We start from the raw sequence: 144179 nt of genomic DNA, 5'->3' as shown, positions 1-144179 counted from the left end.
CTCTTTTTTGGTTCCACACAAAATTTAAAATAGTTTTTTTTTTTTTTCCAGGTCTGTGAAGAAAGTGAATGGAAGCTTGATGGAGATAGCATTGAATCTATAAATTACTTTGGGTGGTATGGCCATTTTCACAATATTGATTCTTCCTATCCATGAACATGGAATGTTTTTTCCATTTGTTTGTTTCCTCTCTTATTTCCTTGAGCACCAATAATACAGCCCAATCATGAGTGAACTCCCATTCACAATTGCTGCACAGATTAAAATACCTGGGGATACAATTTACAAGGGATATGAAGGACCTCTTTAAGGAGAACTACAAACCATTGCTTAAAGTTAAATATTTAAACACTGTCAATTAAAGGCATTGTAAGTACTCTCTTTATTTTCATTAATTAGTTTAACTCAACATTACTGTTAATTTTTACATGTATTTTTCTAATTAGGTTTCTTTTCCTTCATATAATAGTTCTTTAATTTCTCCCCAATTTTATGCAAGTAAATACTTTATTTTATATTTGCCAACCATGTGTCTTACAAGGACTCTACATTTAGCATTCTGATAGTTGTAACACACACTATAATTTTAGATAACCAGTTTATGTGGAAAAAAAAATTGACTGAACACAACCTGGCAAAGCAAAACTACTCACAGACAGAAAACACTTCCAGATCATTTTCAGTTCCTTTTTATCATATTTGAGACTAATCTTCCTTGAGCTTATTTTCTTTCTCTCTTAAATATCAATTTAAAATTTTTTTTTAATTTCTTACAGGGTCTTTCTTTCTTACCATTCTTAATAAACATTTTCCTTTTGAAGGATAAATCACGTTAAAGTGTACATATAGCCATAAACATATTTTTAACAAAATATTCAATTGTATAACTACCACTAAAATCAATGAATAGAATGTTGTTAGCATCCCAGAGCTCCCCTTCCCCAGTGTGACTCCTCCTAGTCACTAGTTCCTCAACCAAATTAGGGAAGTGAATTTAATTGAAAACCCATTTGCTACTGGTGCAGTGGCTCACACCTCTAATCCTGGCACTTTGGGAGGCCTAGGTGGGTTCATCATTTGAGGTTAGGAGTTGGAGAGCAGCCTGGCCAACAAGGTGAATCCCCACTCTACTAAAAATACAAAAATTACCCAGGTGTGGTTGATGAAGCCAGTAGTCCCAGCTTCTTGGGAGGTTGATTGAGAATGGTTTGAACCCGGGAGGCAGAGGTTGCAGTGAGCTGAGATCGAGCCAGTGCACTCCAGCCTGAGTGACAGAGCAAGATTGCTTATTAAAAAAAAAATCAAAAAAGAAAATCATTTTGCTTTAAATTTTAGGAAACTATTAAATTTTAGGGAACTGCATAATTATTTATTCCTTAAATACAATTTTTTTCTTCTCTTTTCAAAAATGGTATTACATGATATAAATGGTATTACACAATATATATTATATATATAAATGATATTACACAATGTATATTATTTTGCATGCCTGCCTTTTAAAAAATTATGTTATGAAAATACTATTGTATGTAATTCTTTCATTCACTCATGTTTATTGCTGTGTAGTAATCCATTGATTATAGAAGAGGTTAGCCAACTATTCTATCAGTGAACAGTTTTCCCCATAATAATTTTTGTACATATTTCTGGATTACATAAGCATTCATATTGGTAAAGTATATCCAGCAGTAGAACTGTTCACAATAGAGTATGTTCATTCCTTTTTCTGTTTACATCAAATTGAATACATTCATCAATCTACCTTTGTAGTTGATTCTGGTGTCACTTAAATCAACAGTGGCTCCTTCCACATCTTCTTCCACAAGACACAAATTTTGACATCCAATCTTTCCACTTGTAGTGACTATTTCAGCTATTCTTCATTCTACTGAAATACAACAAGGTTTAAGGAGAGAATAGATGGTTTATAGGCTACTGTTGCTAAATTAATAACAATTGAAGCAATAAATGATGAGTTTCCATCATTTGTTAATTATACAGACTATTTTTTTGTTGTTACTGAAATTTTAAGACTGGCTTAAGAGATATATTTAAGTTGAATTGATAAGAAAGTCTGGAACTTTTTTTCTCACCTCAAGTTCTTTGTTGGCAACTCTTTTACTGAGTTTCTCTGAGAGAAGAAAAACACAACATAAGGTCAACAAATAAAATTTACCTTGTAGCTTTCTGTTTGCAAAGTTCTTTTCTGACGAGGAAAGAAACCTATAATTTTTTTCACTGACATTTCTTCAGAAGACTTGCATTTAAAAAAACTACCTTCTAGTATTAGATCTGTAAATATATGACATGGAAGTGAAGCAAAATTTTCCCAGGAAAAGCTTCCATTTTCTACAACATGAAGTTTAAATAGTATAAATATTATATATGCAAAATTTTCACACATTTTAATTATTTGTACTCTTTTAGAGACTTCTACTATAGTTCATTCTGCTCTTGTTTTGAGCCATTGAAAATGTCTGGGGCTAGATCACCTAAAGTGTTATTCTCATCATTTGGGCATTAATTTTATTCCAAGACATAGGCAACAAAGTTCATTAGAAACCTCTTTGTTAGCTGTTTGTTATGGTTCTACATGGTGTGTCTTTTCTTTCTCATTAGAATGTAACTTCATCTATATCAACTCCAGAAATAATCAAAATTAAAGGATATTTAACTGTGTTCTTAAGTGTCTGCATAAAATTTAATAATGAATTATATATTCTATGATGGCATTTGACTACATTCACTAATTATATAAATTAAATTTTGTCAGAATATCTTCTTAAAAATGTTATAGTGAAAAAGTAAGTTTGCATAGTAACTTAGTGAAGTTATTTTTCTTTACTTTTTTTCTTTAAAGATAGAAAGAGAAAAAGAATAATGAGAAAAAGAATAATAAGAAAAAGAATAAAGAAGAGGAAGAAAGAGAAAGAGAAAGAGGGAGAGAGAATGGGGGTATTGCTTTATTGCCCAGGCTAGAATGCAGTCTAAATGTGGGTATGCCTATAATTGTCCTTAATAATGGAGACATGAAAGAAAATGAGGGGAGAGAATAACAAACAAGGAGCCAACCAATATTTCATTTAAACTTCTAAGTTGATATGATATGGTACTGATAAGAGTGTACATTTTGTGTATTTAAAGTGGAGAGTTCTATAAATGTTAATTAAGTTTACTTGTTCCAGATCTGAGTTCAAGTCCTGGATATCGTTGTTAATTTTCTGTCTCATTGATCTGTCTAATGTTAATGTGGAAGTCTCCCACTATTATTGTGTGGGAGTCTAAGTCTCTTTATAAGTCTTGTATGCCTGGGTGTTCCTGTATTGGGTGTGTATATATTTAGGATCTTTAGCTCTTCTTGTTGTTGCATTGATCCTTTTATTTTTCTTTATTTTAAAAAAATATTTGATCAATCATTGCCAATATTAGGAGACAATGGTGTGCTTTAATACCTACGCTGACATTTTCTAAGGTTCTTCCCTTTTCACTCTATATAATTTGCTAAGGTGATCTCATTTATCCCTGCAAACTCTACTATCACTTACCTACACACAGCAAATACATACTGATCCCAGAGTATGTCCCAAGAGCTATACAGGATAATAACATTGACTCAAAGAAGATTCCAGCTCTTTTGCCATGAAATGTATTTTCTAATACATTCAGTACCAACTGATATCTGGATAGATTTATTTTACCTTAAAAACAGGTCTTCAAACTCAAAGATATCAAAATTATATTTATTACTCTTTATTCTCTAAGTATAACCTTTTCATTGTTAATATAATATACCTGGTAACCATTTATGGACTTTGTCTTCTATTTTTTTATGTTATTTATAATACGTTGTCTAAATCCTGTTAATGTTACATCAGAAATATATCTCAAATTCAAGTCTCCTTTCTGACAATGCCTTGGTTCAGAGTCTAACTATCTTTTTCTTTATTATTGTAGACTTCTAATTGGCCTTTCTGCCTCTAGTTTCATTTCCTCCATAGTGCCAGGCGAATAATATTTCCAGCCTCTTTCTCAGCCAAAACTAAATGAATAAATAAATACACAAATAACAATTCCTGGTCATTCTTCCCTGTCTTTTACTTTTTATGAATATCTGTCATCTAACAATAAAAATAACTTTCCTTTAATTATATATTAGAACCTCTATGTTCATGTTCCCTATTTCTCTAATGCCAGAGTTCATTAACCAATACTGTTTTACTCCAAAATGTGACTATATGTCTCAGCTATATAAATTTATGTAGAACTGCAAGTTATACAAATCATTCATGGCTCTGTATTTCCATATATGTTATTTCATCTTCCTGTCATGTCTGTTGATTTATTGTCTGTCTGTTAAAGTCTTGTGAAACCTAAAAGGGAGGCTAATATTTCATGTATACTATAAAAGTGGAGTCCAATAATTGACATCTATTAAGTAAATATAATTAAGAAGTATTATAACTGGTACTGGGCATACAAATCATTTTTTAATGTTATATATTCATTAATAAATATTCATTAATGAGCTACTCTGAGCTGAGCACTGTTACCAGCACTTGTGATAATGTCATGAACATTCCAGATAAGGTAGGTAACCCTATGGGATTAACATACCAGTAGAGGGACAAACACTGTTTTTACAGTTTGATAGAGATAGATGATAGTTAGATAAATATATAGATATTTTATTGAAAGATAAACAGAATTATGTCATAGAATTTTAACTGCTGTACAAGAAATTAAAAGGGCTAATATGATAATAGGGGAGAGTGCAAGGCTATATTCCAGAAAGTTTCCTTGGGAGATGACATTTGATCTGATTACTATCCACAGAAGATCCAGAAAAAGCATCATCCACTGGGTAAAGATGCATGTGATATGTATCACTGAGGAATAAGGGTCATAATTGATTAAAGAAGGAGAAATAAGAAGAGGAGAAGAAGAAAAGGGGGAAGGAGAAGAAGAAAGGAGAGGAGAATGAGGAAGAGGAACAGTATGAGGAGGAGGGTGGAGGAGGAGAAATGTCCATGTGGCTGGATTCTGGTCACTAGCAAGAGAGGTAAACAGATCATAGACTATGTAGGACCATTTATAACCTAACTTGGAAAGTCGACTTCAATTGGACCAGATCATCACTAGAATGTGTTAACCAGAGGAGTGGTGTAATTTGTCATTATCATTAACATACCTTGGTTTTGCAGTTTGACTTGATAATGTACTACTTCCTAACATGCCTATGTTTCCTCCCAGATATAATGCAACTTGAGTGAACACAGAATCCTGTATACCCAGTATGTATATTCTGAGTTAAAAATGAATAAATAAATGATTGTATTTATTAATACAACTTCAAGGGACTTAAAGTTGATATCATCTTCTGTTGCCATTTATGGCCCAAACAATGACTGATATTACTTTATTAAAAACTATACATTGTGGCTGGTTGCAGTGGCTCATACTTATCATTCCTGCGCTTTGGGACGTTGAGGCCTTTGGATTACTTGAGGTTAGGAGTTTGAGACCAGCATGGCTAACATGGTAAAACCTCATTTCTACTAAAATACAACAAGTTAGCCAGGCATGGTGACAGGTGCCTTTAATTCCAGCTACTGGGGAGGCTGAGTTAGGAGAGTCACTTGAACCCAGGATGCAGAGGTTGCTGTGAGCTGAGATCATGCCACTTCACTTTGGCCTGGGAGACAGAGAGAGATGATGTCTCAAAAACAACAACAAAAACAAACAAAAAAATCCACCTATTAATTGCCAAGTAATGATAACTAAATTCCAAAAATAAAATAATTGCTAACATATTCTATAATTTCTAGATGGGGGAAATTATCTAATATTATCTGTACTTCTGAACGATATTTTAGTTATGCAAAAAAGCAAAGCAAAACAAAACATTTAGAATCAACAAATGGAAAACTTCACTGACTACATTAAAACAAGACTTCCTTAAGGCATTGTTAAAAATTCTTCTTTTTATATGTTATATTTGATTGAATGTTTTTCAAACATTTTGTTAGTTATTTTAGGAGAACTAAAACAATTTTCTTATTATCTCTATTTTCCTAGTACTCAAAGAATAGCAAACATATTGTTTATATCTTTATTTATAAAAACAAGTTGCTTTCTAATATTTTGTGTTGACACCTATAAAAATAGTCATAAAGAAAGTAGCTCAGAATAACCAGCCGGTGGAAAGCTTGGAAAGCTGCAAGTATTATCCAATGCATCCTACTTATGAGGGCAATGCTTTCTGGAATGACCTTGTGGCAGATGATTTGGAAGCACTTGCGATCTTGCTTCAACAGCAGATCTGATAGTTGTGGTTCTATTTATTTTTTGCCAAAGCTTAGCAGTTGGACACAAGAGTATTTGCTGCAGTACTGAAAAATCAATAGGATTACCTCCTTGCCACAGGGCTACATCTAACTACAATATGCTGGACAACGCATATAAAAATCACTCACAGATAATGCTGCATAGCTGGTAGGCGCTGACTGAGAACAAATAACAACGACATTTCTACTCTTGAAAAAGTTACAGATGGCATTAAGATTTAACGCAGAATGCATTAAAATGAAAGATTGTGGTTCCCACTGTGGTTTTAAAGTAGAAATTTGCTTGTATGCTGCTTTTTGAGATCAGATTGACTATATTTGACCAAAAGTGGGATGGTTTAGCTTACAAAACAAATTGGAATCTTACATGTTTGCTTCTGTTTTCTGTCAGTTAGTAAGAAAAGTCATTACCTTATTTTACTTACTGTTCAGTTAAGAATGACTTATCGCCGGGCGCGGTGGCTCAAGCCTGTAATCCCAGCACTTTGGGAGGCCAAGGCAGGTGGATCACGAGGTCGAGAGATCGAGACCATCCTGGTCAACGTGGTGAAACCCCGTCTCTCCTAAAAATACAAAAAATTAGCTGGGCATGGTGGCGCGTGCCTGTAATCCCAGCTACTCAGGAGGCTGAGGCAGGAGAATTGCCTGAACCCAGGAGGCGGAGGTTGCGGTGAGCCGAGATCGTGCCATTGCACTCCAGCCTGGGTAACAAGAGCGAAACTCCGTCTCAAAAAAAAATAAAAATAAAAAAAAAAAGAATGACTTATCTTTGAAATAACACTGGAGATAAAATTAAAATATGAGCACCAACCTTCAGCATATTGAAATGGAAACATCTTCTTGACTGTGATATCTTGGCTTAAGTGATTTCGGTAAAATGCTAACAAGAAATAAAACAATTTCAATTTTAAACTAAATTAAAGCCATTTTAGAATGTATTCATCTGTATGAAAAGGTAAAATTTATTTTCCATGTAAAATCAGAGAATTTTAAAATGAAGTATTTACATGTACCCACATTCTGCTCTTACATTTTCTGCATAAATTATGTTTCAAAGTATATTCTCTAGTTATTTGTCTATTTTGAAAAGAAATAAATTTCAGGATTTATTAGCATTTTAAGACAGATCAGCCAAACTGTAATTTGTTTATTTGTTCAAGTTGGTCTCAAGCTTAATTTCTGTATTTTTCTAGGGAAATAGAATAATTATACCTTAGTGAAGTACTGAAAATAAAATAATTTAAATGAAGGCCATTAAATTGCAAATAGAACATGCTTATCCACTTCACTTTTAGCACACTGTTTGATAGACTCAACCACTGGACAAGCTGTGAAATAAATAGCATATGACAACCCTTCTGACCTGGAGACCATACCTTCCACCTCGACTAGTGACTTGCTCTCAGGGATTTGGACTGTGATTCAGACTGTTCTGTGTACAAAACTACTTAGAAATTATGTGACAGATTCAGGCCAGAATTTAGAGTCCAAATGGAAAAACTGTAAATCTGTAGGCTTAGCATTCTAAACTAAATGTATGACTCAGAGCAGGTGGCTATGCATAATTACAAAGCCCTGTCTTAAGCTTTTAAAAATATTTATCCACTTAAGATATTAAAATCCATTAAAATAATGAAATTATTCAGTAGAAAAAAAAGATCTTCTGTCATGAAATATGTATGTTTACATTTATTCAATTAATGACAATTATGCAACAGAAATACATAGAAATTTTAATGCCCTTCATAAATGAAGTGTGAACATTGATGAATTCAGCTCTTTTAGAAAGACTGGGGCAATTGTTCAAGTTATTACTGAAGTAATTTTAACTTTACCATGTACAAAGTTTGCATGAGAAATATAGTTGGTGTCACAGCTCTTAAGCATGATATTTCACTGCAGCATCAGGAATGAATTAGGACCCAGACATAGGGTGGTGATCAAAGGGTTGATTTTATGTTTGAATGTATTACACCCTGTCATTTTTAGTTTGTGACTGAGATTGATGAGTTACCCATGGCACAGAAAAGGTGGTTCCACAGTGGTAAATCTTTAGAAAAAAATATTTTCTTCTGAATGGGGTATTATTTTTTCAATTTTATGATATAAACACTTTCCTCATAAAATAAACACCCAACAAAAAAATAAATAGGGAGGTTTTCTGTATTTCCTGTGTTCAATTATTTTCAGCCTATAACCTATCTACATTTTCCTTTTTTAAGCTAATCTACTGTTCTTACATTTTTTTCTATTCATTATTCAAACTTAAATGCTTCATTTCTGTGTTACATACATTTCTTTTCCATTATTATAACAGATTCTGTATGTTATTTGTAAAATGTTAAAATACGACTAATACACTTTATTCACTGTTTTATTGTATATGTAAAATAAATAGCACTTTAAAAATAAAATGAATATATTTTTCCCTCTCCACTTCCGTGAAGCCCCTATTTTCTCCACAGAGGTAACCTACCATATTATTAATAATATTATCCTTTTACTCTATGTGTTTGTGTATATACACATATATTTTTATATGTTTTGACTCTGTAACTACACACTGCTTGGTATGTATTTCTAAAGTATGAGCAAATGCCATCTTACCTGGAAAACACAGACAAACAAAGCAAAAGTAGACAAATTGGATCATATCAAGCTAAAAAGCTCTGCACAGCAAAGAACACAATCCACAGAGTAAAAGGACAGTCTACAGAATGGAAGTAAACATTTATAAACTATTCAACTGACAAGAGATTAACAACCAGAAAATATTCCTGTATTACCAGTGTTGGGACTATTCACAAACATGTTGATCGCCCTGCTTCCATACTTGCATTCTCAAATGGTGCTTTTCAAATGCTTTGTGGTTAGTTCTCATTTTATCACACATTATCTCTATCTTAAAATACAGTAAATTAATTTAAAAAATTAACATGATTCTAGCTTGCAACTATGTCAAAGTTATACAGGTTCCCAAATGTTTATTCTCCATTCCTGTACTAATCATGGAGCAGTAAAAAATTTCATGGACTGGAACCTATTTGAGTATGACTACTGTTTAATCTGTTGCCTCAATTTCTTTCAGATTATAAAAAACATATTTTAGATCTTGTCTCTCAGTGCTTAAAAGCATTATCTTCCCTCCTAAGTTAAACTATAGCCAAATTCCTTAGCTGAATGTGATGTAGAACTTTGCTTCTTAGTCCAGCTAAAACCAGGTTCTTGTCATATGACCCAGAAAAATTAAGCATGCAGACACATTGAAGGGTGAGGGAAATGGAATTTATTGAACAGAAATGAATAAAGTAAAAAAACCACTCAGCAAAGTGAGAGGGATTCCTGTTAACAAGCCCCCATCTTGCAGGTTGAATCCCAGGCCACCACACAGAAATTAAAGAGGCCAGGCTACTTACTCCTCCCTGCAAAAGGCACCAACTTCCAAACTTCCTGTGGCTCCACCATGTTCTACCAGTGTGCAGGTCAGTCGGAAATTCTCCAGGAACCCCTCCCCCTTACCTGCCTCCTGCATCTATCAAATAGATCAAAGGATTCTTGAACTGGCCTTTGTCTATCTCTTATGCCTTATCTTTGACTACTGGCCAACTTGCTTAAACCTCTATTTACACTGGCCTTCTCATTGTTTTTAAACACATTAAACATATCCGTAGTCTAGGATTTTTTAATGATTAATTTTAAACATACAAAAAAAGAGAAAAATTCAAAAGCACACAGGAATCACCATTGCAGTTAATACTGAAGTATAATACACATTTTTTCTATATCTAATTTCTTACTTCCTGTCAAAGGTGTTTGAAATAGAGGGACTCCATCTTGGATAGGGTCTGGGTAAAATAAGGCTGAGATTTACTGTGCTGCATCGCAGGAGGCTGTGCATTTTAAATCACTGGATGTTAGGAGGTTGGCAAAAGATACAGGTCACAAAGATCTTGCTGCTAAAACAGGTTGTGGTGAAGAAGCTGGCCAAAGCCCACCAAAACCACAATGGCATGGACAGTGACCCATGGTGGTCCTCACTACTTACTATGCACTAATTATAATACATTAGCATGCAAAGACACTCCCATCAGTACCAAGACAGTTTACAGATGCCATGGCAAAATCAGAAAGTTACACTACATGATCTAAAAAGTGGAGGAACACTTAGTTCCAGGAATTGCCCACCTCTTTCCCAGAAATCTTATGAATAATCTACCCCTTGTTTAGCATATAATCAAGAACTAAGAATAATATCTTCAGTTGAACATCCCCTGCTGCCACTCTGCCTATAGATTAGCCATTCTTTATTCCTTTACTTTCTTAATAAACTTGCTTTCAGTCTATGGACTCACGCCAATACTTTCTTGTGCAAGATCCAAGGACCCTCTCTTGTGGTCTGGATTGTGACCCCTTTCTGGTAACACTGCCACCACAGATAGAATCCAATATTTTTATTTTAATGATATCATTGCATACATATTTTATAATGTTAATATATTAATATATTGCTTGTTGTTAAGGTTTAAAGTGGAATGCTGTACTTAATGCCCTTTAAATTATCTCTTGTTTTCTCTATCTTCCTCCCCTTCTTTCACCATATTAACCACTTCCAGTCTGAATGCTTTCCTCCAGTTTTTATATGACTTGCTTTTTCACAATATCCAGATCTCTGCACAAATATTACTTCCTCCAAAACCATCTAAAATAGTTTTCTAACTACCACCACACTCTTCTCAAACTTACATTTATTTGCCTTTCCATCTCTTACTACTACCTAAAATTCCACCGTGTATCTATTTATTTGATTAATACTTGTCTGCCTCATTATGAAGCAGTCTTCATGAGAACAGAGACATTTCTTGTTGACTATTTTAACACTATAGTCTTACATCATTTGATATGTAGTGCTCTGTATATTTATTCCATGCATAGTTATATAAAAAAATCTATGAACATAATGGCAGGTGTTGCAGACATGCCCTAGGAAGGGATTGACACAAGAATTTAGAAATCCACAAGAAATTTAAAAACTTCTTCTATGAAGAGGTATGGACTTTTATTTCTATATTTTCATATCAACATTTTCTGCTCTGAATCCACACTGAAAAGAAAGTAGCATTCCACGTTAAACAAGTTTATACATCTTCCATTCGGGTCCAAAGAAAACTAGAACACATTTAGATCAATTCAATATTTCCAACAGAGAAAGCATGATTAATTTATTTTGGTGGAGTGTCTAAATGACCAAATGGCCCAATCACCTATGACTGAGGAGACAAATGGAGTGTGAAACCAAGATATGTATTTGGTAAAAATATGGTAGTAAGGGTTCAAATCTAAGGATTGAGTGCCTGTGAAAATATTACAAGTAGATAAGGCAAACTCATAAATGGTCATTAAAAAATAATAGTATGAAAGTTTTGGAGGTCTTCTGAGGAGTGGCAGTAGCATAAGTAAAATCACCACTTGTATTCCTCTTATATTACCAACACTAAATATTGATGTTTAACTTACATGTTTGCGTTGTTATAACAGAGGTGTTTATTCCTAATTACGTCCATTTAATCCTGATCTCTATCATATTTCCATATATTTTCAATTTGTTAATGTTCTTTCCTATGTAACTATACTTAATCTGCTTTTAAATTTTATTAAATTGGAATATGCAAATTTCATTTTCAATTATATTCGAGGTTTACATGTAAAATTTTATAAAGAGTAATTTAACATATAAAGACATGGTAAAACATTTTCAAAGAATAAATAGTATTTGTTTTGTGCTATTATGAGTTATGTACTTTCCTTTCTCCGTTTTATAAACGGTTGATAGAGTTTGGATATTTGTCTTCTCTAAATCTTATGCTGAAATGTAGTCCCCAGTGTTGGAGCTAGGCGCTGGTGGGAGGTATGCGGATCACAGGGGCAGATCTCTCATGATTGTATGGATGCCATCCTCATGGTAATGAGTGAGTTCTTGCGTTGTTCACTTAACGTCTTGTTGTTTGACAGACTATGGTATCTCTTCCAACTCTCTCACATCCTCACTTTTGCTCCTGCTCTCAACATGTGACACTGGCTCTCCTTTTGCTTTCTGTCATGATTATAAGTTTCCTGAATCCTCACCAAAATCTGAGCAGATGCTGGTGCCATGCTTGCTGTTCACCCTGCAGAACTGTGTGCTCATCAAACCTGTTTTCCTTATTAATTACTCACTCTCAGGTGTTCATTTATAGCAACACAAAAGTGGACTACTACACAGTGGTGGTGTAGTTTTAATTTCAAATTCTATTATTTCATTGCTGGGAATAGAGAAACAACCAACTTTTGCAAATTAACTTTTTATTCTGTAATTTTGCTGCAATCATTCAGTTCCTGGAGCTTATCAATTCCTTTGCATTTTGTACATAGAAAGTTGTATCATCTGCATATAATGACAGTCTTATTTCTCTCTTCTCTTTTTGTATCCCTTTTATTACCTTTTCTTGTTATATTGCATTAGCTATAACTTCCTGAAAGCTATGGAAAAGGAGTGGTAAACAAGCATATCCTTGACTACTTTCTGTTTAGGTTTGATGTTAGCTGTAGGATTTCCTTGCAGATTATCATATCAAATTGAGACAGTTCTCTTTATTCCAAACTTCCCAAGTTTATTATTATTATTATTATCATGAGTGGGCATTGCCATGTGCTTTTTCTGCACCTACTGATATGACTATGGGGTTTGTCTCCTTCACTCTGTTGATTTAGTAGATTGCATTGATTGACTTCCAAATGTTGAGACAGCCTTCCATACCCAGAATAAACCCTGCTTAGTCATGGTGTATGATTCTTTTTATAAATTGTTAAATTGGCTCAACTAGAATTCTGTTGAGAATTTTGCAATTATGTTGATGCAATATATTGTTCTGTAGTTTTCTTTTCTGGTAATGTCTTAGTCACTTTTTGGTATTAATAGAATGTTGAGTCATAAAATGAGTTAGGAAGCAGTCCCTCTGCTTCTATCTTTTGAAAGACATTGCAGAGAATTGGTATAATTTCTCCTTAAACACTTGGTGTAGTTGACCAGTGAATACATAAGGGCCTGGTGATTTTCATTTTGGAAGGTTATTAAATATGGATTCACTTCATTTCATAGCTCTATACTTGTTTAGATTATTTCTGTTATGTAAGTATTGGCAGTTTGTGTCTTTCACATAATTCGTAATATGCCTTATTATTCATATAATGTTCATATTTGTAGTGATGTCCCTTCTTCCAATTCTGATATTAAGAATTTGAGCTTTCTGTCTTCTTCTCTTAGCTACTGTCACTGGAGGCTTAATAATTTTATTGGTCCTTTTAAATAATCAGCTTCTGGTTTCAATTTTCTCTATTAATTTCCTGCTTCCAATTCATTGATTTCTGTTCTAATTTTTATTATTTCTTTTATTCTGCTCACGTTGAATTTAATTACTCTTCTTTTTCTTGCTTTTTAAAATGGAGGCTTAGATTATTGATTTTTTTAACCATTCTTCTTTTCTATCATATGTATTCAATGTTATATATTTCCCACTGAGCTCTGTCTCAACTGCATCTCACAAATTTTGTTAAGTTGTATCTTAATTTTTATTTAGTTAAAATATTTTAACTTCAATTTCTTCTTCTTCTTTTATTCCCACAAATATGTTGTTTAACTTATGAAGCCAAAAAAAGTGTTTGCAATTTCTAGCTGTCTTTCTGATACTGATTTCTTATTTAATTTCATCGTCATCTGAGGAAATTGCTTTTGAATTTTTACATTTTTTCTGCATTCTCTTTTTTATCTGACTCTCTTTTTAATCTCATTTTTTGTCTTTTCATCTCAACCTCTTACTACTATTTTTGTTAAAATATAAAAATGTCATATAATATTTCTACCTATTTATTGGATTTTCACAATTAACTTTTGAGTCAGCACATTTTCACCTTTTTTTGTACTGCAAAACTATTAGCATATTTCATTTGTAATTCCATTTTTACTGTTAACTAATACTTAAAATATACGGGATGTATTGTAGGCTGTCTCTTGTAACTGAAGAGTTATATCTTGTCTTTTTTTTTTTTTTCCTCACAAAATTCATCTCAGTTTCCACACTGCAAATGAAATAATTGAATTCTAGTATAATTGTTCTTTCAGAAACATAGCTGTAGATAACACACTTAAATACATGTTTTATCTTAATTCTAATAGTGACCCACAGTGCTGATGCTTCAATTGCCAACAAATTTCAATGTAGAGTGGATTTCTTCTCCCGTATGTTACCAATTAGAATCTGATAAAATTTTGAATACTAAAAAATGCTGTCACTTTACATAGGAAATCCAATTTAACAGCATTTTTCTTGGGCACTAAACCTCTTATTATGACATTCAGCACACTGCTACTTCTGCTACAAATTTGCAGTCTTAGTAGGATATAGAAGTATAGTTACAGAGAAAACAACCAAAAAATTGATTTTGGCTATCTGCACAATGACCTTGATTGCTAACTCAAGGCCAGCTTAATACTTATCTATTTCTACCATCATCCATGCAGGTAAGCATGTGTGTATGTGTGTGTTTATGTGCACGTGTGTAATGTGTAAGTCTTTGTGTTTGTGTTTGATACTCCAGAGGGTAAAGCACATGTAGACCATGTATTTGCCTTCTTATCAAACCTATGTCTATGTTTAATTGCTAGAGTTTGTTAAGTTTTTAACCATAAAATATCTCATGCTTTTTGTTTTTAGCCTTTTTATTACTTTTTTATTACTTTATGAATATTTTAATATGGTGTTATTGAGTAACATTTCACCAGCTTCTAATGTCACATTATTCTAATCCAGGCTCTGTACCTACAGTCAACTTCTAATGTTTTAATTTTATCCTGTAACTTCATGGCATTGCTGGTACTGTATGAATTCCTTGCCTCCAGATCATGAAACATATTTCTACATTTCCTTTTGGGTTTTGGCATAACAAACTAATTCAGAATAGTGATCACTGATGCATCCTATAATTTTAGTTCATTCTATTTCCAACCGTATGGAAGAATGGCCCATGTTGAGGAGCCACAGTAAGATGACTGACTAGAAACCTCCAGTGGTCATCCCCCATGAAGACACAAAACTGAACAACTATTCATGCAAGAAAACACCTTCGTAAGAACCAAAAATCAGGTAAGCAATCACAGTACATAGTTTTACTATGATATCAAGGAAAAAGGCAATGAAGAGGGTAGAAAAGAGAGTCTTGCACTGACCACACTACCTCTCCTCCAATCCCTGGCAGTGCACATAGACAGAATCTGTGTGATTGGGGAAGGGAGATCAAAGTGATTGTGCAACTTTACATTATAACTCAGTGATGTCCTTTCTCAGGAGAATAGAACACAGGAAAGAATCCTGCTGGTACCCATGGAGAAAGCACTAAAAGTAGTCCAGCCCAGGGGGGATCCACCACAGCAGTAGGACTCCCAATGGCAGCTAGCTCTACCCCAGGCTGACTAAAGTATCCTGGAATCCTAAATATGTTTTAATGGCAGCTGGGCCACAAGGACTTCAGTCTTTTGGCAAATCTGGTGTTGCTGCACTGGGCTCAGAGCCAGTGAACTTGGAGGGTACACAACCCAGTGAAACATCAGCTGTGGTGAACAAAGGAATGTCTGTGTCATTCCATTCCCTGATCTAGACAGTGCTACTCCAGGAGACCCCTTCCACTTGTGGAAAGGAGAAAAAAGAGTAGAGAACTCTGTCACGCCATCTTGGGTACCAGCTCAACCACAGCAAAATAGAGTACCAGGTATATTCCTGAAGACTGATTCAGGTCTTAGCTTCTGAAAGGCATGTTTAGACCCTTTCTGGGCTAGGAGGGAACATGCTGCACTGCAAAGAGAGACAAAGTCCTGGCAAGATTCACTACCTGCTGACTAAAGAACCCTTGGGCTGTGAATAAACCTCAGTGGTAGCCAGGCAGTAGTCCCACTGGCTATGAGCCACACATAGTACTGTGTAGTACTATGAAATAGAGATATTCTCTATCTCCTTCCTAAGCTAATGCTTAATGAAGCAGCTGCCTTTAACCTGCCTCAATAAAACCTTTTGGCCTTCCAAACAGTTTGAGATTACAGTCTATAACTTTTCCCAAGAATAAATATCTTGCAAGCCACTCCAAGTGAATATCAACAGAAAAACCTACAGATTCTATAAGGAATGATTAGAATACATAAATAAATTCAGTAAAGTTGAAGGATTAAAATTAACATAAAAATCTTTAACATTGTTGGTGGGAGTATAAATTAGTTCAACCTTTATGGAAGACAGTGTGGCAATTCCTCAAGGATCTAGAAATAGTAATTCCATTTGACCCAGCAATCCTATTACTGGGTATATACCCAAAGGATTATAAATTGTTCTATTATAAGGACATGCACACATATGTTTGCTGTGGTGCTGTTTATGATAGCAAAGATCTGGAACCAACCCAAATGTTCATCAATGATAGACTGGACAAAGAAAATGTGGCAAATATATACCATGGAATACTCTGCCGCCATAAAAAACGATGACTTTGTGTCCTTTTTAGAGACATAGATGAATCTAGAAAACATCATTCTCAGCAAACTGACACAAGAAAAGAAAACCAAACATTGCATGTTTTCATTCATAGATGGGTGATAGACAATGAGAACATATGGGCACTGGAAAGGGAACACCATTCACTGGGCTAGGTCGGGGGGTAGAGGGGAGGGGAGGGGAAGGACAGTGGGGTAGGATGGTGGAGAGGATGGGGAGGGATAACATCAGGAGAAATGCCTGATGTAGGCGACAGGACGAGGGGATGGAGACAGCAAACCATCAAGGTATGTATGCATCTATGCAACAATACTGCAGGATGCAGGATGTGCACATGTACCGCAGAGCCCAAAGTACAATAAAAAAAAAAAAAATCAGTAGCACTTCTATATGCCAACAGCAAATAACCTGAAAAATCAAGAAAGTGATACCATGCACAGTAAATACAAATCAAATAAAATGCCTAGGAATAAATTTAATAGAAGTGAAAGGTCTCTGCAAATAAAACTGTAAAAATTGATGAAAGTAATTAAAGAGGACACACAAAAAATGGAAAGATGTTACATGTTCATGAATTGGAAGAATATAACTGTTTAAAATGTTTATACTACCTAAAGCAATCTACAGATGCAAATATCAAAATATCAATGACATTCTTCCCAGAAACTGAAAAAATAATCCTAAAATTTATACAGAACAAAAGAAGATCCAACTATCCTGAGCAAAAAAAGCGAAACTGAAGAAATCACATCACCTAACTTCAAATTATATTACAGAGCTGTAGTAGCCAAAACAGCACAGTAAAGCATCAAAACAGACACATAGTCTGATGGAACAAATTAAAGAACTCATAAATAAATCCACATATTTGCAATTCTATGTTGCAGCACTGTTTACAGTCAACACATTTTTGACAAAAGGGCTATGAACATACATTGGGGGAAGGAGAGTCTCTTCAATAAATGGTATTGGGAAAGCTGATATCCATATGCAGAAGGATGAACTTAGACCCCTATCCCTTACCATATAGACAAGGAAATCTAAATGGTTTGAAGACCTAAATTTGTTAAAAATGTATTAAAATACTAAAAGAAACATGGTGCAAACTCTCCTGGACTTTGGTCTAGGCAAAAATTTATTGAGAAATAACTCAAAGTACAGACAACCAAAGCAAAAATGGACAAATGGCATCACATTGAGCTATAATGTTTCCTCCCAGTAAGAGAAATAATAAAAAAGTAAAGAGATAACTCACAGAGGGAAGAAAATATTTGCAAATTACCCATCTGACAAAGGATTAATAACCAGAATATATTTGGAGGCCAAGGCAGGTTGATCACCTGAAGTCAAGATTTCAAGATCTGGCCAACATGGTGAAATCCTGTCTCTACTGAGAAATACAAGTAAATAAATAAATAATAAAATAAAATTAGCTGAGCATGGTGGCAGGCACCTATAATCCCAGCTACTCAGGAGACTGAGGCAGGAGAATCACTTGTACCAGGAAGTGGAGGTTGCAGTGAGCACTTCAACCTGGGTGGCAAAAGTGAAACTCCATCTAAAAACAAAAAACAAAAACAACAACTAAAGGGCCGGGCACGGTGGCACATGCCTGTTATTCTAGCACTTTCAGCAGTTTGGGAGGCTGAGGCAGATGAATCACCTGAGGTCAGAAATTTGAGACCAGCCTGGCCAACATGACAAAAAACCATCTCTACTAGAAACTCCCAAAAATTAGCCAGGTGTGGCGGTGTATGCCTGTAATCCAGCTATGCAAATAAAAACTATAATGAAATATCTTTTCACTCTAATTAAAACAACTTTTATCAGAGAGGTAGGCAATATAAAATGCTGGCGATGTGGAGAAAAAGGAATTCTCATTACACTGTTGGTAGGAATTTAAAATTCATGCAAACACCATGGAAAACACTTTGGAGATTTCTCAAAAAACTAAAAATAGAGCTACCATATGATTCAGCAATCCCACTGCTAGGATAATAGTTCACATTGTATGCTGTATCAAACTAACCCATATATTCCATAAAGATATGCATTCACTATAAATACATATACAAATTAAAAATAAAAAACTAAAAAGTAAAAATAGAGCTACTAAGTGATCGAGCAATCTTACTGCTAATTACATACTCCAAAGAAAGGAAATCAGTACATCAAAGAGGTATCTGCACTCTTGGGCTTATTGCAGCACTATTCACCATAGCCAAGATACGGAATCAACCTGAGTGTTCATCAGCAGACAACAGACAAATGGGTAAAGAAACTGTGGTATATATATGCAATGTAGTGTAATTCAGCCATAAAAAAGAATGAAATTGTGTCGTTTCCAACAGTATGGATAGAACTAGTGGTCACTATGTTAAATGAAATAAGCCCAGGTACCAAAAACAAATTTCACATGTTCTCACTTACTAGTGGGAGCTAAAAATCAAAACGATTGAACTAATGGAGGTGGGTAGTACAGAGATAGTTACCAGAGGCTGAGAAGGGAACTGAGACGGGGAATGGGAGTTGGTTAACGGGTATAAAATAAGTTTACATAGAATTAAGTAGATATAGTATTTGGTAGCAAAAAAGGGTGACTACTGTCAATAACAATTTATTATACATTTTAAATTATTTATTGTACATTTAGACTAATTTATTGTACATTTTAAATATTATACATTTAAAAATAACTCAAAGAGTATAATTGGATTGTTTGTAACACAAAGAAAGAATAAATGCTGAGGTGACTGATACTCCATTTACCCTGCTGTGATTATTACATGTTGCATCCCTATATAAAAATATCTCACTGACTCCATATATATGTGTGTATGTGTATGTGTATGATATATATGTGTGTGTTTGTGTGTGTATGTATATAGCATACTATGTATCCACAAAAATAAAAAAATTTAGAAAAATAAATATTTTTTTAAAAAATGGTCCATTCCATCTCATGATGGGTACCTGTTGACATTTATTCATTACTTTTCAAATTTAGCAAACATTATCAAAAACTGTTAAAGAAAAATAAAAATTGAAGTCATATTTTAGATTCCCCAAAGAGAACATGTAGCCAAAAATTGTTAGCCTTATTTCCCTGAAGATCTAGCTCCAGTCATGAAAAAACACAGCATGTTTTATGTTCTTGTTATCATGATTCAGTAAAATGAAAGCAATCAGCCATAGAAAAACCAGTTCCAACTACACTCCTTGCCTCAAAGGTAATTTCACGTATAATAACAAGTACTGTTATCGATTAAGTCAATCAAAATAATTCCTTCTTTGTGCTTTATTTCCTTAGTTGTGCTTTATAAACTGTACTCTAACTGCTATGAGCAGATCTTCTTATTACTTATTTAGTTGGAGATCTCCCGGTTTATAAATTGTTATTCTAGGTGCAGAATAAACTTCGATTTTTTGTCTAACTTGATCTGATTTTATTTCTTAATAGTACTTATGAATACCAAAGTCATGGGCTGGGTATTTAAATGTGCATAAGATACAGTCCTTTGCTTCAGGAGTATAGACAAGTGTGTAAAAACAATTCTTACTGGTGTATTGTTAAACCAATAAAACAAAGAAAAATTATTATACATATGTGCAGAAACAATAGTGTTACCAAGGGAAAAAAAATGAGCAACTCTATTTGAGGAGAGAGATATTGTAGAATTTTTATTTTGTTTCCTTGAAGGAACATTTTAACATCTCTTGAAGGGACAATAAAACCAGAAAAAACAGCATATGCAAATTCATGGGTGGCAAATACATGGATATTCAAAACTGCTTGGCATGTTCCAGGGATGCCAAGCCAGCTTTGCATTAAAAATAGCGTGTCTTGGGGAATGAGGATAGAAAAAGGAGAGACAAAGAGAAAAGCAATATACAAAAAACTGAAAAGTCCTAGACTTTAGAAATGATTTATGATTTTACTTTTCTTGCTGTGTCTTTTTATGTCAGAATATGTATCTTTGCCTTTAAAATAGTTAAATATTCAACAGCATCTTGGTTCAGTAGACTTTTCAATTAAGTTCTTATAATTTCTCCAATATAACAGAGTATATCTGGGAAGAAAAGTGTTAGCAGCAGATCTGTAAACAAGTCGTTCTCAACCATAATGCCCTGGAGAAAAATGTATGACCTCAATCAAACCTTCTTATAAACATAAAAATGAGTGACCACCTGATAAACATAGTAAGAGTATTTTTAAGCAGAAAGGTACCTGCGAGTCCTTAACTATAAAAGGCTTCTTGTGGGATACATTCTTCTGTCTAGATTTTTATTTGTAAATAAACTCAGAATGTATAAATTTATGGGGGAATGTGAGGCTGAAAATTGTCACATAAACTGTGCAGTTAAGGTGGGGACAGTTCATAACTAAAATGACTTTCTCTGTGGGCAATATCCATGTGATTACTCAGAAAGCAATTTGCATGTTAAATTTCAAACCTGAAGTCCTGATGTTGGGGAGGAGGGGAACAATACCTTACAGAGATGACAGGGATGAATTCAGGCATCTGTAAGAGAAGAAGACTTTCCTAACATAGTATGCTTGCTTTTGCTATTCACTAAAATGTACTAATTGGTAAGATCCATAATTTGCATGAGTCCCATCTGAAAATTTAATTTTTTTATATAAAAAAATCTCCAGTTCCATTTTTTTTCTAATTTGAGCATACTCCTACTGTTTTAACCATTTCATTTCACTATTGTATCATAAAATTTTGAAAGGGTTTTGTAACATTGTTCTATCTCAATCTTTTTTTCACTTTCATTCCATAGAAGAGTCAGAGATGTTTACATCACTACTGCTACTATGTAGGTAACATTTAATGAAGAGCTGTCAAAGAAAAAAGGATTACTTCCCATGAAAATATTATAGGTTAGCTAATGTTTTAAAATCTTTTGGAAATGAGATGGAAGAAAGTGTCTACAGAAAATAGTTGCACATATAAAAAGAGAAAACCACTCATTTATTATCTTTCTGAGGCTGTATAAGTGAGAATAGTTACATAGATATGAATTAGATTTAGAATAAAATTGAATTAAAGTCAAATTGTATTTTAATAATGTCTTTAGCATGAATGAAAAGATAAACTGAATCTTATTGGTAAGTAGTATTATAAGATCTTTCTTTGTGGTAATATGTCACTAACATTCATTCATTCATTCATTCATTTAATATGTGTTAAAGTATTTATTATTTCAATAGTGGTGTATGTAAATATAAATTACCCATGGCTGTATAATATAAAGTTTAAAACAAGCAAATATAAATAATTACTGTGAGACAGAAGCAGTGGTTTATTCCTTTTATAAGGTTCCTTGCTCCCATACATACTTAAGGCATATTTGATCTCCACACTCCAAGAGAAACAGAGACCACAGTGGAAATGCAGTAAGAAAGGCAAAATGACAATTTCCAGATTTTATATTTTAATTTTTAACTTCCAAGGGCCCAGATTTTTGTTGTTGTTGTTATATAAAGCAATTTAATGTAATTTTCAAAGATATTATTTGTGACTTCAGCCACTCATATCCTTACCCAAGAGTGTTTAAAACTAAATCCCTTATGGGAGCATATTAATTTGTGTATTACATTGTTAATGTTAGAAATATAATGTAAAAATGTAAAACCTCAAAGAAAGAAGGTGTTTTTCTTTTCTTGGGGGGTGTGCAGTTAGTTAATTTCAAAAAAAAAATTATAAGAAAACATGAATAAGCAAAAATGGAGCAAGATATGGCCTGGATTACTTATAGTTATTTTAGATATAGAATATGACAAGAAGCAGCTAGTTAAGTAAGAGAACAATCTTTGGCCATATAAAGTTTCTGGTTGTAATATGTTTTTTTTTATTTTGAAATACTCATAGATTTATGTGCAATTGTAGGAAATTATACAGAGTAATACTGTGTATACTTTATCCAGTTTTACTAATGATATTACCTTGCAAAACTATAGCACAATATCACCCCAGTTCATTATTGACATTGCTACAGTCAAATAAACATGTTTCCACAATCCTAAGAATACGTTTGTTCTTTTATAACTACATCCAATTCCTTTTTACTGTCATATCCTCCTTGGCCCTGATGACAGCTAATTTGTCCTTAATTTCTATAATTTTGTCATTTCAAAAATAATATATGAATATCATCATATAGCATAAAAATATGGCACTTTTGTGAGACATCAACCACCACCTGTGGAAATCTATCCTGCAGACCCTGACTCAAGGACGGATGAATAAATACACTCTTACACCATTACAGTAATTCAAGTAGGCTAGGGATGGTCATTGGCTGCTTTCAGAGGGTGAACTGCAGCCAATCGACCAAGACCCCTTGTACATCCACACATTTATTCAGTAAAGATTTTATAACAGACGTTGTAAGTCAACACACTTGCGGATGATTAACATGGTGACAAGAGTGGTTTTATAATTTATAAAAGCTTTAGGTTCCTGGCCCAGAGTAAACACTATTAACAGGTAATTCCCCCTTATTCTCCTCCTGGGAGGGTCATGCAGCATGAAGTTTACAGGAGTAAACAGTTACAGTAGAGACAAAGGGATGTGGGGTAAACAGACTTAACTGGGGAAGCCTCTTAATCCTCTCTATGTCTTTCCTATGCTAATGTGATAGAACGGCCTGCCCCAATAAAACCTTTGGCCTTCCAAAAGGTTTGAGACTAATCTATAACTTTCCTTAATACATTGCTAATATTTTGCCTGCCACCCTACGTGAATTCCAACAGTTTTGCATTTTGTACTGAGAATATACTCTAAAGATGCATCCACATTGTTGCAGGTATGGATGGTTTTCTCTCTCTTGCTTTTGAGTAATATGGTATAGATTTACCATGGTTTGTTTAACCATTCATCTGTTAAAGGACATCTAGACTGAATCCAGGTTTGGTTATTACAAATAAAGTTGTTATAAACATTTTTGCATAGGTTTTTGTGGCAACATCAGTTTTCACTTCTTAGGAATATATATCATGAATGCAGTTGATAGCTGATGTGTTAATTGTATATTCAGTTTTTATAATGAACAAAAAATACTGGTTTTTATAGTGGCTGTATCATTTTACATTCTTACTAGCAGTATATTAGTGATTCAAATCTTCAACGTCAACATCCTTGTGTGCATTGAGTGATGTCATTATTTTTAAATTTTAGTCCTTCTGAGAGGTAGGTAATGACATAACATTGTGACTTTAATTTTCATTATCCTAAAAGAAAATGATGTTGAAGATATTTTCATGTATTTATTTGCCATCTATTTCCTCTTCAGCAAAATTTCTTTTCATGTGTTTTGCCAGTTCTTCATTTGATTGTTTGTTTGTGTCACTGTTAGATTTTGAGAATTTCTATTTATTTCAGATATTAGTCCTTTATCAAATATATACTTATAGATTCTGGGTATTAGACCTTTTTCAGATGCATATTTTGCAAATTTTTTTTCTGTTCTGAAGGGTGTCTGTTTACTCTGTGATATTTTATTTTGTAATAATAATTTATAATGTACCTTTTTGCCTCACATAACCTCGCCTGCCTTGAAGAAATTAATAAGTGCATTTAGAATTACTTAAAATCTTTTCTATAACTGTGTTTATGCAATTATAAACTAAGACTTTGTAAATTAACCCATATATATATACACACACACATACCTATTATTATTCACAAACAACTAGAGAAATGCCAATCATTCTCATCTATATATTTGGAAAAGTCTTCCTCCTAGAAAAGATAATTTGTGGTATAAATGAGAGGATTATGGTATTCACCTTCAGAAAAATAATAGCTAATGTGCTTTCTTTCATAATTGTATCTAGTAGGACAGGTAAGGCAATGGCCTGGTAACCAACACCTTGCTTAATTGTATTGAAAGTTTCTGCAATGAATTTAAGCCCTTTGAGCAAATGGTATTTAAAATTTTGAAAAAAAAATACATTAAAGTAAATAATAACATTTGGCTTAATTTATATGACATATACATTAAAGTTCAGGATTTGAAGTTAACAAAGATCTTCAGAATGAGCCACAGTATCACTGGAAAAGAGAACAACGAGAAAAGCATAGCATAGCCAAATGAACTACTATAGATTAATTGCAAATTAAATATCTCTAATATAGAACCTCAGTTAAGTTTTTAAAATTTGATTCTCACAGATAGTATTTATATGATAAAATTTACGGCTTCACAAATTTTTAAAGCAGGTTAGTAAGTTTTAAATGTCCTTAACATATAATGATATTTACAATTGATCATTTTAAATTTGAATAGTGATTCTGGGTATTAGATCATTTGAAGCATAACCAAATGACACACAGATCTCCTCACAGAAACCTACAACAAACCAATGATTCTAAATTATATATATATATATATAAATTTTACCATTATACAAAACAACTGACCCTCTATATACTAACAAAGTAAAAGTGATAACTGTTGGGAGAAGCAGCAATGGAGGAAGAGTTTACTGTGTGCCTACATAAACATAAACTGGTTATATGTATAAAAGAAATTAGGAACAATAAACTGTGGAAGGCTACAGGAGGCCTCTGGGGAGAAACGCCTCTCCATGCCTCATGTTCTGGTGCAGGGTGACCTAAGCTCTGTTACCATAAACATTGTGCTCAAGGACGTAAAACCCCTTCATAGCACTAAGATGTAACCAGCCTTGTAGGCTCCTTGTAAGGGCTGGCTTCCACAAGTTGCACATAGATAATAGGCTAAAGATAAACACATGTTCTTGTTTTGTGAAACTCCCAAACTGCTACTGTTATCAATGGAAAAGAGACGCGCGAGTTCTGGCTCACTGATTCCATTCCAGCTCACTGATTCACTCCACTCTTATCCTATAGATCAAAGTGATTGTAACCAATAAATCCAGTGAGAGATCAGAGCACAGGGCCTTCACTGCCTCCAATAATAAGTGATGGTCCCCTGGTCCCACTTTCACTCTTAATCTGTCTTTTTCTCAATCCTTTGACACCACCAAACTCGGGATACCCACCAGTGATGTGGGGGCTGGTTCCCTACAATAACCTCATTGGTTCTTTTAAAAAAAAAAATAAGAATTTTCCAGTGTAGATTTAGACAATAGATCAGTGTTCTTGCTGTCTTTTAAATATTCTCCTGATAAAAATTCACCAGAGATATTTTAAAGGCTGGATAATACCCAAACATTAATTATATAAGACTAATTTGAAGATTAATTTGAATATATATAATACTTTATTTTAACGGTTAGGATTGTTGGCTATCATGCAACTTTATTGGCATCTCATTTTAATTTTTTATCTTAAAATGAAAATAAACATGATAATGTACATTAATTTCTTTAGGAAAACTGAAACAATATTATTTTTTACAATGTAATATTATAGTGTATAAATGTATTCTGAGGTATGATAACACCATCAATTTAGTGTGGACAAAGGACCATTTTCTTTTTTTACTCTGCTACTAATTCCTTTCATGCTGAAAGATTTCCACATGCTATAAGGGTCCAAGCCCATCCTCTGCCCTTTACACATTGCTCCTTAGGCAAGTTTAGGAAACACTACCAATTACTATACCTAAAAGAAAAAAAAAAGACATAAGTTGTTCTTTATCTCAATTATCTCTTGCTACTTAGTAAATGACTCCTAAACTTAGAAGTTTTAAACAACAAACATTTATTGTCTCATATGAATTTCTTGTAAAAGGAATCCAGGACCAACTTATCCAAATTATGTTGTCTCAGTGATTCTAAGGGTTACTTTTTGTTGTTGTTGTTTTGTTCCAAGATAGGATCTCACACTGTTGTCCAGGCTGGGGTGCAGTGGTGTGATCTCAGCTCACTGCAACCTGTGCCTCTCAGGCTCAAGTGATCCTCCCACATCAGCCTTCTAAGTAGTTGGGACTACATGTGTATGGCTACCATGCCCTGCTAATTTTTTTTTTTTTGGTAGAATGGGGTTTCACTATGTTGCCAAGACTGGTCTTGAACTCCTGGGTAGGCTCAAGAAATCTGCCTTCTTGGCCTCCCAAAGTGCTGAGTTTATAGGCATGAGCCACCTCACCAGGACTTAGGTTTTATTCAATAAGTCAGCTGGGACTATGATCACCTGAATGCTTCACTGGACTGTAGAATCCACTTCCCATGTTCATTCAAAAGGTTATTGGAAAAGAGCTTTATTCACGTGCACCTCTTTGTAGGGATAATCACAATATGACAGCTGGCTTCCATGGCATGGCAATGACGAGAGAAAGGGGGAAAAGCAGCACACCACCTGTGCTGTTTGTGGAAGGCATGCTGTTGAGGGGAAAAAAAGGAAGCCCAATATTTGCTTCTGTTGACAAGAAAATAAATGCAATTTTAGTGGAAAAAAATAAAGAGAGGAAGAGCAAGAGTGCAAGATAGCAGCTTTAGTTCTTATTATACAGTAAACTTATATACTGATGGTATATCTATTCTACCATATTTTATTGGTCCATCACAAAGAGTGAAGTCTGATATCAAAGGAAACTATATAAGAATATGAATACCAGTTGGCAGAGGTCTTTGTTGATCATTTAGAAACTGGCTACCACCAATGCAGTACTGACACTAAGTACCCAAAGTCAGCATAGACTTCACACAAGTTAACGGCACAGTCTCCAGAAGACTGCTTTCACTTCAGGCAGCAGCCATTAGCAACAGGGTTCCAAGGTCCTGTACCTGGACTAACTGGCTACACATTTGGAAAACATACCTCCTCTATTTGGTAATTTGTTAGAATGACTCACATAACTCAGGAAAGTGTCATCCTTGTGATTATAGTTTTATTATAAAGGATCAAGATCAGCCAACTTGAGGCAAGTAAAGTGAAGTCTGAAAGGATTTCAAACGTGAAGCTTCTATGTCCTTAGGTCATGCCACCCACTCAGCACATCCAAGTGTGATTACCAAACAGGGAATCTTACTGATCTTCAAGTGTGTAAGGTTTCTACTGGAGTTTTATCAAGTGGGCATGCTTCATTTGCCACATGACGAAACTCAATCTCTAATCCCTCTCTCTTCCTTGGATGTTGGGCTAATGTCATTCAAAGGCATAACCCTTTAATCACATGGTTGATCTCTCCAGCATGGTCAGCTCCCATCCTGAAACTATCTAGGGGCCCATCTCCAATCACCTCATTAGCATGAATTCAGATATAGTGTGATGCCCCCCTCCCCAAGTAATGATATTCATATGAAGAAATTCCGAAATTTCAGAGGCTATTTTCCAGCTAAGTTCTTAATCGTACAGCATTATCTCACCTGCTTCTTTGTTTTCCTAAAGGAAGTAAATTGCCTATGACTGAACATACTCTTGCTGTTTCTCTGTGATGTAAACTACAGAGTAGCAGATCTTGCTGCTTACATTTGAGAGAATATGTCTAAAGTCTCATATAACATTGCTTTAGCTAGTACTCTTGAAAATGGCCAAAATTAAAATAAAATGTTAAAAATAATGTGGTATGATTGAAGGTGTGGGTACTACCATTGTGCTTGGCCTTGCACCTTGGACTTTACTCTGTGGATAGTGCATTTGGATTTTCACTGTCTGTAGCACTTAATTTTAACTTGTCTTGATTCACTTCCTATAAAGATGAGAACATGGTCATTCATTATATTTTATTCAGGATTTGTAAGTTGGAAACATTTATCAGTTGTAAAAAAGGACAGGATATATATTCAAGTTAAATTCTGCTGTCATATACATTAAATCACTGATTGAATTCTAGTGTAAAAGAAATACTGAAAGTTAATAGTAGTCTTTTGAATAACCCTACTGGAAAGGTTACATAATCAAGCTTTCTTACCTTTTTTTTTTCCTCCTGTCATTTGTCCTCACCAATTCAGAAGACCTGCATTCTTCTGAGAGTTAAATCCTCTTCTGAGTCTAAAATCAGACCAAGTACAGATTCTAGTTCACTATTTGCTCATCTGGAGTAAATTTTCCCATGGATCAACATTTTTCCTGGTGCCTGCTGCTGTTCTGGGCAACCCACTACTAAATCTTTGATCGTTTGTGCTGTTAACAGCATAGGATGGGAGTCTACATAGAAAGGATTCATCACTTCTTTTTGTTGTTCAATCCTGAAAGTATGCTTTGATAATTTTTAGAGTTTAGGAAACAGATATTTTAACATTTACTTACAACTTTTTTCCCCTCAAGACTTCAGACATTCATGTAGAAATTTAGGACAAATATGTATTTGATTAAGAGTGCTGATTTCATGCTACTAATTATCTCTCCCTTAATATTACAGCATTGTAGTTGAGTAACTTCATCAACCTTGATTCTCCTCTTGCATATATATATATATGTATTTTTTTTTTTTGAGACGGAGTTTCGCTCTTGTTACCCAGGCTGGAGTGCAATGGCGCCATCTCCGCTCACCCCAACCTCCGCCTCCTGGGTTCAGGCAGTTCTCCTGCCTCAGCTTCCTGAGTAGCTGGGATTACAGGCACGTGCCACCATGCCCAGCTAACTTTTTGTATTTTTAGTAGAGACGGGGTTTCACCATGTTGACCAGGATGGTCTCCATCTCTTGACCTCGTGATCCACCCGCCTCGGCCTCTCAAAGTGCTGGGATTACAGGCTTGAGCCACCGCGCCCGGCCCGTCTTGCTATATTTTAATTGTGTCTAAAAAATTCAGACAAACCAGCCTCCTAAATTGATACTCTTCCATTCTAATCCTATTTCATAGGCTCAAGTAAATATATTTTTAAGACGTAGATTAAGGGTATAAGCAATATGACAGTAATTGGCTTGTATAATTTTATTCTCATTATTAGTATGAACTTTACCTTTGGAAGCTTTTAGTTGTTGCATAATCTTTTTACTTTCCTCATCTTCAAGATTCATGAATTTTATAAGAGCTATTATAAAGCAACCTACTTAAGCTGTGTCTGTTTCAACTGGTCTGAAATATTACTTTTGTGGTAATATAAAGTTTTGAATATAATTATTGCCATCTTAAAATACATGCTTGTAACTTTTAAACATATTTAATCTAAAGTTGACTTAGACTACAGTTACAATTTAGCAGATGCCTTTAAAAATATGGTTAACATTTAGAAACTATTATGTCACATACCTTTATCTCCTCTAAACTTTTCTGTCTACATTTTTGATGATTAAGTCATTGAATAGAACATCCATTACTGAATACTTATTGTGTTTCCAGAAATAATTAATTGGCATAAAGAAACAGGAATTGAAATGAGTATCTTTTGGAAAATAGGTACACTACTGCAGAAGAAAAAAGAAATACCAATTATTTGCAACTGCAGAAATTAGGGCATTTTTTAGATTGATTCATTTAAGCTACACTCAAAAGAAGGTTGATTTCAGGGAGCTCAAAATCGAAAACCGATTGGGAGGGGGAAAATACACAATTATAGGTTGAACAAATAGGGATCAGATTAGAAAGAAATTTAAATGTGTGCAGAGTTTGGCCTTTGAGTTTTTGCTGTTATTTGAAAAGAAAAGAAGTATTTTCTCCCTGTATTTTAGAAAGATAAACATTATAGATAAGAGGGATAAGAGAGGAATAAATTAAATTAGTTACATGTTAAATTCAGAAGTGACAAGGATATAGTTTGTCTTGACTCTGGCTGCTATAACAAAATAGCATAAACTGGATAGCTTATAACAACAGAAATTTATCTCTCATAATTAAATTTATTTACTTCTCATAGGCAGGGAAGTTAAATATCAAGGCCAGCAGAATTGATATCTGATGAGGGTATAATTTCTAGTTGTCTTCCTATTGTAGTATCACATGGTAGAAAGGGTCAAGGAGTTTCTTTGAAGTCTATTTTAAAAACGCACAAATCCCATTCAATCATGTCCCAAGGCCTCTCGCTCCTATTCTATCACCCAGGGGTTAAGATTTGAACATAAATATTTGGGAGTAGGTCCTAAACATTCAGTCCATTGCATTGAGTTTCTGAGTTATTTTATCTTTTAATTTTGTATTTCTTCTAAGCCCAAATCATGGTGTGGGTCGCAACCAGAAGATGGGCAATAAATGTTTGTATGATGTATCATTTAAACACAGCTGTCTGAACACAGTATCATTTTCTTACATCTGACAATAAAGAAACAGAGGGACATTTAGTCTATATGTTATATCCCCTGAAGTTCATATTTCAGGTAAAACCATAACTATATAAATTTTACAGTCAAGTGGGAATGATTTTTTAAATAAATATATTGCTAACACAGACGCAAGCTTGGAGAAACCTCTTTTTGTTACATTGAAAAGTTGCAATGATAGTGAAAGCATCCATTTAGTTTAAACAGAGCCATTCTTTGTGTATAGCAAGACTGGAAGACTCCTTCCAGCTCTCACACACACAAATGCAAACTGCATCATAATAATTAATAGGTAGGAGAGTCTTTGGGGGAATATACAGTTAAATCTCTATACTTTATAGAGGAGGAAACTGAGACTTAGAACCCCTTTTAAATTCTACACATTCATTTCTATTTTCTCTTTATTTGTATTCACTTATGCTTCTAATGCACTTGAAATACTTCCTGTATATATACCAAAAACTTAGTCAGCAAAAAGAAGCTGCATTTTAAATATTATATATATTGCCATTTCCTCACAATAATGCTGTGCTCAGCATGCGAGCCTGTATAACAGAGATTTATTACTTTTAACAGCAATAAACTATAATTTTATGCTCTTTATTTGATTTATGTAATACTCTGATGGCTGAAATATAGATTTATGTTGAAATCTATGAGTTAGTTTAGTAGATGTTTTAATAGAATTTTTTGCTGTTTTTCAAATGAGAAAATTGAGGGGGAGCATAGCACGTGACTGAGGTATGAACCCCATATGAAAATTGGTACAGAAATAAACCTAGACTTCACTTTTTAAATATATAATGTTTAGGGACCCTTAAATAATTGTTGGATCTGACCCAACATATTTCAATTTCAAGGAATGTATTAACATGTAATTTCCTGAATAAAACACTTTTTCTCTGTGTACTTCATGATTTGGGGACAAATGTTAGTTACTCTTTATGTTTCTTTACAGTGCTGCCCTTGATGTAAAGGACTAAAATACTGTTCTATAAAGTATTAAAAGCAAGGTATATAAACAGGGATGCCTCACATTTCCTAGAATTGTGCATTTAGTAAGGTTCCAGCTTGTGATTAATAAACAATTTTTATTTTTTGGAGAATACATCTCAAAATTTTATTTCTATATATAAAAGTTTGTTAAATTAAATTATGTTATATAATTAATTATAAAGGTCTAGATGAATAAACTTCAAATTACTGAGTATTTGGTTAAAATTACCTATACAATAAATACTAAAAACAGACAATACATCTTGATTATTCCATCGTTTTCTTGACTCTACACAGATATTATGTTAGTCATTCTGTTATTTTATTTTTGTCTGTCTTTGAATTTGATTTGGATTGTTTTCATATATAGAACAAAATAAGAGTAAGGTTGTAGAATGTAAACCTTAATGATGGTTGTTTTTCACAGCCAGTTATAACATGTCTCCAGAAAATATTTCTCTTATAAAGCAGAAACAAATGTTTATATTAAAATGAGACCTTGAAGAGAATATAATTGATGGAGTATTAACACATAAAGTCAGTAACAATACACACTATTTTTTCTTTTTTATAAATATCACTTAATAATAATATGAAGGCACTCAGAGGTTAAGTTGCAAAATTAAGAAAATAAGCCTGTAGTGAATAGAGGACACTAATAGATAATATCATCCTGTAAGGAGTATATACATGAAATTCCTGTTGATTTCTCATGTAATACAGACAGTAGGGCTAAAAGAAAATTAGTCAAGAAATTACTCAACTTATGTCCAAAGTATCATTCAATATCTCCTATTATAAGAGCAAGGAGTTATTACTGCTTATTGGAAGTGCTTGATATATATATATATATATATATATATATATATATATATATACCCATATATATGTTATATGATTTGTATTTAAATGGATAATTATTCCTATATTCAGCAAATAGTATTTTAAAAGATAGAATGGTTAATCTCTCTGCTTATATGAGAGCTCTGTAAATTTTTAGAAACTCACTTGGAACCCTTGCAAAATAACAATCAAACTGCTCAAATCTATCACCACAAGGAAATAATGTATTTAGTTTTAAGGATATTTATAAACAGGTGTAACAATATGTGATTAAAACAATATGTAGTGTTATGTGTTGTATAAATTCCTTGCTCTGACTTAAACGTCTGATTACAGAGATCTATGTGATGCAGTTAAAGTCTGAGAGAGAACCTCCAAGCCTGAGGGGTTATTTACACATTTTCTTAGCTACAATATTCTGAGTTTCTAAGAAAAAGGTAGTTCTTACCAACTTAAGACAATACATATAACACATTTAACTTAATAAATAGATTATCTCTGTAATCTGTGTAATCAATTTCAACTTTTAAACTAGTGACCTGGGAATTTATTGATGAAGCATTTCACTCTTTGAACTGCAGATGCATGCATGCTTTTACAGTGAGGGTGGCTATGGGACTAATCTTTAACTTGACAAAATTAATAAAAGTCACAAAATCATTCTTATGCAAAATTTATCTTGATAAAACATGAATCTGGCAATCATGATCCTCAGCAAACTGACCTAAGAACAGAAAACACAACACTGCATGTTTTCACTCATAGGCAGAAGATGAACAATGAGAACACATGGGCACAGGGAGGGGAACATCACACAGTGGTGTAGGCAGACGGGGGTGCAGAGGAAGGGAGGGACAGTGGTGGGTGGGGAGGCTGGGGAGGGATAACACTGGGAGAAATGCCTGATGTAGGTGATGGAGGTGTGGAGACAGCAAATCACCATGGCATGTGTGTACCTATGCAACAAGCCTGTAGGATGTGCACATGTATCCCAGAGTTTAAAGTACAATTAAAAAAAAATTAAGTTAAAATACCTCAAAATAGTCTTGTTCTTATTAAAAGAGAAAAGAAACTATTTGATGCTATAGCAATATTAAACATTGAGTGAATGTTTTAATGAGCACATGTAAGACCTGGGACTAAAATAGTTACGAGATAGAGAATATAAAATATTTATATATGATATTCTTGAATAAAAGAATCACTGAATGAGCATGTCACAAGAAACCATATATAAAATTATTTTTAAAAAGCATAATTTTGATATAAAATATATTTGTTAAAATTTAAAAACCAAGAGAATGCAGTAGATGGGTTGTACAATGAATTAGAGTTGAACAGAGAATTAATATATTGAGAATTTGGTCAAAAGTAACTATCAAGAATGCCTCAAAATTAGAAGCAGTTGGATTTTATAAAAGTGAAGTCAAAATATATGTAAATATATTGAGAAATTCTTATATATTTATTTAATCAAAATGTTTAAAGAATAAAATGGAAATGGAAGAGAGGTAATATATAAAAGAACTAAACTGAAGAAAGTCATAAACTTATTTATATAGAAAACACAATATATACCAGGTAAGGTAAATTAAGACCTAAACAGATTTTACTAAAAGGGAAAAATACCAGATCAGAAGAGAATATATTCAAAATATCCCCTACCCAAAAGAAGAGAATATTAAACTGATGCTGATGTCTCAACAAAAGCATTAGAAGATCTTAACAAAGGATACTCTAGAGTCAATGTGCCAAGGATAAATTCTGTTTGTCATTTACTAAATCTGTGACTATGAAGAAGTTCATTAAATTTTATATGCATCCATATTCTTATCAGCAAATGAAGATAATAATAACTAAGACTTAAGTTGAAGATTACTATTCATATTCTCATTTGTTGTCATACAACAAAAGAAAAAAAGCTTAGTGATCATGTAGGCACAAAACATCAATTATATCTTACCAGCTTCAGAAAAATGCCTGGTAGGTTGTAAATGCAGAACACTTTTCAATAATTATAATTTGGGTGCAAATCTATAAACATAATCCATCACATAAACAGAAAGAAAGACAAAAACCACATGATCATTCAATAGATGCAGAGTAGGCCTTTGACAAAATTCAACAGCCATTTATGCTAAAAACTCTGAAGAAACTAGGGGTCAATGGAACATATCTGAAAATAATAAAAGCTATTTACGACAAACCCACAGCCAATATCATACTGAATGGGCAAAAACTGGAAGCATTCCCTTTGAAATCTGGCACAAGACAAGGGTGTCCTCTCTCACCACTTCTATTCAACACAGTATTAGAAGTTCTGGCCAGAACAATCAGGCAAGAAAAACTAAGAAAAGATATTCAATTAGGAAAAGAGGAAGTCAAATTATCTTTATTGGCAGATGACATGATTGTATATTTAGAAGACCATTTGTCACAGTCCAAAATCTAATTAAGCTGATAAGCAACTTCAGCAAAGTCTCAGGATTAAAAAAAAAAAATCAATGTGTAAAAATGACAAGCATTCCTATACACAAATAACAGACAAACAGAGAGCCAAATCATGAGTGAATGCCCATTCACAATTGCTACAAAGATATTAAAATACTTAGGAATACAACTAACAAGGGATGTGAAGGACCTTTTCAAGCAGAACTACAAAGCACTGCTCAGGGAAATAAAAGAGGACACAAACAGATGGAAAAACATGTCATGCTCATGGTTAGGAAAAATCAGTATCGTGAAAATGGCCATACTGCTCAAAGTAATTTATAGATTCAATACTATCTCCATAAAGATACTATTGGCCTTCTTCAAACAACTGGAAAAAAAATCTTAAACTTCATATGGAACCAAAAAAAGAGCTCACATAGCTGACAATCCTAAGCAAGAAGAACAAAGCTATAGGCATCTCGCTACCTGACTTCGAACTATACTACAAGGCTACAGTAATAAAAACAGCATGGTATGGTACCAACAGAGAGGTATAGACCAATGGAACAGAACAGAAGCCTTGGAAGTAATGCCACATATCTACAACCATCTGATCTTTGACAAATCTGACAAAAACAAACAATGGTAAAAGGATTCCCTATTTAACAAACGGTGTTGGGAAAACTGGCTAGCCATATGCAGAAAGCTGAAACTGGATCCCTTTCTTACATCTTACACAAAAATAAACTCCAGATGAATTAAAGATCTAAACGTAAGCCTAACACCACAAAAACCCTAGTAGAAAATCTAGGCAATATCATTTAGGACATAGGCATGGGCAAGGATTTTATGACTAAAACACCAAAGCAACGGAAACTAAAGCCAAAATAGACAAAGGAGATCTAACTAAACTTAAGAGTTTCTGTACAGCAAAAGAAACAATCATTAGAGTGAACAGGCAACAGCATAGGAAAAAAATTTTGCCAGCTACCCATCTGACAAAGGGCTAATATCCAGAATCTACAAAGAGCTTTAAAAAAATTCACAAGAAAAAGACACACAACCCAATCAAAAAGTGGGCAAAGGATATGAACAGACACTTTTCAAAAGAAGACATTTATGCAGCCAATAAAGATATAGAAAAATGCTCATAATCACTGGTCATTACAGAAATGCAAATCAAAACCACAGTGAGATATCATCTCATGCCAGTTAGAATGGCGAGCTTTAAAAAATCTGGAGACAACAGATGCTAGAGAGGATGTGGAGAAATAGGAACACTTTTACACTGTTGGTGGGAGTGTAAATTAATTCAACCATTGTGGAAGACAGTGTGGTGATTCCTCAATGACCTAAAAATAAAAATCCCATTTGGCCCAGCAATCCCATTACTGGGTATATATCCAAAGGATTATAAATCATTCTTTTATAAAGACACATGCAGACATATGTTCATTGTGGCACTGTTTACAATAGCAAAGACTTGGAACCAACCCAAAAACCCATCAGTAATAGGCTGGCTAAAGAAAATGGGGCACATATACATCATGGAATGCAGCCAAAAAAATGGATAGGTTCATGTCCTTTGCAGGGACATGGATGAACCTAGAAAACATTTCTCAGCAAACTGACACAAGAACAGAAAACCAAACACCAAATGTTCTCACTGATAAGCGTGTGTTGAACAAGGAGAACATATGGGCACAGGGAGGGGAACATCACACACTGGGACCTGTTTGGGGTAGGGGGCTAGAGGAGGGATAGCAGAGGGTGGGGGTATTGGGGAGGGATAACATTAAGAGAAATAGCTAATGTAGATGCCTGGGGTATGGATGCAGCAAACCACCATGGCATGTGTATACCTATGTAACAATCCCACAAGATCTGCAGATTTATTCCAGAACTTAAAGTAAAAAATAAAAGAAAAAAAGAAAAAAAGGAAATACTTCATGAATTGATTGTATATATAACATATTTTTCCATGAAGTACAATAATTTTAAAAAGCATAATCACAAAATTCCTGACTCCAAAAGAGGTATTTATTTAAGAAGGTGAATTATCTGAAATTGAAGAAAAGAAGGGAGGATAATAAGGGAAGTGAAGTTTAAGAAAACACTTAAGCAAAAACAAAGATAAATCTATTTCTGAAATACATAAGAGATAGTGTCAGAAAAATAGAATAATATCAATTATAATGTTGCTTAATGGGAAGGTAGAAAAACAAAAGCATACCATTCTGGATACAAATAGCTATGCATGCGGATATTTTGAATTATTTTTCTCCTAAGCTTTTTAGATCATTTGTGATGAGAAGCCAGATTTATATTTAGCCATCAATTTAATTGATCTAGGTAAAAAGAATAGTCTCTGAAGACAAGAGAAAAAGTTTAAAAATTTTATGCTACCAGATAAAATAATATAGTATACTAAATGAATTTAAAACACAAATCAATTTTAAAAGTAAAATAGTAAGAAAAGTAAAATAGTAAGAAAAGTAAAATAAATATGTTATAAGTAGAAACACAGAATAACATTCTCAAAAAGTAAAAATATGCTATAAGTAAATAATAAAGACAAATTATTAAACTCATTTCTAAATATAGTAATTTTCAGGTTAAATTAAGAAATGGAATTCAGAATTTGTTTATGAAAGATATACCTAAAACAAATGCAAAGGTTGCAAGTAAATGACCAGTTAAAGCATATACTGAAAAATTCTAACAAACATAAATACATGTAAACCAAAATAATCTTTGAGACATAAATTACCAGGGAAAGAATAAGTTTCTACATGGTACAGAATTTAAATAACTAAAAAGAATTTTATGCCCAAAGATATATAAAAGAAAACTTAGAAGATGCATGGGAAAAATTAGAAAATTTACCACATTGATAATTTGTTGATGGGAGATATCAAGAAATATCTCTCCACTGAGAGAACTAATGAAAAGAAAAAAATATATAAATACAGTATATGTAAAACAAAACGAAGAGATAGAATTATTGAACATAAATTAAACCTTGTACCAAGCAACTGTGGCCAAGGCCCTTGGGAGAAAAATAGCCAACACAGGTTGTTTCTAAATAAGCCCAGATATTGAAATTACTGTCAAATGCTTCAAGAAAGATACATAAAATATATTCAAATAACCCAAAGAAACAATGTCCAAATAATGTATGAAGACACCATCTCACCAAATAAAGACTATCAATCTAACAAAATCTACTAGAGGGATTTGTTTTAGGATTCTTTAGAGAGACAGACCAATAGTAAATAGATTGTGTGTGTGTGTGTGTGTGTGTGTGTGTGTGTGTGTGTGTGTGTCTCCCTATACATACACACACACACACGGGGGAGAGAAAGAGAGAGAGAGAGAGATGTTGACTCATGATTTTGAAGGCTGAGGAGTCTGGCGATTTCCATTTGCAAGATGGAGGCCCAGAGAAGCCAGCATTGTAGTTCAAAGCCCTGAGAGTCAGAGAGCCAATGGTATAGATTTCAATCTTTGTCTGAAGGCCTGAGAACTAGAAGCTAGATAAAGACAGAAAAAGATTGATGTCCCAGCTTTCCTAGTTAGGCAGAAAGGGGATCCAACCTTCCTTTGCCTTTTTATTCTGTTCAGGCTCTCAATGATTTTATGATGCCCACCCACTTTAGGGCTATATTTTTTATTCAGTCCACCAATGCTAATCTCTTCTTGAAACATCCTCACAGATACACCCCAAAATAACGTTTAAATACATATCTAGACATTCCATGCCCATCTTATTTATCTTGATACATAAAATTTATTTATCTTGATACATAAAATTTACCATCACAAGGCTCTAAAACGTATTTGAACTGTCACCAAAATGAATCAGCAAATTTGAAGATGGATCAATTGAGATTATCCAGTCCATGGAACAGAAAGAAGGGAATAAAGATAAATGAACAAAGCCTCCAAGCCCTTTGGATAAGACAATGTTTTCTTAGACATGGCACCAAAAACACAAGCAACAAAAGAAAATAAATGGGGCTTCATTAAAATTAAATATATATGTGATTCAACAGATACTATTAGCAAAGTAAAGAGACAATCCATAGGACATGAAAAAATATTGACAAATATTATAACATATAATAAGGTATAAGTATACCTTACTGTATATAAACATACAAATATATATACCTTATTATATGTTATATTATTATATATGTTATATATATTATTATATATGTTATTATATATAAATACACAAAAGCATATATAAAATCTATCTAGAGTATTTAAAAGATATTACATCTCAACAATAAAAATAGTGACCCAATTAAAATATAGAGAAATAATTTAGATGTTTAACTTTTAAAAACATACAAATGACCAATAAGCATTTTAAAAGATGCTCAATGTTTCATTCATTCTTACTAGTTTTGGTTACCACTAATCATCCTAATGTCATTTATTATTAGAGAAATGAAAATCAAAATCAAAATGAGATGCCATATTATACATTCTCATGGCTGTAATAAAACAGACATATTCACAAGTTTTGGTGAGGATGTGGCAAAACTGGTCCCTCATACATGGCTGGAAGAAACATAAAATGTAATCATCACATTGGAAAAGAGTATGGAAGTTATGCAAACAGCTGGAAATATAGTTATCATAAAAATTAAAGAAGCCAGACATGAAAGGTCATATATGAATTTACATGAAATGTCCCAATATGTAATTCATAGAAACAGAAAATAGATTATTAGTTGCCAGTGACAGTGGGTAAGGAGGAATGGGGAATTACTTCTAGTGAATATAGAGCTTCTAGACAGTGCTGCTGGTTGTACAACTAAAAGGATACAACAATCGATGCTGAATTTCTCAGTATAAGTTATGACTATTCTCATATGCAAATTACATTTCAAAATTCATTGCTTAAGAGGTCATCAAGTAATCTCTGCTAATATCAACAATGCTGTTGTACACATATTTTTAGGAAATTATCAATTGGTATAAGAAGTTGAAAAGAACATGGTTATAATTTTACCAATATATTTTGGGATTTAAAAGGCATCAAAATAACTAATGAATCAATTAAAGCATCATAATATAAAGTTTTAAATACTACTTAGCACCAATGATATTAGAATTGCTATTTATCAATATTCATACTACTATATATAAATCCCATAATTATTGATTTATACGTAGCAGCATTTGGAAAAAAAAATTTAATCCTAAATGCATAAAAAGGAAGAATAGCTGAACATTAATTTGCTCTTTATTTATCTTTACAGTTTATAAAATAGTACAATAGGGTAAATCCAAAGAAAGCACAAAGATGTAAAAAGAATCACAAAAAAAATTACTAAAGTAGAACATTAGACATTATTTTAAAAAGCACAATAAGCAAAGTGTTTCTTCATAAAAAGTAAGAAAATAGTCAATCACCTGGCAAGACTGATCAATAATAAAATCTAAATTATATAAATAAATGACATTGACAAATAAGAGAGATCTTGAAGAGACTAAAATTACTCAGAAAATGTAAAACAAGCTTATGATAAAAACCAAAATTGGTCAAAACAGTCACATTCCCAGAAAAATATAACCTAGTAAAATTGATATGGGAAGTTACATAAATTATTTAGTGTCCAGTCAGAGTGTAAAAAATATCGTCACAAAATAGTGCCACATGTACTTAGGTCATATTTACCAAATTTTCAAAGATCCAGCCATATAAATCTCTTCCAGGGAATTACTTTAAAGGGCAATTGTCATTCCCAACACTTTCTACAAGGCTAGCAGAACTTGATACCAATACTAGTAAGGACAGTTTAACAAGAAAGAATTCCCAGCTCAACTCATTCAAAATAATCGGTGCAAAAGTATTAAAACAAATATTAGCAAGCCACATATATAATTTTCTATACTTAGAGATATGTAGATGAGAGCTTGATGGTGATGAGCAGTTAGACAAAGACGGATTGAGGAACATGACATGTCAAAATGAGGCTGAATTTTCTATAGAATTTAACTAAAAATAGATGCAGAAAACGACAACATAAAATTTAAGGGCAACACATGATATTTATAAAAAGCAAAGAAAACAAATAGAAGATAAACTAGTTTGGGAAAAATACTACAAAAAGATATGTAAATCTAATGACATTAAAATATTTTCTTTAAAATAAAGAATAATTTTTTCCACTCTCACTTCTTGGAGAGGAAAAATTCACATTTAATAATTAACAGACAGTATAATTATTTATATAGAACAAAACAGAATAACTTATAGAGAAAAATTCAGGAAATAATAAACTTTAGAATGCTTTCAATTTTAAAATACAATACAGTAAAAAAGCAATCCCATATGTATATGTATAATACAAATATAAAAATTATAAGAACCCAACATAGGGCAGGCACAGTGGCTCACACTGTAATCCCAGCACTTTGGGAGGCTGAGGTGGGCAGATCAATTCAGGTCAGTAGTTCGAGACCAGCCTAGCCAACATGGTGAAACCCTGCTTCCATTAAAAACACAAAAATTAGCTGGGCATGATGTGCGCCTGTAATCCCTGCTGCTTGGGAGGATGAGGCAGGAGAATCACTAGAACCTAGGAGGCAGGGGTTGCAGTGAGCCAAGATCGCACCAACCTGCACTCCAACCTGGGTGACAGTAGTGCAACTCTATCTCAAAAGAAAAAAAAAAAAAAAAAAAAAAACAGAAAACGAAATGAACTAAACATAATTAAAAATCAAAACTATGTCATTTATGACAAGAACAAAAATACATCATGGAACTAGAAAAAAATGTAATAAATGCAAATACATATTAAACTATATTTTCCTGTAAGTTATTAGAGAAGATGTAAATATGTGTGGAAGCATAAAATGTTTATGGAAAAAGATTAATTTCCTTAGTGAGTCATATTTAATGCAATAACAATACAAATTCCACATTGTTTGAATAAAAAAGTATTATGAACAAATTCTAATATTTATGTGGAAAATAATTGTTTAAAAATAGTAAAGACATCTCAATACAAAAATATAAAAATGGGATTATCTACATACAACAAATTGTATAAAAAGTTATACATAATTAAGGATATACATTATTGGTGCAAATTAGTTATATTGTTCAATTAAATAAAATCAAGTTTTCAGAAACAAATCAGCAAATACTTAGAACTCATATGATAGAGGAGGTTTTGAATATTTATCAGAAAATGATAGACTTGAACAAATGATATTGAGACAATATTTTATTCATATGAACAAACCGAATGAAATTGTTTTCTGTATAATGTCTTACTGAGAACTACTTAAATAGAAGAGAAATCTTTAAAATATTTAGAAGAATATATGAAGAAAAATCTAAGTATTTAGAATAGAAAATAATCTCTTTAAAATTAAATAGAATTCATCTGTTTACAATAGCAAAGACCTGGAATCAACCCAAATGCCCATCAGTGATAGACTGGACAGTGAAAATGTGGCACATATGCACCGTGAAATATTATGCAGCCATCAAAAATGATGAGTTCATGTCCTTTGTAGGGACATGGATGAACCTGGAAACCATCATTCTCAGCAAACTGACACAAGAGCAGAAAATCAAACACCGCATGTTCTCACTCATAGGCAGGTGTTGAACAATGAGAACACATGGATACAGGGAGGGGAGCACTACACACTGGAGTCTGTTGGGGGGAAATGGGGGAGGGACAGTGGGGGGTGGGGAGTTTGGGAGAGATAGCATGGGGAGAAATGCCAGATATAGGTGATGGGAAGGAAGGCAGCAAATCACACTGCCATGTGTGTACCTATGCAACTATCTTGCATGTTCTTCACATGTACCCCAAAACCTAAAATGCAATTAAAAAAATAATAAAATCAAATAAAATTATCTCTTCAATCCCCTTTAAAAAAGATTAAATTATTTAATTATATTTCTAAAACCCTTTTTGGAAGTAGAAAATTGACATATCTATAATACCTCAATTCTATTTCCAAGAATACACTTTATATTGAAAAACTTTTTCACAATTTTACTGGGAAAGATGTTTGATTATGTTCACAGCAGCATTGTTTTGTTTTAGTAGCAAAAATCTGGAAGCAAACCAACAACAATTAGAAAATTGATGAATAAATTGCAATATATTCATGTAGTAGAACACTGTACAATGTAATAAAATTCAGTAAGTTATTCTTACATGAAACCATATGGATGAGTCATAAATATATAATATGGAGTGAAACAGCAAATTACAGAAGATGACATAGAGTGGGATATTTGTATGAAAAAGAGATATCATCAAATTTTGCCTCATATTATTGACTTTCAAGAAGAAATACGGGAAGAAACAACTGATGTCTGTTTTGTGACTGAAGCCATATATGTTTTTCTTTCTATATGTACCAATTTTGTTTAACAATGACTCATTTAAGATCTGTTTAATGTAGTTTATAAATAAAGATAATTAAATAAATCAACATATTTTACTTAATGAATTGTCTGAAAGTCATTCCAAACATTAAGTAAAATAATCTAAAAATTCATCTTTGTGACTGAAAGTGAATATCACTCATTTATCACTCATATATTTAAACTTACTCATTTTACAACTGAGTAAATGGGGACCAGAGAAGAAATTTTATGCACAGACATTGGGAGGCAGTAGCCAGTGTTATAATTTTCCTTCTAATATCTTTTTCACCACACTAATTTAAAACACATGGAATATGTATGTGTGTAAGTTTGCCTTTGATGGCTGTTTCAATATAATTTTAAATAAAAATTTGCATTTTTTCCATAATAATTTATAGTGATTTATTTTGTTTTCTTTGGTTGAACAGTTCTAATAGATAATCAGCTAGATCTAAGTTGATCTTTACTAACTTCGAAGAAGACATGGTTATTAGCTATCTGATAAAATGAAAGATTAGGAATTGTATTAATTAAAAATGTACTCATTCTATTAAAGAGTGTTACATAAGTTTTAACTATGAATTGATAAAAATGTTATCAAAAATGTCATGACTTTGAAGTATAAAGGAAAGCCTATTAATATGATTACTGTTCTAAACTCTTACTAAAATTCATACTGGTAAAAAGAACCTTCTTCTGGGTTTGGGGAGGAAATACATGAGTGCTGCTTGTTTGCTCTCTGTTAACAAATATGCTAAAAGCCAATATTAGGTGAATAGATTAATACATAAGTCAAATAATAAATCTATAGAATAATTAAAAATATATGGAACTAAAGGACAATGAAATGGAACTTGCCCAAATTTTGGGATTTGACAAAAACAGTTTTAGAGGGAAATTTCTAGCACTGAATTAATATTTTTGATAAAAGTAAAAATATAAAATGAATAATCTAAGCATCTATATTAGGAAATTAGAAAAAAAGAAATCAAAATTAGAAATAATAAAAAGAAATTGTGAAACTGAAAACAGTAAATCAATAGAGAATCATTGTAACCAAAGCTGGTTCTTTGAAAAGATCAGTAAAATTGATATGCCTTTAGCCAGACTAAAAAGAAAACTAAAGAGACACAAATTACTAATATTAGAAATGAAAAGGAGTCAGACAGACTCCTCACATGACAGACCTCACAAGCAATTAAAGGATGAGAAAGGAACCTTATGAATAACTCTATGCCCACATATTTGATAACCTATATGAAATGAATCAATTTCTTGACACAATTTGTCAAAATTCACACAAGAAGAAATACAATCTACATATCCTTATATTTATCAAAAAAGAGAATCAATACTTAATAACTGTCTTATTCTGTTTGGGCTGCTATAAGAGAAATATCATAAACTGGGTGTCTTACAAATGACAAATTTCTGTATCTCACAATTCTAACCTCACATAGTAGAAGGAATAAGGAATGAGGAATCACCCAGAGGATCTTATAGAAAGACATTAGTCCTATTTAGGAGGATTCTACTGTCTTAATATAATTGTAATACTTTTCAGAGGCCCTATCTCCTACTACCATCAACTGGGGAATTAGAATTCTAACATGTAAATTTTGGGGCAGACACAAGCATCCCAACCACAGCAATATTTCAACACTGAAAGCACTAGGTATGGATGGGCTCACTGATTAATTCTACTTAATATTTAAAAAGACAATATACAAGAGCATAGAGAAAATAGAAGCAGAGAGAATACTCCCTAACTCATTCTATGAACTATGTGGCCCTAATACCAAAACCAGACAAAGACATTATCAGAAAAGAAAATTACAGACCAGTATCTGTCATGAACAAAAAAATGCAAACATCCTCAATAGAATACTAGAAGATCAAGTTTTATAACAAATAAAATAAATCATATACTATGTCCAAGAAAGAGCTTATGCTAGAAATGGAAGGCTGTTTCTATATTTGAAAATTATTTAATGTGATCAATTATCTCAATACTCTAAAGAAGAAAATTACATTATTACATCAATTCATCCAGCAGAAAATATGATAATATCCAACACTCACTCATGATAAAAACTATCAGTTATCTAAAAATAAAGGAGAACATCCTCAACTTGATAAAGAACTTCTACTATAAAATTTCAGCTACACTCATACCTAATGGTGAGTAGCTAGAAGTGTTTCTTCTAAGAATAGGAAAAAGGCAAGAAACGTGCCCTTAACAGCATTCCTTTTCAACACTGTACTGAGTTCTAGCTAAGACAATGAGATAAGAAAAGAATTGACATAAGGAGATATACATGCACCAAAAGGCATACAGATTGGGTGAGAGAAATAAACTGTCTTTTTCTGCAAATTACATTATTATCTTGGTAGAAATTTTTTTAAAATTTTCCAAAAAACTCTGAAACTAATAAGCAATTATAGAGCGTTTGCAGAATACGAGGTTGGTAAGTACAAGTCGATTGCTTTTCTATATACTAACAACGAACAATTGAAATTTGAAATTAAAAATGCAATGTAATGTACATAGTGTCTAAAATATTAAATAGGTACAAATCTAATAATGTCTGCATAAAAGCTCTGCAAGGATAACTTCCACACCCTGACAAAAGAAATCAAAGAACTAAATAAACAGAAAGATATTCCATGTTTAAAAAAAATAATGAATATTGGTAAGATGTAATTTCTTGTCAATTTGTTCTACAGATTGCACAAAATCCCAACCAAAACCCCACCAAATTATTTTGTGGATACCGAAAAGCTGATCTAAAATTTATATTAAGAGACAAAAGACCCAGGCCGGGCGCGGTGGCTCAAGCCTGTAATCCCAGCACTTTGGGAGGCCGAGGCGGGTGGATCACGAGGTCAAGAGATCGAGACCATCCTGGTCAACATGGTGAAACCCCGTCTCTACTAAAAATACAAAAAACTAGCTGGGCATGGTGGCGCGTGCCTGTAATCCCAGCTACTCAGGAGGCTGAGGCGGGAGAATTGCCTGAACCCAGGAGGCGGAGGTTGCGGTGAGCCAAGATCGCGCCATTGCACTTCAACCTGGGTAACGAGCGAAACTCTGTCTCCCAAAAAAAAAAAAAAAAAAAAAAAAAAAAGAGAGACAAAAGACCCAGAATAACCAACACAATATTGAAGGAAGAGAGTAAAGTCAGAAGCTGACATTATCCAACATAAAGGCTGACAATAAATGTAGAGTAATCAACACAGTGAGACATTGAGGAGACAATAGACAGGTCAACAGAACAGAACAGAGAAATAAGAAATATATTCAGAAATGTAGTCAACTGATCTTTCATAAAATAGCAAAGGTATTTCAATAGAGAAAAGATCATCTTTTCCACAAACGATGCTGAAAAATTGGACTTCCTCATAGGAAAAGAAAAAAAAAAAAAAAAGAAAAAGACCAGAATCTAGACAGATAGTTTATACCCTCTCCAAAAATTAAATTGAACTGGATCAAAGACATATGTAAAATGCAAAACCTTAAAATTCCTGGAAAACTACATAGAAAGAAAATTTCAACAACCTTTGATTTGGCAGTGCCTTTTCAAATAAAGCAACAAGGACATGATCCATGAAAGTTTTAATAAATGACAGTTTAATAAAATTTAAAAATGACTTCTCAGCAAAAGATACTATCAAGAGAATATGATGACAATTCACAGACTGGGGCAAACATTCTCCAAAGACAAATGATAATGCACTGGTAACCAAAGGACAAAAAGAACTCTTAACATTAAATAAGAAATGAACAACTCAATTAAAAACTGGGCAAAAGATCTGAAAATGAATTTCACCAAAGAAGATATACAGATAACATGTAAGCATATGACAATATGCTCAACATTAGGACAATTTCAGGGGGATGGATGCAGCAAACCACCATGGCGTGTATATATCTATGTAACAATCTTGCATGATCTGCACATGCACCCCAGAACTTTAAGTATAATTTAAAAAAAAAAACTATAGAAAATTTGCACCCCCCAATCAACAACAAAAAGGAAAATACGCTCAACGTCACATGTCCTGAGGGTATTGAAATTAAATAAGGAAATACCACTACATACTCATTAGAATGATACAAATTTAAAACAGTGCTAGCATCAAATGCTGACAAGAATGTGGAACACTAGAACTCTCACTCATTGTTAGTGGAAATAGAAAACGGTACAGCCTCTCTGGAAGACAGTTTGGCAGTTTCTTACAAAAGAATTATAAATATTTATGCTATGTATTCTTTTTTTTTTTTTTTTTTTTGAGACAGAGTGTCGCTCTTGTTACCCAGGCTGGAGTGCAATGGCACGATCTCGGCTCACCGCAACCTCCGCCTCCTGGGTTCAGGCAATTCTCCTGCCTCAGCCTCCTGAGTAGCTGGGATTACAGCCACGCGCCACCATGCCCAGCTAATTTTTTGTATTTTTAGTAGAGACGGGGTTTCACCACGTTGACCAGGATGGTCTCGATCTCTCGACCTCGTGATCCACCCGCCTCGGCCTCCCAAAGTGCTGGGATTACAGGCTTGAGCCACTGCGCCCGGCTATGCTATGTATTCTTATTAAATATGGTTTTGTCATATGTCAAGCCATCAACTCCCTGATTTTTATCAGATGAAAACCGATGTCAACCAAAAATCTGCCCAGAGATGTTTACAGGAATTTTAATCATAATTTCCAAAACTTGAAAATAACCACAATGTCTTTTAATAAGTGAATGGATACACTGTGGTAAATCCAGACAATGGAATATGATTTAGTGCTAAAAAGAAATTTGCTCTCAGGGCATGAAAAGACACAGAGGAAACTTAAAGGAATGTTACTAAGTAAAAGAAGCTAATATAAAAATGCTGTACACTGTATGAGTCCCATTGCATGGTATTCTAGAAAGGTGAAAATTACGGAGACAATAAAAAGATCACTATTTTCTTTGGGTTTGGGGGTGGAGGTGAATATATCGAACACAGGGGATTTGGGGGCAGAGAAACGATTCTATATTATATTGTAATGATGGAATATGTAATTATATATTTGTTAAAATCCATAAAATGTGAACTTTATTGTAAATTAGGGACTTTAGATGATGATGCTGGTTTATGGATTGTAACAAATGTACCACTCTGCAACATGTACTACCACATGTACTCTGCTAAATGTACCACCATGTTAATGGGGGTTGGTGTACATGTGTTATTCAGGAGCTGTGTGAGAACTCTGGTAATATCTACTCCATTTTGCTGTACTAAAAATAGTCTAATAAATAAATTTTATATAAAATAATTAGTAGCTGAAGAGTTGGAAATAGTCATCATACAACCTGTGTACCTTAATGTGTAGTATTTTTAACCCCCAAAATATTAATAGTGATTTTTAACATTTACAGATGAAAATCTATGGTGAACTTCTAGCCTAATTTACTTAAGGCTCATTGGCAAATAAACAGCTCTATTGTGTCATAAAAAATAAATTATTTAAGACTTGCAATCTATTTGAAAATAATGGAAAATCTTGGAGAAATAAGTCTATTTATGCTAAACAAATGTGTTTTTATTTATTAAAATGAAAATAATTCTACTTAAAAATGTATCAGATCACTCTTTGTGGTACTGTAATGTCATTGAGTTATATCTGGAAATTAAGCCAACTTTCCAATGACATTTATAATTGTTTAACACCTTAATGTTTGTTATGTGATAATAACTCTATAGTAATTTATAACTCATAATGGTGCTTATTATGTTCCTTGTTATATAGTACTATAGTGTCTCATGCGGCCTCTAGGCAAATCTTTTCCTTGTAGCTGACCTAAAATTTAAAATGCCAATAGTTATTTACTGTTTCTTACCAGCTATTCAGAAATGAAGTTAAATCACAAAAATTATTAAATAAGTATTAGGTATGCCATTTTAATTTTGAATATTGTTTATTGGCCTCATTTTCATGTGTTTCAATTTAAAAGGTCTATTTTCTAAATCTTCTGTAATTAATTTTACCATTTACACAAAATATTTTATTCATTTAAAATCAGCTTTGTATCAATATTCAAATTAGCATTGTCATGGACAGATTTAGAAATACTTTACTTTCCAAACCAAATGTATCTTTTCTACTCTGTTTCTCTCTGAACAATTAAGATCATCTTCTACTTATTACACACTTCAATTTTTTTTTTGTAGAAACCTTTAAAGTGAGTAATTATCTACCTAGCATTATATATTTCATCTGGTTTATAGATATAATCATTTGTATCACAAAGCAAAAGATTTTCATTTATTTATCAATTTATATGTAATGCATATTTAGGCAAGCAATTCACCCTTCTAATCATAGCTGTGGACAATTACAGTTCCAAACTTGAAGATAAGTCTGCTGAGTTCAATAGCTACTCTCTGAAGAAAGAAAATAAATGCTTATGATAAATTAACTGAGAGGCATTGTCACTTGAAGTTGGCTTTTTAGAAGTATAAAAAGAGCCAGAAGCCTTTCTGTATGCTTTTCACTATGCTCCTAATTTAGGGGTTTCTGCATTTCATTTCCTTATAACTTGACACTAAATATCCATGCATTTCTGATATAACTATTTAAGGGTCCACAAGAATAATATAAATAATATAAATGGCTCAGCTATTCAGAAACTTAAAAAATCATCTAGCAAATGCTACACTACATTTTCCTTGAATAGCTTCAAACTGCATATTTAAATATTAAGAATCGTTTTTTTTTCCAGTTGCTTCAATTTAAGAGTATTCCACAGGAATATCAAACACAGCAATTTTAGATGTTTTGCAAAGTGATTCAAACATGAATTAGATGCTAGGGAGAAATTGATTTGTTTTTATTTTTTTCCTGTGGGTGAATATTATTCATACATAAGAATTTCACTGGATATTCTTAAATAGGAGAAAAAGGTTAGCCTTATACCGTGAACAGATTAAAAGCTTGACAGCCTTTGTTATTTTCTCTTGTGGGTTTCCCAATGTGCCTTCTGCATGTCAGTGTCTATGGGAATGTTCCATCAGTAGACACATCTATCCACAATCAAAACCCTGATCGAGAGGCTTCATGCTAGTTTTATGTCCTGAAATATATTTATAATTAATGTAATGATTAATAATTTTAATATCGGTTTTGATTTTTAAAATATAAGATGAAAAATAAACAAGAAACACAATTCTGTTTTGTGTTTGGGGGAGGACATCCATTTGTCACATTTGCTTAGATTTTTGTAGGTTTCAGTAAACCTTGGCCCCGTTTACAGCTCCTGTCACATTTCTAAGAAAAATAATTTTATTTTTAAGTTTTTTAAAGTCTGGCTCCAAATTGCAGAATTTTCAAAAATAATAGTGATTTAATCAAAATAAAAATGTATTACTTAAACAAAGAAAGTCTTGGTACAAGCAGTCATGTACACTTTGGTTTCTGTTTTGTTTTTGAGACAGGGTCTCACTTGGTTGCTCAGGCTAGAGTACAGTGGTGTGATCTTGGCTCATTGCAACCTTCACCTTCCAGATTCAAGTGATTCTCGTGCCTCTTGAGTAGCTGAAATTACAGGCACATGCCATCATGCCCGGCTTATCTTTTATATTTTTGATAGAGACGGGTTTTCACCATGCTGGTCAGCTGGTCTCAATCTCCTGACCTCAAGTGATCCACTGGCCTAGGCCTCCCAAAGTGCTGGGATTATAGGAATGAGTCACTGCACCTGGCCACAGGCAGTCATGTACTCTTATGCTAACTTTATCACTAAGTTTCTTGGAAACCCAAACAACTTTCAACCTATGCTCCATCATCCTACAAGCTTCACGACAAGATATATCCTGCACAAGCAACCAAACCTAGAAAGGAATAAGGAAGAAGAGAGAAGTATCTATGTGTTGGCCCTCTGTTAAAGAAGGTTTCTAGAAGTTGCTACAAGATACATCTACTTCATTCTGAAAGACTGAATATACAAGAGATGATGGCCAGAAATGTTGTCATATATGGCAACAGAACTCTTACCCTTAGTCTCTGAAGCATCCAGCTCAGGAAGCTAAGCCACAGTTTCTGGATAAATCAGCCAAAAATTATCAGTACTTGGTTGCCCCTCGCTCACCAAAGAATGAATCAGAGTCAAATATGTTCTCCAGTACAGTGACATAAGAGTCCACACTTCTAGTTAGTCCAGTTTCCTTATGGCAAAAACCTCCATTTAGAGTCTATCTGAGGCACTCACTTTGAATTCCTGATAGAGATTTCTCTCTCTCCTGCCTGTCTTTGTGTCTCTTCCAAACACAAGTAATGTTTACTGACTCCTTTGCTATAGCAAACTCTAAATAAATAGACTCCACTTATTATGTGGGTGGTCTCCTTTTATTTCAACAGTTCTACTGCCCGTGTTTACACCTGACTTTTAAAGATGCCAAGAACTGTAATCTTTAGTACTGAAAAATCATATACCAGCTAAAAGTCCTACACCAGTTAAAAGTCCTCTACTATGGAAGAGATTAAAATGGACTTTGGAGGTAACCACACTGAAAGAAATATAAAAAAATTAAGTTAAACAAAAAGACATGCAAATTCTAAAACAACATACACTTCCAATTTCTGTGTTAGATAACACCAAAAACTCGTCTTCATGCTAAAGGACATTGGAACTGTGCACACTTTCCTGTCTCTATTAAAACAAATAACAAGTAAAATTAACCTGACCACTCTCTCCAGATAATTATTCACTCCTATAAGACTGTGAACCAAACAAAATACTAACCAAGACTAACAGCCTCCTTATCACAAATTCTTTCAACACTCCTAATTATGTCCACCAGTCCAAAGCTATTTTGCCATAAATTCTTGCTAAGCCTTACCTGTACCTTTCTTGCAATGCTCACTTACAAATTACCCAGCCCATGCCATAAAACCCTATAAATATACTCTCCTATCTTCATGTTTCTAAGACACAACTAAGATTGTGAAATTATTGGTCCTTATGTTGTAGTGAATCTAATAGGATTAGTCTTCCTTGATCAACACATTTTCCTGCTAATTTTGTCATAGGCTTATTTGTAACATCATGGATGTCCTACTGAGATCTAATTAATAAGACATTGATTAAAACCCTTTAAGTGGAACTATGTGCTCTTCTGAGTCTCCTTAAGCCTTCTATTCATGAGTCTTTCTGACCACAACACTGGATATGTCCTGGAAAGGATTTATACTGATTTCTTTACATGGAAGTTTCCATTTGCATGTCTATTTTCTTCCAAGAAATGACTAACCCTTTTAGAAAACCTTCGTGTTCTGATTTGAAAGTTCATATCCTTAAACAAAATCTCTCTTGTTACTAACAATATTATTGTTTTTTTGTCATCCTTGTAATTTTGTGTGTGGGACACTGAGTGTCTATAGGGAGACCATATACCCTAATAAGTCCATCCTTATACCGGTCTCAAAGATTGGATTTGGATAATTTTGTAAGAGCAGTAACTTTAGAACAAACCTTTCTTTCGGTCATCTTTTGAAAACCAAATGTCTTCCCCTAGTGGTTTCCTGGTTTTCCTGAAAACTGCTTTAAAATGTTTTTCATCTGCTTGGAGCCATGTCATTTGTTGATCCTCTAGTCTAGTTGATGACCAATAGTTCTTGACCAGGTTCTAGAGATAAGAAGTTGCACAGATATTGCCCTTACAAACTGATAGAGCTTTCATGGGATGTTGTGAGTTCATGGCATTCCAGGCCAACCACCTGCTTCCTTCATATAAAACCTAAAGATAACTTGGAATTGCCATAATGGCTTTGGAAACTTTTGCCATGCAAAATATTTGAGTCAAATTGGGGGCGGGGGGAAAGGAAGAAATTTTTTGAGAATATTCTCCTCTATATTCCGCATTTAAATGAAGGACCACCTAGCATTAATAAATAAGGGCTTTTAATCATACAATTGAATTTCAACATGATGAAATTAATAAAAGTTCAAGTTATTGTTGAAATAAGGAACAGTGTTTCTGTCTCTCTCTCTCTCTCTCTCATTTGTGTGTATGTGTATGCTTGTGTTGAAATATATTCTTCTACATATAGTCTATCTCCTTTTTACTATAGAGCAGCTACAATTAGCCCTTCTTTAGTAATAATTTTACAACTGACTGAAGTTGGCTTTATGTCAGTTCTTTTATTTGCCTTCCCTTCTGTATCTATTTACCTTCACCAGGGAAACTATGAAGATTATGATGAAGTAGAGGAGAGCCCCAAAATTGAGGTTTAGCTGGGAAGGTTCTGGGCTTTGTTAGAGTAGGCAGATAGCCAGAAATAAGCAGGCAAGGGAGCTCTCTGTGAAAAGAAATCCAGGAGATGCTAGCCCACTGATATTCAGCACTGACCCAATAAAAATCTCCAAAAAGGACAATGGCTGCATTGGCCACATCTGGTCTTCTGGTTAGGCTTCTCTGGTCCTGAAAAAGGCTTATCAGGCCTTAACCAGAGATAATTGGTAGGGATTTTCCACACCAACAAGCATGTGCACCTCTCCAAAATCTCACCCTTTGGTAGAGATTTTAGATGCTAATAAGACATGCGATCTGTGTACTAGCATGTTGAACCACAGAGCCTGAGTAGCCCAAAAGATCTCCCAAAACATGCTTTGAAGTAACACTCGCTTCTCGGAGTCCCCAGCACTTGCTGCTGCTGGCTCATTATTTTGAGCAGCCCACTCTGCCTCCGATTTCAGAATCTCCTGTCTATTTAAATAAACACCGCTACTACTATTTTTCCAGCTGGACCAGCCCACAGATGTTTTCTAGCCAAACCAGTCAAGAGCTGTTTGTCACTCCTCTCTAGAAATGTACTTTATCTTCCTTCAATAAACTCTGCTATTTAACCTTTGCTATGCCTCTCTTAGATCAATTATTTCTTCCAAGCTAGACAATAACTGATGATTTTGGCATTTTCTGGTAACAGCTAAATACAAGGGTGAGCTGGTGGTGTATAGAGCAGTCTTTTATTGAACAGTACTACTCCTTGCTTAGGAGAGCTAACTCTTAGGCAGGGCACCCAGAGTCTACAACCCATGGGCTGACTACAACATGTTATTACACATACTACAAGATACAGGCTAACTACAACATATTATTATAACGTATTACCACATATGAGCTGAATAAAATATATGGACTGACAACAAAAAATTTTATGTCTACAACATAATATAGTCACTTATACCTGCTTTTAACTACATGCAAAATAAGGAGCAGGTTAATGCAAATTGAGGGTTGGGTTTTTTAGAATTTTCTAAGAAAGACGTGTAACTTCTGGGTCATTACTATAGTATTTGTAAACTGTCATGGCACCAGCAGTGTCTTATGCTAATGAGCAATGAGGGCAGCTAGGGATCACTTTGGTCACCATCTGCTGTTTGGGGGAAGTTTCTTCACTTTACCCTGTCTAGATCAGATTCTGTTCTGGTCAGCAGGGCTGTGACCAAAGTACAAGTCGTCCTTTCTTCTCTCTCTTTCTTTTTTTTTTTTTTTTTTTTTTTTAATGTACATTCTAGGAATATTGAGATCAGTTAAATTCTTACTACTTTTTTAAAAGAAAAGGAAACATTTAATATTTGTGCTTCTTTGGATCTTTTTACCTTGCAAAACTGGATCAGAGGAAAAGAATCATTTGTGTTAGGAAAATAGTTTCGGTTCTTAGATAACGAAAACATAAATACTTCAAACTTTTAGTATGCACTGAAGAATTAGACATTTTAAGTATACCAATATAAAAATGTCTGTATATTTTTGAAGTAAGTCATATAATTTTTTTATTATATTTTAAGTTCTGAGGTACATGTGCAAATCTTCAGGTTTGTTACATAGGTATAAACATGCCATGGTGGTTTGCCGCATCAACCCCCCCCCATCCTACATTAGGTATTTCTTCTAATTTTATCCCTCCCCAACCTCCCCACTCCCAGCTATTGCTCCCCTAGCCCCTCTACCCTGCAACAGACCCCAGTGTGTGATGTTCCCCTCCCTGTTTCCATATGTTCTCATTATTTAACACTCACTTATAAGTGAGAACATACAGTGTTTGGTTTTCTGTTCTTGTGTCAGTTTGCTGAGAATGATGGTTTCCAGATTCAACCATGTTCCTGCAAAGGACACGAACTCATCCTTTTTAATGGCTACATGATATTCCACAGTATATACGGGCCCCATTTTCTGCGTTAATTTTATTATTTATCCAGTAGTCATTCAGGAGCAGGTTAGTGAGTTTCCATGTAGTTGTGCAGTTTTGTGTGAGTTTCTCAATCCTGAGTTCTAATTTGATTTTACTGTGGTCTGGGAGACTGTTTGTTATGATTGTCATTCTTTTGCATTTGCTGAAGAGTGATTTACTTCCAGGTATGTGGTCAATTTTAGAGTAAGTGTTATGTGGTGCTGAGAAGAATCTATATTCTGTGGTTTTGGGGTGGAGAGTTCTGTAGATGTCTACTATACGTGCTTGGTCTAGATCTGAGTTCAACTCCTATATCCTTGTTAAGTTGCTGCCTCGTTGATCTGTCTAATATTGACTTTAATAGTGGAGTGTTAAAGTCTCCCACTATTATTGTAATGGTTGGATGTCTCTTTGGAAAAATTAAAGTGGCCACACTTTAATTTTCAAAATATATTTTGTCCCCTTCCTAACATTATCACTACATACAAATAATTTTAGCATAATTGAATTCAGACATTTTGGTTTAATCATTCATAATTTAAACTTATAATTTCTGTATTAATTATGTCAACCTTTTTTTGACTTGCAACTAAAATCAAGCAAGTCTCCAATTTAAGGTTAGACTATCATTAAGATTTATCAACTCAAGTTGGTAGTTTATGCCAAAGTAAAGTCTCAATTATAATTTCAGATATGAAATAACACCAAAACTTTTAATAGTTGGTGGGGTGGCTGGTGAAATATTAGCAAATTATTGGGAAAATTTATAGATTGTAATCTCAAATCTTTTGGAAGGCTGAAAGGTTTAAAACTAATCTATAACCGTCCCTAACATTTTTCTAATATTTTGCCATTCACCTGAGTGAATCTCAGCATGTTGGAAACTCCAGAATTATATGTATATTTTCTTATAAAATTTCTTCAAGATTTGCTCAAACTTGAAATGAAACTCAATATATCATTAGAAATACATGGAATAAGAAGACTGGAAGTTAATCCTGAAGCGAGTTCATAATAAAGAAAACTTTAGAATTTTTAAAATCATATTTACATATTTTATTAAAATACTGTAAATAAATATCAACAACCTTTCTGGAAAGGAAGGTATAAAATAATAATGTAAGAATAAGGAATACATAACGTCATTAAAAAGATGTAGAATTTGGTTTAACAGGTGAGAAGATGAAGTAAAAGGTTTGTTAATTGTCATGTTTATAGTACTGTATATAGTACAATACAAAAGTTACTACTACAATGTTAATTCTAAAATTGAGAAATATTTTAACAAATGTTTTAAAACTTGGATGTGAACATTAATAGGAAAAAGCCAAATACATAATTTTAAAAATACTAGATATAGGTTTAGCAAAAAAAAAAAAAATAAAGCCGTATGTTAGAAATCATAAAAAGATGTCAAAACCTAAATGTCGTAGCTTCAAAAAAGTAAAATACCTGGAAATACATTTAACAAAGGAGATGAAATATCTCTATGAGGCAAACCATAAAACACTGTTGAAAGAAATTTCAGGTGGCACAAACAAAAGGAAAAACATTCCATGTTCATGAATTAGAATACATATCATTAAAAGTGACCACATTTTTCAAAGCAATCTACAGACTCAACACATTTTCTATAAAATTACCGATGATATTTTTTCACAAAATTAGAAAAGTCTATTAAATTCACTGGAATCAAAAAGGAGCCCAAAATAACCAAAGCAATACCGAGCGAGAAGATAAAGTTGCAAACATCACCATACCTGACTTTACATTATACTACCAGCCTATAGTAACCAAACTGCATGTCACTGGCACAAAAGTAGACACATAGATCAATGGAACATAATCCAGCAAAACCAGAAATAGAGCTACATATGTACAACACATGTATCTCTCTGACAAAGTTGACAAATGATCTCTGATGAAGTTGACAAAAATATAGACTGGGGAAAGAGCATCCTTTACACTAAATGGTTGTGGAAAAACTCAATAGCCATAAGCAGAAAAATGAAGTGGACCCATACCTCTCACCATATACAAAAATTAAATATGATTGATTAAATACCTAAATTTAAGACCTAAAATTATAAAAATTCTATACGAAAGCCTGGAAAAATCTCTTCTGGGTATTAGGCAAAAATTTATGACAAAGTCTTCAAAAACACATGCAACAGAAACAAAAAGACAAAGGAGACTTACTTAAACTAAAAAACTTCTGCATAGCAAAGAAATAAACAACAGAGTAAACATACAAGCTACAGATGGGAGAAAATATATGCCAACTATGCATCTCATAAAAAACAAGATCAACGACACACAAGGGATTCAAACAACTAAATAAGAAAAAAAAAAAGACAACCCTATTAAAAATGGGCAAAGGATATTAACAGACGTTTTCTTTCTTTCTTTTTTTTTACTGTACATAATTGTATGTGTTTTATTTATTTATTTATTTTCTTTTTCTTAATTAGACTTTAAGTTCTGGGATGTATGTGCAGATCATGCATGTTTGTTACATAGGTATACACATGCTGTGGTGGTGGTTTGCTGCAACCAACACCCTGTCATCTGCATTAGATATTTCTCCTTACTCTATCCCTCCCCAGTCCCTTTACTCCCTGCTATTCCTCTCCTAGTCCCCTACCCTGCAGGCCTCAGGGAGTGATGTTCCCCTCCCTGTGTCCACGTGTTCTCATTGTTCAACACCCACTTATAAGTAAGAACATGCAGTGTTTGGTTTTCTGTTCTTGGGTCATTTTGCTGAGAATGATGGTTTCCAGTTTCATCCATGACCCTGCAAAGGACATGAACTCATCTTGTTTAATGGCTGCATAGTATTCCATGGTGTATATGTGCCACATCTTTATCCAGTCTATTACTGATGGGCATTTGGTTTGGTTGCAAGTGTTTGCTATTGTGAACTTGCCACAATAAACATACATGTGCATGTCTCTTTATAATACAATAATTTATAATCCTTTGGGTATATACCCAGTAGGGATTGCTGGGTCAAATGGTATTTCTATTTCTAGATCCTTGAGGAATTGCCACACTGTCCTCCACAGTGGTTGAATTAATTTATACTCCCACCAACATGTAAAAGCATTCCTTTTTCTCCACATCCTCTCCAGCATCTGTTGTCTCCTGATTTTTTAATGATCACCATTCTAACTGGTGTGAGGTGGTATCTCAATGTTGTTTTGATTTGCATTTCTCTAATGACCAGTGATGATGAACTTTTCTTCATATGTTTGTTGTTTCTATAAATGTCTCCTTTTGAAAAATGTCTCTTCATATCCTTTGCCCACTTTTTGATGGGGTAATTTTTTCTTGTAAATTTGACATTTTCTAAAGAATCATGCAGCAGCCAACAAATATATGAAAAAATTCTCTTCAACAATAATCACAGATATGCAAATTAAAAACACAATGAACTATCTTACAACAATCAGAAAGACTAATATTTAAAAAGTTAGTACCAGGCATAGTGACTAATACTTGTCATTCCAGCACTTTGGGAGAGCGAGGCCAGTAGAACACTTCAGGCCAGGAGATCAAGACCAGCCTGGCCAACATGGGGAAACCCATGTCTACTGAAAATACAAAAATTAACCAGGTGTGGTCACACATCTGAGGCACAAAAATTGTTTGAAACTGAGATGCAGAGGTTGCAGTGAGCCGAGATCAGGCCACTGTACTGCACTGGGCATCAGAATGACTGTCTCAAAAAATATTCATGACCAAAACGCCAAAAGCAATGGCAACAAAAGTCAAAATAGACAAATGGGACCTAATCAAACTCCACAGCTTCTGCACAGCAAAAGAAACAGTCAGTAGAGTGAATCGGCAACCAACAGAATGGGAAAAAATTTTGCAGTCTACCCATCTGACAAGGGGCTGATATCCAGAATTTACAAAGAACTAAAGCAGATCTACAAGAAAAAAACAAACAAGCACATTCAAAAATGGGCGAAGGATATGAACAGATACTTTACAAAAGAAGACATACAGGAGGCCAACAAACATATGAAAAAATGCTCATCATCACTGGTCATCAGAGAAATGCAAATCAAAACCACATTGAGATACCATCTCACACCAGTTAGAATGGCGATCATTAAAAAATCTGGAAACAACAGATGCTGGAGAGGATGTGGAGAAATAGGAACACTTTTACACTGTTGGTGGGAATGTAAATTAATTCAACCATTGTGGAAGACAGTGTGGCGATTCCTCCAGGACCTAAAAATAGAAATCCCATTTGACCCAGCAATCCCATTACTGGGTATATATCCAAAGGATTATAAATCATTCTACTATAAGGACACGTGCACACGAATGTTCATTGCAGCACTGTTTACAATAGCAAAGACCTGGAACCAACCCAAATGCCCAACGATGATAGACTGGATAGGGAAAATGTGGTACATATACACCATGGACTATTATGCAGCCATCAAAAATGATGAGTTCACGTCCTTTGTAGGGACATGGATGAATCTGGAAACCATCATTCTCAGCAAACTGACACAAGAGCAGAAAATCAAACACAGTATATTCTCACTCATAGGCGGGTGTTGAACAATGAGAACACATGGACACAGGGAGGGGAGCACTACACACTGGGGTCCGTTGGGGGGAAATGGGGGAGGGGCGGGGGGGTGGGGAGGTGGGAAGAGATAGCATGGGGAGAAATGACAGATACAGGTGAGGGGACGGAAGGCAGCAAACCACACTGCCACGTGTGTACCTATGCAACAATCTTGCATGTTCTTCACATGTACCCCAAAACCTAAAATGCAATTAAAAAAAAAACAAAAAACAAAAAAAACAAAAACAAAAACAAAAAAAACAGCAGATATTTGCAAGGCTACAGAGAAAAGGGAACACTTACGCACTGCTGGTGGGAATGGAAATTACTACTACTTCTATTAAAAACAGTACAGATTTTTCAAGGAATAACTACCCAAAGGAAAAAATCATCATATATATAAAAAAATTGGTATATGTTTATTGCAGCACCTGATAGCAAAGACATGGAATCAACCTATGTGTCTATCAACAGATAATTAGATAAAGAAAATGTGATACATATGTATATATATGAAATATATGCATATGTATATGTGAGATCTATATGCACATACATATTCCGTTTATATATTCTATGTATATGTGTGTATATATATATTCCATATATACACACATATAATACACATATATGTATTCCATGTGTCCGTGTATTATATGTCTGTGTGTATATATATACATATATATATTCCATATGTGGATATATATTCCATATATATCCATACATGTAAATGATTATATGAGTAAATACATACATATACAAATGGACATATGCATATATATGTATATATGTGTATATATATACATACATATATATGGAATGTATATATATACTGTATATATATGCTGTATACACATATACACATGTGTGTATATATATATATACACACACACACACAAATACATCCACACATGGAATATATATATGTGTGTGTGTATATATATATACACATACACATATAATACACCCACATATATGTGTGTCTCTCTCTATATACACACACACATATATACACACAGACAAAAACATATACATGCTATGGAATATCATGCAGTTATATAAAATGACATGCAGTGCTTTCAAAATGATATCATGTCCTTTGTAGCAATACTGACAAAACAGGAAGCCATTATTCTCATTAAAATAACTGAGAAACAGAAAATCAAATACTACATGTTCTTACATATAAGTAGGAGCTAAATAATGAATCCACAGAGTCATATAGAGTGAAATAACATAGTCTTGGGATTATGAAACGGGATTTGCTAGCTAGCAGGAATGTGAGGGTTGAAAAATTACCTAATAGATACAATGTTTACCATTTGGTGATATGTGCACTAAAAGTCCAGGTTTCATTAATACACAATATATCCATGAAACAAAACTGTACTTGTACCACCTAAATCTAACAATATAAACATATGGTATAAATAAAAATTTAAAATAGATTATTGAATGTAATAAAACATTAAAATAAAATAAAAAGCACAGGCTAATTCTGGGCCAGGTATGGTGGCTCATACCTGTAATCCAGCACTTTGGGAGGCCAAAATGACAAAACATACAAGTTTTTTGTGTGAAAAATTTTAAAAAGTATCATGACAAGAAAACACAAAATATAAATAACCAATGTGAAAACCAGGTATAAATGAAGTAAGATATAATAGAAACCTATGGAAAATATTGAAATTTTGCTTCCAAACATTTTTTTAATTTGCTTTTAAACATTAATTTATTTAAAAAATTGTCATAAAATAATACATAATATAAAATTTACCATTTAAATCATTTTTAAGTATTCAGTTCAGTAGTATTAATAGATTCATATTCTCAGGCAATCATCATTTTCCATCTTCAGCGTTCATTTGCTTTTATTTGATTAGCTAGTCAGTATTTTTTCATTTCTTGATGCACTATTATATTTTTTCTTCTTCCTCCCTCTCGTTTTCTTCTTTCCCCCTTTTCTTCTTCCTCTTACTCCTCTCCCTTTCTTTTTTTTTTTAAGTCTTTTTATGATCTTTGCCAATTTTCCAAATAGCCTGATAATAGTTTTTCTTTCTCTCTCTCTTTTTAATTAGGAGGTTTCTATACTATGTGTATTATCTTTTGTCAATTTTTATATATTTTGCTTGGCTCTTTATATATTACATTAGTTATATTCTTTTTTTTAATTGCATTTTAGGTTTGGGGGTACATGTGAAGAACATGCAAGATTGTTGCAATAGGTACACACGTGGCAGCATGGTTTGCTGCCTTCCTTCTCCTCACCTGTATCTGTCATTTCTCCATGCTATCTTTTCCCACCTCCCCACCTCCCTGTCCCTCCCTCATTTCCCCCCAACGGACCCCAGTGTGTAGTGCTCCCCTCCCTGTGTCCATGTGTTCTCATTGTTCAACACCCGCCTATGAGTGAGAATATACGGTGTTTGATTTTCTGCTTTTGTGTCAGTTTGCTGAGAATGATGGTTTCCAGGTTCATCCATGTCCCTACAAAGGACGTGAACTCATCGTTTTTGATGGCTGCGTAATATTCCATGGTGTATATGTACCACATTTTCCCTATCCAGACTATCATCGTTGGGCATTTGGGTTGGTTCCAAGTCTTTGCTATTGTAAACAGTGCTGCAATCAACATTCGTGTGCATGTGTTTTTATAGTAGAATGATTTATAATCCTTTGGATATATATCCAGCAATGGGATTGCTGGGTCAAATGGAATTTCTATTTTTAGGTCATTGAGGAATCACCACACTGTCTTCCACAATGGTTGAATTAATTTACACTCCCACCAACAGTGTAAAAGTGTTCCTATTTGTCCACATCCTCTCCAGCATCTGTTGTCTCCAGATTTTTTCATGATCGCCATTTTAACTGGTGTGAGATGGTATTTCAACGTGGTTTTGATTTGCATTTCTCTAATGACCAATGATGATGAGCATTTTTTCATGTTTGTTGGCCTCCTGTATGTCTTCTTTTGTAAAGTGTCTGTTCATATCCTTTGCCCATTTTTGAATGTGCTTGTTTGTTTTTTTCTTGTAGATCTGTTTTAGTTCTTTGTAAATTCTGGATATCAGCCCCTTTGCAGATGGGTAGACTGCAAAAATTTTTTCCCATTCTGTTGGTTGCCAATTTACTCTACTGACTGTTTCTTTTGCTGTGCAGAAGCTGTGGAGTTTGATTTGGTCCCATTTGTCTATTTTGACTTTGTTGCCATTGCTTTTGGCGTTTTGGTCATTAAGTCCTTGCCTACGCCTATATCCTGAATGGTTTTGCCTAGATTTTCTTCTAGGGATTTTTAACTGTTTTAAGGAAGAAAATAATTAAGATGAAAGAATATTGAGGTTCCATACTTGAAAAACATCTATTCAAGAAAGATTAAGAATTAGAAAACAAATTAACACAAAAAATTAATATTTTTGTTGAATCAGCTGAATAAAATTAAAGGTGGTGAACTTAATATATTAATATCAGATCTTCACTTCTTCATTTAATAAAATTGAAGAAAACTATAGAGGCTTATGTAACACAATTTAACAAGTTTAATTTATAAAATTTTAAATCTGATACCAAATGAATGCATTTTCTTTCAGATTTTCCAAGCATTACAGAGCAAAAAAAATCAGGAGTTGCTACTCTCATCTCGGAAAAAACAGGCTTTAAAGCAACAAAGATCAAAAGAGACAAAAAAGGACATTAAATAATGGTAAAAGGATCACTACAACAAGAAGAGCTAACGATCCTAAATATATATGCACCCAATACAAGAGCACCCAGATACATAAGGCAAGTTCTTAATGACTTACAAAGAGACTTAGACTCCCACACTATAATAGTGGGAGACATTAACACCCCATTGTCAATATTAGACAGATCAACCAGACAGAAAATCAACAAGGATATCCAGGAGCTGAACTCAGACCTGGAACAAGCAAACCTAATAGACATTTACAGAACTCTCCACCTCAAATCCACAGAATATACACTCTTCTCAGCACCACATCACACCTACTCTAAAACTGACCACATAATTGGCAATAAATCACTCCTCAGCAAATGCAAAAGAATGGAAATCACAACAGTCTCCCAGAGCACAGTGCAATCGAGTTAGAACTCAGAATGCAGAAACTAACTTGGAACCGCACAGCTTCATGGAAACTGAACAATTGGAATGTTGACTGTATAAACAATGAAATGAAGGCAGAAATAAAGATGTTCTTCAAAACCAACGAAAACGAAGACCAAACATACCAGAATCACTGGGAAACATTTAAAGCAGTCTCTAGAGGAAAATATATAGCAATAAGTGCCCACATGAGAAGCAAGAAGAAATCTAAAATTGAAACCCTAGGATCAAAATTGAAAGAGCTAGAGGAGCAAGATCAAAAAAACTCAAAGCCTAGCAGAAGAAAAGAAATTACTAAGATGAGAGCAGAACTGAATGAGATAGAGACACAAAAACCCTTAAAAAATCAATAAATCCAGGAGCCGGTTTTTTGAAAAGATCAACAAAATAAACAGACCACTAGCCAGATTAATAAAAAAGAAAAGAGAGAATAACCAAATTGATGCAATAAAAAACGATAAAGGGGATATCACCACAGATTCCACAGAAATCCAAACCATCATCAGAGATTATTACAAACAACTCTATGCACATAAACTAGTAAACCTGGAACAAATGGATAAATTCCTGGGCATCTGCATCCTCTCAAGCCTAAACCAGGAAGAAGTTGAAACCCTGAATAGACCAATAACAAGGTCTGAAGCTGAGGCAGCAATTAAGAGACTACAACCCAAAAAAAGCCCAGGTTCAGATGCGTTCACAGCTGAATTCTAACAGACATACAAAAAGAGTTGGTACCATTACTTCTGAAACTATTCCAGATAATCCAAAAAGAGGGAATCCTTCCCAAATCATTTTATGAGACGAACATCATCCTGATACCAAAACCCGGCAGAGACTAAACAAGAAAAGAAAACTTCAGGCCAATATCCATGATGAACATAGATGCAAAAATCTTCAATAAAATACTGGCAAACCAATTGCAACAGCACATCAAAAAGCTTATCCACCATGATCAAGTAGGATTCATCCCAAGGATGCAAGGCTGGTTCAACATACACAAGTCCATAAAGGTAATTCACCACATAAACAGAACCAAAGACAAAAACCACATGATTATCTCAACTGACGCAGAGAAGGCCTGTGACAAAATTCAACAACCCTTTATGCTAAAAACCCTCAATTAACTAGGTACTGACGAAATGTATCTCAAAATAATAAAAGCTATTTACAACAAACCAACAGCCAATATCATACTGAATGGGCAAAAACTGGAAGCATTCCCTTTGAAATCTGGCACTAGACAAGGAGGCCTTCTCTCACCACTCCTATTCAATATAGTCCTGGAAGTTCTAGCCAGAGCAATCAGGCATGAAAAAGAAATAAAGGGTATTCAAATTGGAAAGGAGGAAATCAAATTGTCTCTATCTGCAGATGACATGATTGTCTATCTAGAAGACCCCATCATCTCAGCTCAAAATCTCCTGAAACTGATAAGCAATTTCATCAAAGTCTCAGGATACAAAATCAATGTGCAAAAATCACAAGCATGCCTACACACCAGTAACAGACTTAAAGAGAGCCAAATCAAGAACGAGCTGCCATTCACAATTGCTACAAAGGGAATAAAATACCTAGGAATACAACTAACAAAGAACGTAAAGGACCTCTTCAAGGAGAACTACAAGCCACTGCTCAACGAAATAAGAGAAGACACAAATAGATAAAAGAACATTCCATGTTCATGGCTAGGAAGAATCAACATCGTGAAAATGGCCATACTGCCCAAAGTGATTTACAGATTCAATGCTATTCCTATCAAGCTACCAATGAAATTCTCCACAAAACTGGAAAAAACACGTTAAACTTCATATGGAACCAAAAGAGAGCCCACATAGCCAATTCAATTCTAAGCAAAAAGAACAAAGCAGGAGGCATCACATTATTGGACTTCAAACTATACTACAAGGCTACAGTAATCAAAACAGCATGATACTGGTACCAAAACAGAGATATAGACCAATGGAACAGAACAGAGGCCTCAGAGGCAACACAGCATATCTACAACCATCCGTCTTTTGACAAACCTCACAAAAACAAGCAATGGGGAGAGGATTCCCTGTTTAATAAATGGTGTTGGGAAAACTGGCTAGTCATGTGCAGAAAGCAGAAATTGGACCCCTTCCTGACACCTTACACTAAAATTAACTCCAGATGGATTAAAGACTTAAACAGAAGACCTAACACCATAAAAATCCTAGAAGAAAATCTAGGCGAAACAATTCAGGACATAGGCATAGGCAAGGACTTCATGACTAAAACACCAAAAGCATTGGGAACAAAAGCCAAAATAGACACATGGGACCTAATCAAACTCCACAGATTCTTCTCAGAAAAAGAAACAGTCATTAGAGTGAATCAGCAACCAACAGAATGGGAAAAAAATTTTTGCAGTCTACCCATCTGACAAGGGGCTGATATCCAGAATTTACAAAGAACTAAAACAGATCTACAAGAAAAAAACAAAAAAGCCCATTCAAAAGTCGGCGAAGGATACGAACAGATACTTTACAAAAGAAGACACACAGGAGGCCAACAAACATATGAAAAAATGCTCATCATCACTGGTCATTAGAGAAATGCAAATCGAAACTACATTGAGATACCATTTCACGCCAGTTTGGATGGCGATCATTAAAAAATCTGGAGACAACAGATGCTGGAGAGGATGGGGAGAAATAGGAACACTTTTACACTATTGGTGGGAGTGTAAATTAGTTCCACCATTGTGGAAGACAGTGTGGTGATTCCTCAATGACCTAAAAATAGAAATCCCATTTGACCCAGCAATCCCATTACTGGGTATATATCCAAAGGATTATAAATTGTTCTACTATAAGGACACATGCACACAAATGTGCACTGCAGCACTGTTTACAATAGCAAAGACCTGGAACCAACCCAAATGACCATCGACGTTAGACTGGATAGGGAAAATGTGGTACATATACGCCATGGAATATTACGCAGCCATCAAAATCGATGAATTTGCGTCCTTTGTAGGGACATGGATGAACCTAGAAACCATCATTCTCAGCAAACTGACACAAGAGCAGAAAATCCAACACCACATGTCCTCACTCATAGGCTGGTGTTGAACAATGAGAACACATGGACACAGGGAGGGGAGCACTACACACTGGGGTCCATTGGGGGGAAATGAGGGAGGGATGGGGGAGTGGGAAGGTGGGGAGAGATAGCATGGGGAGAAATGACAGATATAGGTGATGGAGAGGAACGAAGCAAATCACACTGCCATGTGTGTACCTATGCAACAATCTTGCATGTTCTTCACATGTACCCCCAAACCTAAAATGCAATAAAAAAATTAAAAAAAAAGGGGGATAGAAATGAAAAACTACGCAAAAGAAAAGATGTAACAGGTTTATCAATATATGAAAAATGTTTAACCTCTACACTAGTTAAAAATACAAATGTGAAATTTTAATGGGAAATGTCATTTTGTTCACATCGAGTTGATAAAGATGAAATGTAATGGAAATAAATATGATTGTCCAAAGTTTAAAAAGAAAAAAAAAGAATTCAAAGAGAAATCAATTTCAAAATTATAATTTACATAGATTATTTATGTTTGTGTGTTTTCTTTAGAACAAGTTCCCACTCTGTCATCCAGGCTGGAGAGCAGTGGTGTAATCATGTTCACTGCAACCTTCACCTCTCAGTCTCAAGAGATCTTCCTGCCTCAGCCTCCTATGTAGCCCAGATTAAAGGTGCACACCATTGTGGCCAGCTAAGTTTTTAATTTTTAGTACATGCAAGGTGTCACTCTGTTACACTGGTCTTGAAATCCTGAGCTCAGACAATCCTCTCACCTCAATCTCCCATAGTGCTGAGATCAAAGGCATGAGCCACCACACCTGGCCCAGATTATATTCTAATAAACACACTAATACAATACAATAGAAAGCAATAACTACCAATAACTGATGATTATTTTAATAGGCTGTACTAAATCATTATTTAAATTTGAATTAATAATTTTACTGAGAACCCATTTGAAAATTAATAACAATAGAGCCTAGAGATAAAGACATTGTCAAAAAATCCTGCAATGCTGAAGGAAACCTTTATTTCTAAAATATCAGTCTCATGTGTTATTCAGACTTATGCATTGAGGAGTCCATAGAAAGTAAATACAAATACAAAAGATGATAAATAAACTAAGCTTTATCTAGTTTTATATAATTTTCTTCAGTCACATTGCTTTTGTAGAAGTAGCGAACAATAATAGAATTCTTCAGGCAATCTAATGATGGACTGGCAGTAATGTGGCAGTGTGTATCTATTTTAAATATCATAGAAGAGTATTGAGAATTAGCAATTTCTAAGATAAGCATCATGGCAGAGAGACTGGCAAATCTATTTGAGGTTTGCAAACCTAGCATGGACGTTTTCCTTCAGTTTGTAGAATTGGCAACTTGGAAGATACCAGAGCCTTCCTACAAACATCTCATGCAGTTGTTGAAATGCCCAGTTCTGCCAGTGTTCCTTATCAGAAATTCTTAGACACCAGGAAAGTGGCCAACCGTGAGATTTTATTAGAAGGGAAACTTGAATTAACTGAAGACAAATAAGTATACTATTCCATATGATATTATGCCTTAAACAATAATGTCATTCTGGTAAATCCCTACTTGGGCAGTAAAAGCAAAGAATACGACATTTAATTATCTGTTTCTAAAGCATTACGCAGTCTTGTTGAGCAAGACTCGGGGGGGTCTGTCTTTATCAGTGAAACTCCTGAAAGCTCTGTGTTTTATGTAAAGCAGCTAAAGAAATCAGATAAATAGCCTTTGTTAAATGTCCAGGATAACTTTGTATTTAGTTAGCAATTGTGTTGAAAATGCTACAAAATCATTTTTCTTGAAGAAAAAATAAAAATATTAAAATTATAAAGAAGTATGACAAAATATTTCAATAATCAAGAAATATGTTAGAAAGTTGGTCAACCAAACTCTTAGATTTCATTTGTTATTCCTACTCTATTTTTGAAAGAAGCCTATTTTCTATTCACAATTACAGTGCTTTTAGTGTTATTGTTTTCATCTTTAGCATTCTGACACTTAATCTTAATATTTGATTTTTTCTTGATCTTCTATTAGTACTTAATGTCCCTTTTTATCATAGAACTCTGCTTTTCTCCAGTTCTGTGAAATGTTCTTATATAATTAGTTTTCCATGTATTTATTCCATTCCATTCCACTCCACTCTCCACACTCCACTCCACTCCACTCTCCACTCCACACTCCACTCCACTCCACTCCACTCCACTCCATTCCATTCCATTCCATTCCATTCCATTCCATTCCATTCCATTCCATTCCTTCTTGTTCTTTAGTTCATGTAGGCTTCCTAGGCCTAATAAGCCTTAAATGTTGTCCTCTAATTCATATTTTGAGTTATGGAAGTTTTGGTGGAATTTTAAAATTTGTTTTATTCATGTTGTCATACCAGGGAAAATTCTCCAAAGATGTTGGGTAATTCCTACTAAGAGATTAAGGAAATATTCTTAGGACAGTTTTACTTTGAAAATTTTTAATACTTCTATTTCATTATAAAATCAATGGTATTCCTTGAAATACAGTCATTTACCTCCTGATATGATTTTATTGTGCTTGTGACATTTATTCAAATAAATATTTCAGTGGACATTTTACTGTTGTTTTCTGTGTGCAACTGCAGGCTCTCTTGGAGGAAGTTTTTTTTTAAAAAGCAGAAAACGCTTTCCAAATCTATGCTTCATTGCTGCAGAATGGTTAACTACTTCTGTTGCTTAAGAAGGAAGATCAGTCTTCCTTTAAAAATAATCAGTAGATTAAATTAGTGTCAACTGAAATTCAGAAATGACTGGAAGTATGTTATTAAAAGAGCACTTTAAAATCATTATATAAATGAATACAGTATAGTTATCTATTTTGCAAAACCATTATCTTCATATTGAAATACTGTCTATTTCATTTACTTTTAATTAATGTCATCACAACTTAGCTTTGGCATAATGTGCCAGTCAGTAATAAATGCAAGTACGTTTTAAAGCTCAAATTTTTACATGAGCCAGAAATAATAAAACAGATTGTTATACATTTTCTTTATCAATCATCAATGACTTAAGAGTTAATCTATAAGCACACAACATAGAAAACATATAGACAATCTACCTTTATATTTAGAATCCATTGGCAACCAATTTTCTGATAATACATGTAAACATTCTGTGAGGCACCATGCCGTAGTGAAAATATCATTGAAATACAATAGAAGAACTGAGAGAATTTTCACTGAACATTATACCAGAAAATATTGGAAGGGTCATAAGTTAAAACCAAGTGCTAAGTAATGTATTCTCAATAAAAATAATAAGAAGGTAATTCTACTTTTGTTCATAAAGGCATAACTGCCACACAGGACTTTACTCCATAAACAACAAGATTACCTAAAATAAAAATAAATAAAAAAGAGTATTTTTGACTTTAAACAACAAAGCAAAACAGTAATTTATGAAAATGGAAAATACTGCACTGAGGCACTTTCCAGAGCATGGTGCAGGCATGAGAAGGGGAAAAGCAAGTAGACTATTACAGCCTTGCTGAATAGACAAGATGGAGATTGTGGTTGGGAGAAGCTGAGGTAGCTAGAATTTGTAAAATATAGAGCCACAGGGAGAAAACAAAGTAGCTCCAGAAATATACATAGGGCTCTGCCTGAGATTTTTTTGACCGAGAGCTAAACTTCTAATGCACAGCATGAGATCCCATGAAGGTAAGAAGAACAACTATTGGAGTAAAAGCCAATACTGCAAAACTATAAGTAGAACCATAACCAGAGTCACATACATGAAGGATATTTTTCAGTTCTGATCAACGAAGGTAGATAAATTTTTCTTAGTAACTAGAAATCAATAAAGGACATGAAGAAATAGATACATTTATAGAAACATACAAACTACCAAGAGTGAGTCATGAAAATATAGAAAATTTGAACAATGATTAGTAAACAGATTGAATCAGCAATAAAATAACTTCCTAACAAAAAAAAAAAAAAAAAAAAAAAAAAGGCAAGAACCAGAAAAGTTTCCAGGTGAATACTACCAAGTATTTAAAGAAAAATTAACACAATATTTCAAAATATTATGTTACCATCACCATTGTGTGATGGTAAGGTGAGGGGAGGATAGAAAATAAACCCCATAATTTTCTAGGTGGATGGCAGAGACGTGCTGAGTGTGATATGAAATGAGGAGATCCTCAACAAAATGACGAACACAGACAGCTAGAGGTGGCTGACTTTTCCTTCAACTGACTTAGAATCCGGAAATAACTGAACCATGGTCAATTGTAATGGCCTCTATCCACAGTAATATCTGATACATGAACAAAAGTCAATTTTTCATGGGGAAGGGAAGCCAATAAATAAAATACCTCTGCAAATCTTACTGATTTGTTCTGTAATGAAATTTAAACTTACCATTAGCATACTACTATATTGTATTAAATGACGTTGTTGGTAAGATTCAACTTTATTCATACATTCATATGATATTACTGATATGGATGATCAACTGTATTGGGAGATTGACTTAAAAAGCCTTTCAGGATACTGATAGAAAATGACTGGACTGAGGAAAAATTGAATTTAGATAGCCGTTAGTTAATTTTTATGCCAAACAGTTCTGCATAAAGCTATCTCAAGAAATAAGTAACTGTAGACAAAGAGAAACAAGTAATCAAATTATTACCAAAATATGAAAATATATGTAATGACTTTCTGGCATAGATTAGTTGTCTCTTTGTTTGTCTCTACACCACACTGACTATTTCATAAACATATGCTGGTATTATCACTGAATCTGTTATATAAATGCTAAGATAAATATATGCTTAGAAAAAATGTGATAATCTTGTCCTAAGAGAACATAGACCCAAGGGATAGGGGGATGTACATTGAAGGACAGAGTTAATTCAGCAGGACTGGATTGCTCAAATACTGCACATATCCCCAAAAGGACTGGTTTTCAGGACAATCTCTTGGCTCAAAGATCAAACAAGCTTCCCTGATTGGAAACACTTCACATTAGTTGTCATGCATCCTTGATAAGAAAATTAAGTGCATCTGTGAGACTTCATAGGGAATGGGTAACTCAAAGCATGTGTTTGGTTTCTGCTGAAATTCATAACACAGATCTTTTTCTTTTTCTAATTTTAATGTGTATCTTTCCAATGTAATAAAACATAACCATAAATAATAGTTTGATTTCTAACTTCAGTGAATCATTCTAGAGAGCCAGTAAACCTAAGGGTGTCTTGGAGATACATAACACAAAAATAGGAAGAGTAGGAAAAAAAACTCTTTAAAGTAATTGAGAGTTGATTTGTCAATGGGATAAGAGAAAGTTCAGAAGTAAATGTTGTTTGCACATATGGCTCATTTACTGTATAGTATCCAAAAGAGTATAAAACCCCAAAGTATTTGGTAATAGAGGTATTTCTTACGACTCAAACACTATTCATAATGACTTAGTAAGTGGCATTTATATCTTTTTTCTGTTAAGTTCTCCAAATCTCTAAAAGCTACTCTCAGGCGTTTGATGTTTTATTATTTTATGGGGTTCTGTTTTTTTCTGAAAATATGCTAATCCTTCTGGGACCTACTAGCCACAGAACACCAGAATCCTGCAGGCTTTTTCAGGGAAAGAGCGAAACCTCTGGTCATATTTGTTTAAATGAATGTTTTCTCCAAAGGGCCACTTAAAAACATTCTTGTTGGCTCTATCCCCAAATCAAAAACGTAGACTTCTTTTTGCATAGTACTTTTCATGCCATATCATATTTGGCACTAATAACAGACATAATTAAATGATGTTTTCTTATTTTTTGTATTTCTAGATATGTTACAAATGTATATGTGTGTGTGTGTGCTTGATATCTTACATATATAGAGAGATATATAGATACTTTCAGGTACAAAATTACCCTTGTAAGCATATGTTTTAACAAACAAAGTAGACATAGACAGTGACAGGGATTGTTGTTTGCTTTAAAAAAAAGAGCTCTCTTCCCACATTTTCACTTTCTGGGGTTCAGGGTGCCCTTAGCTCCCTTGAGAGGATGTTTCTCCAGGTTCTTGGTCTCCTGCCCACTCAAGAATGAGAGAGGGGACCACTGTGCAGTGCACAGTAAATGCTGGACTCAAAAGTGTTTGTAGAAAGTGATTTATTTAGAGAGAGAGAGGAACAGGAGAAGGAGAGAGAAAGAAATAGCTAACTCTCACACTGAGTGAGAGAATCCAGAAACATGGAATCCAGGAGTGGAAAGCAGCTTCCGTGAGAGTGTTAGGGAATAGAGAAAGATGGAGTTTAGGAGGGGAAGACAGGCTGCCACAAGAGGAGTGTGGAAGGGGACTCTTAGAGGGGAAATCCAGGATAGAGAAAGACAGCTTCCACGAAGGGAGTATTCACAGAAGAGGATCCAAACATGGAGTCTGTAGAGGTGTGAAAGAAGGGGACTTTTAACCTGGGAGGAGCCCTCACCTTCTCTAAGACCCCAGGCCAATGAAAGGAGTTCCTTAGAATTTTCACTGGTGATTGACTCTAAGTTTCTTCCCACACCCCTGAAATTCACACATAAAACCGTTACATTTCCCAGATGGAGAGAGATGGGAGGGGGGCATGGTGCTAGGATTTTCTTGCCCTTAAAGCCACATCCCCTTGTGGACCCAGAAAGAGAACACATTCCCTCAATAGGATATAGAGTGTAATTTGAAAATACAATTAATATCTTTCATTATTTTATGATATTTTCATATTCTCCTTTCTGTGTTTTAAAAAAGTCTTTCTTCCTTTCTTGTAACCGAAATACTGAAAGAAGGCCAGTGAACCAAATTAATGACTGAAAATATTTTAAGAAATTTCAAGTAGTAGTAATCATACAATGTTTACCATGGGTAAGATAATCTAGTAATCAGTTTGTAGGGGGATGGGGGAGTGTTTGCTCTTAATTTAACCCCATAACAATGCTGTACTGTAAATTTACTGTTTTCCAGTATTGCAGTTGAAGAATTTGAGGCAGCATAGTTGCTCAAGATTATCTAAGTAGTTTCAACCAGAACAGATGTTAAAATTGGTCTTCAAATTCGGCTTCATTAACATTGAAATATGAGTCTACTCCAAACAAGGCCTCAACTACTGCCCAGTACCTAGGGCTAGGCACTATGTAAACATTGACACATTTTGCCTGTACCAAAATAATCCTGTGAAGTTATTTGCATTGTGTGTATAGGAATCTGAGGCAGATTATTTCAGTAACTTGTTTAAGTCCTCACATAATAATAGTAGAACTGAAGTTTTACTCATTGTCTGATGACTTCAAATTCAAAATGTTTAGAAGATGATTTGGCCTGGTATATCCCTAAGAGTATCAGTTTAACTATGTTATTCCTGTCTAATTATTCATTTTAGTAGAGACGGGTGTTCACCATATTGGCCAGGATGGTCTCGATCTCCTGACCTCGTGATCTGCCTGCCTCAGACTCCCAAAGTGCTGGGATTACAGGTGTGGGCCACCATGCCTGGCCTCATATTATATTTTTTTCGCATCTCACTGATATCTCAATTTGAATAATAAATTGTATATTAATAGATACCCTGTGAACACCACGACATAATAACTTCCAGTTTGGAGCTCCTAAGCTAAGCCCTGTAAGTCACAATCTGGGATGTTACCAGATCACAGCAGAAGCTGTTTTATGTGCCCCATCAAACCATAACAGCTTCCTTACTCACCGACTGCTATGATGGCTGCCATCTTGTCTTTTCCGGTTATGTTGACATCTAAGTATTACCAGCACAGGAAAAATGTCCTTGTCTCTATTTAAGAAACAAGTAGTCACCATTAAAGAATTGTTCTACTGGGTTAGAGAAGGTTCTTCTTCATTTCTTCCATCGCTCTCTTGGTGTGTGTGTATGTGTGTGTGTGGCTTTTCAATCAATGATTTCAACTGATTGAAATTCAGTTGAAGTCCTCTTTAGGATGAGACCAGACACCTCATCCTCCAATGCCATTCTGATCATTGCTAGGTTATCCATATTGTATACTTTATGAAATACATCATATGAATCAATGTGATAGACTGTATTAGAGATAATCTATGCATATACATTTCCATTATTAAATATTTCAAGTCATCAAAGCTAATAGAAAAGCCAAGGACACAAATTGAAATCATTGATTGAAAAGCCACCAAAAAAGAGATGGAAGAAATGACAATATGCTCTTCTTTTAAATCAAATGGAAATACTACAAAAACACTTTTTTTTTTTTTTCCTGAGAGGCATTTTAAGCAGCACTGCTGTCGTTAGACAGAGGTATGCCAGTTTCAACACCTAGCTCTGTAACTCATTATCTGGCAAGTCTGTGGTAAATTATATAAATCTACTATGATTTCGTTTTCTCACGTGTAAAAGATTAATAATAATATTACTTCCCTTATATGGTTGTTGAAAAATAAATTAAGTAATTTATGCCTAACTGCTGGCATATAGTAGAAGCTTAACATACTAATATTAGTCAATGGTATAATAACAAGCATCCACTATTGGCATATAGTAGTTGCTTAACATTGATATTATTATACATTTAATAATCTTATGAAATTATCAAAATGGAAATTTAAAGACACCCTTTTAAAGTAATTATTATGTCAAAACATATTTTTTAACAAATGTCGGCATATTTTCACATTTAAAACATTATAAAATGCATCCATAGTTTTGGAAAAGAGTAATATTCATCTGAAATTATTTTTTGAAATTATTTCCTGTTGATCACTCCATAATTTGCTTTTGTAGTATGACAGAAAATACTATTCAAAAGCAGGTTTAGTGCTTAGCGTTTAGTCACTTTTACCTTTGTTCTTGTTGCAATATTAAAAAACAAAAAAAGAACTGTGAAAATAGAGAATCTTAAAAGAGAATTTAACTTTTGCTCTCAAGTGTGGCTTTGACAATGTGACTCTTCATCCTGGAGAGCCCTCTGTGGTAGCAGAATTTGGCAAGTCCATGAACTTTAGCTCTCATTTAAGAAAAATGAAATGGATGACCCAGGGATACTATTACTCTATGAAGTTAATCATTAACAATTCATGAAAGAGTAACCTCATAAGGTCAGGGGTATGCTCATCTCAGATTTCTTCACATCAGTGCACAGAATCAGGAGGTAATTGAGCAATTTACTGCTGTCCTTTTAGCATTGAAGATTTGTTGATTGTTGGTTGATAGGGAAGATAGGAAAAATGGTACCATTGTAATACCATGTCCCTCATATTATCACCCTGTGCATGCAAAGAGATCATTTTATATCAAATCAGATCTAGGATCTTGAATGGAGTTGAAGAGAACTTTTACAGATTCAATATAGTACCTTTGCTTTTAGAAGATGAATTACAGTTTTTACTAGAGGAGAGTATTAGGCTAATAGCTTTCAGCTAAGTAATGTATTTCAAAGAGCAAAAGAGCTGCTGAGGTCTTTTGTGCCTTTTTTTTCCTAACTATTTTTAAACTATTTAATGACACTAGCAAACGACAAAGATTGTTACTGCTGAGAGGGCCCTAAAACGCAACAATACAATGTGCTGCAAAGAAAATCACATTCTTTTATGTCTGCACTGAAGCTCCAGCCCCTAGACAACAATCCTCACAGCAGATACATATGTTTTCAAGGTTTATTTCATAGTACTAGTAATTAGTCAGGGATTATTGTATTAAAGCTGTTTGATATATAACTATCATATTAAGATACCTTCTAGGTGTTAAAGGAAAATAGAAATCACACCAGACAAGCAAAGAGAAGTTTATTTTATTCTGACACTGTTGCCGTAGGTGAGAAAGAATGAACTTAACGCCCCTGAAAAGGAAGAGGCAGACAGGGTTTTTAAGTAGTGGAGTAGTTAGTACAAAAGTACTGGGCATATTCAGGAGGTGGTTGATCAGTATATATGTCTGGCACTTAGGTATATTTTTGAGTTTGCAAATATTTTTCTCAGTAATTAACCTTCTGTGTTTGCTAATTAGCATCGATTAAAATTAGGATCCTCCACTCCCATAGACACTGGGAGATAGGAACACATCTCCTTAGATGTTTACATTTAAAAGAGATGGTTCCCAAGTCCTCAAGAATGACATTTTTTTTGGTTGTAAAACTGGCAAGAGACTAGGGAAAGATATGTATATATTTCAAAGAGGCAGAGAAGGAATTTATAATGTCAAGTTTTTGAAAAAAAAATTCTCTAAGAAAAGAGAAGTAAAGGACATATATTTCCCATCTGAAGAGGAAAAAACCAGTACAAAGTCTGTTCAAGCTGAGGGAAATGTTAAGGCCATCTTCATCATTATTTATTATTTATATTATTTTGACATAAATCTATAAAGACACATAGAAAAGTTAAATCAAATGAAACAAATATACTTCTGCAATAATTACTGTGTCAAAGAATATTAATAAATATTGATGTTGCCTATATACTTACGGATTTCTGTTATTTTTAAAAGAATATGAAAATGTATCAATATATCTTTTGATATAGATATCATTATCTCACAGTATATGGTGCAATTGAGTCTGAAAAACAATTTCTTTTTCCATTCATTGAATATGTTTATATATATATGTCATATATATTCAGTCACATATGTATGTATATGTATATGACTGAGCTGAAATTAACCCAAGATCTCACTAGAAAGTATAAGCTTTGGCATCAATCCTGAATTTAGTCATGTCTCTGTTAACTACCAGTTCTATGACTTCAATTACTTTATACCTAATTTTCCTTTGCTTAGTCCTTATTTGGAAGCTAAGATCCAATACTACTATCTTTACCTAATACGGTTAGTGTAAGGCCTAACAAAGAAAAATGTGAGTAAAAAGACTAGTACATAGTAAATGTCCTATAAATGTTAATTATTTACATTTTTACTCTAAATGCTGTTTTCTCAGTGTATCATGCCTCCTCCTAAGAGACATTATTTTGAGGATTTTGGAATAAATTATAGGTGAATCACTGTGGTAGGTATTACAGTTCTTATTTTGAATCTATGTATGATTATACATTATTTTGAAATTGTTTTAATTATTAGTTCTGTTTTGTATTTGCTACCTTATTTATAAGAGTAGTGTGCTAGAGTGGTTAAACACACAGCTATAGAGCTAGATGCTTAGATTAAATCCTGGCTCCAAAATTAGTGGGTGACCCAAAGAAAGTTAATCTAAATCTCTACAAATCTTAATTATATCATTTGTACATCAAGGGTGGTAATAATAGTTCTTCTATTTTGTGTGGATAAAATTGGATAATAAAAACATGAAATTAACTTACAGTAATTACAGGACAGATTATGCCTTTTCTTAACTGAGAGCTATCATTAACATTTCATAATTTCCATTGTCCATTTTCCCTGAACTTCAGTGGCATACATTTTACTCCTGACATTCTATAATAAAAATAAATCATAAAAAATAGAAAATTATAAGAAAATGTATTGACTTTTAAAATATATATATATACACATATAGTCAATTGAGAGTATATATTTATATGTTTATATACTCTCAATTGAGTGTGTATATAAATATATATATATATACATATATATACACACACACACACAGAGAGAGACAGAGGATATATAAATACAATGAGAATACACACACACACACACACACACATGCACTCTCTCTCTCTCTAATTGATAAATAAATGAAAAATATTAACAAAACCTAGCATCTTTATCCTCTCTTTAAAATTCAGAATTATCAGCTTGAAGATATAGGTAGAAAGTAGTGTAAGAAAAATAAATCAGTAAAAATATAAAATTTACATGCTGATTTTCTCTTTTAAAACTATGGTTTTAAATAAAAGTAGAAATTGTAATGGTTATACATGTATATGTCTAGCCACAGACATATGTTTCTATATATGTATAAACAGATATAGAGTAAGAATGTATTATAATGTTCTAACTGCATATATAACAGGTGTATTTTATATATGTAGGTTAGGTATATCATTCATCTTAAACTATGCAAGAAAAATTAAACTTTCAGATTGACGAAGGTATTACAAATACCTTTTAATAAATTCCTAGCTGTTGTCTAGAGTATAATTCAAAAATTAATTTATGCTACCAGGGTCTTCACCATTTAGTACCTTTAGCTTTTTTGCATCTAGCTATAGCTAATGTTCATTGCAAAGGGTTAACAGTGATTTAGATTATTCCTATTTATAGCAATGTGAGAGACTGAATGCACAACTGAAAAATAACCTGACCATATATAAAGACAGAACTCTGACCCACAGTTTGTAGTAACTGCCCAGGAAAAAAAAAACACTTATCTCCAGTAACCTGCCAGGAAGTGAGCCCACTATGTCTAACATGCAGAAAATTAGAATTCTATTTCTAGTAACACTGGAGGAATCTAAAAAACTTTTTAAATAATCAGTCCAAAATGCCCAAGACTTAATCAATAATTGACAACTTCCTTAATTTTTGTTCCTGCTTCGAGCTTAGAATTTATCAAAGAACGTCAGATAGGTAAACCTTACCAATCACATAAAACTCTTCAGTTCTAGTTAGCCTGCCTATAACTTCACAATCACAGCCTCCAGTCAGGACATACATCAAGCTCTTCTTTTTTTCTTCGTGCAATAAATGTTGCCCACTCTTGCTTGCCTTTGAGTTTCAGCCAAAAGCAAATGATAGTGGCTGACTTCCTTGCTATAGCAATCTTTGAATAAATAGACTTTCCTTGTTTTATATTTGGTTAGTCTTCACTTTTTTTTTTTTTTTTAAACTTTTGGTTTAAGTTTAGAAGTACAAGCTCAGGTTTGTTACATACATATGGGTACAAGCTCAGGTTTGTTACTTGTTGTACCAAATATTTCATCACCCACATATTAATCCTACTACCCACATTCCCTGATTATCTTTGTCCTCCCACTCTCCATCCTCTGAAAGGCCCCAGAGTGTGTTATTCCCCTCTATGTGTCCATGTGTTCTCATCATTTAGCTGTACTTATAAATGAGAACATGCAGTAATTGTTTTTCTGTTCCCATGTTAGTTTGCTAAGGATAATTGCCTCGAGCTCCATCCATGTCCCTGCAAAAGACATGCTCTTGTTCTTTTTTATAGCTGCATAGTATTCCATGGTGAATACTATTTCCACAGTTATCATGGAGGTCCCACTGAAACTCCGTCTGTACTAGCTGTCTCTGTATTGCCCACACAAGGCCCCTTGTGCCTTGCTGCTCTCAGCTTGCAGTTAGCAACAGTGTGGTAATTTGGAATTCTGCTCTCTTTATCTTAGGATTCTCCATTACTATTTGGTTTGGTGCATAGGTTTTGTTCTTGGTCCCCACTTGTCTTCCCTCCTTGATGAAATCAGGCCATTCTTTCTCATCCTACTTTGCTCTTTTCTTCTTGTTAACTCAATTTGTGTTTTGCTGTCTAAAACTGTTGTTTGTCATAAAGAGGAGAACCATGGGGGAAGCCACAGAAAAAGGCTCTATAAGCCTGTTGTCCCACTTGGCCTCAAAGACCAGGGAGTTTGGTCTTTGTTTATTTTCACCAATGCAAATTAATTTATTCCCAGTTCAAGAAACAATTATGAATTAAAGTGTATGTAAAATATGCAGTTTTCAATTGTATCTACTTAAAGATATCTTTATGAGTGAACATACACATGGGGAGAAGTTTTACTAAAGTTCGATCCTTTTGGAGAAATTAAACATTGAGGTCTTCTAATTAAAGAAAAATTGTCAATTTATAAGACTTTATAATATGCAGAGATGACTTTCAAAACTTAATTACATACAAGAATTATATATTACAAGGAACATGTTAAACATGTGCAATATACTGGACATCTTGATTTAATTTGAAAAAATAAAATAAAGTATAATGCTAAGTTTCAGATGGATTATCTTGCATAATTTCTTTAGATCTGATACACTTAGGTTGCTAGTTTATTGTTTTGTGGTGGATGTGAACACAGTTGTTTCTTTTAGATTTTAATTTCTGGAGGTACAAATGACTACTACTGCATCATATAATATAATATTTTCAGAAAACTCAAAGGAAACTGAAGAAAATTTAAATGTGTACCCTAAAATATAATTTTTGCCATATTTAAAATAGTTGCCACAGGGTCAACAGGCTAAAGTGGCCTGTGCAAAGCTATTTTTATGGAAAAAAATATCTATAGAGAATTTCCATTAATGCAGGCTACTCTCCCCTTGTCCAGATCTCAGAAAGATTAACTGAGAATCTAACAACTTCAATGGCATAATAATAATAATTACCATCTATTTTTTCTGAGGGTTGCTACCTGTGAGTTTTCATCTATGTAATAAGACTACCTTTGCTAGCTAAGCCTCCTCTTCCCCCTCTCCCATGACTTGCTTTGCCATTAAAACCTGATATACCACCATAGCCTGTTTTTAGCCATACTTTGAGCCTATATTCTTTCTGTAACCTCAAGATGGCATGTAAGTTTCCATATTTCCCACTGGGGGTTGGGCCATCTTTCCAAAGGTTCTTATGCATAAAAATTAAATAAATTTATGTGCCTTTTCTCTTATTAATCAACCTACTTCATGTCAGTGATTTTCAGCAAACTTTCAGAGGTCAAAACATATGCACTCATACACATACAACCTGACAACATAAAGAAGGTAAACATTTGCTAAGGCTAAGCAGACCTTGTCTGACTCTCTTTAGAAGAGTATTTAAAGTATAAAAGTATATAAATCAGGAGTAAGTCTGTATGTTCTCAAAATAAAGCAGTAAAGTATAAAACTGAGAAGGTTCATTGGGTGTTTTCTCAATCAGACATTAAAAAGGCATGTTTTCATATTGAATATCCTTATTATTACCATAGAGACAAAATCTAGTTTCCGAAAGAAAAGAAAAAATAAGGTTTTCTGGTTAAAAATACAAATTAGAGTATGGTAATAATTTATCCTTCTTAATAGAAAATATGGCTATAGATTGGGATAAAGAGGATAAATAAAGACTATCATAAATTATTATAAGAAAATTATATGACAAGGTCATTAATAGATTTAGCTAGAATAAGAAACAGGAATTGTGGCACAGAAATTAAAGTATCTGATGTCTAAGCCCAGTGTTAATCTATACCTGTTGGAGGACATTAAAAAAAAGACAGATAAAAACTGCAGTGAAAGGCTGTCTATGCCCTTAGGTATCCTTTACAAATTCTAATTTGTTGTTGTTCACTGAACTGTTTCATTCTTTAAATAGCCCACACATTGTATTTACTCTAAAACCAAAATGGCAACCAAAGGCCTTTTGTGCATGTGCACATTTGGGGAACAGAGTACATTTCCCAGAATGTTCGGCCAGTTTTTGTTTTGTTTAATCTTTTCTTCTTTACAAAATACAGTAAAATCATATAGGCAAATAACTTAAGCTATGTCCCTGCTCTATTTTTGTACTGTTCACCTGTTTGCAATTCTGTAATCTCCTGGTTGTGCACTTAGTTTTGCAGCTACTCTTAAGACACTATAATCATATGTATTTTTCTTTATCCTTCATTCTTTTGATATAATGATTTTGTTTCCCTAATAGTAGGACATATGTTATCAGTCATGGCCCAATGGAATGATCTAAAACCATTAAAATATTTATTGAATATCAACAAAGTTGAATAAAAGAGAAAAATACAATGGATGCTCTCAAAAATACTACCATTGTAAAGCTGTGTAATATTCTCCACTTGGTTTCAGCCACATGTGTTTTAAAATCATTGAAAAATCATGATTTATCAGCAATATGTTAGCTATTTATTTGCCTAATATCAAAAGACATAGTCATATTCCTGTATAATTTTCATAAAACTAATTTTAATACCTATATCATATGTTTAATAAATGCTCCACAATTTAATAAACAATTTTTCCATAGGAACTTTAATTTTGCTATTTTTCACTTTCAACAATAACCTTGTGTGGAACACATATGTGCATATTTTTGGTCTATAATTTTGACCAACTGAAATTGTATATACTTATTATGTTCCTTCTATAGATAATGCACCAGGTTAGCAATTCAAGATAAATAGATGGTTAATCTAGGTCTTGTTCCCAACAAATTTATATTATTATTTTAGTGAGGGAGATAATCAAAACATACACACAGAAAATATAGAGTTTTTTCACAGTCCCACAATATATAAAAATGCCATGGTAAAGAATTTAGGATTCAAATAGGAAAAAGAGATTAAATACATTTATAAAACAACTAAATGTAATTTTATGTAATATAAAATATCAAACATATTTTGTCTTGTAAGGGCCATTAATTTGTATTAATTTTTTATTAATATGGTATAGTTTTTATAAATTTTCAGCTCAAAAATATTTGTAACATTTTATTTTGCATTAAAATTTTTCTAGATTCAAATTATCTATTCTGTAGTTCAAATGCATATTTAAACAAATATTCTTAGCCTACCAATGAAGTTCTTACTCCACACTCCCTGCTCAGTTGTGTAGATACACAATTTTACTTTACTCATGACAATTTTATGGGAGGATCTATCTACTAGAATGAGGCAAATCCTTTCAACTTCAGCCTTTCAGTGTCTCTTTCACAAACTTCAGCACATTTACTTTTTGAGGATGTTGCAAGTCACTCTGAAAGGGTTGACTTGGTCTCACCTGACTTTTATCACTACTTCTGTACCTCATCTGTCATCACCACTTTATGTCCTTCGATGTTCCAAACTTCTAGTTTCTTTTTCCTAATTTAACTGGATTCCTGGAGACCAAGCTACACATGATCTCAAGGTTCTTTGGCAATGATGTCTTAAGAGTCAAGTTAGAAAGAAACACTCATCTGAGGAACTGATAAGATTCCAGATGACGAAATTGTCATAAAACCACACATATAAGCCAGGAGAGCTTGACACTATCAGAAAACTGGAAGAGGAGAAATCATTTGTTCATTTTTTCTTTTTTGTGTTGGGGGATATATTCATGGATTTAATGTTTCTCTAATTATCTGAACAAAGTCCAAAACATTTTAGGCTATTTGCGATTGATTTTTCTTATGCTATTGAATGACTCTAATGAATGGATCTTCAGCCTTACTCGACGTTTTACTTTAAGTTGACACCTGTTTCCACTTAATAAATTAATCTGTGTCACTTATTCCTGCTTCAAACCATAAGCAAGTAACAAAGACAAGATTTATCTTGTCTTTAAACAAACAGAGAAAGGACAAAAATATATGAAACAATGGTTTCCAGATGATTCGACTTCAGGCAATGAAGGACAGCATTCATTGAGAGATGTGAAACAAGTGATGTGTGTGAGCCTCATCACTGCCTAGCTTTATTATATGAAAGCAAAATTTGTACCAAATTTAAGCCAGAGAAGAAGATTTTATTTAAGGTTATTGCCATAAGGATTGGAGACTGAATTCAATTCTGCTGAGAAAAAAGTTGCAGGAGAATTTTTCATCACTGGAAAATTTCTTCAACTACAGCCAGCGAAAAAGTACTGCAGGAGAATACAAGGTGGGAGGTTGATCAATGCAATATTATTTGTGAGTTTATTGGAGTTATTTGGAGTTAGTAAGAGTTATTATTGAGTTTGCAAACGTTATTCTCTGTGATTGGGCCATCTCTGCTTGTTATTTGGTGCCCATGGGAGTTATGATTCTACCCTCTAAAAGAGACTGGGAGATCAGGATGCTATCACATTTCACATTTATTTTATTTATTTTATTTTTTGAGATGGAGTCTTGCTCTGTTGCCCAGGCTGGAGCGCAGTGGCATGATCTTGGCTTACTGCAACCTCTGCCTTCCGGGTTCAAGATTCCCCTGCCTCAGCCCCCCGAGCAGCTGGGACTGCAGGCAGGCACCATTAAGCCAACATAATTTTAGTATTTTTAGCAGAGATGGGGGTTTCACCATATTGGCCAGGCTAGTGTTGAACTCCTGACCTTATGATCCACCCACCTTAGCCTCCCAAAGTGCTGGGATTACAGGCATAAGCCACCATGCCCGGCCCACATTTCATATTTATATTGCAAAGAGTTGGTTTACAGGTTATTGGGAAAAATTCCTTGAATCCTAAAACTGCCAAGAGACTTTTAAAGAAATGCATATGCATTAAAAAGAAACAAAAAATAATTTTCAGATTTCAAAATTAATTTCTAAATTAATTAATTTCTAAATTAATTAAGAAATTAATAAGAAATGAATTAAGAAATTAATTAATTTTTTTAAATTTTTTTTATTGCATTTTAGGTTTGGGGGTACATGTGATGAACATGCAAGATTGTTGCATAGGTACACACACAGCAGTGTGGTTTGCTGCCTTCCGTCCCCTCACCTGTATCTGTCATTTCTCCCCATGCTATCTCTTCCCACCTCCCCTACCCCTGCCCCTCCACTCTTTCCCCCCAACGGACCCCAGTGTGTAGTGCTCCCCTCCCTGTGTCCATGTGTTCCCATGGTTTAACACCCGCCTATGAGTGAGAATATACGGTGTTTGATTTTCTGCTCTTGTGTCAGTTTGCTGAGAATGATGGTTTCCAGGTTCATCCATGTCCCTACAAAGGACGTGAACTCATCGTTTTTGATGGCTGCATAATATTCCATGGTGTATATGTACCACATTTTCCCTATCCAGTCTATCATCGTTGGGCATTTGGGTTGGTTCCAGGTCTTTGATATTGTAAACAGTGCTGCAATGAACATTTGTGTGCACGTGTCCTTGTAGTAGAATGATTTATAATTCTTTGGATATATACCCAGTAATGGGATTGCTGGGTCAAATGGGATTTCTATTTTTAGGTCCTTGAGGAATCGCCACACTGTCTTCCACAATGGTTGAATTAATTTACATTCCCACCAACAGTGTAAAAGTGTTCCTATTTCTCCACATCCTCTCCAGCATTTGTTGTTTCTTGATTTTTTAATAATCGCCATTCTAACTGGTTTGAGATGGTATCTCAATGTGGTTTTGATTTGCATTTCTCTGATGACCAATGATGATGAGCATTTTTTCATATGTTTGTTGGCCTCCTGTATGTCTTCTTTTGTCAAGTATCTGTTCATATCCTTCGCCCATTTTTGAATGGGCTTGTTTTTTTTCTTGTAGATCTGCTTTAGTTCTTTGTAAATTCTGGATATCAGCCCCTTGTCAGATGGGTAGGCTGCAAACATTTTTTCCCATTCTGTTGGTTGCCGATTCACTCTACTGACTGTTTCTTTTGCCGTGCAGAAGCTGTGGAGTTTGATTAGGTCCCATTTGTCTATTTTGACTTTTATTGCCATTGCTTTTGGCGTTTTGGTCATGAAGTCCTTGCCTACGCCTATGTCCTGAATGGTTTTGCCTAGATTTTCTTCTAGGGTTTTTATGGTGTTAGGTCTGATGTTTAAGTCTTTAATCCATCTGGAGTTAATTTTGGTGTAAGGTGTCAGGAAGGGGTCCTGTTTCTGCTTTCTGCACATGGCTAGCCAGTTTTCCCAACACCATTTATTAAACAGGGAGTCCTTTCCCCATTGCTTGTTTTTGTCAGGTTTGTCGAAGATCAGATGGTTGTGGGTATGTTTATTTCTTCTGAGGCCTCTGTTCTGTTCCATTGGTCTATATCTCTGTTTTGGTACCAGTACCATGCTGTTTTGATTACTGTAGCCTTGTAGTATAGTTTGAAGTCCAGTAGTGTGATGCCTCCTGCTTTGTTCTTTTTGCTTAGAATTGACTTGGCTATGCGGGCTCTCTTTTGGTTCCATATGAAGTTTAAGGTGTTTTTTTCCAGTTCTGTGAAGAAGGTCATTGGTAGCTTGATGGGAATAGCGTTGAATCTGTAAATTACTTTGGGCAGTATGGCCATTTTCACGATGTTGATTCTTCCTAACCATGAACATGGAATGTTTTTCCATCTGTTTGTATCCTCTCTTATTTCGTTGAGCAATGGCTTGTAGTTCTCCTTGAAGAGGTCCTTAACGTTCATTGTTAGTTTTATTCCTAGGTATTTTATTCTCTTTGTAGCAATTGTGAATGGCAATTCGTTCTTGATTTGGCTCTCTTGAAGTCTATTACTGGTGTATAGGAATGCTTGTGATTTTTGCACGTTCATTTTGTATCCTGAGACTTTGCTGAAGTTGTTTATCAGTTTCAGGAGATTTTGGGCTGAGATGATGGGGTCTTCCAGATATACAATCATGTCATCTGCAAATAGAGACAATTTGATTTCCTCCTTTCCAATTTGGATACCCTTTATTTCTTTTTCTTGCCTGATTTTCTCTGGCTAGAACTTCCAGTACTATATTTAATAGGAGTGGTGAGAGAGGGCATCCTTGTCTAGTGCCAGATTTCAAAGGGAATGCTTCCAGTTTTTGCCCATTCAGTATGATATTGGCTGTTGGTTTGTCGTAAATAGCTTTTATTGTTTTGAGATACGTTCCGTCAATACCTAGTTTATTGAGGGTTTTTAGCATAAAGCGTTGTGGAATTTTGTCAAAAGCCTTCTCTGCATCAATTGAGATAATCATGTGGTTTTTGTCTTTGGTTCTGTTTATGTGGTGAATTACGTTTATGGACTTGCGTATGTTGAACCAGCCTTGCTTCCCTGGGATGAATCCTACTTGATCATGGTGGATGAGCTTTTTGATATGCTGTTGCAATCGGTTTGCCAGTATTTTATTGAAGATTTTTGCATCTATGTTCATCATGGATATTGGCCTGAAATTTTCTTTTCTTGTTGAGTCTCTGCCGGGTTTTGGTATCAGGATGATGTTTGTCTCGTAAAATGATTTGGGAAGGATTCCCTCTTTTTGGATTGTCTGGAATAGTTTCAGAAGGAATGGTATCGGCTCCTCTTTGTATGTCTGGTAGAATTCAGCTGTGAACCCATCTGGACCTGGGCTTTTTTTGGGTGGTAGGCTCTTTATTGCTGCCTCGACTTCAGACCATGTTATTGGTCTATTCAGGGTTTCGGCTTCTTCCAGGTTTAGGCTTCGGAGGATGCAGGTGTCCAGGAATTTATCCATTTGTTCCAGGTTTACTAGTTTATGTGCATAGAGTTGTTTGTAATAATCTCTGATGATGGTTTGGATTTCTGTGGAATCTCTGGTGTTATCCCTTTATCGTTTTTTATTGCATCGATTTGGTTATTCTCTCTTTTCTTTTTTATTAATTTGGCTAGTGGTCTATTTTGTTTATCTTTTCAAAAAACCAGCTCCTGGATTTATTGATTTTTTGAAGAGTTTTTTGTGTCTCTATTTCCTTCAGTTCTGCTCTGATCTTAGTTATTTCCTGTCTTCTGCTAGGTTTTGAGTTTTTTTGATCTTGCTCCTCTAGCTCTTTCAATTTTGATGATAGGATGTCAATTTTAGATCTCTCTTTTCTTCTCATGTGGGCACTCATTACTATATATTTTCCTCTAGAGACTGCTTTAAATGTGTCCCAGAGATTCTGGTATGTTGTGTCTTCGTTCTCATTGGTTTCGAAGAACATCTTTATTCCTGCCTTCATTTCATTGTTTATCCAGTCAACATTCAAGAGCAAGTTGTTCAGTTTCCATGAAGCTGTGCGGTTCTGAGTTAGTTTCTGCATTCCGAGTTCTAACTCAATTGCACTGTGGTCTGAGAGACAGTTATGATTTCTTTTGCATTTGCTGAGGAGTGATTTATTGCCAATTATGTGGTCAATTTTAGAGTAGGTGTGATGTGGTGCTGAGAAGAATGTATATTCTGTGGATTTGGGGTGGAGAGTTCTGTAAATGTCTATTAGGTTTGCTTGTTCCAGGTCTGTATTCAGGTCCTGGATATCCTTGTTGATTTTCTGTCTGGTTGATCTGTCTAATATTGACAATGGGGTGTTAAAGTCTCCCACTATTATTGTGTGGGAGTCTAAGTCTCTTTGTAAGTCATTAAGAACTTGCCTTATGTATCTGGGTGCTCCTGTATTGGGTGCGTATATGTTTAGGATCATTAGCTCTTCTTGTTGCAGTGATCCTTTTACCATTATGTAATGTCCTTCTTTGTCTCTTTTGATCTTTGTTGCCTAAAGTCAATTTATCAGAGATGAGAATTGCAACTCCTGCTTTTTTTTTGCTCTCCATTTGCTTGGTAGATCTTCCTCCATCCCTTTATTTTGAGCCTTTGTGTATCCTTGCATGTAAGATGGGTTTCCTGGATACAGCACACTGATGGGTTTTGGCTTTTTATCCAATTTGCCAGTCTGTGTCTTTTGATCGGGGCATTTAGTCCATTGACATTTAGGGATAGTATTGTTATGTGTGAATTTGATACTGTCATTTTGATGCTACCTGGCTGTTTTGTTGGTTAGCTGATGCAGATTCTTGATTGTGTTGATGCTCTTTTACCATTTGGTGTGTTTTTGGAGTGGCTGGTACTCGTTGTTCCATTATATGTGTAGAGCCTCTTTCAGGAGTTCTTGTAGAGCAGGTTTGGTGGTGATGAAATCTCTGAGTGCTTGCTTGTTCACAAAGGATTTTATTTTTCCTTCACTTATGAAGCTTAGTTTGGCTGGATAGGAGATTCTGGGTTGAAAGTTCTTTTCTTTAAGGATGTTGAATATTGGCCCCCAATCTCTTCTGGCTTGTAGGGTTTCTGCTGAGAGATCTGCTGTGAGTCTAATGGGCTTCCCTTTGTGGGTAACCCGACCTTTCTCTCTGGCTGCCCTTAGCATTTTCTCTTTCATTTCAACCCTGGTGAATCTGACGATTATGTGCCTTGGGGTTGCTCTTCTTGAGGAATATCTTTGTGGTGTTCTCTGTATTTCCTGGATTTGAATATTGGCCTGCCTTGCTAGGTTGGGGAAGTTTTCCTGGATAATATCCTGAAGAGTATTTTCCAGCTTGGATTCATTCTCTTCATCACATTCAGGTACACCTATCAGACGTAGATTAGGTCTTTTCACATAGTCCCACATTTCTTGAAGATTTTGTTCATTCCTTTTTGCGTTTTTTTCTCTGTTCTTGCCTTCTCTTTTTATTTCATTGAGTTGATCTTCGACCTCTGATATCCTTTCTTCTGCTTGGTCAATTCAGCTGTTGAAGCTTGTGCATGCTTCACGAAGTTCTCGTGTTGCGTTTTTCAGCTCCATCAATTCACTTATACTCCTCTCTATGCTGTCCATTCTCGTCAGCAGTTCGTCCAATCTTTTTTCAAGGTTCCTCTTTTCTTTGCGTTCGGTTAGAACATGTTCTTTTAGCTCACTGTAGTTTCTTACTACCCACCTTCTGAAGTCTGATTCTGTCATTTCATCACCCTCCTTCTCCATCCGGTCTGGTTCCCTTGCTGGTGAGGAGTTGTGATCCCTTTTAGGAGGAGACGTGTTCTGGTTTCGGGAGTTTTCATCCTTTTTGCGCTGGTTTCTTCCCATTTTTGTGGGTTTATCCACCTGTTGTCTGTCTCTGTCCCAGGGAGTTGGAGCTTTATGAGTTTCTGTTGCACTACTGCCTTTTTTGATTTTTCTTTCAGTTCTGACCCACCCAGCTAGCAGCACGCCTAGCCACTGCCTGCCCGCAGGGGCTTTGCTGAGCTGCTGTGGGCTCCGCCCAGCTGCCCTGAGCTCTTCCATGCAGTCCTGTTTATATGGACGTAGTTAGAACTGTCTGGGCAACGGTGGCCCCGCCTCTGTTATGGCGGACTCTCTCTGTTGTGGCAGGTTGCCTCGGCAACGGCGGGTTGCCTCCCCAACGGCAGCCTGCCTCCCTAGGGGTGGAGAGTCTCAGTAATGGTGGAAGCCCCTCCCCCACCCACCGAGCCGGACCGTCCAGGTTCAGCTGTGCTTGGTTTGAAGGGCTCAACCCAGAGGGTTTCCAATTACTGTTTTTGTTTTCGTTGTTGTTGGGGGTGGAGGGGTGGGACCAACCGAGCCTGATCACCTGGCTCCCTGACTCAGAGTCTTTTCTTTTAAGTTGAACGACCCCGCGTTCCGGTCGCTTGTTGAAAAGGCGCTGGGATCTCCTGTGCTGCGACTCACGGAGTCGGCTCGAACTGTGGTGCCGGCTCCTGGCGGATTTTTTGCCTAGGAATCTTCTGGCCTGGCTCGCTATTTCAGCTGAATGGGCAACTCTACCTTCTCAGGGCTCTGATCGCCAGCTAAGAGGGCTCCCAGACCAGTGGCTTTTGTATGGAGAATCGCAGCAACAGGGGGTGGTCACAGCAGCCGCGCGGGCGGAATCAGCCCCGTGGGGGCCAAAACAGCCGCACTGGCGACCCCTCTGCCTGGCGACCCCTCTGCCTGGGTATCTCCTGGTCTGTGGGCAATAAGAGTTTGTCTGGTGATAGACTGGATAGGGAAAATGTGGTACATATACACCATGGAATATTACGCAGCCATCAAAAACGATGAGTTCACGTCCTTTGTAGGGACATGGATGAACCTGGAAACCATCATTCTCAGCAAACTGACACAAGAGCAGAAAATCAAACACCGTATATTCTCACTCATAGGCGGGTGTTGAACAATGAGAACACATGGACACAGGGAGGGGAGCACTACACACTGGGGTCCGTTGGGGGGAAATGGGGGAGGGGTGGGGGGTGGGGAGGTGGGAAGAGATAGCATGGGGAGAAATGACAGATACAGGTGAGGGGACGGAAGGCAGCAAACCACACTGCCATGTGTGTACCTATGCAACAATCTTGCACGTTCATCACATGTACCCCAAAACCTAAAATGCAATTAAAAAAAAAAAAAAAGAGTTCGTCTGGAAATGCGGCGTCCACTCACCCTCTGCACTTTCACTGGGAGCTGAAGTCCTGAGCTGTTCTTAGGCGGCCATCTTCCCAGCATCTCCGAAATTAATTAATTTATAAAGTAAGTGTTCTACTAAAAGGGATGCAAGTGCTATGGTGAGGAAGAAACCTATATAAAGTTTAGTTAAATTAAGGGCAATTTGAAGTCCACCTTGGTAACTGACTTGAGAGTTTCTTAATTAAGGAGCAGGAATCCACGGTTACCTTTGACAGTGTTGAGGTTTGTCTGATTCCTGTTCTCCTAAAAACAATAATGATTAAAGAATTCCTTGCTACTTATCTTTGGAAAATAGCTAACTGCAAGGAGTCACCCTTTCTCATGACTCAGATTAAGAGTCTTCCGATAACTCCCTTATTTGACTGCCTCTTTACATCTTCAGACTGCCTTCCTTTACTCTGAAAATTTTCTTCAGAAATGAACTTTCTATTACAATAGCCTAATAAAATTTTATTCTAAATTGTCCAGTGCATTTTTTTGTTTCACATCTATAACATGGCTCACAATCAGTCCTCATTTTTAAATCCCCCTTCATTCAACTCAGGCCTGTTTGATCATCTCAGGACACGTTACGCAGGATCCAAAGAGAAGTCTTGTTCATCTATAGGACATAAAGAATTTAGCTCTGATTATTGTTGACAACTGGCTTGATTTTTGGTACTTGTGTCTTGTACTTTGTGTTTTATTTTCTAATAGCTAATAAGTTATCCTATGATGGGAATTTGGTTTAATGGTCTAACAATTTGGTGATCTCAATAAACAGATGAATAGTTTATAGAGATCTTCATTTATTAAGAGAGAGACAATAGGTAATCTGGTTTGTTAGTCTTCTCTGTTTGCCTGATTGGAGATCACATCAATTAAGAATGGATCTACACTGGGAAAAGAACAGATCTTATGTGTGAGCTTTTCATATTTGTGTTTACTCTTGACCAAGGGATGTGATTTACAATTGAAGTTATAAGGTGTCTACAGGTGTCTTTATGTATGTTTATATATCTGTAGTTTAGAGAAGTCTTTACCACACTCATCAAGTGTTTAATATTTGCCTACCTCTAGATGGTATTACCAAATTAGATTATGAAATCTCAGAAAGGAGCTACAGTATGATTGGTTTAGAGATAAATGGCTGTATATAAATATATTAGTCTTAATTTTAAAAAGTAATATCTTAGTTTGTTTTGTATTGGTATAAAGGAATACCTGATACTGGGTAACTTCTAAAAAAACAGATCTTTACTTGTCTCACAGTTCTGCAGGCTGCACAAGAAACATCATGCTAGCTAGCATCTGCTTTTGGTGAAGGCTTTGGGGAGCTTTCTCTTACAGCAGAAGGGAAGAAGAGAACACATATTACATGTCAAGAGAGAAGGAAGGAAAAAGGGAGGGAGGTGCCAGGTTGTTTTCCACAATTATCTCTGGCAAAAACTAATAGAGCAAGGACTTATTCATCATTTAGATGGCACCAAGATAGTCATGAGGAATCTGCCCTCATGATTTAAACATCTCTCAGAAGGCTCCACCTCCATCATTGGAGACCACATTTCAACGTGGGATTTGGAATGAACAAATACGTAAACTTTATCAGAAAATAATGAAATTCAACTTTCAATGACTTCAATTTACTAGATTATTATTTCTCTTCTTCTTGAGGCTGTGTATTGTTCTGTTACCCAGGCTGGAGTGCAGTGGCCAGATCTTGGCTCACTGCAACCTCTGCCTCCCAGGTTCAAGCAATTCTCCTATTTCAGCCTCCCGAGTAGCTGGGATTACAGATGCCCACCACCATGCCCAATTAATTTTTGCATTTTTAGTAGACATGGGGTTTCACCGCATTGGCCAGGCTGATCTCTAACTCCTGAACTCAGGCAATCCTCCTGCCTCCGTCTCCCACAGTGCTGGGATTACAGGCTTGAGCCACTGCACCCATTCTCAACATACTAGATTTTAAAAGTATCCCTACTTTAAAAAAAAAAAAAAAAAACTTGAAAATGTTTTGAGAATTCACGTTTCCATAAGTCTTACTGTTAAGCATAATGTACACATAGATTTTTATTCTATTTGAGTATGATCCCCCTATACTTATACAGGTTTACTGATGGGATAAGTTAGCATTACTCCTGCTTAATATGTAAGATTATAAATACATTTTAACCAAATAGAATCATTATTCTGACATACTATTTCAATAATAATTTAACTTTGTCGTGTTTTAGCTTAAAGATAATTTTTAAAATGTTAGGTAACTTACAAACTTGGGCTGATAGTATATTGAATAAATTAATATTAATCAGACACTTAGATTATTTCTAGAACACTGCAACATAGGTTACTAAGACTAACCTATGTGTATATGCTTTTCCTTTTTTTATAATGCCACAGAGAGACTATGTCTTTGGGTTTGTAATGAATGTTCATTTCTGCTACTTTAGAACTGTGTAAATGATGTGCATGGCTGTAAAAAGTTGTATTATGTGTATTCATCGGCTCTATGAGCTTTCTGCACAAGGCAACTGCATGACAGCCAGAGCAAAGGTATTAACACCACTACTTCTCAATTTTATCTTTAACACAGAGGTTAGTTACTTGAATTAAAAGTTATAATATGTGGTTCAGATTATAATTAGAAACAATTATTTTAGAGAAATATAACTGGATATTTCTATATTACTATTATTCAAATAAATATAGTTTTCTCCTAAATTAGTATGTTTTCTTCTTTTTTTCTTTGGTGTTTTGTTTTTGTTTTTTAGACTCCATAGCCCTTTGAATGCTTCAAGTTTTTGATAACCTCAAAGAGCATTAAATATATTGATGTTTACTTTATTGGAAAATAAAACTAAGATACTTAAACTGCTTATTTATCGGTTAATTTTAATATGTCAACAATAAATATATTGCTCATTAATACCATCTTAATAATATTATTAACTTAATTCTGACCTCATATATCCCTTGAAATTAGTCCTAAGGTATGCTTCTTCCAAAATATTAAAGAAAATAATACACGGCAACATTTGGAAATGAATTACATTTGCCTTGATTCTTAATACCTGAGTCTGAAATGCTATAAATTTGTTGAAATCTCAGTAAATTTGCTTAATTTTGGATGGGCTTGTTTCTTTGGCTTACTGTTTATTTTTCTATTGGATAAAAAAAGATACTATCAATGAGTTTCATGAGAGAAGATATTGCCAAATCAGATGAAATGCCTTAGCCTTCACAAGGCTAAATACATATGAGTAAAATTTATTAATCTAATATTTCAGTAATTGTACATTGTGTGGGAGTTTCCCAGATAGCTGTCGGTGTCCTTACTGTCTACAATTCTATTCATCAGTTTTGGCTCTACTTTGTCTGATATGAGCCAGCAGCAGAATAGTGTTTTAAATCATAATTTCAGTTACTTTTTTAAATGTTAACTTGATTGCAACCTTACTTCCTTAGCTTAAGTTTAGAATCTTCCAGGCTATCAGTTTCCATATGGGATTCATATCACTTACCAGTGAAGTTTTGCTAACATATAGATGCTTAGGATCTATTCCTGACTTAATGAGTCAATTAGCATTATGTATTTTTGATATATTCTAACTCTATGTTTAGTATATTCATGGTATATTATGACTAAATTATACATTGTAGCTGAGAAGTATTTTTCTCTATAAATATTTTGCATCAAGTTTTAAAAAATTAGATATCATAGCCATTCTTGAAAATTGAGTTAATAGTTAGATTTATAGTAGATATTTAATCTAAAACCTTTTGCATTGACCTCATTATCTTGCTTTTACATGTCACAGAAAAAACGTTTATCAGTAGCATTTTTTTTTACGAACTCTCAGATTATTCTCTTCTGAAATTTATCAATAATATGTTAACTGTAGTCATTTTACATCTTTTGTTATATACAAATAGTTTTTTGTTTTACCCTAACACTTCCTTGAACTTGCAATCAGCTTCAGAGTGCATTGCTTCATTTTCAAGAAATGTCTCAAATCCCTGCAGAAAAGGAATCTGCCACATAGAGAATTCTGATGGCATCATTTAAAAAACTTTAAGACTATTCCAGTGGATGAGTAAAGATTTCCAGTGCTCTAGTCAAGAAGCTAACAGTTTATAGGATTGTAAACCAAATGAAACAGAAAAAAAAATAGTTATATAGGACTGAATAAACTGAGGATATATAATTATAATTTTTTAAAAATACATTATTTATATTACGTTGTTTATTTTCTTAATACGTTTCCTTAATTTGTTTTTTTCCCACATTTCACTTTCTCTTTGAGATATCTATAACTCATAATTGAACAGAAGCTGCTTTTCTAAATTGAAATAAAACATTTAAAATAATTTACTATTCTCCCTGCCTAACCTGTCCAGCATTTCAAAGCTCTTGCTGAGTATTTTTTATCTTAATGGCAATATAATTGCTTGCATAGACTAAATAAGAATCCAAATAAGAATTGTGTCTTTTGTCAAGACATAATTTGTTACTTTAGTTAATTGCTAACAGAGGAAATAAAATCAATCATGAAAAAAAAAAAAAAAACAAGAAAGAAAGAAAAAGGACAAAGAGAACAAAGAATATATTCAACAAATTAAAAAGAATTGCAAGCTAATAGATTTAGACCCAAAATATCAGCCATCACATCCATTGTAAATGTTGCAAACACTTCAAATGAGAAACAGATTGTAGGTTTGGATAAAAACACAAAGGCTAAATATGTTCTGACAACCAGAAAGAAATATTAAGTATAGGAATGCAGATAGATTAAAAGTAAGATGATATCAACATGCAAAAATACAAATTTTAAGCCTTACATCAAACCATACACAAAATTAACTTGGATAGAATAATAAATCAAAATATAAATGATAATACTATAAGCAACTAGAAGAAAACATTAGCATAGATATTTATTTCCTTGGATTAGGAAATGATTTATTAAATATGACCCCAAAGGCACAAACAATACAACAGTGAAATTATGGTTTTAGCCAATGCAACAAGGCAAGAAATAAAAAGGAATCTATATTGAAAAGAAAACAGAAAAAACTGCCTTCATTTGCATACAGCATAATAGTTTAAGTAAAATATAAAATGCAATCTATAAAACTGGTACTAGAATGAGAATAAGAAACTGAAAACTACAAGATCAATATGAAACCTAATTGCATTTTTATCTATCAATAAAAAATTAGAAATTAAAATTAACAAAATTGTAAAAAGCAAAAACATTAAATACTTAAAGATAAATCTGACCAGGCCAGGCACCATGGCTCCTGCCTCTAATCCCAGCATTTTGGGATTTGGCCTTGGGAGGTCCAGGCGATGGATCACCAAATGTCAGGAGTTTGAGACCAGCCTGACCAATATGGAGAAACCTCGTCTCTACTAAAAAATACAAAATTAGCCAGGCATGGTGGTGCATTCCTGTAATCCCAGATAGTCAGGAGGCTGAGGTAGGAGAACAGTTTAAACCCGGGAGGCAGAGGTTGCAGTGAGCAGAGATCACGCCATTGGATTCCAGCCTGGGCAACAAAAGGGAAACTCTGTCTCAAAAAAAGTAAAAGAGAAAGAAAAATAAAGAAAAAAAGATAAATCTGGCCAAAGATTACTGTATTGCTGAAAGAAATTAAAGAATACCTACATAAATAGAAAGATACATTATAGTAATGACTTGCAATACTCAATAATGATGTCAGTTTTCTCTAAATCTGTGTATAGATACAATGTAACTCTGATTAAGAGACCATTTGTATGTTTCTAAAACTCAAGAATCTGATTCTAAAATTAACCTGGAAATGAAAAAGAACTAGAAGAGTCAAAACAAGTTGGAAAAAAGATAGAAGTTGTTAGATCGACTCTGCCTAATTTCAAGAATTATTATAAAATGACAGTAATGAGGATACTGTGATTTTATGTAAAGATAGGTAAATAGGCAAATGAAACAGAAAAGAGCGTTCAGAAATAGATCTATGCATGTGTAAGCAACCATTTTTAATACATATAATTCAGTTAAGACATGATAGTTCTAGAGTATATGGTACTTCAACAATTTTTAAGCAGGATTTCAAATTTCATTCCAGCTTGTCAGTTTCTTTTATCATTTCTTATCATTGTAGCTTTTAGAGTCCAACCAGAAGTCTTTTAAGTTTTTGAGTTTTAGAATTCAATATTTGCCCTCTCTATTCACATTTTGCTCTTTTTCATGATCGTATAGACTTATTTTTTAACTTGACAAATTCCTCATTGCAAGAAATCTCATGTAATGTGGATCTCTCTGAATTTCCTTATTTTAAAAATTATTGTCCTTCAAATTCCTTGTTCTTTGATAGCCTTATGAATTCCAACAGATATTTTGAAAATATTTTCTTCAAAATATTTTTTATTTTGACTATGTCATGTTACTCAATTATTATTCATGTATGAAATAAGGCTGTCTTGGCTATTATTTGATTTTATTTTTTATGCTAAAATGTCACTTATAAATCCTGAATATTTCAGGGTTTATCCTTCATGAGTATCAATAATTTACTGTTTACTACTTGCTAAAGTGTCAGCAAATGGTGCATAGGAAGCATGTGAAATTGACATGAAAAGAAGCCTTGTATATGAATAAAGAGTTTTAATAAACTGAAGGCAGTTGGAAAATATTGAAACATACAGAGTTTCAGTAGTATCTGCCTTAAAATCGCATGACAGGATTGATGAAAAAGAGCATTAGAAAAGAATCGAGGGAACAATTAAGAGCCCATTGATATTTAAAGGTATAGATACTTTTTATAACACATATAATTATATTTTTGAGCCTCTACATCAAACTTTGTTTCACAGTTTTAGAATTTACATGTCCAGGGAAACCAGAAGTAACTAAAAAACCGACATTACTTTCAGTTTGACCCTAAAATGCATAATGTTGAGAAACCATGAAATAGATTGAAAAGCTGCTACAAAATTTGAAATTCAGCTTAACAAATCTTAACAAATTATGATTTAAGTAAGGCTTACTACCTCTAAATGAAGAAAAATAAAGTACACACACACACACATACATATTTTGGTGGTTGGAGGTAAGGAAAGAGAGTAAACATTGTCTAATATCATAATGGCTAAAAGATCTACAATAGTTTGTTTGGGACATTTCTGAGGTGGCTCTGTGAGTTGAGCAAGAGCCACAAAAGTGCTCAATTCTAGTATTTGCAAAACTCCCTTATATGTTTATTTCTAATACTGATCTCATTTTAAAGTCTACTGTTTCATCTAAAAATTAATGTTACTTTTTATCTTGCTCAAGACAAAAATAAAGTACATATATAAATATTAAACATTTTAAAGTATTGAGAAGGCATTACTTACTCAGCAGAACATAGTTCCTTAACTGCTGTCTTTCGTCCACTTTGCCCCTAGGGAGTGATTTTGTCTCAATACTTAACCAATTGAAACAGGATTAAGATTTTCTGAAATATTGTGTGAGGCACAGGAACCCTCATTCTTCCCTTATTATTTACTATAGATTAATACCAGACAACTGAGGAAAATATTGTGGAGGTAAAACTTACAATATAATATTCCAGGTTTGATGTAGAGTATTCAGTACAGTACTCTACAAATTAGTACATTTGCATGTTCTCTCAAACTGTAAGCAAAATAAATGAGGGATGTTTTTCTCAAATTTTTGCTCTCAAACTGTGAGCAGAAATAAACGGGGCATATACAACTCAATTCATCATGATTTTCAAAGCCACATAGGTACATAAACATGTACATCTGCTGAATACAGGTGAAGTAAAAAAATGCAATCTAGATCACCTTTCTTAAAGATGATCAACAACAGAATGACAAGAGATATGAATTCAAATAAAAATCATGTTTAAGACTTAGTCAATCAGAATTTATGTTCATGCTCACATGGCTTAAAGTTGAAGGCCATGTCTGCGAATCCATAAAAAAGAAGACAAATTTTCTCCGGAAGTAACCACATCTGTGCTTGCCCTCTTAATAGTACAATATATTATTAGGCAGACGTTGCCTATTTCTTACCTTCTAGATAATTCTTAACGTTCATTACTTTGTGTGAACATATTACTAAAGTATTTTGAAAGGGGATATTCTATTAGTATTTATAGTCGATGCAGGTATAACCTAGTATAAACCAAAACTCTCCTGGGCAAAGTGCAAAGTGTCTTAAGGACATCCCACAATTAGATATCTGTGAATATACTAGAAATCACACACACACACACACACACATACACACTCTCACACACACACACACACACTTCCATTGGAAACACCAAGATAACTTCTTTCTTATATATTTTTTAAATTATATTCCTGAGCAGACTGCTTCAACTGACTGTCAGTAAAACTATTTTTTAATTTTTCTGAGATTAAATTATACATATTTACCTTGTTAATCATTTTAAGTGTATAGTTCACCAGCATCAGTGCTTTCATATTGTTGTGCAATCATCACCACCGTCCATCTCCAAAATTATTTTCTTCTTGCAATAATGAAACTCTACACTCATTGAAGAATTTCCCATTCTCCCTTCTTCTTGTGAGGACCCTGACAACCAGCATTCTATTCTGTCTCTGTCTATAATTTTCACTACTCTAAGTAACTTATATAAGGGTAAAAATATGGTATTTGTCATTTTGCTATTGGCTTAATCCATTTAGCATAATGTCCTCAAGATTCATTCATCTTGTCAGAGTTTCACTCCTTTTTAAACAATAATATTTCTTTGTGTGTACACACCAAATTTTGCTTTTTCATTCATCTGTCCATAGATGCTTGGGTGCCTACATGATTTAATTATTGTAAATAATGCTGGTATGAACATGAATATGCAAATATATTTTTTCAGAAGCTGCTTTTAATTATTTGGGGTATATACTCAAAAGGGGAAATGAAGAATCATATGGCAATTCTACTTTTTAATTATTTGAAGAACTCACTATTTTCCAAATAAACTGTATTATTTTACATTCCCAATAAGAGTGCACAAGGAGTCCAGTTTTTCCACATACTTGCCCACACTTATTTTCTGTTTTTGATAGTAGCCATTCTAATGTGTATGAGCTGGCATCTCATTGTAGTTTTGACTTATATTTGTGATGATAAATGATGATGAGCATCTTTTCATGTATCATTGGCTATTCATATAACTTTTTTGGATAAATGTCTAATAAAATATTTTGCCTACTTATGAATTGTGTTGTTTTGTCGTTGAGTTTTATAAGTTTTCTATATATTCCAAATATTGATCCCTTATTAGAGACATATGATTTGAAAACATATTTCCCATTCCATGAGTTGTCTTTTTATTATGTTGATATGCAATTTTTTAAAGTTTTAATAAAATTTATCTACTATTTTCTTTTGTTGCCTGTGGCTTTGGTATTATATTCAAGAAATCATGGTCAACTCCGATGTCAAGAAGCTTTTGTCCCATTTTATTTTAAAGGTATTATAGGTTTTTAATTTATGTTTCAGTTTTTGACCCATTTTGAGTTAATTTTTGTTATGGTGTTAGGTAAAAGTCAAGCTTCGTTATTTTCCACGTGCATAATTAGGCTTCACAGCACCACTTGGTGAAAAGACTTTCCTTCCTTTACCATTGAATGACCTTGATATCCTTGTTGCAAAGCATTTGACCATATATGCATGAGTTTATTTCTGTGATCTCTATTCTATTTTATCTGTTTATAGATCTGTCTTTATGCCAGCGCCACTCTATTTTGATCACTGCAGATTTGTAGTTAAGTTTTAAGTCAGTGAGCATAAATTATTTAACTTTGTTTTGGTTTTTCAAGATTTTTTTACTAAAGTCCCTTTCTATTTTGCAAAACAGTTATCAGAATTTTGATTAAGATTACATTAAATCCATAGATCTTTTTGAGTATTAAATCTAAATAACATCAAATCTTTCAATTCATGATTATAAGACAGATACTCATATATTTACATCTTCTTCAATTTCTTTCAGTACTGTTTTAGTTTTTATTGTAACAGTATTTGACCTTGTTTATATTTCTTCCTATTATATCTTTATATACTTTTTTACTATTATATAGTAAATTAAATTTTCTTGATTTCTTTTTAGATTGTCAGTGTATAAAATAAAACTCATTTTATCTTGATTTTATATCCTGAAGTTTTACTAGATTCACTTATTCTAAAAGTTTTTAAATACATTTTTAGTGCTTTTTATATATTTTCTGAAATTAGAGAGAATTTCCTTTCTCCTTTCTAGACCGAATGTCTTTGTTTTCTTGTTCTTGCCTAATTGCTTCGGATAGACCTTCCAATATTTTTGTTCTTGATATTAGAGGAAGAACTGATATGCTTTGTCTGTATCCCCATGCAAATCTCATCTTGACTTGTAGCTCCCAGAATCCCCACATGATGTGCAATGGGCCTAGTGGGAGATAATTCAACAATGGGGGCAGGTTTTCCTCTGCTGTTCTCATGATAGTGAATATAAGTCTCATGAGATCTGATGGCTTTATAAAGAGGAGTTCTCCTATACACTCTCTCTTGCCTGCTGCCATGTAAAACATGTCCTGTGCTTCCTTCACTTTCTGCCATGATTGTGAGGCCTTGCCAGCCATGTGGTACTATGAGTCACTTAAACCTTTTTCCTTTATAAATTACTCAGTCTTAGGTATGTCTTTATTAGCAGTATGAGAACAGACTAATACAAAGATGTTTCATATTTTACCATAAAATAGGATGTTTTCTGTGGATTTTTCATGTATAGTTACTATTTTACTGAAGTGTTTCTTATTCCTACTTTGTTGAGTGTTTTATTATGACAGGGTGTTGACTTTTGTCAAATGTATTTTCTGTACCAATTGAAATAGTCATGTTTATGTTTTTTCCACATTCTGTTAATGTAGTATATAACAGTTACTAATTTTTATCTTTGCATGGTATGTAATTAATATGTTGCTGAATTTAGTTTGCTGGTATTTTTTTGAGGAACTCAGCAGCAAAGTTTATAAGAGATATTGTCCTGTAGTTTCATTTTTCTATAATGTCTTTGTCTGTCTTTGGCAAAAGAGTAATGCTAGCCTCATAGAATACATTAGAAAATGTTCCCTCTACAAATATTTGGAAAAGTTAGAGAAAAATTAGTTTTAGTTATTTTAAAATGTTTGATAAATTTTGCCAGTGAAGCCATGAGATCCAGGTTTTTTTTCTTTGTTGGAAGATTTTTTATAATTAATTCAATCTGCTAACAAGCCCATTCACATTTTGAAACTTTTTAGGAGTTAATCTTAACAGGTTTTAAGTTTCTAGATTATTTCTCTATGTATTTCATCTAGATTATTCAACTTAATAGAAGACAATTATTAATAGTAGTCTCTTAAAATATTTTATATTTCAGTAGAATAAGTTGTAATATCTTCTAGTCTTTTCTAATCATCATGATTTGAGGATTCTCTTTTTTTTCTCAGTTATGCTAGTTATATATAGGGCAGTTCTCTCTCTTGATGTTTTAAAAGAACTAACTTTTGGTTTTTTGATTTTTCTCTATTTGTTATCTATTCTCTACTTCACATATCTCTGCTATAATCATTATTATTTGATTCCTACTGCTTTTAGTTTTTGTGTTTTGGTTTGGTTTGGTTTCTCACATTGTAAAAAACAGATTGCCTATTTGAGATTTTACTTCTGATTTAATGCAAGCATTTATAAATACAAAGTTGCCCTGTGGCTCTTCTTTCACTGTGTTCATAAATTTGGTACGCTGGGTTTTACTTTTCATTTGTCTCTAACTACTTTCTAATTTCCCTATGTTACCTGCTTTTTTCCGCTGTTTAAAAATATGTTGTTTACTTTCCAAATATTTGTGTTTTCCAGTTTTTCTTCTGTTATTGATTTCTAACTTCATCCTGCTAGTGATTTATTAGAGAAGATACTTTGCAAGATACCTAAATAGAGATACTATATGTATGTATGTGTTCTGTTTCTTTTGGGAACTCTGACTTATAAATGTAGAGCTCAAAATCAAAATAAGATATGGCATGCTGAAATTTGTAAAAAAAAATACAATTAATATAAGAAATACCAAAATGTTGAAAGAAGATTGCAAAATATCAATATATTGTGATCTTCCAAGGCAAAATCATTTGACTTATTTAGGTATACATGGTAATTTTAGGTTTGTAAGGTAGTATTTGTGACAGTTCTTAAATAATAAAATTTTATCCCTGTTGGATAACATTTATATAGACTACTTATCTATGTGTTCTGTAAAAATATACATACACATATATATGTACATATATGTGTACATATATGTATCTATATATACACGTACATATATATACACACACATATATGTATACATATATACATATATACACATTTACATATATACACACAGACATATATATTCACACATATATATCTCACATGAGAGTGCAAGAGGTGTGTATATGTGTGTGTATATATAAGTGTATATATGTGTGTATATATATATTCACACTTACATATATATACACATACACATGCACCTCTCTTGCACTCTCTCTCTTAATGTGTATCTGTATGTATATATGTGTATATAGGCACATAGATATCTGTGTGTATATTTGTATGTATACATACATACATAGTATGTGCATATGTGTGTATATCTATCTCCATATACATATGGGTATGTGTACACCAACACACATATGCATACATATAGAGAAAAACTTGAGTATATAAAAATCTATACATATGTGGATGTCTATTTCAGAAAAATCAACTGCCCTTTATTTGATTTAGTACATTTTAAAATTTTGGATACTTTTGGACTAATGTCTAAAAATTTTTATCATTATTCACAGTTTATACTAAAATTTTTCTTTCAAAATTACCTTTAATTCACCAGAAACTCTGGAAATTTAGCTATGAGTTTATTTCCTAAGTCTTAATGCTTACATTTATTGACGAATTTTATCTTCTGAACTACAATCAAAAGCCAGCTTTTATTCAATGTGCATATCTGAACTAAAAACATCTATAGATAATTATATGTTGATATTCTAAAAGAAGGCATGAAAGGAAGGCTATTCACAGCAGACTTATGTTCAAAAGCAATTGGAAGGAGGTCTTAAAAATGAGTAAGTGTCGAAGGTATCCTGTCTTTAACGGCAATTGTTGTTGAAAATTTAGTTTAGCTGTAAGAAATAAAAAATAGTTTTTGTAGTTAAATAAGCTGATGCTGATGTCACTCTAAATTTATTCCATGGTGACAGAAATTAAATGAAGATTTTTGTTTGAGTAACTAAGACTACAGAGAAGCAAGATGTATTTTCAAACAGAAGCATGAATTGGAAATCAGAAGTTTAGGTTGTAATATCAGTTTATATTGGCGAATATTAAAATGCTTATGTAAGTACTTATTTTTTCTTTCCTGAAGAGATATTGATATGTAAATTGTTTTTCATTGCTTTTATTACTTAAAATCATTTCTAATATGGAATCCTTATATCTTAGAAATCACTAATACTTTGCTCATCTTCCTACACAATCCTACAGCTATGCCTTCTACATCTCAATCCCTGCCTGGATCTCTCTCTGAAGAAAGATGTCCTAAAATCCACTTTTATCTTAAATAATATGCTAATGTGTTCTTCAGAAAATTTAAATTATTAAAGAATGAGAAGGAGTGCTTGTTGTGGGTGGATGCCAACATTCAAAATAGGACAGCCAAGGAAACACACACTGAAAAAATACTTGAGCAAAGGTTTGAAGAGAAGATGGAATACACTATGTATATATATCCAAAGGAAATATTTTCCAGGCAGAAGAAAAATAATGAAAATATTTTGAAGTTCTTTATACACTGTTTTTCTGTGCCTTAGCTTGGATTTCTTCACTTTCACTCAGAACAGATCTGAGAAAAATATTTGGATGGAGATATTTTATTTGGAAGTAATCCCAGAGAGGTTTGGTAGTGAGGCAAGAATAGGGTTTGGAAGCAAGTTACCACTGTAGGCAACTGGGAATCTTCTGAGGAACTGAGTACAATGTATCTCAGTATTATCCCACTGAAGAGTGAGAAAGTTTAAGTATATATTCATTCAATCTCATTTAATTGCTAATATTTTTGGATTTTTTTCTTATAACCTTGAGAAATTTCTCAGGCAGAGAGTCTGAGTGAGAGTTCTTGAGTGTATATGAAATGTCTACAGAGGACTAACGTGAATTTTCAGGCCACTGGGATATCTGGTGGGTTTCAACAATATTCCTCACAATCTTTCACCATTTGTCTTAGTCCATTCCATGCTACAATAACAAAATACTGGAGACTGGGTAATCATAAATAATAGACGTATACTTCCTTTCAGTTCTGAGGAATGGAAGTTCAAGATTGAGGAACAGAGCACTTAGGAACAGGCCTTCTTACTGCCCCGTAATGTGGGAAAAGGCATCACATGGCAGGGGACAAACAGGAAAAGATAGAGAAAAAAATGGGAACAAATCCTCCTTTTATAGCAAACCCAATTCCATGGTAATGGCATTAACCTATTCATAAGGGCAGATATCTCATCGCCTAATCATCTCTTAACTTTAATAGTCCTAGTTCTTCATAAGGTTTAATTGCAATTAAATTTCAAAATAAGTTTGGGAGAGGACATTCGAACCATAGCAACACTTAATTTAAAAATCAGTAAGTTGTACTGACTCAATATATTTAACTCAAATTCCCTCTGTTGCATTCATGTAATTATTTTTTCAGATTAAACCTTTACCATTGATAAGTTCAGTGATTCTTAATCTTATCAGATTCAAGCTTTATTTTTAAAAGTTTTTTGTAATATCCATTTCACTTTTCTAAAATAAATTTTATAGATAATATAACCTACAAAATGATTTTAAAATACTAATGTACTAACACTTACATAAAGAAAATGCATATCAAGTGAAGAATCATGATGGTCGTAAATTTGGAAAGAAGAGCTTTATTTCTCATACAAGTCTGCAGGTGGCTATTCTCACAGGCTTGGAAGTGTAGCCTCTGGCTAGAGGCCAACAATAGACACCTCAAGGCAACAGTCAATAGGAAATGGAATTTATGCTAAGCAGGGTGTCTAAATATACATATTCAATAAGCTATGGGAGGGGTCGTAAATATTTATGAAAAGAGAAATGAGCACATGTGCAGTTGAGCTTCATGCTCCTTCATGGACTTCATGTACAGCATGGACTGAAGGTGGAATTTTTGGCCCTGATCTGATCATGATCTGAGGGTGGAGTTTTTGGCTGTCTGATGTCAAAAGGTAAAGCAAAAGACAGTAAGGATTATCTGTGCATTATTTTTGCATAACCTTGTGTATTATCTATTGACTGGCCAAAACCAATCCTTGGTTGGTAGTCTTTATGAAGCAACAAAGGAGGGTCAGTATCAGGTGATTTGTTGATATCAATGAAGTTTTCTGAAAGGGATGGTAATGGGGGTTATTGAGTGAGGAGCTATCATATAAGGGGTGTTTGACTTTCCATCTCATCATGGCCATAGCCAAGGTCAAGAACTTAGTTTTTAAAGTTAATCCCGGGAATTGGTCAGAGTAAGCTTGAAGGTCACTCCAGTTGGTTGAGGGACTTAGAATTTCATTTTTTTTTCTCAAACAAACATAAACTTATAATAAAATGATATTATTTAAAGTGCTGAGAAACAACTACACTTGAAGGCACAATGGTGAATTACAATAAATGAACTAGACTGTTACAAAAGTGGTGTTGGGGATCAGAAAGCAATACCCTAAAATATAAACTTCTGTATATGCTGAACTTAAAAAGAATTCTCAAGGCCTCTCTAATTCCACCCCAAATCTCAATCTCCCTCTCTCCCAAAGCATAGGATCTACCAAGGAGAATAGTTGTTTTTCTCCTCCCTGTTACCTATTGCAAAAAGAAGACCAAGAATGTAATCACACCTGAATGGACCATTTTATAAGAATAATAATATCTATCTCTCAGACACATTCAAATTCTAAACAGAAAAATAAGTTAATCTCTGTTCTCCAGATCTGTTCATTCTCCCTAGCAATCATTAATTGCCCCTCAACAGATAACCTCTTCTCTTCACTCCCAGAACCTCTGTTGGCAGGATCCAAACCCCCATTGTTTCTGTAACCTCAAAATGTTATATATGCTTCTACACCCATTTGGGGTTGGGTCTTCATTCTAAAGGCTCTCAAGTCACAAAATATTATGATCAAATGAATTTGTTTGCTTTCTCTCCTATTAATCTGTCACTTGTCAGTAATTTTTAGCAAATCTTCAGCGGGCAAAGGGTCAGGGTTCCCTTGGCCCCAACAGTGTTGAATTGGCAAATAAACCCTCATGAGCAGTACTGACATTACTGACATAATTTCCAAAATAGTGAACAATTCAGTGTGTAACTACAGCACCAGCCCAAAGTGGATCTACTCTATTGAAAACAAAATGTGGAGTTACCTTTTAGAAATAACAGAGACAAAACCTGCAAGTCGTGTAAGCTAGGCACGTGCAATGGAAAATGTTTTTACCTTTAACAACACCAGGAAACAATGAATCCTCCCCTTGGAACTAAGAAGACCAGGACACGACTGCAATCTGAACACTGGAACTCTTTTATAAGTCAGGACTCACTTAGCTTGGAAGATCAGGAGCTAAATTCTGCCTCAACATACCTTTCCATAAATGATCAAATTTAAAGATCTCCACCTAGACTCTACCAAACCAACATTCATAAATCCCTTCCTTTGCCATTCAAACACATAAATATGCCCCAGACCCAAGTCTGGGAAAAAGATTTGAGTCACTTTTGTGTCTGTGTTGGCTGGTTTTGCAATAAAGCCTATTTTTTTTTTAAAGGCAGTGCTACATAGTATTTGCTTCTGCGTGTGCATTGGGCAAGAAATCCATTTATTCAATAACAAATCCTGATAGCAAACATAAGGTCAATGCCTTCCCAGGCACTGTAGCTCCTTGTCAGGTACTGGAGCTTCTTCACTATCACTGAGTGGCACCAACTAGGCCAGTTTGTCTGGAGGCTCAGCTTGGAGGTCTCTGTTCTCCGTCATGGGGTTTCAGGCTTCTTGAAAGCTACATTTTTTTATGAGGAAACAAATTCCTTCTGGATCAGATGTCTTTTGGGGTGAATACCTCATTAATATATGCTTACAGCTTAAACTGTCTTTGGTCTAGGATTGTGGGTACAAATACCACACTAGGGAGATCCTAGTCTTTATTAGAGTCATGGCTTTTGGATTAGAGTCCCAAAGAATAAAGACAAAACTAATAAGCTGTAACTACTTGGGTACTCAATTTGGTGTCCTTTTAGTTTTTGTTTGCCTGTGTGTTCCTGCTGTTGGTTTACATACCCACTTGGTCTAAAGGAGGTTCAAATCTTTGATGGTTGCAACAACACCTCATTAAGTATTTATGAGAGCCCTTGACCTCCAAAGATAAAGAACATTACTTGCTCTGACTGTTTTAGTGTGTCCCCAGATAACTAGGAGCCAGGTAGAGGTGTTAAGGTTATACTGACCTACAACATAAAGTGATTTTGTAGAAAATTCCACTGGAACATACTCCATTCCCAGGTGAGAAGGGACTTCCACAGCTCATCTAAATGTGCATATAAAGGGCTTGATTACCCCAATATTTCTAGAAACTCAACACCATCTGATGTTTAGGATCCCCTAAAACAACTAAAGGGGAGTATCTGGCCCATTGCTGATTCTCTGGAAAGGAACCTCCTCTAAGCACTACACCCTAGTGCAGGGTCTTTCTCTGGGCATCTCAGAAAAATCTCCATACAAAATCAGGAAACTTAATTGCATACCCTACTGGAGAGCTTTGGGATGCACTCTTCAAAATTGGGCAATATTTAGTTATAAATCCTGAAAAAAAAAAAAAAAGAAAAGGGTTTTCTTTTTCTTCTTTTTTTTTGAGACATGATCTTTCTTTGTTGCCATGGCTAGACTGCAGTGTTGCAAACACAGTTCTCTACAACTTCAACCTCTTAGAATCAAGTGATCCTCCTGCCTCAGCTGGCTGGGTAGCTGGGACTACAGGCACACACTGCCACACCAACAAATTTTCTGTCTTTAATTTTTTTTTTTTTTTTTTTGTACAGACTGGATCTCACCATGTTGCCTCGGCTGGGATGATTTTCTTTTGTAATACTGCTTGACCTTGATATTTGTTAAAATAAGAGGAAAATTAGCCTAAGATTGGGACCCTAAACTAGAATACTATTCTCCAATTAGAGCTGTTCTGTAAAATATAAAAGAAATGGGCTGAGATTCCTATGTACAATCTTTTCTACAAAAGTAAGAATTATTATACCAAAATATCTCATACTAAAATAAGAATTTGCAAAGTAGATGTAAATTCTTATGGTTCAAAAAGGAGAATCCACAGAGAAAAGTTATCTTTTCAGAATACAAATCAGATGATAATATTATCTTTCCTCATTTGCTGTCTCCTACAGTGCCTCCATGCTATGCCAGTGGTGCTATTAAAAGTGACCAGGAAGGGCACAATGATTCTCCCGAAGGCACTGGCTCAGTTTTGTACCTCCCCACCCACGACTTCTTACCTATCAGTTAGCAGTCAGAAATGGTATCCCTTCCACATATGCACAAGGTACCCAATTTGGCCTGGGGAATGCTCCTTAACAGACAGGGTAATTCCTGCTAAGACAAGTTCCTACAGATCTTGATTACCAAGATTGGCCCCCTGAATTCTTAGATGTGCATTCCCCCTTTTCAACTTAGAATGAATATATATATATTCACTTAGAATAAATATATATATATATATATAACTTAGAATGAATATATATATATATATATATATATATATATATATATATATACACAAACACATACACACATTTGGAAAAATAACATGCCTGCCTACCTGGATGATTACAAAATGATGGAAATTTTATTTACATTCATCTTTGCTATTCATACACCAAGAAGTTTGACATTCAGGCTCTCGGAAATACCTTCCTCACTCCTGAGGAATGTAGAATGGTAAAGCCCATTAGGGAGCCAAAAGGCTATAAGCATCATAAACAAATAATAGATCTAGGGCTCTAGCTGTTCACAACATACCCCATACCCGGGACTGAGCCAGACTGGGATGCCAATGACCTAAGAGACCAGGTAAAGTTAAACTGCTACAAGGAATGTTTAATAAGTTGGTTTGGGAAGGGGAATCTCAAAGCTAAAAGGGCTAACCTCTTCAGAGAATCTTTGAAGCTTACAGGCAATATACTTATATAGACTCAGAACACCCAGCTGACATGAGACTGGTCAATATGACTTTCATCAATCAGAGTGTCCCTGATAAGAAGAAGAAAAAGACACAAAGAGTAGAGGAGGTATTGGGAATGTCAATGTCTCAATGACTATGACTGAGATTGTCTTTAAAGTGTTTAATTACAGTGATCAAGCCCAGGAAAAGCAAAAATAATGTGACATTGGACAACAGGTTGCTCTTCATGCCACTGCTCTCATAAACAATCAGAACACAATAAGGCATTTTCTGGAGGAAAAAAAAAAATCTATGGATAAGCCCCCCACCCCAAAACCCCACCATTTGGTCAAAGTGTTGTTTGCCCTTGGGGTCACTGCAGTATACAAATTATAGGCAATAAGGCCATTGGAAACATTAGTGTCCTAACTATTCCTGGTGCGTGAAGAAAGAAAATCCCTGCAAATGTACCCACCAGATGTCATAGCTTACTGAGAGCAACCAGGAATGACAGACATGGGGCTCTCTAGACTACATTAGCTTTAACGACACTTCCCATGTGTAAGGAAATTAAATTTTGGGACCCAAAACTCATTTAGCCAAAGAGAAAAGTAAGGGTGGGAACGGCGTCATGCAAACCTTCTGCTTTTGATTCCTAAATAGCATGGCTACAAGATGAAAAGCTACCTGCCTCCCCCATATTTTGCCCACAAGGAAATTCCTGGTGACTTTTTAAAACTTCACCATGGACAACACAAATTGATAGCTTATCTTTATAGATGCAATCCCTCCAGCCAGCCAGCCAGCCAGCCAGACACAAATGTTTACCTGATTATTCCCCTACCCCATTTTGTCTCTGTTATCTTTAGTAAAATGCAGATTCCCTACATTTTTCCTCTGCCCATTTTGTTTATGTAAAAACTGTGTGCTTTTCAACATCCTACCTTTTCCCCTTTAAATTTGGAGCCCTGAAAATCACCTTCAGAAAAAGGCATAGACCTGTCTCCCAGGTGTACCTTAACTTTGGCAAATAAATCTCCTAAAGTGATTGAGACTTGTCTTGCCTTTTTCCTTGATTGACACTCACAAGAAATGCTGGGTTACAGTTGCAAAAGGGAAGCACTCATATACTTTCTAACTGATAACTGAGTCTATATACTCTGTCCTAAACATCAGACAAAGACGATAGTTACTACTGGTATATCTGGATAATATCTCCTTCAAGTCTTTCAGCCACTCAAATGCCATATAGAAAAACCTATTTAAAACATAGCTTTCTTTTATATGCCTGAGTGTCCAATATCTCTGTTGTGACAGGACTTCAAGCAAAATTAAATGTATAAGTAACTTTTTAACCAGAAAAAGTGAATATTAAGATGTCTCCTGAATAAGCCTACCCTATCCAAGCTGCCCTACTAAAACTAGAGAAAGAGCCTTTGCCAGAAATCCCTGAGGAGGTTCTGTGAGAGATCAAACCAGAAGTGTTGGCTGATGAAAGACCAAGAAGAGCCAAGACTTTGCCCTGATTTATGAACTCCCAATTTAAAACAGTATCCCCTAAGGAGGCATGCAAAGAAAGATATAAAATCTCTAATAGCTACATTCCTTGAATACCAGCTTATATGGCTGATATGGTTTGGCTCTGTGTCTTCACCCAAATCTCATGTTAAACTGTGATCTCGAGTATTGAAGATGGGGGCTGGTGGGAAGTGATTGGTGGTTTTGAATGGTTTAGTACCCTCCTCCAGTATTGTCTTGTGGTAAGAGTTCTCATGAGATTTGGTTGTTTGAAAGTGGGTAGTACTTCCCCATTAGCGCACACTCATGCGCTCACGCGCTCGTGTTTTCTCTCTCTCTCTCTCTCTCTCTCTCTCTCTCTCTCTCTCTCTCCTCTCTCCTTCTCCAACATGAGAGGATGTGATTGCATTCCTCCACCTTCTGCCATGACCATAAGTTTCCGAGGCCTCCTAGCTATGCTCCTGTAGAGCCCACAGAACTGTGAGCCAACTAAACTTCTATTCTTTATAAATAACCCAGTCTCATGCCATTCTTTAAAGCAATGTGAGAACAAACTAATACAATGGTTTCAACAATCTCCCTGTTATACCCCTCTTTATCACTATGGAATCCAGGGACTAAATGATATCATTTTTTATAGGACATAAGGACCATTAGTCAAATTGTAGAAGACACTACTCTCATGGTGCCAATTTCCTACACTTTACTTACCAACCTGTCCAGAGAATTTTGCTGGTTCACTGTCTTATATTGAAAAGATGATTTTTACTGCACATCCCTAAGTGCTGAGTCTCAGGAGCTGCTTGCTTTTGAATGGGAACATACAGAGCCTAACAAAAACCAGTATTGCTGGACAATACTACATTGAGGGTTCAAAAGTTTGTCCATGATCTTTGGAAAAGCTCTGGCTAGAGACTTGAGGAAATTGTGACTAGATTAAGATATTCTGCTAATATGTAGAAGATATCTTGGTCGTTAGTATAATTAAAGAAACTTCAAATCAAAACATACTCCTGACCTTAAACTTTTTTACAGATAGAGGATATAAAGTTTCTTAAAAAGGGCACAAATCTCTCAACCAACTGTAAATTACCTAGGTTTCGAGTTATCTCGTAGTCAAAGAAACCTGCTGATAGACAAAAAGGAGGCTCTGCCGAGAGTGGTGATGCCTACAACCAGAATTATCTTTGTAAAATGCCTCTGTATGATATTGTGAATAGCAGTAAATACATCCAGGTCTGCAACAATTCCATTATTACCTCCTCAGAGGAAATAATTTATCTGGGCATAAGGTAGAGTGAGAGACTGAGGCAAGTTTAAGAGAAGGAGCAAAAGTTTATTAAAAAGGTTTAGAACAGGAAGAACCTGGGGAACTGTGCTGGCCCCTACAGGGTAGCCACCAAGGTACATCTTGCGCATTGCATTTGCAAATTGTTAAGCCACCACCATAATGGAATCACATTCTCCTTTACACAGGATTTTCTCTAGTATGACTGAGATATCCCATCAGATGAGTTAAAATGTTAAGACCAGTTTACAGAACCCTTTGATAAATTTGTCAGTGCCTTCCATAAACTTCCCTAGTTCCATTTCAATTTAGCTCAGATTTTGCATGATGAATGGGCCCTAGTGGGTCCACTGGGATCACTAACCTCTTGAAGGTATAACTTAAGAGGGTTGTATACACAGGATGGCCCTGGATAGAAAGGGGAAGGCTCTGGGGCTCAGAAACTCGGATATAATAGGAAAGAAGGAACAGTATGGTTTGTGCTTAGCTATGCTCTTAATTCCACCAGGCCTTGAGCTTTGGGCAAACCCAAAGGAGGTCTCGTAAGTCAAACAGAGGGGCTGCCTGACCATGGTAGCTATCATTGCTAGGTCCATTTTACAAGCCTGAAAATGGTCAGAGTTGTCTCTTGAGGCCATGAAATCCTGTATATAGGGAGTTTCTGTCAATTTCTTTCTGGAGACAAAACAAATCTAGTTGATTGCTTGTATTAAAATTTATGCTTCCATTTTCTAGTCAAGATTCCTGGTCCCGGAGCTCATATTAAACCCAGCATGCATTATAGAAAAATTAGCCGTTTTCATATTAGGGTTTTAGGGTCAAATTTCTTCTAGTTGTTGAGGATGTAGCCAAGGGGTGTACCCTGAAGCACAGAATTATAATTACCCAACTCCAAAGAGAGAACAGAGGAGAAAAAAAAAAAGAAAAAGAAGGCAATCTGTCTTATTTTTCTATTATCCTTTACTGAATAGGGCACACCCCATTTGTCCTTAGGGTTCTAGAATAAACCAGTCTTTCTGCATACCTTTATCCTTGGTCCCATCTTATCATAATTACCCACTTGAGAACAGAGGAGATACCATTATAAACAGGGGATATCCTATTCATCCTTGGAGTTCTGAAATAAAATGGCCTTACAGGGTACCCCTGACCTTGCCTCCCTCTCTGTTCTAATGGTAATATGTCCTGGGATCAGCTTTCATCTCTGTACTAATGGGACTTTTGTCTTTTGTGCCTGGGCCAGCCTCTATTGTTTTCTTCTTGACCTTATAGTGACTCTCACTCAGAATATTCTAGCAACAAAAGGATTATGTCTTTTCCCAGATGCCCATTCCCTATGTTCTTTAAGTAGACAAGAAGCCTGTTTTTTCAGCCAACTGCTGCAAGGGGGCTTGACTTCCCTCCCTTTAGATACGACCTTGAAGGTGTTTATGTTTATTGAGAAGGGAAGGGAAGTTGTTAAAGAAATGAAGGAAAAGTTTTATTTGGGGTTCTTAGTCCTCCAGGGATAATATGCAAAACAAATGCTTAAGCAGACAATGAAATCCCACTGCTATGGGAGGAAGCAATAGGGATGCTAATGAAAATACTTTATATGTTCACAAAAACAGCAGCCCTTGTGTTCAAAAGGTCAACATTTATTTGCCCTCTTGACATAAAGGAGGAACCTCTGGAGGACTTGGGGCTTTCAATAAGGGCTCACAAATGGCAAAGGAAGAATTTTCCCTCCTTCAAAAGCATACTAACTCAAAAAAAGAAGTAGGTGAGGTGAGGCCCTATGCAGGTAGACAAAGTGTTTCAAAAGCCACCAAAAAAAAAAACTTGGCCCTGTTGTGTAACAGAGATTCCTAGTTAGGAATCATTCCTCTACCTATGTCACTGATAATTTGACTCTGAGTTAATTATAATGGAGATTACCTTAGCAGTACTGACCTATCTAGGTGAGCACTGAAAGTTACTAGGCTTATCTATAAGAATTTGACAGGAGTGAGATTCTTTGTTGTTAGCTTCAAAGATGAATGAATCACATGACAAGGAAATGAGAGCAGTTATGAGAGCTGAGAGTAATCCTTGGCCAACAGCCAGCAAGAAAATAGAAATCTGTGTCTTACAACAGCAAGCAATTAAATTATGCCAGCAATATAAGGCAGATCAGAAGAAGATCTTTCCTTAGTTGAGCCTCTAGATGAGAATACAATTGAATGATTCCTAGATTCAGCCTTCTGAAGCTCTGAGCTAAAATGTCCCAGATACAGGATGCAAGGAATTTTTGAAACAATATTTTGTTCTTTTAAGTGCTAAATTTGTAGTAATTTGTTAATTCAGCAATAGAAAACTTGCACTCAATCTTTATCTAACTACTTGCCATTTGAGAAATATGGTGTTCAACATCTTTTCCCAGTATCTTGACACCTAGTATTCCTCCTTCCTAGATGCTCTAAACTCAAAATTTCATCACATATCCATCCACCAGATTTAAAGAATAATTACCAAAATGTTATCTCCTTTGTAAAATCTCTTGAAAATGTTGTATCCTCATTATTTTTCTTGTGTATATTTGTTGCAATGTAATTAGTTGTTTTACATCTATGTTCCCTACTCAATCCTATTTACTGAGGACAGAACTGTATAATAACCATATTTGTAATCAGTAATTAGAGCATTTATTCATTCAATGCAATTATAAATAAATGAGTGAATGAAAGAATGAATACTTTATACTAGATTGTACTTTGGTTTTATATTATGTCTACTTTGTATCTCTCAATGTGCAGTGCATTTATAGTCTGCATTGTCATAATACAATATTACAAAAATGGCACAGCCTAATTTGTTAAAATCAGTGATGAGTTAGGAATTATTTCTTACTTCAGTTATGCATTTAATCTTGTTTGGGAGGAATGTTGTATCTTTTTTAATACATAGAAGTAGTTATATGGCTCATTTTTAGTTTAAAGGTTAGCATAGAAAGATCTATGTAAAAATCTAGAGAAAAAACTCAGAGCATGGAAAAAAGACTAGGAAGATACTGTTGTTAAAAAGCATTTTTTGTTGTCCTAAATGGTATCAGTTAGAAGATTTCAATTTGTAGCTGTGAAAGAAGTATGTAGAGTAGGGATCTTCAACCCCTGGGATATCTGTTTTGCATCTTGTTAGGAGCTGGGCCACCAAGCAGGAGGTGAGTGGTGGGCAAGTGAGCACTATATCCTGAGCTCCTCATCCTGTCAGATCAGTGCCATCATTAGATTCTCATAGTAGTGCAAACCCTACTGTGAACTGAGCATGCAAGAGAGCTAAGTTGCACACTCCTTATAAGAATCTAATGCCTGATGATCTTCTGAGGTAGAAAGTTTCATCCCAAAACCATCCCCCACCCTGGCCCTTGGAAATATTTTATTCCATAAACCAGTCCCTAGTGTCAAAACGGTTGAGGATCAATGTCCTAGCAGACATTATGAAGTAAAAAACTTTATCATCAGTTGCCCTTTCAAGATATTCAGCCATTGCTTTTGACATCAGGACAAACAGAAGCAGGGCACTTCTCTTCAGCCCTAGTTTATCCCTGGGATTTCTGTCAATCTTAGCATTCTGTTTTCATCTTCTCTGTACTTTATGATTCCTAGCTATATACTTTGTTTTCTGATATTTGACAACAGTTTTGTTTAAACTTAACATTTCTGTTTAACTCTTTCATTCTAATTCAGTTTCTTTCTTTTCTAATACACTGGCTTGCTTTATTTCTTTCTTGCATTTCTTAAGTCCATTCCTAAGCATATATTTGGTGGCATAAAGCTTTTTATAAAATATCTCATTTTGTTACCTATATAATTGCCATGACTGACACTCATTTACAATAAAGTGTGACTTGTTACTTATCAATATCAATACTGAGATCACTGAGCCAGCCAGCTGAAAGTGAATAATAAAACTTGAGAGCTGAAAGGACCTTAAAGATTATTTAATAATGTAGTTCCTACATTTGCATACAGATAAGGTCAGTAGAAGCTGAATTACTTGTGTAAGGCCACATAATTAGTATGAGGCAGGGAAAAATTTTTGTTCTTTGATAACTTTGAAATTAAACAAACAAACAAACACGCATTCCACGGTTTCTGCTGATCCCAGGAGCCTCTTAAAAGTAATGCAGCATCAATAATACCGTAAAATGCTAATATAGTGACTATTATATGGCAGGGGTTATTAAAGGAGAGAGGTTAGAGATATAAATATGTGACACATATTTGTGCTTAGAGTGTATTTGCAGCCATAGATGGTGAAATATATAAAGATAAATTGATATCTAACTGAGTTTTGAATAGTTCTACAATAACTGGGAGGATAAAAGTGGATAGAGTGGAGGGATTCTCTTAAGATGGAGGAGTAGTAAGTATCAGGAATCTTTTTCCCAATCCAGACAACTATTGCATGGGAAGAATCTGTGTATGCAGCTACTTTGGAACTCTGCTGATGACCTGAAAGTTCCAATAGATGGCTTAAATAGTAAATTACAGTTAATTTCAGACTATTTCAACTCTTAGCACAATAGCAACAACCTTGTTTCTACCCTCAGTACCTGGGTAGGCAGCAGTGCATGTATTCCTGGAGTAACCTACACACAGCTTGTGAAAACTAGAGTGGGCAAAAATTACCCTGTCTTCCAAATGCACTTCTGTGTTCTGATAGTTGACTGCTGTTGTGTATCACATAGATACAAATAGGTGAGAAGCCACTGTTGCACCTTCTCATATTGTTGTAAAGCCCTCTTCTTCTGGGTGAAGTAGTTTCCTGGGGATTTAAAAGGACAGCACCCTTTTCTTTGTCTTCATTTTTCTCTTTTTCCCCTTATGGGAGTCAAACCTCAAAGGGTAGCACATTCAACTGCAGAAGCAGCTGCATATAAGAGAAAGTTCAGGGAGCAGTGCAGCTCAGAAAAGGCCTGAATAGACTTTAAGACCTTAAATTTACACCTCAGGCTTCTTCGTGGCACAGAGTCTGTCTAAAAATAATTTTGCAAAAAACATAAAAGCAAAAACAAAACAAAACAAAAACATAAATAACAAAAAATAGCAAACCCTGGGAAAAGACCATACTCTGATTCCCAGAGTTATTATATTAGAGTCAAATGCATAGTTTTCAACCAAAAAAATCACAAGGCATAAAATATAACACAAAGTTTTTAAAAATATTATTGTGATTAATAGAGTTATTGAGCAAAGTTTTTTTGCAGGCTATTGAAGTTAAACTGTTATAAGTTCAAATTAGAGTGTAATAATTTTAGGATATAAAATAATCTCATTGGTGATCCCAAAGAAAATACCTATAGTACATATACATAAAAAAAATGAGAAAGAAAATTAGGCTATAATATTTAAACACAGAAGAAGACAATAATGAAAGAAATGAGGAATAAAAGTTATAAAGCATATGAAAAGCAAATTGCAAAATGATGAAAGTAAGACTCTCTTTAACAGTAACTACTTTAAATGTAAATGGATTAAACACTCCAATCAAAAGACAGATATAGAATTGATAAAAAAGTAATCCAACTACTTGCTGTCTATAAGAAATTCAATTTAGATCCAAAGAAACAAATGGGTTCAAAGTTAAAAGTTATCCCTTGCAAACAGTATGCAAAGGTTACACTAATATTAGACAAAATATACTTTAAACTTTAAAAGTTTATAAGAACAAAGGAGATTACATATTAAAAGGCTCAAAAGACTAAAAGAATATAACAATTATAAATATTTATAAATATCTACATATCTAATGACAAACCATCAAAATATATAAAGCAAAAATTGACAGAATTGAAGATTACTGTCATTAGTGCAAATACCTTTAAGATTTCAGTTTCACATGTCACAATTATTAGTATTCTCACTGTAAGTCCAGGTGCATCGTCGGGAAGTTGGACATGCCCACCTCTGCACCCAGCACCAGGCTCTGTACGTGGCACCTAGCTTTGCCGCAGAGCTCCCCTGGAAGGCTCCAGCTAATGCAAGGCTCCTGGCTGGTTCTCCCACCAGAAAACCTGCCCCGTCTCAATCCTGCTCCCCATGGAGTCAATCAGAGCACCCAGCTGTTGCTCGTTCCTCCTACCTATAAAACCCCACGCATTGGGACTTCCCTGGCCCTTTTCCCCGGGACCATGGAACCTCGCCCGGGAGCTGAATAAACTGGATTTTCATTTTCTTATACTGGCCTCAGTTTCCTCATTTTAAACTCGGCAATAACGTAAGGGTTATTTGGTGCCGAAAAACCCGGGCGGAGTTGTAAGAACCTCCTGGGGGAAACCGGCTCCTCCACCCGAAGTCAGACCAGGGAACTGCTCCGCCACAAGGTAAGACTTCTGTTGCCCACAGCCTCTCCCGCTGCTTGCCTCGTGGACTCCCTGCGCCTAATCGCAGCTGCGTCAAGGACTCCTCCCCGTCTCACCGTGGGCCAGGCCCCACCCCGCCTTCCTCCTGAGCCCCTGAGCGTAGCGGAGACGTCCCTACTGTCTTGTCTTCTCCCTGTAAGGGGTTTCTCAGGGCCAGGAATCTGAGGGAGACGCCCCCACCGTCCTGAACCCTCGCATAGCCTCAGGTGTTCAGTGGGATGGCCCGGGACGCTGAGCCACCCTTCCGATCATCTTCACAGCAGTGGCTAATGTTTCGGTAATTAGGAGCTCATTACTAGCCCAGGACTAACACCAAACCTCTGGCTCTCAATCTCCAACTCGCCCTTTGGTGAGCTGGCTCCCGCCTAGGTACTTTTGCTTTCTCAGACTGGTCTCCCATCTGAGGGGCACCCACCCTTCGTTCGTCTGTAAAAATATGATTAATCGGGGATCCTGTTGGGACCCTAAGTCATCGTTAGGATGCCTGGATCCCGTACTGCCCTCGGCCTCTTCGCTGACCTCCTCCTCTTCTTTTTCCGACCCCAATCTGGTCGAAGAACTTTTCCTACCCCCGACTCGACCCACTAACGCTCCGCCATACACGGACCCCCAACCCTCTCCTACTCCTTCTCTTCCAAGTTCTGATGTGGCCTCTCCTGTTAATGCCCACACTCGTTCATGCAGTGCTCCCAGCGACAAACTCCCTCCTTTTTCCTCTCTCAGAGGTAGCCGGAGCAGAGGATATTGTCCGAGTGCATGTTCCCTTCTCCCTTACTGATCTATCCACTATTGAGAAATGCTTAGGATCATTCTCCGCCAACCCTACTGCTTATATCAAGGAATTTCGTTATCTCATTCAGTCATATGACCTAACTTGGCATGACATTTATGTAATTCTGCCCTCTACCCTCACTTCTGATGAGTGCACCCGAATCCTTGTGGCAGCCAGGGCACACGCTGATCAGGTACATCTCACTGATCCTCTGATGCCGGTGGGCGCGGTGGTGATCCCCGAGGCCGACCCTAACTGGGACTATCAAACTGGCCAAAATAGCCACCACCGCAGAGACCAGATGCTGCAGTGCCTTTTGGTGGGCATGCAGAACGCGTCCCAAAAGGCAGTTAATTATGATAAATTGCGTGAAATAACCCAGGGTCCCACTGAAAACCCAGCTGCCTTCCTTGATCGACTCACTAATGCTATGGTTCTCCATACCTGGGTAGACCCAGACTCCGTAGCAGGGGCTACCCTCCTAGCAGCCCATTTTATCTCTCAGTCGGCACCAGATATCAGGAAAAAACTGAAAAAGGCAGAGGAGGGCCCCCAAACTCCCATAAGAGACCTGGTGAACATGGCATTTAAGGTCTTTAATGGTCCAGAGGAAAAGGCTGAGGCCACCCGCATGGCCCATCTACAGCAACAGGTGAGCCTCCAAACCCAAGCTCTTGCAGCAGCTCTAAGGCTGGCAGCTTACCAAGCCTCTGGTGTAGGGGGCTCATTAAGACCCTTCTGAAAGGGTCCCTCAACAAAGATCCCTCCCGGGCCCTGCTTCAAATGTGGCCAGGAGGGGCATTGGGCCCGACTGTGCCCCTGTCCACGTCCGGCCCCTGGACCCTGTCCTATTTGCAAACGGACCGGACACTGGAAGGTAGACTCCCCATTTTGGACTACAGGCTCACCCCCTACACCTCCATGTGAAGGGCAGGCCGATCCAAAGGATGCAGGTCCTTCCTTTGAACTCCTAGGCATTATGGAGGATTGACGCGGCCCAGACTCGGGGACCCCCATCACCCTTGCCGAGCCCAGAGTAAGGCTGCAAGTAGAGGCATCCTCTCCAGTGGCAGTCTGGCTGGGTAGCGGCATCCTGGGCTACAGTGTCACTTCAGCCGCCTCTCTGGCCTCCCTCCAGCGACAAATCATGTCACTGGCCCAGGTAACGCTCTAGAACCGACGAGCCCTTAATCTGCTGATAGCAGAAAAGGGGGCTAACTGTCTGTTTCTTCAGGAGCAATGCCGCTATTACATCAATGACGCTCTTTATTGCCTCCAAGAGGACCTCTACAAGAAGCAAAATGCATCAGTCTCGCCTTTTGACTGTTGGCAATCCCCCTTGCTTACCTGGCTGACCCCTATTATCACCCCCATCATTGTCGTTTGCCTTCTGTTAATGTTGGCCCCTTTTTGCCCTCAGGTTTTTACAGGCCCGCATGAGGGGAAATTTCCAGGGTGGCCGTAAACCAGATGCTATTTCACCCCTATGTCCCACTCCCAACCGAGGCATCAGCCAACTGACCTTTCTCCGGTGCTCCGCACCTATTCAGCAAGAAGTAGCCAGAAAGAAGCGGCGTCCTGTATAGTGAAACGGGTTGGAATGTAAGGCCGGTTGCCTGGTGGGAAAGTTGGACACGCCCACCTCTGCACCCGGCACCAGGCTCTGCAGTAGGGCTCTCCTGGAAGGCTCCAGCTGATGCAAGGCTCCTGCTGATGCAAGGCTCCTGCTGATGCAGGGCTCCTGGCCGGTTCTCCCACCAGAAAACCCAACCCCGTCTCAATCCCGCTCCCCTGGGGTCAATCAGAGCACCCAGCTGTTTCTCGTGCCTCCTACCTATAAAACCCCACGCCTTAGGAAGCCGTGCGTGACTTCCCTGGCCCTTTTCCCCGGGGCCGTGTAACCTCGCCCGGGAGCTAAATTGGATTTTCATTTTCTTATGCTGGCCTCAGTTTCCTCATTTTAAACTCAGCAATAACCCTTTCACTCACTTGTGATTTTCTTCCTAGACATTAATTTGAGATAATTAAAAAGGCAATTCCTTGCTGCCATACTTTTACTTCTAAGGTAATGAGGTGTTGATTGCACTTAAAAAAAAAAAAAAAAAAAAAACTTTTCAGGTGACCGAGCAAGTTATAATAGTGCCATTTTATAAATGCATTAAGCCTACGGTTTTACTCTAGTTACTTTGAAGACTGTTGACTATAAAAATGTGCCTTTGAGTAGCTAAACTCAGGTACTTACAGGAAGAGATTTCCAAAAGAAATTGTATTTCTTGTAATTTACGACATAGTCTAAAAGCTGGAAAACAAGATGTAATGCTGTGAAGCATTTTCTTTAAGTGTTCAGAAGCAAAATTAAAAATACGTGAAGCAGTTAAAAATGTTTTTAAGTGGTAATTGATAATGACAGCTATTATGTACTCACAGATAACATTTTCTGGACCCTGCCCATGCATCCTCTCAGCTAACACCTTCATATTTATTATGGAGGCCATATTATAGATTAAATTTATTTTCAGTGAGGCTAACTGATGTAATTAGGCATAAGACAAAATGCCTATTTTAGGATAGGATAAAATAAAATTCCAATTAAATCAACCATTTGATTCCAGGAGACTTTCCTTAGATTTTTAAAAATGTTATATGTGCTTATTATGTTTTAGGCACTCTTCTAATGGATTCACAATTACTGAATGAATTACTCATTAAATTTATATAAGAAAGTTATAAGGTAGGTGGTAATATTATTTTCATTTCAAAAATAAGGAAATTCACGCCTGTAATCCCAGCACTTTGGGAGGCTGAGGCGGGTGGATCACGAGGTAAAGAGATCGAGACCATCCTGGTCAACATGGTGAAACCCCGTCTCTACTAAAAATACAAAAAATTAGCTGGGCATGGTGGCAGGTGCTTGTAATCCCAGCTACTCAGGAGTCTGAGGCAGGAGAACTGCCTGAACCCAGGAGGCAGAGGTTGCAGTGAGCTGAGATCACGCCATTGCACTCCAGCCTGGGTAAGAAGAGCAAAACTCTGTCTCAAAAAAAAAAAAAAAAAAAGAAAGAAAAAAAAAGAAAAGAAAAAGAAAAAAAAAGAAATTCTACACTTTCAAAAAGTGGAAGAGTTGGAATTCAAATCCACATGATTAAAGTTGCATTTCTTAATCATGAAGCTATCCTCCCTTCTATTAGGCTATACTGGGAACTAAACAGTGATTAAACACGTTATTATACACTCTCTGTATTCTAGGCACAGTGCTAAAAGCATTCCTATCACCTATCGTGAATGATAAAATAAATAAATAAATCTTTTTACTGGAGGATTTTATATGAGGCACAAGAGAACGATTTTAGTTAACGGTCCTACATATAAATGTCTGCCACCTAATTATTTTCTACAATGCCTGTTCTTCAAATTATTAAATATGCTGAAGGAGACAGATATTTATAAAATAATTATAAAACAAGCAACAATGTGGTAAATGCTTAACAGTGGTTATAGAGGACAAAGTGGGAAGTGATTAATTCATTTTGGTTGAAGAATAAAAGTGGAAATGCTACATATGCTTTAAAATTGGCCCTTGAAGGGAATGCAGGAGTTCTCTCTGTATTCCCTGCAAGATAATATCTCAATCTATATCATAGAGACCAGAAACTATAGATAATGGTGGGCAACGTACTGAAGCTGAACTTTGCACAGTTGAGTATTTATGTGTGGAAAAGAAGAGGTAAAGATATAAGAAATTCAAGCACAGGACAAACATTTTAATGATTTCTGTTAGACATAATTATTAAATGTTTTAAAATTCTATTCAGTGTATTGTGACCACTCTGAGAAAGATGTATGACCTTCATTTTTCAGATAAAGAAATGGACACATACGAAAGTAACATTTTTGGCCCCAAATAGTATAATTTTAAATGACAAATTTATGTTTCAAAATTTCAAGGACAAGTCTGTTTCCAAAACCTACACACGTCTAAATATGTAGCATGTCTACTCTAAATATATGGAAGAGATAAATAGTTTGAACTTCTCTAGCTAATAAATTATTTTTTTAATGCAATAAATGGTTATGATAGAGATTTCTCAGTTATGAAGGAAATAAATTGACAATTTTTTCAGTTGAAAAATCAAACACAATCACAACTTTAAACAAGTAATTGAAAAAAATTCATAGCATGAGTGGCATTAAGCAATTTGCTCTCCCAAAATTAACAGTAGACAATGCCAGATTTGATAATAAAAACATATCATTCAATAAATAAAAGCATACAAGCACTATTCTAAGTTAAATTTAGTTGAATATTGAAATTATAGGTTTCAATTAATTGATTCAACTTCTTACTCATATCTTCTTTTCAACTAATGACATAAATTATCATGATGTTTGCTAATGACATGGCAGCTATTGGTTAAAAGCATATAGATGCAAATGAAGTAGAATGTATTTTGTGTTTTGAGATTTACATTCTTAATTTTCTTTCCTAAAAATAGTAATTAAATATCATTAGAGATAAAATTTTGTGTACCTATTCACATGGATCCATTTCAAAATAAATATATATGAATATGAAGTTATTTTTAGTTATTCTTTGGTTAACAAAAACAAATAAGAGATAAAGTATAATAGTCATGTGTTGTTAACATTTTATTTCTTTCTCTTCCATTCGGATTTGATATTTCCTTTTGAAGAACCACTCTTAATCTCATATTAGACCACGTGATTTGGGGTGGTTCCCATTCCACCATGTAGACTACTGTAAAACAGCCCAGGCTTTCTAAGAGTCCCTCTTCACACATGCTCTGTGAGGCAAACAACTTGATTATTTTCATTAAAATCTTCCCAGAACATTTAAAAATATTAATGGAAAAATATATTTTTTCTATCTGAAATTTATGTTGTGACATAATCATAAAGTTTTTAAAAAACTTCCTGTATAGAGCTGTATAGAAAATAAAGCTAACATAAAGAAGTTGAGTATTTAGAGAACGTCACCATTTAGAGAAGCATTCTGTGTCCTACTACTATGGTTTGAATCCCTTGGCCTTTCCATAGCTTAGACTTTCCATGCATATGAGTAAATAAATGTCTTCTTTTCTTCTTCCCTCCTTTCCTTCCCTTCCTTCCTTCTTTCCTTCCTTCCTTCCTTCCTTCTTTCCTTCTTTCCCTCTGTCTGCCCTTCCTTGCTTCCTTTCTTTCTTCCTTTCATAGTTCTATTTAATTTAAGCTGTCTTAAGATGAGATTTTTGCCAATATCAAGAGTTTTTATTAGTAAAGAAAGCAACTTAAAAAATAAGTGAAAGAAATTTACAAGCAAATTACTACCTTGCTAACACAATCAAAGTAATGGCTCGAGGCTATAGGAATTCTGGAATCCTACTGTAGGGCACAGATCTCAGGTGAGTCAGCTGTAAAAGCCTTTTGAATTTAGATATATTCCCTCAAAAATATATTGCAATAAATAACACAGTTTGTGAGACAATGTTCCTACGGCTTGATGTGGACATCATCTCATTTTGGGTCTAGTCATGTCCTCTCCTATGATTTAAGGTTGGGCAATGCCAAAGGAAAGGATGGCTATACCCAAAGAAACTGTAGAGATTTTCTACAGGAAACAGATGCACAGTCAGATGTATAAGCATATGTACCAAATTACTAAAGGCAGAAAGATGAAAATTGGATACTATTTCAAAATGAAGCATTTATACTTTTAATATATAACTACAGAATTATAGCTCTATTGGGGAAAATGTCTATCTTTTATTTACAAAAAAGATTTAAGGACAGCTAGTCCATTCAAATTATTCTAATTGAAGATCTTCTAAAAAATGAAAATAAAAATGTGAACAAAGGAATCTAAGAAACACATGTGTACAAATTAGTGTTATAGTCTCAGAGCCAGAAACTCCTACATGATTCAGAGCCTAAACAGCAACATAACATTTCATTTTTTCAGCAGCATTATAGATTAGAGATGATGACTAAACTTCTCATTGAAAATAGGTAAAATACAAATAAAAATTACAGTGTTTAGTAGATAAAATCTGATGCAGAGATACAAAGGACTAAATCTCTAGAGGCCAAAATAGAGTGAAATCTGAAAGTTGAACGACATAAAGGTAGAAAACAACAACAGCAACTAATGCCAGTTCTTGACCTGAAGCCGTATTCTGAACCCTTATGCACTTGGCTGTTGGATTTATATTTAAGAAGGCAGTAGAGCTACAAATAAAGATTAAGGAAAAGCAAGTATAAGAACATTCAAAATAAATGAGTTATTAATAGGCCTAATCCCAACCTAAAAAGTAAAGAGCCAAATATTCTTTCTTTTCTTTTTTTCTTCTTTTTCTTCTTTAATGCCTAAATATTGCAATGAGCCAGCAGATACTAGAGACACCTGAGCCACCAGATTTGGATATAAAATAACCATGAAAAAATTTTAAAAGAAGATTGAAAATATGAATAAGAAAAATAACCAAGAAGATTTGTAAAAAAACATCAAATGAAACAGGGAAATTTAAAACCAAATACAAATAAAGTAATATGACCAGTGGATTTAAAAGTTAGAAAAAAAGATATAAATAAATTATCCATAATATATATAAAGATGTAAAGAAATGAGGAATATGATGTTAAGAAAAACAGATGATACTGAGAATAGTGAAAGTACTAAAATATATGGAATGAGAATGCCTATGATACATCAATTACAATTATACCACTATGTGTGTGTGTGTGTATCTGGATGTACCAAAGTTAATGGAACAGAAGCAATATTCAGAGATAATGAATATCAAAATTTTGGCATGTTGTGACAACAGTACATAAAAAGAAGTTTATAACATTGATTACACATGTTATTAAAAAGATCTAAAGTCAGTAATCTAAAATCCTACCTTACAAAGCTAGAAAAAGAAGAGTAAATTAAACTTCAAGTAAAGATAACATAAAAAGTAAAAATTAGGACAGAATAAATGAAATTGAAAATAAGAAATTAATAGACAAAATCAAAATTAGAAGTTAGTTTTTGAAAAGGTCAACAAAATTGATAAGACTCAAGTCATGCTAGCTCAGAGAGAAGATTCAAACTACTAATTATAAGAAAGAGTACATATCACTACAGATCTTAGAAATATAAAAAGAATAAAACAAATTTATGAACAGGTTTTATGTCTAAGATTTAAAAACCTGGGTAAAATAGACTAATTCTTAAAAAGGCACAATCTGCCAAAACACATGCAAAAAGAAATTGACAATCTTAATAGGCTTATATCTATTAAACATATTGAATCAATAATTAATAGCCTTGAAAAACAAAATGTACCAGGTCCAGATGAGTTCCCTAGCAAATTCTGCAAAACATCAAAGGGATAACTTATACTAATTCTCTAAAATCTCTTATAAAAAAATAGAAGCAAAGAGAACACTTGTAACTCATTTCATAAGGTCAGCTGTGTCCTTATGTCAAATCCAGACAAAGACATAACAGGAAATTAAAAAAGCAACAAGTACAAACCAGTATATGTAACAAAGATAAATGTAAAAATTCTCAACAAAATATTAGAAAATCTAATAATGCATAAAAATATTTTTCTACCTCAAAGAAATGGAATTTCCCACATATGTAAGGCTCACTCACAACTTTTGAAAATATTTTAATGCAATCTGCTGAGTCTGTCCGACAGACTCTGACAAAGTGACAAATGAAAGGAGTACATAGTCACAGTTATTTTGTCCATGAATGTAGCTAAGAGACCACATGGCTTAGCACAGGTGACAAGAAAGTGTGGCCCCCAATAAGCCAGAGATACTCACATTTACTTAGACATTTTTCCCCATTGTCTTGGTGATTAACATTCAGCTAATTACTTATAAAAATTTCTGCTGTAGGCTTTAATTTCTTCCCAGAAAATGGGGTTACCTTTCCTACTACATTATCAGGTTGCAAATTTCCCAAACTTGCATGCTCAGCTTCATCTTGAATGCTTTGCTACTTAGAAATTTCTTCCACCAGGTACCCTAAATTTTCTCTCTCAAGTTCTAAGTTCTACTGATCTCTAGGCCAGGGGCAAAATGTCACCAGTCTCTTGAGTAAAGCATAATCAGTGTCATCTTTGCTCCAGTTCCCAACAAATTCCTCATCTCTAAGACACTGATCTATACCTGTGGAGGTATGTCCTGCAGACCCTGACTCAATGACAGATGAATAAATGCACTCTCATACCTATTTAAGTGGGCTAGGGATGGTGGTCAACTGCTTTCAGATAGCGAATGCAGCCAATTCACCAAGACCCTCTGTACATCCTCACATTTATTCAGTAAAGATCTTATAACAGAGGTTGTAGGTCAACATGCTTGTGGATAATTAACATGGTTAAAAGAGTGGTTTTATGAATGTTAAAAGCTTTTGGTTTCGGGGCCCAGAGTAAACACCATTAACGGTTAATTCTCCTTTGACCTCCCCCTGAGAGGATCATCCAACACACAGTTTACATGAGCAAACAAATTAAAGACAAAGGAATGTGGGGTAAACAGACTTAACTTGGAAAGCCTCTTATCATCCTTTGTTTTCCCTAAGCTAATGTAAGAACTGGCTGTCTTCAGCCTGTCCCAATAAAACCTTCCGGCCTTCCAAATCGTTTGAGACTATAATTTATAACTTTCCCTAATCATTCCCTAATATTTTTCCAGCCACCCAGAGTGAACTCAAACATATCTCTGTATAAGACCACCTCAGCCTGGACTTCATTGTCCATATCACTATGAACATTATCAAAACCATTCAACAAGTATCTAGGAAGTTCCAAATTTTCCCACATTTTCCTATGTTCTGAGCTCTCCAAATTGTTCCAACCTCTGCCTGTTACCAGCTCCAAAGTTGCTTCCACATTTTTAAGTATCCTTGTAGCAGCACCCCACTCTCAGCACCAATTTACTGTATTAGTTCCTTCTCATGCTGCTATGAAGAAATACTTGAGACTAGTTAATTTACAAAGGAAGGAGGTTTAATTGTCTCACAGTTTGACATGGCTGGGAAGGCTTCGGGGAAACTTGCAATTATGGTGGAAGGGGATGCAAGCATGTCCTTCTTCACAGGTGGCAGGAGAGAGAAGAATGAGTGTCTAGCAAAGGGGGAAGTTTCTTACAAGACCATCAGATCTCCTGAGAACTAACTCACTATCATGAGAACAGAGTGAGGAAATCAGATCCCATGATCCAATTATCTTCACCATGTTTCTCCCATTACATACAGGGATTGTGGGAATTACAACTCAAGATGAGACTTGAGTGAGGACACAGCCAAACCATATCAAATAGATACACAAAAAATGAAAAGCAAGAAATTAAATTATACAACATGAAAAAAGAACACCTTCACTAAAAGAAGGTGGGAAGGAAAGATAAAGGAGAGAGGACCACAAAACAACAAGAAAGCAAATACAGGTATTGATTGACTTACGACCTATGCAACTTACGACCATTCGACTACGACCACAATCACTAGCCACGACTGCTCCGCGTCTGGCAGTGCAAATGTTGCCCAGCTGGGCGTATGACAGTGCAGACCAGCTTCTGGCAGCACTACCATCTCCGCATGCACCATTTCAACTGTACATATAGCCTACTCAACTTAAGACCAAATCGTGTTACAACCGTTCCGTGGTCCCGACCATGGTTGTAAGTCGAGCACTACCTGTAAGTAAATTCTTACACTTATCAATAATGCCATTGAATGTAAATGGACTAAACTCTCTAATCAAAAGACATAAACTGACTGAATGGCTAAAAAATACCCAAATATTTGCTACCTACAAGAAATATACTTCATCTATACGTGGAATAAAATAAAGGGTAGGGAAAGGATATTTTATGCCAATAGTAATTATAAGCAGGAATAGCCATAATTATATCAGAAAAAATATAATACAAGACACAAACTGTAAGAAGAGAAAAATAAGGTGATTATATAATGATAAAAGAATCAATTCAACAAGATGATACAATGCTTGTAAATATATATGCTCCATGCAAATATATATGCGTAGAGCATTTATACATATACAATACTGGAGCAACCATATATATATAAAGCAAATATTATTAGAGCTAATAAGAAATATAGGCCCTGATACTATAATAGCTGGAAATTTCAACACTTTACCCTCCAGCATTGGACAGATATCTAGCCAGAAAATCAATAAAGAAATATTGAATTCAATCTGCACTATAAACTAAATGAACCTAAAGTATATTTATAGAACATCTAATCCAAGGGCTGCAGAATACACATTTTCCTCTTAGTACTGCTTTCACAGTGTCCTATATGTTTTGGTATGCTGTGTTTCCATTATCATTTGTTTCATTAAAATGTTAATGTTAAAACAATTGAACTCATAGAGATAGAGAGTAGAAGGATAATTATCAGGGCTCGTAAGGGTACTGAGGGAGTAAGGGGAAAATGGGGATGGTTAGTGGGCACAAAAAAATAAATAATTTATAAGACCTAGTATTTCCTATCTCAACAGGGTGACTATAGCAAAAAACATTTTATAGTACATTTAAAAATAACTAAGAGTGTAATTTGATTCTTTGAAACACAAAAAATAAATGTTTGAGGTGATGTGATTATTATGCATTGCATGTCTGTCTCAAAATATCTCATTCACATCATAAAAATATACACCTACTAGGTACTCACAAAAATTAAACAATAAACAAATAGACAAATAGCAGGTGTTTTGTTGTTGTTTTATTTTATTTATTTATTTATTTGAGATAGGGCCTCCCTCTGTTGCCAAGGTTGGAGTGCAGTAGCATGATCTCTACTCACTGCAAACTGCGTCCCAGGCTCAAGTGATCCTCCAACCTCAAGTTCCAGAGTAGATGGGACCACAGGTACCCACCATCACACCCAGCTAATTTTTTTATTTTTTTGGTAGAGACATGTTTTCTCAATGTTGCCCAGTCTGGTGTTGAACCTGGCTCAAGCAATCCTTCCAACTGAGCCTCCCAAAGTACCAGGATGACAGGCATGAACCACCAGGTTGGCCAAAAGGCAGTATTTTAAGATGAGTTTATGTCTTAGTACTTTTTTGTTTTACAGTATATTTGATATCTTTTTCAGATTTTAAGGATGAAGACAATGGGACAATTTTAAATGATAGACTAGAGGTATTTGGTGGCATGCTGTCATTTGTCTTGTTTGCTACAAATACACTCTCTAGACACTTTAAAAGAAATAATCTATTATTTTGTATTTGTTTGTTAAAACTACAATGTAGTACTAGTTCCTCTCTTACCCTCTTTTCCATGGGTTAAATGGAATTACACTAGATATAAAACTATAAATTATTTAAATTATAATAAATAATTGTCATTAATTACCTGTTGGAAATTAAAATAACACAGATGTTGTAAATTTAAGAAGCTGCTCTCTCTCCAAGAAGCAGTTAACGAACTTAAACATATTTTATTATTAAGTTCTTCTGCTTTATACTATGGAAGGCAACTAGTTGTAAAATAGGATAATTTTAGTGTTAAAAGGAAGTAATTTAAAGCATACAATTTAGCTGGATTTTTATTTGAAATCTAGACTTTAATGTGGTCTCATAAAACCACTAGTAGCTACTACTAAATACAGTAATAAATACAAAGCTAGTACTTCATTAATTAAAAAAAATACATGTACATTTAATACAAAAGTGACTTAAATATATATTTATAGGACATTCAATAAAATAAAATAATAGTGTTAATAAAATGATTTAAGAGGTATGAAGATAAATTTTGTTTCTCTTTTTCTGTTCATAAAAAAGTCATTTTACTCAGTACTCATTACAGTTATGCTTTCTTTGAAGTCTGATAAGAAACACACCTTGAAATATTAATCTCTTGAGATATATATTAATGTTAATGAACTATCATATCATAAAACTTCCTAAAAAATCTGTTTATAGAATTAATTAGACAGAACAGTGCATCTTTGTGCATAATTTGAAGGACTTTTATCTCAATGTAAGTCAGACTAATTGGAGTATAGATTTAGTTGATTGGAAAACATAATCTATTCTGAGGTTAAGCTTCATCATTTTTCATTTTCTTCTTTTATTTTTATTCCAGAGATGATATCATCGCCCCTGTAAAATGATTACTTATATGGTTTCATGGAGTAATGTAGTTTAGAGCCAAAATTCAGAAACTGAAGATCCTACTCTTTAATTATTAAAACAAATTGTGCTATTTTTAAAACAAAATTAACCTCAGTTCTTTAATAAAATGAATATATAGTCCAATAAATAACATTCAAGAGCAACAGAAGTAGTTTTGCCAAGCTTGCACCAACAGAAATTGATGAAATTATCTTTTACAAATCTGAATCAAATAAGTTATTGGTTTGATATAAATTATTGTGGTTCTGAATTTTCTCTATAGTTTCACCATCTCTTTGTTAATTAAACTAAATAACCCTGGAGGTAATGATGAGCATGTATAATATTTTAGGGAAAAATATTAGTAAATCACATATTTAAGAGTAGTGGGAACTTAGTTGTGGGTTAATAAAATGCAGTAAAAAAGTTTCTTATTCCAGCATGGAAATAAATATTAATCACATAATGAATTTTTTTTAACTAAATTCGCCAACTACAAGTCACTATCATAGTGGAGATTTGGTTTTCAAAGATGAAGATAAAGCATCTGTAAGCAAAAATAATAAAGTTGGAGGCATCATACTACCTGAGGTCAACCTATACTATAAAGCCACAGTAACCCAAACAGCTTGATACTGGTAAAAGAAAAACAGATACATAGGCCAATGGAACAGACTAGAAAACTCAGAAATAAGCCACACACCTAGAATTATCTGATCTTCCACAAGTCCAACAAAATTAAGTAAGGTGGAAAGGTCCGTCGAGTCAATAAATGGTTCTGGGATAACTGGCTAGTCTTATGCAAAAGGTTTACATTGGACTGCTACCATGTACTTTTTGAAATTATTATTATTATTATTTTTTATTGACACATGGTCCAGCTCTGTCAGCAAGCAGGAGTGCAGTGACATAGTCAAGGCTCACTGTAGCCACGACCTCCCAGGTTCAAGCAATTCCTGTACCACAGCTTCCTAAGTAGCTGCGACTACAGGTGCATGCTACCACTCTCAGCTAATGCTTAATTTTTTCTGGGGCTGGAGTCTCTCAATGTGCCCAGCCTCATCTCAAACTTCTGGGCTCAAGTGATCCTTATATCTCAGCCCTCTACAGTTCTGTGGAGGCAAGCCTGAGCCACCATTACTGGCCATATATAGAAATTGACTCACAATGGATCAAATATTTAAATGTAAGTCCTCAAATTACAAAATCTTGGAAGACAACTAACAAAATACTCTTCCTAACATTGGCTTTGACAAAAAAATTTTGTCTATGTCCTCAAAAGCAACTGCAACAAAAACAAAAATTGACAAGTGGAACCTAATTAAACGAAAGAGGTACAGCAAAATAAACTATCAACAGAGTAAAAAGACACCCTACAGACTGGAAAAAAAAATTCTCAAACTCTGCAACCTACAAAGGTCTAATACCCAGAATTTATAGGGTACTTAAATCTACAAGCAAAAACAAATAACCTCATTAAAAAATAGGCAAAGGGTGGGAACAGACATCTCTCAAAAGAAGACATACAAGTGGCCAACAAACATGAGATAATCCTCAACAACACTGATAACCAGAGACATGCAAATTAAGACCAATATGAGATACCATCTTACACCAGTCAGAATGGCTATTACTAGAAACATTTAAAAACTCAAATGCTGGCTAGGCTATGGAGAAAAGGAAGCACTTATACAGTCTTGGGGGGATGTAAATTAGTCTGGCTGCTGTAGAAAGTGGTCTGGAGATTACTCAAAGAACTGAAAACAGAGCTAACATTTAACCCAGCAATCCTTACTAGATATATACTCAAAAGTAAATAAATCATTCTAACAAAAAGACATATAGACGTGTATGTTTATCGCTGTGCTATTAACAAGAGCAAAGAAACAAAATCAACTCACGTGTTAATCAATGGCAGATTGGAAACAGAAAAAGTACATATATAATATGGAATACTACATAAAAAATAAAATAATAATTTTTTTTTGCAGCAACATGGGTTGGTTGAGACAACCATGTTGCTGCAAAAGAAAGTATTTATTAATAAAAAAGATTTTATTCATCATTATAAATTAATACAAAAACAGAAAACCAAATATTGAATGTTCTCATATGTGTAAACTAAGCATTGAGTATACTTCGGTATAAATATGGGATTGTGGACTACTAGAGGGTAAGGGAGTGGATTAAATAACTATCTCCCACGTACTATGTTCACCACCAGGATGATGGAATTAGTACTCCAAACCTCAGCATCACACAACTTTTCGATGCAACAAATCTGCACGTGTACCACCTGTATCTAAAATAAAAGTTACAGTAGGCCGGGTGTGGTGGCTCATGCCTGTAATCCCAGCACTTTGGGAGGCCGAGGCGGGCAGATCGCCTGTCTCTATGAAAAAAAAAAAAAAAAAAAAAAAAAAAAAAAAAAAAAAAAAAATTAAAAAAGAAAGAAAAAATAAAATAAAATAAAAGTAAAAATAAAAAGAGGTGAAGCTAAATCCCATGCATAAAACCACTTTAATTACATACTTTGCGCTACATATTCAGCAAGCTATCCTGGCATTGGTATATTTTGAATAAACTATAAGAAGTAAATAATTTCACATGTATTTAAATTTGCTTTGTTTGATAGAATAAGGTAATTTATAAACTTGAGTAAAAGTATATGATTTTTATTTCCCATGGAACGGAGACATTATCTCATGAATATTCAAAGAGTACCTACTACCTTAGGAACACACAAAGGGTCATATATGTTCTACATAAAATTATGTACAAAGGATAACATGGGCTGGGCTCATTGTCTTACTCCTGTAATTCCAGCACTTTGGGAGGCTGAGGAGGGTGGATCACAAGGTCAGGAGTTCAAGACCAGTCTGGCAAAGATGGTGAAACTCCATGTATACTAAAAACAAAATAAAAATTAGCTGGGCGTGGTGGCGGGCGCTTGTAATCCCAGCTACTAGGGAGGCTAAGGTTGCAGTGAGCTAAGATCGTGCCATGGCACTCCACCCTGGTAACAGAGTGAGACCATCTCAATTTAAAAAATAAATAAATAATAAGATGTTTACTGTAATATATATGTTTTAAAAGCATAACCACTCAGTATAATATTAGAAAATTTTATGGTATTAACAATTAAATAAAGAAAACAACAAAATTTTAGTTGAGACAATTTAATAGACTGCTTCCCATTGGTAATGCTCTGTTATATCCACTACTAGGCTGTCCATAGAAGATAGCTTCTGAGTATAGTATAATTTGATTTCTAATTTTATTCTATCACAATGAATTAACTAAAGGCCTTGTAGTTGAACAGAAACTGTTATAACTCAAATAAGAGCCATTATAATTTGAGTTTTTCTTTGGGTTTCTGCCAAATTCTTACTCTGAAAAGTAATCACTAATGCACAGGTTTAATTTGATGTTTTGTAGTGTCATACAAATATAAACGACTTCACAGCCAAATATAATATACTTCATTTACTTTCCTCATTTATTTACAGTCACTGCATACTAGAGTTGTTTCTTGGCTTAAAAAGGAAACACAGTTTCTTAGGCTATTAAATGAATAGAATACAACAACTAGAAACAAGTATTGGGCCCAGTTTAATTTTATTTTAAAATACATAATCTAACAAATTTGTCAATAAAATGTAAAAAGATTCAGTTTTTCTATCACCAGCACGTGCTATGCTCAGGAGATTAAATACAAGTGGTGTAAGTGGAAATCACTGAATGAATTTACTTAAAATGAAAGATAATATCAACTAGCAGCTTTTAACCTCAATGTATTTCTAGCAAAAACAACGCAAGTTGTCATTTTTATAATTTTTGATAAGATTTTAAAACACTTTTACTAAATATGTATTATTGCTACTTACATAAATAATATTTACGAAGTAGAGGGTGCTAAAATAGAGCTCCTTTTTTTTGTAAGTTAGGAATATGATGGTAGACATATATGTAGTGATAGTTGAAATAATGTGATATCCACTAACAAAATGTTGGAATGTGATGAATTTAAATAAGATACTATTGTAGGAATTTTTTTTTTTTTTATTTTCAAATGAGCTGATTTGAATTGGGCTCTGTCCGCATGTGGCTTTATAAATATTATAAAATTACTTTGATTTTATTTTTTTCCAAGCAAATTTTCTTTTTCTTTTTCTTTTTTTTTTTTTTAACTTTTAAGTTCAGGTCTACATGTGCAGGTTTGTTATGTAGGTCAATGTGTCACGGAGGTTTGTTGTACAGAGTATTTTATTTTCCACGTATTAAGTCTAGTACCCATTAGCTTTTTTTCCTGATCCCCTCCCTTCTCTTCAAAGGTGTTTTGTTTGTCTCTAAAACTAGCAAGGTAATATAAGCTGTGTGGTAACAGTTGTTAGAAAATAATTGTAAAAGTAAATTAAAGTTTACATAGTTAAAAAGTCAAAGTAAGCGGCCGGGCGCGGTAGCTGAAGCCTGTAATCCCAGCACTTTGGGAGGCCGAGGCGGGTGGATCACAAGGTCGAGCGATCCAGACCAACCTGGTCAACATGGTGAAAACCCGTCTCTACTAAAAATACAAAAAATTAGCTGGGCATGGTGGTGCGTGCCAATAATCCCAGCTACTCAGGAGGCTGAAGCAGAATTGCTTGAACCCAGGAGGCGGAGGTTGCGGTGAGACGAGATCACACCATTGCACTCCAGCCTGGGTAACAAGAGCGAAACTACGTCTCAAAAAAGAAAAAAAAAAAAAAAAAAAAAAAAAGGTCAAAGTAAGTAAATGTGCAGAGTAAACTAACTGAAGGAATGGACATTTTTATATGGATTTTAACATTTAACCCTTTGAATTACTAACAGATGATAAAATTAATGTATGCTACTCTACCATTAATCATATTAAGAACTAGTTTTGACTTACTTTGATCAGGAAAACAAAATGCATCAGGCAAAGGGGGACCAAATTATATTTCTAATGGATATAGTTTTAAGACGTCCTGGTAAAAATGAAGTTTTTTCCTGCTTTACCTTCTTTGTACAAAAATTCTCTTAAAATAGTAAACCAACTATGATAAGTCTTTGGATTCCCTGAACACTTTTATTTTAAGTTACATTGTTTTCTGAAAACATTAAATGTCATAAAAGACAGGTAAAATGAAATACTATGTTGAATTTCTAAGTAAATTTTCCTAGGCTATGCTTCCATTCTACATTAACTTACACAACAGATTCTCTGCTATATAATTAAGGAAAAGTCCTTTGCTTATATCTTCCCTTCTTAAAAGTAATTTTCATCCATTATTACAAAACTCTCCAGAGCTAACTGACTGCTATGTTTATGTGGCATTAATAGTAAGTAAAATGTCATAGTCTAAGGGTCATGTAGTGCCAAACACTTCTAAAAGGGTGTGTCTTCTGCCGAGGATACTCTGATTGTCTATATAATGTTAAAAATTCTTTGGTTCAAATATTGCTATCTCTAAGTCTGTGTCTTAAGGAGTGGTTGTTAAATGTTGCAGTAACATTTTTTGTCCACAAATGCCAAAACAAAAGCGTTTTCGGTTAAAAAAAAATACATCTGAGAAAATAATTAGTCAAATGGAATGTTAGAGTGGCGATTATAGTGTTGTTAGCATCCATAATGGTTTTTGCTTGAAATATGTGTTGTGCAATAATATTGCACAAAACTATGACAGTGAATTACAATTCCCTTGAGAATACCCTTGTAAAACAGGCCTTGGCATTTGCGTTGTTGACATGAAGAAGGCTGTTTCATAAAACCCCTCATAAATCAAAGCTTTCTCCAAGAATATATGATACCTTGTTATGTTTTTCTCCTAAAGTATTATCATCTTGAACAAGTTCGTGTAGTGTTAGCTATTTATAACAACATAATTGCTTTACTTCTATAGTTCTAAATCAGTTGTGTCTATTTTCATAATGAAATAGTAATGTTAAAACCACTTATTTATAAAATATCAAGTCTCAGGAATTTCTTAAGTAAAATGATAGTATTATTTTTTAACAATAATGTGTGCACTATGCTCTATTTTCCTGACATTATCAACTACCTTATACTTATTATATATGTTATTTTTATGCTTATACTTATTTTTCTAAAATTATTAACTAATTTGGGTAAACCAAAAATGTTTCATTATAATCACTTAAAGGCTTTCATAATTTTTACTGAGTATGTTATTCATATTTTATAAATGTTACATATTGTCAAGCTAAATGTATAACTTTTAATATTATGCACTTCCCATTGCTGGGCATATACCCGCAGGATTATAACTCATTCTAATACGAAGACACATGCACACATATGTTCACTGTAGCACTGTTTACAATAGCAAAGACTTGGAAACACCCCAAATGACCACCAATGATAGACTGGATAAAGAAAATGTGGCACATATACACCACAGAATACTATGTAGCCATAAAAAAGGATGAATTCATGTCTTTTGCAGGGGCATGGATGACTCTGGAAACCATCATTCTCAGCACACTGACACAAGAACAAAAAGCCAAACACTGCATGTTCTCCTAAGCAGGTGTTGAACAATGAGAACACACAGACACATTGGGGCCTGTATGGGGGTAGGGGGTCTACAGGAGGGATGGTAGGGGGTGGGGGTATTGGGGAGGGATAACGTTAAGAGAAACACCACATTTAGGTGACAGGAAGATTGAGGCAGCAAACCACCATGGCATGTGCCTACCTATGTAACAATCCTGCACGATCTGCACATGTACCCCAGAACTTAAAGTACAAGAAAAATTAAAAAATATATGCACTTTCTTTGTGCACACATTACTTTGGAATCAGTGAAGTAAGAATTTCTCATAAAAGCTTTTAGAAACAGATTTTAATATAGATTATATTCAGTCCACTAAATGATTCCTTTTTTCTTTTAATTTCTCAAGCAGTGTATATAGTTTATTAACTAACTTTATTCCCAATGAAATAAATATGCAGCACCACTTCTGCACTACTATTAGATAGTTATTAGTGAAGGAGAAAAATCCACCAAAAGCAAGTAAGTAGGAAAAGGAAAACATTTAAGTGTAAACAAGAATAAATATAAAAGAATGTAAAACAGAAATGGGAGGAAGAATAAAACAGAGATTAAAGAGAAAGAAGAGATGTGTGGAGTAAATGAATTATTAGGTAGGAATAGTGGTTAGATTTACAAGGCAAATGATGATAAGAAGAAGTGTAAGAAGCGGCCAGGTAGGCAAGAAAATAATGGGGTAATGTTGACCAAAAGGAACTAGAGCTATGTGTCCAGCTTAAAGAACAAAGATTTAACAGAAACTGTAGACATAAGTAGTTAATATTAATTATAGAAGAATAAAACAGGCTTGTAAAACTTGTGTGGGCAGAGAATCTAGAAGTCCCATAATTTAACAGATTTGGGAAAATCTGATTTTCGAAAAGCAGCTGGTTACAAATTTGTTTAAAATTGTCCTCTAAGTTTGAGCAGCAATTAACTCATGCTAACAAAAGGGCATCAGAGACCTGCAGTTGATTACAAGTACCAGAATTATCAAAAACTTCCAAAATAAAGTCCCTAGTTTATTTTAATATTGGTATCTATATGTTAATTTAGACATTCTACATAGAATATTAAATAATCAACATAAAAACTGAACTGAATCTCCACACTCAGTGATATTACTGTTTCTATTACAAAAAGTTTTCATCAGGAAACTGCAAGCTATGCTGCAGATACATGTGCAACATTATTAGCAAAATTGCTATTCTCATTTTCTTTGATTCTCAGGACTGAAACTAGAATGTACTTCTAATTTTTTCTACTGAATGATCATCTTTGGTAACTCAAAGGACATTTACTAATGCCTTTTTTATTCCTCGATTAATCAGTCCTTCTTCCATCAATTGCATGCCAAGTATTGTGATAAATACTGATGGAACAGAGATGAACAGAATTAAGAAGAATTTCTTATCATTAATTTACTTATGGTTAGAAAGCTGAATTAATAATTGTGCCCAATAGGAAGAAGAAATTTAATGAGATTAAAAACTCTGACTTAACTAGTTAATATTAAAGATTATTTTTATCAAGTAACTCTCTTTGGTAAGGGAAATATTTTTAAAGTCCCTTATGAATAGAAACTAAGGATTCATGGACATGACATTTTAGAACACTCTATAATGTCTAGCAAAGTTGTCTATGAGAAAGTGAACAGGAACACAGGTGTAACAGATTCAAAGTAAGAAATGAGTGAAAAATGGGGAGAGGAAGATAAATAAAACAAAATGGTAGAAGGCTGGTGCCTGGATTGACAGCAGGGGTTGAGAGCCCTTTTTAAGAGCAAGGAAATTGATGTCATTTGAAAATTATTTGCTGTACAATATTGACATATGGCATCCGCTATAAGTTATTCTTGAATGTACAGCCAACAATATTTCTTTTCAGTGATATTATTTGTGACATAGAGTAGAGAAAGTAAAGAGAATTTTCTGAACTCAAATCAGGTCAGCACTAGATTGCTTCATAGAAGTATTACATTTCAGTAAAAGCTGGAAATCAAAACTAGATGTGAATAAAGTAGCAGTAGAATGAGAATTGTTGAGTAATAATATGAGGGCACTGGGTTTATGCAGGGCTTATGCCAGGATGTGAAACCATTTTATCTGGGTATTAAGGAGCACCATGCTACACTAAGAATATTAGGATGTTTATTTTCATCCCAACTTGCAAGTGTAACAGTAAAGTTTTATAAGGTCTCAGGCAAATACCTAACTGTATAATTCTGCCTCTGGAAATAATAATTTTATCTCCTAAGTCGTCTCATTTTCCTTCTCTTTCTTTCAGGGTACCAATTGCTGTGAACTCTCTTTTTTGTCAATTGACAATAATAATGGTCTTTCAGAATCAAAAGTAAAATTCCTGCCATAAAATGCTGAGCTTCTGTTTTCTTAGAGTAACTTTTACTCTTTGTAATACATGGTGAAACTGTTATTGACACCCAGTCTTCCATGCCATGAGCTACTAACCCAGCCTGAGAAAGCATCAACCTGTCCAGGTTATAATGCTTTTATTGGTATTGCAGTATTAGTCCACTTGTGATCCACTTTAGCACCACAGTATTAGTCTGTTCTCACACTGCTATAAGAACATACCTGATACTGGGTAATTTATAAAGAAAAGAGGTTTAATTGACTTACCGTTCCTCATGGCTGGGAAGGCTTCAGGAAATTTACACTCATGCCAGATGGGTAAGCAAACACATCCTTCTTCACAGGGCAGCAAGGAGAACTGCAGATCTAAGTGGGAGAAAAACCCTTATAAAATTATCCGATTTTTGTGAGAATTAACTCACTATCATGAGAACAGCATGGAGGTAACCATCCCTATGATTAAATTATCTCCCACCAGGTCCTTCCCATGACATGTGGGGATTATAAGAACTATAGTTCCTGATGATATTTGGGTGGCGGCACAGCCATATCATATCATATCGCCCTGGTCTCTCCCAAATATCATGTCCTCACATTTTAAAACACAATCATGCCCTTCCAACAGTCTCCCAAAGTCATCACTCATGCCAGCATTAACTCAAAAGTCCAAGTCCAAAGATCTCATCTGAGACAAGGCAGGTTCCTTCTGCCTATGAGCCTGTAAAATCAAAAGCAAGTTAGTTACTTCAAAATAAAATGAGGATACAACATTAGGCAATTCTTGACTTCTGTGTACCTGCAGACTTAACACCACGTGGAAGCTGCCAAGGCTTGGACTTGCACCCTCTGAAGCCAGGGCTCGAGCTCCTTTTAGCCACATCTGGAGTAGCTAGGACAGAAGGGCACCAAGTTTCTAGACTGCGCACAGCAGGAAGGCCTAGGGCCAAGCCCACAAAACCACTTTTTTCCTTTTAGGCCTCTGGTCCTATAATGGGAGGGTCTGCTGTGAAGTTCTCCAATAAGCCCTGGAGACATTTTTTTCATTGTGTTAGTGATTAGTGCTCATCTCCTTGTTACTTATGCAAATTTATGTAGGTAGTTTGAATATCTCCCCAGAAATCTCATTTTTTTTTTCTACTGCATCATCAGGCTACAAATTTTTAAAACTTCCTCTTGACCATTTTGCTGCTTAGAAATTCCTTCTGCTACATACCCTAAATCATCTCTCTCAAGTGCAAAGTTTCCCAGATCTCCAAGGAAGGGGCAAAATGCTGCCAGGCTCTTTGCATAGCAAGAGTGACCTTTACTTCAGTTCCCAACAAGTTCTTCATCTCCATCTAAGACCAACTCAGCCTGGACTTCATTGTCTATATTACTAT

The sequence above is a fragment of the Saimiri boliviensis genome, chromosome 2, assembly GCF_048565385.1.
Source record: "Saimiri boliviensis isolate mSaiBol1 chromosome 2, mSaiBol1.pri, whole genome shotgun sequence".
In the NCBI taxonomy this organism is placed as follows: Eukaryota; Metazoa; Chordata; class Mammalia; order Primates; family Cebidae; genus Saimiri; species Saimiri boliviensis.
Note: the sequence above shows the minus strand (reverse complement) of the source record.